The sequence below is a fragment of the Podarcis muralis genome, chromosome 1 (genome assembly GCF_964188315.1).
Source record: "Podarcis muralis chromosome 1, rPodMur119.hap1.1, whole genome shotgun sequence".
Lineage (NCBI taxonomy): Eukaryota > Metazoa > Chordata > Lepidosauria > Squamata > Lacertidae > Podarcis > Podarcis muralis.
The window spans coordinates 56,738,472-56,869,642 of record NC_135655.1 but is presented as its reverse complement, the minus strand read 5'-3'; the positions used below and the strand labels follow the sequence as shown (position 1 = coordinate 56,869,642).

The 131,171-nt window shown below is 41.5% G+C and overlaps 2 protein-coding genes across 5 annotated transcripts; one reads left to right on the top strand and one right to left on the bottom strand.

Moving 5' to 3' along the window:
* Positions 1-36,061: 36,061 nt before the first annotated feature.
* APIP (APAF1 interacting protein) lies at positions 36,062-64,037 on the bottom strand. 3 transcript variants are annotated; one of them, XM_077929220.1, is made up of 8 exons: positions 63,918-64,037; positions 53,244-53,344; positions 49,636-49,684; positions 44,075-44,192; positions 40,849-40,984; positions 39,554-39,589; positions 37,695-37,862; positions 36,062-37,181 (listed from the first exon to the last, which is right to left on the bottom strand). In XM_077929220.1, the coding sequence occupies exons 1-8, from the start codon at positions 63,984-63,986 to the stop codon at positions 37,082-37,084; spliced, it is 777 nt and encodes a 258-aa protein (XP_077785346.1). In that variant the 5' UTR covers positions 63,987-64,037; the 3' UTR covers positions 36,062-37,081. The 3 variants fall into 3 exon arrangements, with proteins under 3 accessions (XP_077785346.1, XP_077785350.1, XP_028584003.2); XM_077929224.1 differs by lacking the exon at positions 49,636-49,684; XM_028728170.2 differs by lacking the exon at positions 39,554-39,589 and having other exon boundaries at positions 63,918-64,036.
* A 1,192-nt stretch (positions 64,038-65,229) lies between these two features.
* PDHX (pyruvate dehydrogenase complex component X) lies at positions 65,230-111,104 on the top strand. Of its 2 annotated transcripts, none has more exons than XM_028728166.2 (11): positions 65,230-65,417; positions 71,463-71,546; positions 75,388-75,488; positions 78,354-78,541; positions 80,152-80,250; positions 90,032-90,203; positions 91,279-91,426; positions 99,187-99,245; positions 103,411-103,569; positions 106,436-106,500; positions 110,154-111,104. In XM_028728166.2, exons 1-11 carry the CDS (start codon positions 65,276-65,278, stop codon positions 110,416-110,418), a joined length of 1,482 nt encoding a protein of 493 aa, XP_028583999.2. In that variant the 5' UTR covers positions 65,230-65,275; the 3' UTR covers positions 110,419-111,104. The 2 variants fall into 2 exon arrangements, with proteins under 2 accessions (XP_028583999.2, XP_077785338.1); XM_077929212.1 differs by lacking the exon at positions 65,230-65,417 and adding an exon at positions 66,618-66,699.
* The last annotated feature ends 20,067 nt before the right edge of the window (positions 111,105-131,171 follow it).

Sequence of the window (131,171 nt, the reverse complement as noted above, 5' to 3'; positions counted from 1 at the left end):
GACATATCTCAATTGAAAAATAGTGGGGGGAAATGTAATGTGCTTATTAAAAATACTGTAATGAAGGAAGTGGTGGTTAGTGGTGATGAGTTAGAGTTACAGATGCTAGCATAATTAGCTGCTAATAGACAAAAAATGAAAAAGGGATTGAAAAAGCAGACTTTGAATTTTCTGTTTGACAAAATACATCTTTTCTTGATGAACAGCTATGTCTGGAAATCCCTTTGTGGTTAGGAGCCACAAATCAGATTAAGTTTTAAGGTGCAACTCATTTTCCATCTGTATTTCAAGCTGATCTTGGAGAAGTCACTATGTCAGGGAATGATTCTATGCTACCCAACCAAGAAGATAAAGCCACCAAGCTTTCATTGACAGAGTAATCAATGAATGCTTTACAGTGCATTCCTATACAGTACAATATTATTCAGAAGAAGACTCCATTAAGTTCAGTGCCCACTTCTCTGGGAGTCAGTGGCGTAGCATGGGTTGTCAGCACCCGGGGCAAGGCAAGTAATTTGCGCCCCCTAACCCGTGGATTTGCGCCCCCTAACCTGTGGATTTGCCCTAACCCCAGATGTTGCGCCCGGTGCGGCCGGCCCCCCCTGCACCCCCCACGCTACGCCACTGCTGGGAGTAAGCCCTAGTGAAATTTTTAGAAGACAAATACGAGATTGTGCTGTTATTTGGTATTTGGTGGAAGCAAATTTTAATTAATAAAGAGAAGTTGTCATTGGTGGTGGATTTGATTGTCAAGAGCACACTTGAGATTGTTTAGTTTCTGGTGTGTAATTTTAATCCTTTTGTAGCAAATACAATCGCTGAATAAAATGTAAACTATCTCAGCTTTCCGTATTACTATTGAAATTTCGATAATATACTCATGAACTGAGCAGATGGATTGTTTAATCAATTTATAATACTTAAATTAACATGTTTATTACCAACAACAACAAGTTTATTAAATTTGTGAGGTCCATGCCTTTACACAAAATACCATAAAACATTGTTAAAAGATAAACAATAAAATTATAAAAGTAAGCTAAAATTCATGTCATGCTATCCCAGCAAGGAAACTACCCAAAAAACCCCACCATTCAGGAAAGAAGATACAGCAACAGGTTAGGAGATCAATGGAAGGGACCTCACCGTTTCATCCAGGAACCATACCCTAGTTTTCATAGCCTTCACCACAAAGACTGCTACCACGTGAGAAATCCGTGGATCAGCGTCCACCAGTAAAAACTTTACTTGGTCCTCAGAGTTGACTATTGATTTGGGAATAGTTTGTAACATCGCATCCCTGAAGGCCGAATAGATGGGACAATACAACATGTAATGTATGAGATCCTCTTTGGTTCTCATATGACAAGGACATATACGCTGCTCTACTGGGATTTTTGCATATCTGCCTGACAGATAGGCCGTAGGAATGGTTTGAAAACGGGCCATGGTGAAGGCTCTCCGAAGGGTGGGATTGGTGATATTCGCTAAGTAATTGGCGCAGGTTTTGACTGTTTTCAGTCGGGGAAGCCAGTGGGAGGACCCTGGGTTCTGTATTTTTGTGATATCTAACAGAGCGTCTCTCTGCAGGATCCATTCCCGAACTTTGTCCGGGCTCCACAGTTTGAGGATATTAAACTCCGGTAGGGTGTATCTAACCAGGATCTCAGATAGGTTTTGACGCCAAGTGGTGTTCTTTTGAAGAGATACAAAGGCTTGTTTGGCTAATAAGGTGTTTGAGGTATTTGCAAGGTTGATGTAAAATCGTAGGAATCTTAAATGGGCCCTGGCAGACACAGAGGGTAATCCAACCTCCACCCTCAAGAAAGCTGCTGGGGTTCCTTGAGGAAGGCCTAGAATCCTCCTGAGATAATAATTTTGCAAAATTTCGAGCCGTTCCATCAGCCTCTGGTTCCACCCCCAGAGTTCTATCCCATATAACATCTGGGGAATAGCTTTCCCAACAAAAGCTCTTAATGCTGGGATCACCAATTGTCCTCCCCGGGTATGAAAGAAATTAAGCAGGACGCCAATTGTTCTTCGTGTTAGGATGGTTACAGCCTTAAAGTGGGCTAACCAACTAGATGTAGCCTGGAATGTAACACCCAGATATTTTAAAAAAGGGCACTGTTCAATCACATGTTCATCTAAAGACCATCTAAAGGTGTGGCGAGCTCTAGTGAACACCACAATTTTTGTTTTGTCATAGTTTATCTTTAGTGAGTTATGGGAACAGTAGGCTGCGATCCCCTCCAGCATGCTGCGTAGGCCTCTTCGGGTGAGTGCCATTAAAGCCATGTCATCGGCATATAGCAATATATTCAGACGTTTACCTTCAAGGGCTGGAGCCGATGACTTGTACTTTGCCATGTACTGCACAATGTCGTTTATATAAAAGTTAAAAAGAAATGGGGCTAGCAGGCATCCCTGTTTGACCCCTTTCCCCAATGGCAGTGGGTCCGTAAGAGTTCCCGATGGCCCAGTTCTGATTTTGACTGTAATATCTGTGTGTAACTCTCTGAGAATTTTTAAAAGTCGTCTGTCAATATCCGTTTCATATAATTTTTTCCATAGTCTATCTCTACAGATTGAGTCAAAGGCAGATGTCAAGTCAACGAAGGCCACGAAGAGTCTGCTCTTATACGCTAAAGATGTTTATTACCAAAACCTCAATATAACTGCATTTTTTTTAAATGGGAGGAAATGTGAAATTAACTAGTAATTTCTTAGCTACCATTGATTGGCGTAAGAAAAGGGCAAATGGAGCCATTTTTACAAACTTGGAGAGCAACAATAGCTTCACTTTGCTTGGGCCCTGCTCTGTGGCCCATTTAGCACAATGGTTCATCCAGCTCTGATGGATGAGGAGACTTGGAGGACTTCAGATTCCTAGCGTGACTCATACTGATGCAACTGCTTGGGCAAAAGGTGCTCTTGCTTTTTCCTGGTCATTCCAACCTGTTTACTGTAATATGTCACTCACAAGTACTGCTGTCACTAGGAAGCAACGCCCCTCTGTTCTGTAACAACAAACAACAACATACCTCTGATAACTCAACATGCCTGTTTGCATGCCCAAATACTGACTTTCAAGCAAGATTTGGTGGTTTGTTGGCACATATCATTGGGGTGAGTTGGTTGGTGTGTGTTTGTTTGTGCCTTCAACAAAATGTTGCAATAGAGAGGTCCTGTTCAGAATTCTCCCACGCCCCCTAATCCTAATCACTTTTTTATTATTCTTTGTCCTCGGTCAGCATTTCATGACCAGTGATCATGCTCAGCCCTCACTGTGCATTTCCCCTAAATATTAATTGTAGTTCAGATAAACTTAGGCAATGAGCGCATGGTAGTGATTGCAGTTTGGATCAATAAGATTTAGGGTTGATTCTTTGGCCCATACCATATTTCATATGAAAAACCACCACCACACGTATCTTAGAATGGAAAAATTGCATATAATGTAAGCAACCACAGCAATTATATGATAGGCATTGCAGCTCTTCTAAATATCAGTCCCCAAAGGATGCCGTTGTTTTTATTTGTTTGTACTCACACAGGGAAACTGCTAAAACTTTAAAAAAACTGTTTTAATTGTCACGCTTATTAATTGTTTGTTTTAGTCTATGTAGTTTAGTTAAGGACGTTTTGGTGCCCTAGTGGAATTGTTATTGTGTATTCTAATTATGTATTGTAAACTGCTTAGAAGCCATTTTGGCTTGACAGCGACATATACATTGATATCATTAATAAATAGTTAGCAAAGAGAGCCAGTGAGAGGCAGTGAGAGATTTTACTTTCTTGGGCTCCATGATCACTGCAGATGGTGACAGCAGCCACGAAATTAAAAGACGCCTGCTCCTTGGGAGAAAGGTGATGGCAAACCTAGACAGCGTCTTAAAAAGCAGAGACATCACCTTGCCAACAAAGGTCCATATAGTTAAAGCCATGGTTTTCCCAGTAGTGATGTATGAAAGTGAGAGCTGGACCATAAAGAAGGCTGATCGCCAAAGAATTGATGCTTTTGAATTATGGTGCTGGAGGAGACTCTTGAAAGTCCCATGGACTGCAAGAAGATCAAACGCATCCATTCTTAAGGAAATCAGCCCTGAGCGCTCACTGGAAGGACAGATCGTGAAGCTGAGGCTCCAATACTTTGGCCACCTCATGAGAAGAGAAGACTCCCTGGAAAAGACCCTGATGTTGGGAAAGATTGAGGGCACAAGGAGAAGGGGACGACAGAGGACGAGATGGTTGAACAGTGTTCTCGAAGCTACAAACATGAGTCTGACCAAACTGCGGGAGGCAGTGGAAGACAGGAGTGCCTGGTGTGCCCATGGGGTCACGAAGAGTCGGACACGACTAAATGACTAAACAACAACAACAAAGAGAGCCAGTGTAATGTGGTGGTTAGGATGCTGGGCTAGGACCTGTGCGACCAGGGTCTAAATCTCCAGTCGGCCATGAAGCTTGCTGGGCGAACTTGGACAAGTCATAGTCTCTCGGCCTAACCTGTAATAAATGTATAATAAATGTGTAATAAATGCAACAAATAAATACTTGGGAGCCCCTCTAGTCCATGTGCTGTAGCACTGAGCCAGGCAGATAAATGTTCTGACTCTGTACAAGGCTGTTTACTATTGGTATCCGAGATGAGCAACATGCTGGCGAGGCAATGGAGTATGCAAGACAGGTTCACAACTGAATGGAATGAGGTTAGCAGGCACATAGGACAAGTGGGAAGAGCTAGGTGAGAAAGCAAGCAAAAGAGATGTCTACTCAGGTACTCTGTGATGCTGTGCGATCAAGATGAACACAGTGGTGAGGATGCAAAGGGTAACAACGGCCAAAGACACAGCCCAAAAGAAGCACTGTGGGTGATGGGAGAAATAAATTAAAGTTTAGGGCTTTCAGCCATGTTATCATTTCTGTCTCCAACAAAAGGATCATACCAAATGGGTGGAGGATTTTCACATAATTGTCAATTAAGATCTGTCAGGCAATTATATCTCCCTTCCCAATCTTTTGCTTGTTTGTCAGCATGTCTGACCTATTTAATTCAAGGAGCAGCTATTGCAACAAAATGAGATAGATAGGAGAGCAGCTTGACCAACAGACTGATGAATATATATATATATACAGCCACAGATTCAGTTATCAACAACAGAAAGTTATCAACAACAGAAAGACCATGCAGCCATGGTTGTTGTTATTACGGAATTAGAAATGAAGTTTAGAAACAGTCTTTATAAAACTGAAGTCCTTTAAAAATGCAGGTCCAGGAGACCTTCTAGAAACCAGAATTAATGGCTCCAAATGAGACAGATCAGAAGAAGGTGAAAATCAGAAGGAGTTTGATTTTAACTATTAAGAAGTGTCAAATTCTTAGAAGATTTGTTGGGAAAGTGTGCAAAAGAAATAACCTCCCTAGGTTTAAAATGCAATTTGTGATTACTCTGTTATAACACCTTCAGCTGTGTTCCATAATGTCAGAGGTGGGTGGGAAATAATGACTGCTTTTGAAGCATTTGACTTGCAAAATCACACAATTAACATTGCATGGAGGGGAATAACAGCACTCTGTCCCCTGGCTCCACATCCCTTCTGTCCATGCAGTGGGGGGCAGTGGGGCCTGTTCCTGGTCACCTGGAGCCCCTACACACAAGCAGGTGCTAAAATGTTGCATTTTCTCTACAAACAACCATGTGCAACATAAGGTTGTTGCAGGAAGAAGCCCCAACAGTGGGGGTGAGGCTAAAGCACAACCCTGCTCTACCGCCAACATGGATATGTCCTACCTACAAGTAACACATGAATAGGGGTTATGAATTCACAACTTGTATGTGCATCACAATTGCCCAGTCAGACTTTGGGGAAGTCAATTTTGGTGGTCCCCCGTGGCTCGAATGCACAGCTCGTATCGACTGGGTGCTATGAGTTCAGTATTGTGGGCCCAATTTTATGCAACTCCCAGTTTAGGCCAGATAAGCCCCCTTCCTACTGAATTTCTAGCACCTACTGGAGACCTCCATCTGCAGCAGACACTATCAACTTATAAAACCATACAATAATATATTAAATGTATATGGCTGCCCATCAATAAATATTCCCAGAGCACCTCACAAATCAAAACAAAAATAAGAATACAGGACACAGTAATTAAAATTATATAATAATCTAGCTCATCATGAAGCTGCAGCTCTGTGTTCACAGAAGTCCACAGCCCAAATCATAGGTGCCAACTCCCTGAGTTCCTGGGTGCCCGAGCACCCACAAAATTCCCCATGAAGGGGCCGGGCACCCACAAATTTTGCTGCCAGGGCCAAGCACGCTGCATGTTCCTGGTTAGTCATAGGAGTGCCTGAGAGCACTTGTTCTGTCAACACAATGGGATTCCCCCATTTGCTGAGATACAAGGAACTGAAAAACTAGGTATTGATACATAATATTTCCAGTTGCTGGTTTATAATTACAAAAGAAGCAAACAGGAGAATGGTATGTAGACATTTTTAACCTTCAGCTGGAATCAAATGCAGCTGCTTGGATGCTGGTGGGGGCGAACTGATTGGACCATATGACATCTTTAGTGTACCAGTTGTACTGAGAAACTAATCAATTCTTGGCCAAAGAAAGCTCAATAGCTTTTGTGTCTGGATTTTTGAAATATGGCAACCCTGTTTAAAAGCCTGCACATGGGAGATTGGCCTCAGAGGCTGATACTGGGTCCACCATTGAGATCTGAGATCTATTAGATTATGGAAATCACAAGTGGGTAGAGTATGTTGTACTCAGCTCCTGCTTCTGGCTTCCTGTGGGTATCTTGTTGGTCACTCTGAGAACAGGCATATGTTCTGGGCCGCCATTTTGTTTCATTTTGCCAGGATTGAGCCATCCCAGATACTCTTTAAACAGGTGGCTGGCCTTGAGACCTCCATCAAGGGCTGGATACATACGTAGCTGGCTCAGGAAAAAGGATAGGAAAAGCAACATAAGAAGAAGTACGACTGACTACTAAGAGATTCAAGTAAACTGGGTACAGATGGAGGAAGTGAATCACATCACACTTACTCCTTGATATCCCAATGGTCTTCTGAGTATTTGCAGGTTTTAAAAGGCACAGGGCACATTACGTGTACACCTTGTGTCAAACTATCTCCCTCCAATTCAAGGATGGCAATGGAAACAGTGAGTTGGGGTTCAAGCAAGCAGCGCTTGTCTCCACAGTCCATCATATATGTTATGCTAACCCTAACGTGTCATACCTGAATAAGACTTCTGTTGTCTTTCAGATATGAATTCCTTTTTCATTGTTTACCATTTTTCTGGTTTTAAATTGCTTTTAGGTGTTGTATTTTACCTTGTCAAGTTGCTTTAAGACTTTTTATTGTATCAAGTGAGTAACTAATAAATGTCGAAGTAAATGTTAATATTACTAATCATATCAACAGCTACAGTATTAACCATGATGACTGTGGAGAAACTTCAGCTTCAGAGGCAATGCTGCTGAATATCAGCTGCATCAGTGATGCCTTCATGCCTTTCTTGTGACCTTGGAAGCATCTGGTTAAACATTGCAAGAATCAGGATGCTGAATGTTTGTTCTTATACAGTGGTGCCTCGCAAGACGAAAATAATCCGTTCCGCGAGTCTCTTCGTCTAGCGGTTTTTTCGTCTAGCGGCTCAGCGGATTAGCGGTATTAGCGGTTTAGCGGATTAGCGCTATTAGCAGCTTAGCAGTTTAGCGGCTATTAAAGGCTTAGCGGCTTAGCGGCTAAAAGGCTATTAGCGGCTTAGCGGCTTAGAAAAAGGGGGGGGAAGTGAAAAAAATCGCAAGACTCGCAAGACGTTTTCGTCTTGCGAAGCAAGCCCATAGGGAAATTCGTCTTGCGAAGCGCAACGAAAAACGGAAAACCCTTTTGTCTAGTGGGTTTTTCGTCTTGCGAGGCATTCGTCTTGCGGGGCACCGCTGTATAGGAAGCATGTTTATACCCATGCAGGGGTACTAACCAAAACCACCTACTTGAAGGCCAAATGTCCAAAACTTTCATATACAAGGGCTCTACTAATTGGGCAAAAAGATTGTTGTTGTTGTTTAGTCGTTTAGTTGTGTCCGACTCTTCGTGACCCCATGGACCAGAGCACAACAGAGGACGAGATCGTTGGACGGTGTTCTCGAGGGCAAAAAGATATTTCCCTTTAAATTGAAATATAAATGTTCATACTGTTTTGTTGTTAGATCCTAAATAATTTGATAAATAAATACCGTACAGAGCTCAGGTAGTTTGGCAACATTCAATAGGAGTGTAAGATAACACATGCAAGTGTAATGAGATATAAAACAGTGTTTTCTGGATTATACCAGCTATATTTGCTAATCCCTAGCCTAATACTAAATCCAAAATAATATACCATTCAGCACAATTAGATGCATCTTGACTTATTTAATTAGATGTTACCCAATCACTTAGACTTACAGTGTGAGAGATTGCAGTCTTATTGTATCATTTAAAGTGCTTAGCTTCAAACATCAGATATTTTTGTACAATGGTTTTTATTTAAATAAAAAGCAGCTTTTAATTCAATCTGAGTCTTAAATTTTTATGATTCAGGATTCAGGTAGGTTTCCATGTTGGTCTGACATAGTTGAAATAAATAAAAAAATTAAAAAATTGTCCAGTTGCACCTTAGAGACCAACTAAGTTTGTTCTGGTTATAAGCTTTCATGTGCATTCTGAAGAAGTGAGTCTGTACAGGGGTTGGACTGACAAGCCCTGCACCTTCTAGGTCCCTGATGTCACTATTCAGAGTACAGATTCAAGGACTTGTAATGGAAATAAAGGGGGGGCACTTATTGGAAATCAGTTTTGTCACCTCCCCCCCAAACCCCGGGACAATGAGCCCAGCCACCTTTTATTCACAGTCACATAAGCACTACACTACAGCATGGCCATAAAGCTGTACGTTCAACTGCTGAAATACACACCCAATATGTAGCAATGGAGATTTATGTTACTGCTTTATGAATGAACACTGTGTTTTATTAATGGACTCTGTATTTTTGGAATTACCTAAGAGCCACCAATAGGGAGCTCTTGAATCTGACAGCTAACCAACTGGGTACTACCAAACAGCGACCCATATTGCTGAAAGCAGGTAACCAGCAGGAAATGCTTCAGCTCAGCCTTTGCACTGTTGACTGAACACCCCTTGCTGTGCAGATAATGGAGAAAGCTCATAAATTGTATCCCTTCTTTCGTCCTAGCCAATTCTATTACGCTGGTGTAAACCCTGGTGAACCCAGAATAACAGCAAATAAAATCTGCTCATACGTCAGCGACTGATAAGACTTGTCAACCTGTTATTTCAAAGTCCTCCTGGATTATAAAGCTCCAAAATACAGGCCAAAAGAGAGCAGGTCTGGAAAGAATGAGTCATACAATGGGCACCACCGGTGAAAAGGCCCTGCTCTGTGTAGCTTCTGCCTTGTCATTTGATAGGGTGCCTACTTGCCCTCCTTCTTGACATAGAATGCTCTCTATTGGAGTCTCCAGGTCCAATATAAAGACCATAAGAAGGGCAAGCAGGGACCTTGAAGTTCCCAACAGCTGTTAATCAAGAAAGCAAGCAAGCACACAGGTCACCTTTGTCACAGGTGTGTCACGCTTATGTCCTGGCCAGGCCTGCACCCAATCTTGGTTCTGTACACTCTTGTTTGTTCTCAGTAACCAAAAACATATTATCAACATATACAAGGAGAAAAGTTGTTTTCCTTCATTTGCAAGGAATCGTACAAAACAAAGTGGCACTAATAAAGAAAAGTTCCAGGGTGGCAACAGAAAGCAAACAAAAAATGCTTTTGCAGTTCATCAGAACTATCCAGCAATATCAAGTTATAGGAAAACTGGTGCTATTAACAGTAACCCTAGTTGGCTGATTGATTTGGCAATTTCCATGCATATGACATCTGATGTTAATTCCCCCTCAAAGAGTTAAATGAGATTCAGGTGTGGGTCATATGCCTCGTCAATCCCAGCAGGTATATAACAGGAAGACCCGGCCTGCCCAGGCCATTGTGAAGGAGGAGTTATTTTGGCAGCAGAATCCTGCTGCCAATTGGTCTGGAAAAAGTCAACAAGACTGCCTGGCCTGTCCCATTGTGTTCCACTCATGCAATTATTTAATTGAATATCATCCTATGTCTGCATGTCGAGCTGCTGTTAAAAGCATAGCTGCAATGGCCGCTTGAAAACACTACTTGGGCAGAAGGTGGAATCTTTTAAAATCATAGGCCACCCACAACCAGTAGCATTTGATGGGAGGAGGCACTTAGCATATCTCCCAATGCTGACATCACTGTGGCTTACAAGAAGGTAGAGGAGGAAGGAGGTGAGGTTGATGTGGTGTGAACACACTGGCATGAGCACCAGTTTGGCCTCACCGGTGTGTTTGCACTGTGCGAACCTTACTCAACCCTGCCAGCACCAGCAATGCCAGTAGTGGGAGGTCATGTAAGTGCCAGGACCTTACCCTGCCGACAGTGCTAGCTGCAACCCAACATGAAAACCCTATGCATAATCCTACTAAATCTAGTTGGTTTAATAGCAGTATTAGGCTGGCAAGATCTCATGAGCTCTGTAAGATCTTGCAAGAGCTCAGTGAGATCTCACAAGATCTCACCAGAATCTGCCATTGTTGCTGCCAGGAACTGCTGCACAATCCAGGTAAGGGAGGCTTGGGCAGTAGTGAAATTCTCAGCATGTTGTACACTGAAAGAAAATTATATGAAAATGATGTACCGGTGGTATTTGACTCCTAGTAAGCTTGCAAAAATGTATAAGACAAGTGCAAATATCTGCTGGAAATGTAAGCAAAAGGAAGGTACCTTCTATCATATGTGGTGGACCTGTAAGGTTCTAAAAGCATTCTGGGAAAAGATATACCGGTATATATTAGGCAAAATTGCACACAAAAATATTTAACGAGAAATGCACATTCAAATGCTGGTGATTTTTTGGTGATTTTTCTTAAGGTTCACACAATGTAATGAACTGAATTCAGGACTGGCAAAAATGGAAAACAAAGAGAAACCAAACCCAACAGATTCAGACATCTCTGTTTTCTATGGGTTTATTCACATGCGCACATTGAAAGAGCCTTTATGTTGCTTTTGCTTTTACAGCTGTTATAGCATGGCTTGCAAATATACTGTCATTTCACAAATGGAGAACATGATGCCACAGCTGTTTGAATATGAATGTACAGCTTGGGATGCAAACAGGATGGCTGTTCCTTTGGCCTTCATTGGGTCCTAAAGCAAGGGTGGCTCTACAGATGTTATTGGCTTTTCAGCTCCCATCATCCCTGACTATTGGCCAAGGTGACTGGGGTTGACAGGAGATGGAGTACAGCAACATCTGGAGACTCACAGGTTCCTGACCTTTGTAAAAAGCTCTGCAGAGCTTTGTCTCCCACCCCATCATTTTTTAATGTATTGAAGATCCAAATATATAATAGCCCCTGCAGATTAAAAAGTTGTGTGAGCTGGCCGGGACTGATAGGAACTAGAACAACATTCATCACAAAAAGCTTTGCCCACATGAACCTCCAAGCAGGCACAGAATACTACTACTACTACTACTACTACTACTACTAATATACCGGTACTATTTATACCCCGCCCACTGCTGGTTTTCCCCAGCCACTCTGGGTGGTTTCCAACAAAATATTTAAAATACAACAAAACATCAGACATTTCCTTGACATCTGATGGGAGGGTGTTCCACAGGACGGGCGCCACTGCCACCACCACCGGGAAGGCCCTCTGCCTGGGGAGTTGCACTGAATGTGGAGGATTCCAGTGTGTTTACATGTGTGCTCCCGAGCCTAGATCTTGCAATTCTTTCTCCTGAACCAGAGTTTGTTGCTCCCTGCTGAATACTGGATTTACCTCCAATTTGCTTGCACTGGGTGCAGAGCCTTGGAGGCACTGCAACTATTATGTAGAATGGAAGGCAAGAAGCAGGGGGTGCCAAATTTAGGTACTGCAGAAGGTGCCGCTGAAATCTGAGATCCCAAGGTCTGCCACTGCTCCCAGTGCAAGGATTTCTGGGAATTAATTTCGTGGTGTTCTTACATACATTTTGCAATTTATAAGGGACTGTCTTGCTATCATTTCATGTACTGTAGTGCAGTTTGGCCCTCAGCTGCTATATACCAGTATTCTAAGTAGTTCCTAATACTCGTTTGCCAGCCGCTTCCAGGATTGTGCATGCATGCATGATGAACCTCTTGGTTTAATGAGTACTAACAATCAAGCAATTAGAAATTAATGAGCTCTGATACTAAGAGTTACGCTTTAGAAAGGTACTGTTTAGCCACAACTCAAAGGTCAGACTGACTTCCTGCTGTTTATGTAGCATTGTATGACTAGCCTTTTGCGCAGTAGCTAGTTAAAAGCAAGTCTGGCTTGGTATTGCATTGGCAGTGCCTCATTAATATATATGTGAGCACTTGTTCACTCATGAACAAAAATTAAAGTACCCTGAAACTGTGCAGTGGTGTATTAATCAGAAGCCCCATTTAGCCCCATAGGATGTGGTCCCAAGTAATCACTTACTGTACAGGATTGAGTCCCTAATGACATACTTTATGCACAGATTGTGTTTAACTCATAGAAAAAGCTAACATAGCTAACATTATATAGAGACTGTATAATGGGTTGTTCCATGTTGACAGGTAGATTAACTTGAAGGTAGACCAGGGTAAGTCAGAGGTGGCGCTAGCTGCTCCAGCACCTGGAGCGGCACACATGCCTGTGGGGGCGAGCATCCCAGGGGGGTGCCGCCCACGACAAGCGTCCCAGTGGGCAGGGGGGCGATGTTACCCCCTCAGGAATGACTCCCGGGGTGGACCACACCTACCGCGCCCCCCTTTCTCTGCCAGAGGGGTAAATCCACCCCACCCCACAGGATTGAGCCCTGCCACAACACACATCAGCTGATGTCACCCAGTAATGCTGATTGACAGGTAGGCATGGTTTGCAGGGCAAATTGGGGTCACCTGGCAGATGAAAACTGGCCCCCATACCAGAGGTTCCCACATAACCTAGTTTCTAGGACTTCTTCAGTCCCGCCTGGCAATTCTGGGAAGGACTGTCTGGATTCACAGCATGTTCTCGTCTCCTCCTCCTCCTTTCTAATGGCCAAACCCTTTCATTAGGCTAGCATTCCATTTCAAATGAAACCAGTTCTTTTCTTTCTGTTAGAGGCCAAGCTGGAAAAGCTGTGGCAGCGGATATAACGCTGATCGGTTGCAGACAACATACATGTCACCTGTCACAGACCTTAATCAAATCAAATCAAAATTGCAAACAAGCAATGCATTTTTAACAAAACTAAAATCAGTGGCCCATTCATATTTTAAAATGTGCCTCAAACAACAACTGAGCCAATTAAATCACATTGCAGAAAGATTTCCCCCTTTGCACATATTGATGGGTGTAATTATGTAAATTTATTCTCAACATTCAGTTATATTTCCTGGATCACAACCTCTGTGAGGCAAGAAGAATTTCAATACAGAAGATACTATTTCATCATATGTCCGCAGACAGGCGACTAAAAGTGTTATCCTGTCATATGTGCAGATTAACCAGTCCTTTGGTATCGAGATCAGGTTGTTTTTTAATGTTTTGTAGCAATTTAAGCTGGTTCTCAATCCTGATTCCCAGGTATTGAAATTTAATCATTCATAAATGGAATATTTACACACAGGAAAAATAGGGAACATGTGTTGACCTCCCCCAGCTGTATAAAACTACATGATCATTGCTGAATTTCTCTAATCAATTCTATTCCTTCCCCCACCCCTCTAATTCAATTTTTCATTATGTCAGAGGTTAGAAAAAAACAGCAGGTGGATCTACACTGATTTGATTCCCCAATCCCTTTCAGCAGCACAACTGAATCCCTGGGTAGCTGAAGCTGAACATCATTCAGCTAGAGAAAAGGTTCATCTGTACAAATGGGCAATGAAATCTACTACTGGGAAATCTGTTGACTCACAGTAGAAACAGCATGGAAATATAATTTCCTGGATTGCTGCAGGTTTCTAGCCAGTGGAGGCTGGTACATGCAAGTCAAAGAAAAAAGTGCCAATTTATGACTGATAGGAGTTGTTGTGAGGGTTGTTTTTTTTTTAACATGGGGGGCATTCAGTCATATAACATCTGACTCAATACTATTGAGTCTGCACTGGTTGATCCATGTCTTTCACTGACCATGTCAATCATGTCCTATAATGGAACGGTAATTCGAACAACATGCCTAAACCATGTGGGATATAACACCAGTCTTCTTTCATTTATCCTTTTATTAAAGCCAATATGTGACATATTATGTCAACCTGCGGCATGGTCAGATATGAAAGTGTGATTCAGCTACCGCTTCTGCAGCATCCCCTTTCCTCATCCTTACTGACCCCTTTGACAAAACCATAAAAGAAAACATTGTATGGGGTGATGAGAACAGTCTGTCTCTTCGGAGCTGTGTGCAACTTGTCAACTGGTTGTACCAGTTTTGAGCCGAGTACATTCTGTTAGGAGCATAACAAGAGACAGGCAATGCTCCACCATCTCGTCATAATAAATGACACTTTGAGTTAATTATTACTTTGTAATTCTTTATTTAAACTTTGTACCAAAATTCATTTGCAATATAGCCTTTCATGCACAACATGAAAGGCATTATTGTGTGCGGTCTGGGTGTGGCAGGATCCCAGGTCAAGTACAGAATAATTTTGTTTACATGCTTGAGTGGTGCAGTGCATAGTGTACACGTTGCACAGATAGCCACTTGATTTATAAGACTAATTATTTACATTGGGTTGTTTGCACAAAGAAACTTTTAATATACCTGGATTCCCTAGGCCAACTCTGTTCTCAAGGGATTGTTCTGCCCTGTGCTTAAGTAATTGCAGTTAAGATACCAGATAGGGCCTTCTGGTCAGAAAGCTGTGATCAAAACATTTGCGCTGGTATCTCTGCTAAACTGCTGGAGCAAACTTTTGGTACTGCACAGAGACTTTAAGTCAGTGCTAAGAAATACTCTCCACATTCATAAGGTTCCAGGTTGAGTCTTAAGCATCCAATTGCACCTCCAACAAAAGGGGTGGGTCTTAAGACAAATCAAGTCTAAAATTGCCTGAATGTACCACTGGTAGTCAGATGTCTCTAGGAAGCCTAGGCCCAACCATCATCTGTTATTTTTTCCTCGGCATCTGGTAGTCAGAATATGGAAGTTGAGTTTAGTTATCCTGGCTAATAGCTGTAGGCAGACACATATTTTCATGGATTTTTTCCATGACCTTCTAAAGCTTTCTAAACCAGTACATAAAGTGGCAGTGAATTCATAAGATTCTTTTCATTATGGTTTACATTTACATTATTGTTTACAACTGGAACAAAAATACCTCAAAGCTACCTATCAACTGTTGTAAAACAAGATACATACAAGAAAATAAAATGTTTCTTAAGGAGTCTATTCAACAAGAATAAAAGGGATGAAACCTACTCCATCCCATTAATTTATGAATTATACACTTCTGTGAGTAATGTATTTTCATTTGTCTATCCTAAATCTTCTGCCAATCAAAATAATTGAGAGCCCTCCCTCCTGGTTTTAGTATTATGAAGGTGCAATTCTGGCAGGGTTGTGAGCAAAGTGTCCTCTAGTGGGCCCCATCCTCTGTGGGCCCTGTTGAACTCCAGGTGGTGCCAGATTGTTAGGTGTAGCTGTCATTGTAATTTGCCCTCAGCGCCTCAGATGTAGCACCATTCAAAAGCAGTGGTAGCCAACATGGTTTCCCCCAGATACTGTCAAACTCCAAGCCCCATCAACCCCAGCCAAAATGGCCACTGACCAGGACTTGTAGTTGAACTTCAAGGTTGAACAATATCTGGCTGCTCCTGCTTTAGGGCATTGTGGGAAATTGAAATGGCAGATAGAATAGGACTGGTCCCCCCCCCCCTTTGGTTTTGTTTTGCATGCCTCCAAGGCAGTCCCAGCCAGGATACTGGGCTCTGGCTGCAACCCAGTAATGTAAAGTACTGAAGCTGCTCCTGATTTATCTATCATCGATTGATCTATGGATCTATGGATCTATGCATCTATCTATATCTTCATCTGTCTATCTATTTCTGTTCTAATGTGTATATTTGGAAATTTATGTATCTATTCTCTATGCATTTGTTCACCACTTAAAATATCATAACCAAATTTTGCATATGGTTCCTGAAATCCAGGAGTAGATTTTCATCTATGTTTAGATAAAATTGGACACCACTGTGACTCAAGATGATGGACTGCACCTTTGAAAGCTGCATTGATTTCAATCAAATTTTGGCTGATAGGTTCTGAGATCAAGGAGAAGGTTTTCACTGTGTTTGGATACAATTGGACACTATTTTGAATCAAGATGGCAGACTGAACCTTTCAAAACTGGTTTTGTTGGTTTCTTAGAATTTCCAAGCTACACTGAGTAGTAGGCTACTAGTAATTTTATAAATCTCTGTCAGTACTCTCTCCATGCTCCCACTCCCAAAAAACATTTTCAGGCAGGTTTTTTAGACACCTTCTGAAAATTACAAAAATGTAATTTAATTACGTATGCATGTTTTTAAATTTTGTTGCTTCTATCTGAAGATTTTATTAATTAAGCAGTCCATAGATTTTGTTAAACAAATAAAAAACAAAACAACTGCTTAAATATATGATTGCCAGCCTGTCAAAGGTACAGGGTTCATTAATTGGTTGCTTTCATGTTAATGTACAAACCATGAATGGTTTCCTGGAATGTTCATTGTTTTTAAAATGTATTATCTTCAAAGTATACTCACCCCTTATTTTGAAAATAGCAACAAGCTCAGTGTCAGCAAAGAAGAGTCACTGAGCAGGCTCTCCATCATAATTCTCTCATTCAGCTGCAGCCTGCTGAGTTGATCAGGATCAGTGGTGAAAAACAAGAACTGAGTAAGTACAGTGGTACCTCGGGTTACATACGATTCAGGTTACAGACTCTGCTAACCCAGAAATAGTGCTTCAGGTGAAGAACTTTGCTTCAGGATGAGAACAGAAATCGTGCTCTGGTGGCATGGCAGCAGCAGGAGGCCCCATTAGCTAAAGTGGTGCTTCAGGTTAAGAACAGTTTCAGGTTAAGTACGGACCTCCGGAACAACTTAAGTACTTAACCTGAGGTATCACTGTACCTCGTGGTCAACAAGAAGGTACCAATGTTTACTCTGACCCTGCATAGTGGTCCTCATACACTATTTTTTATCCTACTGATTGTACAGGAAATTACTTCTAAATGCCTCAGGGAGGCCTATTTAATATCTGTTCTAGCAGCTTGTAGATACATGGACACCAACTCATTTGAATTGGTATCTTTGAAATGGAAAATACTACGGGAAGAAAGGGGTAAAAAGAAGGTATTATAGATATCCTTCCCAAAGAACTATTATAGAGGGAAATGTTTTGTGGTATTGCCCATATCTCTCATAGCTTCCTTTAGAATCCATTTCTTATATAATCCTAATCATTTAAACACACTTCTATTTCCTTTATCAGACCAATGTAATGGAAAGAAAGGTGTGCATTGACAGGCACTATGTGTTATCTCCCAGACCTAAAATGCTTGATCCATATGCTGTACATTTATATAGGGAATTTTATATTTTCTGCTAAATTTGTCAAGAACACCGGGAAAAAAAGTATGTGAAACCTCTAAGCTATTCAATGGCTCTTCTTTGCATGCAAATTATCACTAGCTGCTGCAGTCAGAAAGTCATGAAGAAATACTGTAAAAAGGGCTTTATAATCTTAAAGTGGAGTAGAAGTATGCACTTCTGTAACCCAAGAAAACCTTATTAAAAACATTTTTTTAAAAAAAGAAGAAATGCATGTGAAGATGGTCATAGTTTTCTCAGGAAATACATTTCCTTACTTCATTTTCATAATGGTACAGTGGTAACTCGGTTCTTGAACGTAATCCGTTCCGGAAGACAGTTTGACTTGGAAAACCAAGGTGCAAAGGGCTGGCTGCAAGTTCAACTGAGAGAACTGAAAAACATGCAGCGGAAGCTAGTTGACTTATGAGGTGCGTTTGAAAACTGAAACACACACTTCCAGGTTTTCGGCATTCAAAAACAGAAACGTTTGGCTTCCGAGATGCTGGAAAACTGAGGTACTACTGAACCCAGCACAACAATGAATACATTCAGAAGGTCAGGTCCCACTGAAAGTCCTTCTCTCTCCCTCCCTTATCAAAGCTGCCCACCTCTTTTGCCCAGCTTGTCCATAGGTTGTCTTGCAAGTCTAAGATTCTAAAGGACCCCATTCACACCAACACGTGACACTTATTTTCTCGGTATCTCATGTATTTGTGTACTTGACCAAACCCACACAACTCATGGACCACTAAGACAGACACAGTGCTTTAGACATGTATTGTGGCCTAGCAGGTTTCTCGTTGCTTTTGTAATCTTAGCAAGCAACGAAAACAGGACAGTCACTGAACCCCTGATGAATCACCAAACACTGCTAATAGACTCCAATTCAGTGCAGACCTGCTTTAGGAAGCTTCTTCATAGCAGACTTTGAACATTCTTGTTCCTTTCACTATATCAGACCCTCCAAGTGTCCGTATTTTCCAGGGACATCCCTAATTTAAAGAAGCCATCCTGGTTTCTGTGTTGGGTTTTCTTAATATTGATGTGGTCAATGGTGCTACCCAGGGGTGTGTGTTTGTAATTATAACCTGCATGGCAGCACTCTTGACAATTCAACACACCTGTAGTATCTTAACAATTTAACTAATTAGCAGGGAGGGGAGTTTACCTGCTGCACCAAATGCAGCGATGTGATAGGGTAATTGATTATTTTGAAAACTGTATTTAAGTTGACCAAATGCTTTGTATGGTACTGGATGATGTAGAGTTGCAGCTGTTTGATTATTATTTAAAAATAAAGATAAGCAAAGATATTGCGAACATGTTTTTACTCCATCGCCCCAGTCGCTGTGCAAACTCAGTTGGCAAAGAAAGTCCAACATTCTGATTTGATTCCAGAATGTCCCACATTTCATTAGGATGTCCCTATTTTCACTGGAGAAATGTTGGAGGGTATGGAGTTATCCAACCCCGGAGCCATCTGAAGACAATCCTGTATAGGGAAGTGTGTGGTTTTTTTTAATATTTAATGTTTTATTGTGTTTTTTATATATGTTGGAAGCTGCCCATAGTGACTGGGGCAACCCAGGAAGACGTGTGGGGTATAAATAGTAAAATTATCATTATGGAATGGAACGTCCCAATTTTCATCAGAGAAATGTTGGAGGGTATGCTGTATTTTTTCCTCATTGAAGCATGGTCTGAAACTGCACATAATCAGTGCTGACTTTTTTATTTAGATAGGTTGCTTCTGTGATGTAACTTTCAAAGTGTTGGATAGGACACTTCTGTTTATTTGCTTAAATTGCTCTGATGTGTTTATCAGAATGTCTGTCTAAAATCCCCATGCATCACAATACTATGCTCCTTTCCTTAGAAGCAAGCCCCACTATATCCAATGAGACTGAGTCCTAAGCATGCATCCAATTCCAGCCCTAAACTTCTCAGGTATGCTGCTTATTAGCTTGTTCTCCCTTTGCTGCTACTTGTGCATGATGACAAGTGCATGTTTGTTTGCATCACATATCCTCGCCTAACACTTTCGAGTTTTCACTGCACCTATAAATTGGGCAGCAATTTATGAGTCCATTCCATCAAATGCATTGTGAATGGTAAAAGCATTTGGGGCATGTCATAAGGAGTTCTGTATGACTGGAGCCTTGCTGGAGACTGTGATCAGCATCAGCTACATATTCAGGGTGTTATCCATTACCAATGAAATACCAAAATCAGTTTAAAACAACAACATCACATTTACAGCTACTGTTGAATAGATTAAAATGAATACAATAAAACAACTGTCTGCTTTCCAGACATCTTCTTTTAAAGGTTGTCGGGTTGTTGTTGTTTTGCTAGCTTCTGGAAGGCTGTGCAAGAAGAGGTGTGTGTGCCTCCTTTAGAAGGGATTTTTGGAGCATTTGCATAGCAACAGAACAAACCTTTCTCCTGGTGACAAGCAAGCATATTTCAGAGGACAGAGAGGAGGAGCTTTGTCTTTGTACCCTGGGTGGGGGAAGCGCCCACACTGCCCTAAATCTGGAACTGATCTCAGTAGAATCATAGAATAGAATCATAGAATCATAGAGTTGGAATAGACCACAAGGGCCATCGAGTCCAACCCCCTGCCAAGCAGGAAACACCATCAGAGCACTCCTGACATATGGTTGTCAAGCCTCTGCTTAAAGACCTCCAAAGAAGGAGACTCCACCACACTCCTTGGCAGCAAATTCCACTGTCAAACAGCTCTTACTGTCAGGAAGTTCTTCCTAATGTTTAGGTGGAATCTTCTTTCTTGTAGTTTGGATCCATTGCTCCGTGTCCGCTTCTCTGGAGCAGCAGAAAACAACCTTTCTCCCTCCTCTATGTGACATCCTTTTATATATTTGAACATGGCTATCATATCACCCCTTAACCTCCTCTTCTCCAGGCTAAACATGCCCAGCTCCCTTAGCCGTTCCTCATAAGGCATCGTTTCCAGGCCTTTGACCATTTTGGTTGCCCTCCTCTGGACACGTTCCAGTTTGTCAGTGTCCTTCTTGAACTGTGGTGCCTAGAACTGGACACAGTACTCCAGGTGAGGTCTGACCAGAGCAGAATACAGTGGCACTATTACTTCCCTTGATCTAGATGCTATACTCCTATTGATGCAGCCCAGAATTGCACTGGCTTCTTTAGCTGCCGCGTCACACTGTTGGCTCATGTCAAGTTTGTGGTCAACCAAGACTCCTAGATCCTTTTCACATGTACTGCTCTCAAGCCAGGTGTCCCCCATCTTGTATTTGTGCCTTTCATTTTTTTTGCCCAAGTGCAATACTTTACATTTCTCCCTGTTAAAGTTCATCTTGTTTGTTTTGGCCCAGTTCTCTAATCTGTCAAGGTCGTTTTGAAGTGTGATCCTGTCCTCTGGGGTGTTAGCCACCCCTCCCAGTTTGGTGTCATCTGCAAATTTGATCAGGATGCCCTTGAGTCCATCATCCAAGTCGTTGATAAAGATGTTGAATAAGACCAGGCCCAAGACAAAACCCTGTGGCACCCCACTAGTCACTCTTCTCCGGGATGAAGAGGAACCATTGATGAGCACCCTTTGGGTTCGGTCAGTCAGCCAGTTACAAATCCACTGAGTACATGGGCAGGTTCGGGGGAAGAAGGCACTCCTCTAGATAACCTGGTCCAGAATGATTTGGGGGGTTGAAGATAATCACAACCAATTTGAAATGTGCCTAGAAGCAAATGGAAAGTTAGTGCAGCTGCTATAGTAAGGAATCCCCATGCACCCTATATGCGGACTCTGTTAACATTCTGGCTGCTGCAGCTTTTATATCAACGGTAGCTTCTGAGTATTCTTCAAAGGCAGTTCTATCCAGAGCATGTGGCAATGATCCAGGTATGATGTAACTAAGGAATGCATCACCATGTCCAGATCTGCATTCTCTGGGAATGGGTGTAGTTGGAGAACCACTCTAAGCTGGGCAAAGAAACTGCTGGCCACAATGACCATCTGGGCATCTAGGATCAAGGCCAGGTCCAGGAAAAGATTAAGTCTCTCTTAGGTACAGGAGAGATGTGATGTTAATTGCATGAATGCAAACTAATGTGCACATTTTCAAAAAATGTAAACAGCAGCTGAAGGGGGGGGGGAGTTAGTATTTGTCTGGGAGCACAGGAGATAAGGAGGGAAGAGTTTAACTCCTTTACCATAGTCCCAATGAAAACTGATCCTCTGAAGCTGCTATTTGCATCAGAACAGCTTCCCTTCCTTGGTTGGTGGGTAGATGTATCAGGGCCACAGCAAGGGGGGAAGGGTTAAACTTTCCTTCCCCACCAGTTTCAGTTCTGATGCTGCTTAGGCCCCCAGAGGCTATTTATATTACCATATTTCTTTCGTTAATTTCCTGTACTGCTTTACTTTTCTTTTGGGGTAGGGGGAGATCTCAAAGCAGTGTACAACCTATCTTAAAACAAAAATTGAAAATAAAATACAGAAGACAATAAAGACCCACATTTTAAAAATGCATGTATTTTTTATATTAAAAAGTGTGTTAATTGCATTCACTGAGGCTGAGTCTACACAAGTCTACACAATCCATTTAAAGCACACCCATCCTGGGAAAATAATCCTGGGAACTAGAATTTGTTAAGGGTGCTAGGAACTGTAACTGTGAGGGATAAATCACAGTTCCTAGTATTCTTGTAGTGGAGGGATATGCCTTATGTGTGCTTTAAACGGATGGCGTGTATGCAGACTCAGTTAAAGTTACATCTAGTTTAGCTCTCATGGTGGCTCTGTGTTAACTTAGAGGAATTATTGATCATTTGCTCATTAGAAAAGCAGCAACTGAACTGCCTTGCTGTGTGATTCCTCTGCTAGTTAGCAGCTTTCTTGTGCTTTCCAGAAGAAAGGATGCATTTGCTAATGGACAGCTCCTACACACTTGACGTGCTCCAAAGTCATGTGTAGATTCTTCGTTCCCCATTTGCCTTTTTTTTGTACCAGTAATTTATTTTCTGTGCCAATTATTCTCTTTTGCTGAGGCAGCTAAGCTGAGCGTCTCTCTGTCTGCATGAATGTTTGCAATCCTCCTGAGATATACCGTGTCAGATACAGCACTAGCATTATGTAACACAGTGAGGAGTGCAGCACACCCACGCTTTTAAAATACCACAAGGTAAATCTTAATTGCATATTTATTGAGAAATAATACAAAGTGTTGCTGTCTGGTCTTTGACCATAATAAAGATTGATTGAGTGAATGAAAATTGTTTTTCAGCAGTCATATTCCACACATTCATGAGAAATTTATGTAGCATTATTTTGTTGTGTCTCATAACCATTTGAAATATTGGATTGACACATGTGCTTTTAAAAAAAAGAATTCACCTTGAAGACATTTATTTATTTATTTAGAAGAAGAAGAAGAAGAAGACGATGAGTTTGGATTTGATATCCCGCTTTATCACTACCCTAAGGAATCTCAAAGCGGCTAACATTCTCCTTTCCCTTCCTCCCCCACAACAAACACTGTGAGGTGAGTGAGGCTGAGAGACTTCAGAGAATTGTGACTAGCCCAAGGTCACCCAGCAGCTGCATGTGGAGGAGTGGAGACGTGAACCCGGTTCCCCAGATTACTGTACGAGTCCACCGCTCTTAACCACTACACCACACTGGCTTTCTTACCTGTCCTTTTCCGTAAAAAATTGGGGTTTGCATGCACACATGTTCCAATGCTCTGACTCATTGGTGTGTTCAGGTAAATGCCTGAACACATCTTTGATGTTACACTCATCAAGTGATGAACATGTGTTGCTTTTTTGTTATTTATTGTTTTCATGCATGAGGATAGCAATAACAGTAAACAGAAACAAAAATCTAAAAGTCTGGAAATGAAATATAAAACCAGTCTATAGCCACAAAACCATTATGGGGGTGATTCAAATAATATGGTATCTCTCACACATACTGTACATCTTATCTAGATCTTACATTGTGGTTCATATTGTCCATATCTGAATAAATCACCCAACCACAACTTTTTCACCACTTCTGGTAGTGTCTTGTATTCTCCAGTGCCCATTGTATATTGAATAAAGTCCCACCAAACTGCACAAAAATGCTTGTGGCTGTGCTTTTAGTTGTATCAAATGTGTGGAGAAAGGATTTTTTCTGATATTGCTATATACCATATGTTTCCATACCAAGTCTTCAAAGACACATTATCCAGGTTTTTAGGTGATAAACATGTGTGTGTTTGAATTAGTGCTTAGGAGATACCTAATATGGACATAACCGGGACGCGGGTGGCGCTGTGGGTTAAACCACAAAGCCTAGGACTTGCTGATCAGAAAGTCAGCAGTTTGAATCCCCACGATGGGGTGAGCTCCCGTTGCTCAGTCCCAGCTCCTGCCCACATAGCAGTTTGAAAGCACGTCAAAGTGCATGTAGATAAATAGGTACTGCTCTGGCAGGTAAAAAACGGTGTTTCCGTGTGCTGCTCTGGTTTGCCAGAAGCTGCTTAGTCATGCTGGCCACATGACCCGGAAGCTGTACGCTGGCTCCCTCTGCTAATAAAGCGAGATGAGCGCCACAACCCCAGAGTCGGTCATGACTGGACCAAATGGTCAGGCGTCCCTTTACCTTTAATATGGACATAACCTGGTTGGTGCAGCCCAAAACCCTCCTTACAGTCATAAAGGCATAGCTAATTTACAGTCAAATCCAGCTGAATAAAATAGAGCTCATGACAAAAGCAAAATAAGGTCTGGCTTTCGGTGTGAGGAAAGAGAAGAGCCCCCTAATAGAAACATTAATAAAATATGTGATGGCATGAATACACCCTTTGCCATAGTTAGTATTTTAGCACTGTGGCTTGCTGGTCATTGCCACGGCACCTACTATATCAATACTATGTAGTAGAAGAGCATCCTTATAGACATGTTTCTGCAGCAACTTTTGTTATTCCAGAAAGGGATTATAAATGCAAATTTTAGGGTGTGTGACTGGGATGAAAAAAAATGAGGGATCTGCCAAAGTAAACGACTGAGGAATTCATCTATCAGCGTTCTCAGAAAAGGAGTCAGATGTAGACCACTTCTAAGTATAGCGAAAACGTGTAAATTTGGAAAGCTAAATATTTCTTAAGTTACTTTTCCATCTCCTTTCCAAGGATCCATTCACTGTTTTCACCAAACACACACTTGCAGAATACAGGCAGTTTATACACTCAGAATACAGTACTCGCATGTTTTTCCCCCATCACATATAAAGCTTTGCCCTCTTAAGGTCCCAATCCTGCAGAATATGCTTCAGCTGTAGCTGGATTGCCACGAAAGCTTCCCATATATTTAGCATATGTTTTGCAGCAAGAGAGTCCATTTTTGTCATGGTGGCAAAAGCTTCACCAGCTGAATTTTCACATGTTGTGCAGTTATTGAAGAGACAGGAGCTATTAAGGGGTGCAGGGAGTGGACAATGCTTTCTCTATTAGCTGTGCACCTCTTACTCTAGGATAAATTGGGTAAGCTTGAATGGAGTTGGCCTTAGGGACAGTGTTAAAAAGGTGCTCTTTACTCCATAATTTCATCAGATCCAGGATTTCTGGGCCAGGAAGTTCTCATCATGGTTTTGGAGGAAATCAGTGTTGAACTGAGTCTGGGGCATCTGGGTTAAAATTTATGTCCTTCGATTTACAGATTAGGTGAGTTTGGGCCATTTCACAGTGCAGTTACCTCACAGTGCAGATAAAGGAGGGATCCATGCAGATTATCCTGACCTCCACAGTAAGAATTGTCTTACTCGGCTCCAACAGAACTTTTTTCAGCAACACACAAACATACACACAAAATCCCCTTAACTTTTTCAAATAAACCCCCCCCCCCCGTGTTTGCTTCCCCCGCAATTCACATGTGTGAAGTAAGATCAGCGAGAATGCTCATTCAATTGCAAATTTCTCTTTTCTGCTTTGTGTTTCGCTTGACAACACATGAAAGACTCAAGATTAACCTCTGTGAAAATGCCCCATGCTTCTCTGCAAGCACTAGCACTCTGTGTGCCAGTAGGTAGCGTCTGCTTGCCATCCTGGGGCTCACACCGGACCCAGTGGAAACATCTTCCGCCATGATCAATGCTGAATAGCTGCTTCTTGGACCTTCCATGTCTTCAGACACCAGGAACATAGCAAGCTGCCTTATAACAGGCCAGACTGCTGGTTCATCTTGCCAAGTATTGACATCTTTGTTTGCAGTGGTTCTCCAGAATTCAGTCTTTCACTCACCTACTACCCCATCCTTTTAATTGAAGAAAAACAGTGTTTTTTCTAATGGGTAGATTATGAAGTGGAAGTCATCGTGACAGCCCTCCATAGCCTTGCCTCCAAGGAGAGTACAAACATGCATATCCATAAACTCAGTGGCCCTTACTTCTGACTTCCATAGGTTCAAGTTGCGAAACAAAATCAGCATTAACGAAAGATCTAGAAAGCTGAAGCGCAACCCCTTAGGCTTTAATTAGAAATGTAAACAATTTTGCAAAGATGTGTTATCATTTAAATTGCTCACATGAAATAGGAGTCTGCTTGATTATTGTCTTCCTTCTCCAAATTTGTTGCAAGTCAACTTGAAAGCCTCATTGTCCTCTCATTCACACGTCAGGGCAGGGAGAATCCATCAGTCGTTGTTCTTGTTCTTAAAAAAAAGTCCTGGAGCTATGCTCCCCTCACCTATACCATGGGAGAAGCCAAGGATTTTTACCGTGACACCTTCCTCATGTAAAGCTTGTAGACCAGATGTGGAGAATTTCTGGACCGCCAGCTGTTGCTGAGTTATAGCCCTATCAGGCCAAGCATGAGCAACAACTAGGGGTGATGGCACATGTAGTGTAGCAACAGCTGGAAGGCCAAATTTTCCCCCATACCAGTTGTAGACAATCAAGAAGCTATATTTTTCTCCTCATCCTCTGATGTACACCAACAAAACCAAAACGCTCAGGCCCAAGGTGGCTCTGGGAAGGAACCATCCTCCATATCTGCTCTCGCAGCCAAAGTGTTTCTCCTACAGGCTGGTCTCAGCTTTCATGGATAATTCTTAGTCATAAACTCTTATTTTTGCAAGTGATGTTTCTTGGTTTGAGAAGTTATATTGATTCAAAATGGTCACCGCCACAGCCAGTGCTTCAGTTTTTTAAAACCAAGGGTTCATGTGCATTTAAGTGAAGTCATTAATTACTAATGTATTTCTCCCCAACATGCCCCCCCCCTTGAGTCGCTCTTTATTATACTCCTACGTCGGCACTCCTCTATTTACAGATAAACTGAGTAAAACACACCTAGTCATGTTGTGAAATTTTATTGTTTCATTTTTTGGCTAGAACTTTTGTAGGTGTAGACAGGCATTTTTATTTTTGTAGCATGAGAGGCATATCCAAAGTCATTGTAACCTGACGGCTGATCCACATAATAGCGCTTTGACCCAAGAAAATATTACAGCACAAATTATGGCATTTGAGATAAGTAACACCCCAAAGGGATTGGAATTTTACTGAATGGCTTAAAATGAACCCATTGTGGAGGCAAATTTATAGTAATCCTTTGGTATTTCTTTGTGGATAGTGACTTATCTAGGAGGAGCGTGACCCGGTTGCTGCAGCACAGTCTTAAATTACTCAGGATTTTGAGGTACTGACTAATAAAAAGCTTTCACTCATATAAATTACATTTGGGGCTTGGCAACCAAACAATCCTCCAGATTTTCCCTAGCTCTTCCCAGATCATGATTATGCAAATCTTTTACAGGAAACTAGTCATAGTTATGACAGTGTTCATGCAAAGTACCAGATTTCTCTCCCTCATTATAAAATCTTAAAAAGTTCATTTCTCTGCCCAGCAACTAATTTTAATCAAGATAGAGGAAGAGGGTCTCCTGGTTGTGTCAGACCAGACCTCTGCCCCCATTTTCTCAGAGTAAGTTCTTAGCTACCACTCTGTAGATGCCTCCCTTTTGCCTTAGCTGAATTTGACCATCAGAGCTTTACATGTGGATCCCTAGGTTTCAGCTCTGTGTTCCATATTTCCATAATTCATGATTATGCAAATATTTTACAGGTATCTATAGTCAGTCCTCCTGAATGTGTTCGTGCACAAAGTACATGGTGTGCCACCATTGCATAAGGCACTGAAGGTATGGAGCAACAATATACTTTCTAGCGCAATTTATTTTTCTCATCCTCTTCCGGCCAAAGTAACCGAGGTTGACATCCTATTTGCCAGCGGTTGGGAAAATTTTCTGCCTTTGGACCACATCCCTCACTGGGGAAGTTTTTGGGGGTAGTGGTAGGCATGCCCTGTGATGGGTATGGCCAGAGACAAAGGTGGGCAGATCAACAGAGGCAACAAGTTGGGTGTAGCCCTGAGCCAAGGAGGTAAGTAACTAGGAAAGGTTTTTTTTATGTTAAATGTTTTATTATATTTTTATACGTGTATGATGGAAGCTGCCCAGGGTGTCTGGGGCAACCCAGTCAGATGGGCAGGGTATAAATAATAAAATTGTTGTTGTTGCTGCTGTTGAATAGGACATCCCTACTTTCTTCGGAGAAATGTTGGAGGCTATGTAGGCTCCATGCCAGCCTCACAAAGGTCAAAGGTTTCTCCTCACACACTCCAGCCCATCTCTGCATCACCCATCCAGGCAATCAGGAAGCATTGCACAGTTCAACCATACAATCCAGACAGACAGACAGAAGCATTTGAACTGGACACAGAGTAGGCCTGGTGAGGGGTGTGCCTAGAGAAAGTGGGTGCACCTGGGAATGGGGCATGGCCCAGTGAGAGGGTCAAGGGCCAGAGGCCTAGAGGGCCATGTTCAGCCCTGGGCCTCAGGTTCCCCACCCCTGCTATATAAAGTTACCTGAGATTGAGTCCCCTGAACATCAGTGCATTGCATTCAGTGTTGCATGCACAGAAGACAAATTTGGGTAAAGCATCTTTCCCTCCCACCCTCTGTTCATATATTTCAAAAGGGTTCGGGAGTGTCTTCCAAATGTTGTCATCTGGAAGGTCAAGGTTCTTCCACTCAGTTTCAGGCAAATCTTCTACTGCAGTACTGGTCAACACAGCCAATGATTGGTAGTCCCCCATTACCATCTAGAAAAGTTTTTTTTTGGGGGGGGGGGTATGGGGACGAAAAGGCCAAGGGACAGATTAGTTGGCAAGCTGCCTTCTATTTGTGCAATGTTGGATGCAGCCCAATGGTACTAACACCTGAGTACAGATATGCTGGATTGTCACTATGACTTGCACAATGGAATGCAAGGGTTTGCTAACATCTGCAACCGCAACGTATTGGTGCCTTCTTCCTTCTCCTTCCCTACTATCACAATATCACCCTCAGAGGATCCTGTGCTGGAAAACTACCCATGTAAATCTGAGGATCTCAAGGACTATACTGGCACAGTTGTGTGCATGCCATTCTTTGTTGATCTGCTACCTATAAGAAAGTTAATTGAAAATGTTGATACTATAGACCAGTGCTTAAATACCCCGTAGTTTATGTTTTGGCGCTATGACTTAATACATTCAATGAACATAGTGTGCATTCTTGTTTCTGGTGGCCACTTATACAGGATAAAACAAGTAAATGTTTTTGAAATTGTAAAACATGTGTGTGTGTGTGTGTGTGTGTGTGTGTGTGTGTGTGAGAGAGAGAGAGAGAGAGAGAGAGAGAGAGAGAGAGAATTCATTAATTTGAAAGGTGTCATTCTGAAGAAGATAGGAAATGAAGAGTTTATTACATAAGAACTTTAAGACACTAACAGTGCACTTCTGTCTAAGTCTACTCAGAGGTAAGTCTCTTTAAATACAATGAAATTTACTCCCAGATGTGTACAGAAGGGCGACTAACCTGTGACCTATGGGCCATATCTTCCTCCTCCTAAGGTTTATAGCAGCTCTCCCGTAGATCACCCCAAAGTATGTGCAGCATTTTAAATTAGTCACTGTGATGACATGGTGCCAAATGATATTTGTGTCTCCCCCAAAGTGTCAAATGGCTATTTTTTAAAAAAGAAAAAGATTCTACCTGAGTTTAAGAATGGATAAAGGTAAAGGTAAAGGTACCCCTGCCCGTACGGGCCAGTCTTGACAGACTCTAGGGTTGTGCGCCCATCTCACTCAAGAGGCCGGGGGCCAGCGCTGTCCGGAGACACTTCCGGGTCACGTGGCCAGCGTGACATCGCTGCTCTGGCAAGCCAGAGCCGCACACGGAAACGCCGTTTACCTTCCCGCTAGTAAGCGGTCCCTATTTATCTACTTGCACCCGGGGGTGCTTTCGAACTGCTAGGTTGGCAGGTGCTGGGACCAAACAACGGGAGCACACCCCGCCGCGGGGATTCAAACCACCGACCTTTCGATCGGCAAGCCCTAGGCGCTGAGGCTTTTACCCACAGCGCCACCCGCGTCCCTTTAAGAATGGATAATGAATGCTAAAAATGTTTTAAAATATTAAAATGTTTTAAAATATATGAAATACATAAAGCTGATGAGAAGGCCTTTTGGAAAGTGATCTTGAGAATTGCCCTTGACACCATGCCTGCTTTTACACTTTGGCCAGTCCCACTTTGACATACAGCTCACGGAGTCTTGAGCATGGATCAATGCTCCCAAAAGATTTGCCAATCCCGATGTACAGGATTGCAACTTAATTCTGGTGTTCTTCAAATACTTGAGACTCTGCGGGGATGCTTTCCCCAATACCACTGGGTGCATGGAGAATTAACTCTGTAAAACTGACGGAACTTGTGTTATTGTTATTCACATAATGTATTTCCCATGAACATTGAGGGGTGGGGATATTTGCTCACAATCTTGACTATAGTTTGGAGAGTGTGGATCAATGATATCTTTGTGCTGGTTTGTGACAACAGCTTGAGACAGTGAACTAGTGAGGATTGCATCTTTAGGCAAAAGAGTAGCATCTTATTTCTTCTACGTGACTTCCTACACTTTGCATAACTAAGGCCTTTATGCAGACATTCCTCTTCAAATTGGATGTTAACCTGAGACAGCTTGTAAGCTATTATTGGAGGCCTGTCTGAAGATGCAGGTTTTATTTGTTTGTTTAAAAACAGATTAACTGCCTTTCAGGTCACACTGCCCTCAGAAGGCAGCATACAGAATTATGCAGCAAAATTAACACTATATAAAAGCATCAAATTAAAATCATATTAAATCTTGAAAATGAATTGTAGCTCATTTAGGGCATATTCATGTAATTTGAATCTGTCATATTTTATTTTTCTAAAAATCATTGTTCCCAAGCTGAATTGTTGCTTTCACAATTACACCGAAATTATACTAGTCTTGCATCTTGTGAAAATAACATTATATGAGGAGGAAATGCTTTGCAAAAAAATGTGCATGAGTCACGATTGCAAACAAAAAGGATGTTAGAAGAAATTTGCACTCATATGCTGGATTTTCATGAGATGCCATTTTTTAAAAAAATAATGCAAACTGATGTGGAAACTGAATTTAGGATTGGGAAAAAGAGGAACTGAAGTTAAAAGATTCAGCCATCCCTAGCTGGGAGGCTCCTTTTGGTGATGCTCTGGCAGTTCTCAGCCAAAGGGAAACACACTCAGATGCTTCTGCTACCAGCTGGAGGACCACACACTACTAAGAGATTGCACCCCCTACCTCCCAGGAAGGAAACCACAGCTAGAAGAAAAACAGCATGGCCCCATCAGAAACGGAATAGCTGCAGGAATCTTGGGATTGTAAGAATCTGCTTTGAAGTGAGCCAGGCCATTGATCAGTCTAGCTAAGTATTGCCTATATCTCCAGAGTTTTAGACAAGGGGACATTCCCATTCTTACCTGGAGATGCTGGGGATTGAATTTAGGGACCTTCTACATGCAAAGCAGATGCTCTCCCACTGAGTTACAGTTGTCCCCTTCCCTGCCAGAAAGAACATTGGAATCTATATACCAGCTGGAACCCCAAAGCTGAAGCGAAGCAGTCTCTGGCTTCTGCTCCTGGCCAGAGGGCAAGACTGTGTATGTGTACTTAAAGGCAGTTAGTTCCATCTGTCCAGATCAGATAATGTCGTTGAGATTATGTCACTTCAAGAATTAGTATCTGTCTTTGATTCCTTTCCTTTCCTCTCCCCATTCCTTTTTCCTTTTATTATATGTTTATTAGACTGAGTCTTCCAGCATTTTAGAATTTAGAAATTCTTCTAAATTTCTGTACCGGGCTTAGAAAAAAACTTAGGTGCTTAGTAATTAATAATGGTAATTTCTGCATATTTACATAAGGCGTAACTGCTGCTGTGAGATGGAGATCCAATCATATGGAAGTAGTTTCTCACGGGGAGCCAGGCCACGGTGATAATGTATGAATTGGGCATTAGCCACGCCTGGAGTGCTTATTTTGGCAGAATATGCTGGCATTCCAATGCACTAGCTCAGCACCTTTCAGCAGTTCAGATGATACGTTTTCGAGGGCACTCTTAGACCGACATCCTAAATCAACGTGGGTAGCTGGGAATAAGATCCTCGAGTTATGTTTACTTTAATCATAAGCCTGCCTCTTCACTTTATAAAGAATATGGTAGATTTGTAATTAACAATGTACCACCCTGAATTTTTAAAAGGCCACTAATTCAAGAGTTACACTACCCTTTGCGGTTACCGTTCTCGTTGAGCAGGTTTCTGAAGATTATAAGCTTTACCATTGTGTTGCTCTAATGCCCGAGACATCTGCTTCTAAGGAGGCATCTGAGCTGCAGAACAACAATCCAATTGTGGTTGGCAAAGTCTCTCCGTTTTTGAAGATTGTTCATTAAAAAGTGATGGTGAATGACAGACAGGCAATCGGGGGGGGGGGGTCCTTTCTCATTATAGTCTTTCTGCAGAAGATTTGAGACTAGAACACATGAAAGATTTCATCCAGTTTCTTTTTAAAAAAATATTTTTTAATCATTTTCCGTTTTACATCAAATTCCAATACCCCATTTATCCAGTTTCTTGGTTTTGATTTGAAGAAAGCCAAAACAGCAAAAAAAGGTTACACAATATATAGGATTGAAGATTAAGAATTTTATCAGCATTCACACATACACACACCCCTTACTATGCTTCACAAATTAACTTTAACAGTTGAATGGGGTGGAGCTGCGTAGGATTCAAACTCCCATTGGTCCCAGGCCGCGTGCCCAGTTATCAGGAATGAGGGGAGTTACAGTCCATCAAGAGCTGGAGGGTCACCGGTTCCCTATCTCTGTAATAAAATTACTACCTGTTGACCCTTTTCTTGTCAGTGGTACCTCAGTTTAAGAACAGTCCGGTTTAAGAACGATTCGGTTTACAAACTGCAAAACCAGAAATACTGTCCCGGTTTGTGAACTTTACCTCGGTCTAAGAATGGAAGCCGAACAGTGGAAGGGCACCAGCGGCAGGAGGCCTCATTAGGGAAAGTGTGCCTTGGTTTAAGAATGGTTTCGGTTTAAGAACGGACTTCTGGAAGAGATTAAGTTCGTAAACCGAGGTACCACTGTACAGTCATATATATTTAAGACAAGTCATTTTGTAATACTATGATCAGTGAAGGTGTACCTAGGTGGGATGTTTGTTAGAAAATTATTTTTTATGACAAAATGCCCATTTCGTTTTTTAAGATGTGTGCTGGAAATGGGTAGAGCAGCTTTTAAATTCAACACCTGCAATTTATCATAAAACAAGGTATTAAGCTCTACCAAAGCATTCACTGTATGGGGAAAATAATATACCTGATGAGGGCAACAGATTATGCAGCCTGATCTACTCCTATTGTCAGAACTATTGATTAGTTTAACTTGGATGTTAAAATTCATACTAGTTTGTGAGCGTGGTGGAATCCTGCCTTGAGAGATGTTATAAAGGTAGTCTTGGCCCAGTATACCTGAAGGAGCATCTCCACCCCCATTGTCCAGCCCAGACCCTGAGGTCCATCTCTGAGGGCCTTCTAGCGGTTCCCTCACTACGGGAAGTGAAGATACAGGGAACCAGGCAGAGGGCCTTCTCAGTGGCACCTACCCTGTGGAACTCCCTCTCTTCAGATGTGAAGGAAATAAACAACTGAGTTTTAGAAGACATCTGAAGGGAGCCCTGTTTAGGGAAGTTTTTTTAATGTTTGATGTTGTTGGTTTTTTATTATTGTTATTGGTGTTCTGTTGGGAGCCGCCTAGTGGCTTGGGAAACCCAGCCAGATAGACAGGTTATAATTAATAAATTATTATTATTGTAGTCTTTACAGCTGCATTAAATTGATCACATAGTTGCCTATGATTGACGTGCAATCCTTGAGAAGATGAGTGAAAGCAGGTACTTTGAATTATATGAGCAACCAATAAATACTGATGCTTTTGCATTGACTTTGCACTAGTCATTAATGCTAACTTCAGTTACCTTCAACCTGACACACTTTCAAATCATACTAGACAGGAAAGGCACATAAGTTTTGAGGCCTTCAGCAAGGTGGTGTCCAGAATTGCTTTTTAAGTATACTCTAGACCTCAAAAGTGAATCTACTCATAAATACACAAGTGAAGCAAGAATGAAAACGTAAGCTGATTATAAGTTTCACTTATCTAGCGCCCTGAAACAAAACTCAGAACACTGTTTATTAGGAGTAATAAGGCCTGTGGTATGTCTGGTTCATTATATATTTGTGTCTATAGTGTTGAATGGATCTGATCAAATAGTAGGCAACCTTGCCAATTACTTACTGATGACCTGCTACTAAATTCTGGGTGCTCTGCTACAGGAGTGCACAAGATTGGTCTGAAGTGTCTCTATGAGCCTTTTGTGACACCTAAAACCATGATAGGCAGAGAGCCAACAACTAGCCTAATAGTTTAGCAACACTGACATTGAAACAGTTGTCCAAACAGGGTGCAGCTAAGACAACCCTCTTGCAATATCCGATAGGCAAAGACAATGTCTTGAGTGTATCATCCACATACAAAACCATCCTCTGGGGGAAAGGCAGAAGGTACTGGGTTCAATCCCAGGCATTTCCATGTAGGACTGGGAGAAACTCTTGTAAGAAGTCCTAGAAACTTGTAGACAGTACTGAGCCAGAAGAGGCAATGATACCAAAGTATAATGTGAAACTTCTGCTCCCTTGACGTTTCACCAAACCTGGAAAATTTTCTAGAAGCGCTTCAAGATCTTACTGACTGGTTTTCTGGGACCGTGCTGAGGACGAATGGTGGGAACTAACCCCTTCCCCTGATCCTGAGTCTTCCCAGGAAAAGGATGACAGTGTAGATTTGGAACAGTGGTTTACAGAGAGGAATAGTTCAGAAGGCAGAAACTGGGAAATACTGGATGGGGAACAGTCTTTGGACAGCATTCCTCCACTGCCCTTCCCAAGGTTGAGAAGAGCTCAGAAAGTCTCAGAGCAGAAAGAACAAAGGGTACAAGTTCAGATTTCAAGACGTAGGAGTGACGTAGATTAATAGGGATGGATGGGGTGTGAGCCTTAATTGGGAGCACCGCCATTTCTAGGGAGACATTTTCTTTTGTCTCTCACTGTGATTACTAAAGAATCGAACTGGTAAGACGTTCCTTTTGTTTGATCTTCTTTACTGACACAGGGAAAGAAGCTGATTCCCCAAATCCTGACACAGGTAGACCTTTAGCTGGTGGAAATATTCTCTTCCTTGTATCTCCATCATGCATGAAATCTTCAGATGTTACCTGTTTCATGGAAGCTATTTGATAACAATATGTGCCTAATTAAAAAGGGTATACTGCAGCCATAGGCAAACTCGGCCCTCCAGATGTTTTGGGACTACAACTCCCATAATCCCTGACCACTGGTCCTGTTAGCTAGGGATGATGGGAGTTGTACTCCCAAAACATCTGGAGGGCCGAGTTTGCCTATGCCTGGTGTAGTGCCTTATTTACCACCTCAAGCCCAGTGTTTGATTCAGATTTAAGGGTAGCTCTGTAGAGACGAGGAACCCCCTGGCCTTTTTAAGAAATCATACAGGGGCAGCATAGATTCTAGTCACACAGAAACTGCTCGTATAAACCACCCACTTGTAGAATTCAAAGCTTTTGTAATCAAGTCTCTTTAGTAAAATTACACATGGTGTAAGCCATACTGAAAGAAACTTGGCACAAAGTCTACCTTACGAATATTGCAGAATTTAATTTTCCTTGAAAACAGAGTTGTTTCTAAAGAGGATTAAATCATTTGGCAATATTATCCAACACAGTTATGTAACTGAAATGGTGAAGAAATTATATGTGCTGTTTTATCCACAACAATATCCTTACTGGAAGAAAAAGAAATAAAGACAATAAACTTTTTCGAAAGGAATGGAAATGTTTTATAGAGTATTTACAAACAAATTGTAAACAAATCAAGACATTGGTAGGATTATTGTAAGAACCTGTGGCTTCAAAAATGTTTATGAGATAGATATGAGAATAGATGACTAAAATAATAAGTTAATTTGGAGTATGCAGGAAATGATGAAAATAAATGCAAAGAACCGCAGAAAGAGGGGGAAGAAGAGTCAAAGTTTGAAATGTTAGAACGATTGTTGAATAATTGTACATTTGTACATAAACGGAAATTATAAATTTAATTATATAAAAAAGAAAGTCACCATGTACTTTCACATATCTGATTCTCATTTCTACTTCAAATATTATCATTTTTAATGCATACATTTTCTCCTCTGCTTAACTTACAAAGAAGGCATCCATTAAAATTAACCAAGAGAAAATCTATTGTAACCTAGGGGCTGCTGAGGAAAGAGGATAGTGTAAAATATAATTACTACTGCACTTTTCAAAGAGAAAAGGCTAATGTTTCATTTTGGCGTACTTTTATACGTGGCACTCTTTCAACACTATCTAGCTTTTCCAGAGACAGACTCTTTGTTGATTTAGTTTAAAGCTGTTTTAAAGAACTTTTCCATTTGGTGCCATGCTAGGCTTTCAAAATGCAACTTGTCTTTTATTTATGAAAACCTTATAATAATTTGAAGTTGTAATACATTTGCATTTTGATCTTGCTATATTATAGAATACGAGCCACAAGGAAAATCCTAAAGAAACATGCCAGTTGTACTGTGAAAGTAAAGGGAAAGGGAAGTTCCAGATCCTTTAATATGCACAACTGGGAATCCAGACTGCCTTGGGAATCCTTCAGGATTTTAACAAACAGCATAAAATGGTCTGTATTTAGCAACAATATTTCACTAAAACCAATAAGCACATATTGTGCGAAATGTTAAAAGTTGCTTGGGCGTGAACCCTAAAACCTATTGATATTTCCCTGAAATATCAGTGTCATTTTGGTAAGAGATGTTGAGGTATTAAACAATCCCATTTTCTTCCTTTGGAACTGCAGTAGGATCAAGTCCATGTTGCTTCATTTGTACCGCAATATCAAAAAGGTAGTCATAACATTCACACCTAAAAGACAAAACGAAAGAAGTTGGCATCTTGCTATGTGATTTAGCACCAATTGTAGCAATATGAATTTTGTTTTTGTTTTTCTTATACAACATTATCTTGGTAATGTCTTTCCTAACATTAGAAACGCAATCATAAATAGCAACAAGACCTGAATTAGTTTTTTAAAACTATGCTTAGCTCCCAAGTCTGTGCTATGATCTGCAAAACATGTGAAGGCTTCTGAAAATATTTGCAAAAGGGAATTGTACTCCCAGGGATTTTCACTTTTGGGAATCTGAGTGTATGAGGGCCATTCTCAGTATCTACATATATTAAAGGAAAGACACAGGTGAAGGAGAAGTGGTGATAGCTTCACCTGAAAGCAACGTGCATTCTCTAGTACACTCTGGAATGTAAAATCCAGTGGTATTCGCTTGCAACAGCAGAGGGCTACCATTGTGCTTCTTCATAGTTGTACTCACATAGTTTTACTGGGCTATGAGTGATTTCCAAAGAAGAAGAAGAACTCACATTGTCTTGGCTTTTTCCCAAGTTTCTCCCCAAACATAGACTCCATGACGTCTGACCAGCACAGCACAGGAGTCTGGGTAGTCATCCATTGCCTGAGCCATTCTTTCCTTCAGGTCCTTCTCTTCAGGTGTGTTCTCGACAATAGGAACCACTAAGGTATCATCATACCTGAAAAGATGATGGAATTGGGACACGTGTTCCTCTTCAGGTTAGCATTGTGCTTCTGCTACCTGGAAAGGCTGGTTCAAAGCAATCTGGTTGGCATCCGTCTGTCTCAGGAGACAATGGAGGAGTATGTCCCACTTTTCTGCCACAAATCCACCCAGGTGATTATCAATGAATTAAAATCAGCAATGACATCCAGTATACCCAGGGAAGAGCAATCCTTTCTACCCAGCTCTCCTGGTGAAGCTGGCCTCCTGCTGGCCATCAGTGGTACATGACCCCTTCCATCAGTTGAAGGTGCAGGAAGACAGGAGGACCACTGCTGGGATGCCTAGCATCAGCAGTGGAAAGCCCCAGTGCAGGTGTTCTGGAGGTGGGGATTGACTGAGTTGGTCCCATGTCTGCTGGATCCCAAGCCAGTGTCACTGTTGTCATGCATTAAGCCTGAGCTGGGTCATATTACGATTCCCCCACCTTCTGCTCCACCAGCTGTGTGCAGCAGAGCTCTGGATGCTTGGTGGCCCTGCCACCCTGTAAAGGCTCCCCAGTGTGTGTGTGTGTGTGTGTGTGTGTGTGTTGGATTGCAGCCTAAATCACGTAACACAATGACGACACCAGCACCATGTCACCATGGTATTAGGAAGAGTTTGATCTAAAGCATAGAAGTGAATGAAAGAGGAACTAAATCATCAGAGAGATAGTGAACATCACAGCTTGTTTGTACTAAGGACTTTTTGAAACAAACATTTCTTTGACAACATCTCCCTATCTATGTTTCCATTGGTTCATCATGGCATTGGCACTCAGGAATGGTAGTGTTTGGGTGCACAGCATCAACGGGCACAACCAACCACGTGACTTAAGGAAGCAACTGTGCACCACACGCCTACCTGGGAACAAGTCCCACTGACACTTATTTCTGAGGAGAAATGCATAGGATTGCATTGCAAGTGTCAACAATTTCAAAGAAGTTGAAACTCTTCTTAACTTTGGCTAGACTCTATCAATTGTTCTGTATTTTGCATTTTTTTGTCTTAAGCATTTACCAGCAACAACGGAACTTCACTCTGCTGTGACAAACAGCACAATATTAATCTCTTGTTATTAATCACCAGCATATGGTAGGTGATGCTACACTGTTGGAACAGGTTATTACTGCAACGGACATAACATCCATGAATTGTTAAAAAAAAAGTCTGCTTATGCCACTGGTCATCCTAAAACACTAGAGAAGTCAATTCCGGAATTTAATTGTGCAAAGATCAGACCACTTATCAGTTTCGTTGGGTCCTGAGTTCTTTCATTTTGAAGGGAGTGAGGAGAGAAAAATATCATGTGAATTCCAAGAATTGATGTTTTGTTCCCTAGCGTAATTGTTTGCTTAGAAGTCTTAGCAGATCATTCGTATTGTTCTATCGTATTCTGAGAATCTCAACTGTGAGCAAGATGGAGCCTGTCCCGCCCTGGAATTTGCTCTATGAATACTAAAGTGGGATTAAGATAACCTGGCATTGTTTAAACCAAGTTAATTAAAACTGGCAGGGTACTAGCTATACACTGTTGGAACCATGACAGAAATAATAAATTAAACATGCCACAATTTATATGCTTGAACTTTGTTGTTCTAAAATAAGATATGACTCTAAGTATATCTCGTTCTTATATGTAAAAATGATTGGGCACCTCTCACTCACAGAAGTATCGTGATTCTTAGGATACTTTCACGTGATCTAGAAAGGTTAAATACAGGACATGTAAGTTCAATCCGTCTTGATTACCAGAAAAAAAAAACCTCTGCAAAGGGAGTATTTGTATGTGTCCTCCATAAAATGGGGGGGGGGGCAGCGTTAGAAGTGAAAACCAGAGCAGGGGCTTCCCCCCCAAAGAATCTTGGGAACTGTAGTCTGAAATATGGGGGTTATGGTGCTCAGAGTTGTTAGGAGGCCTCTATTCCCCTCACAGAGCTCCAATTTCCAGGGCAGTTTAACATTCCATCCCTTTTTTCCCAGGGAACTCTGGGAATTGCATCACTTTCAGGGGAACTACAGTTCCCAAAATCACTTGGGTGAAGCCATGACTGTTTAAAGTGGTATAATACTGCTTTAAATGTATAGTGCCGATGGGGCCTTACAGTTCAACCGTAACAACGTCCTCTCAGAAGTAATTCCTATTGAATTCAATGGGGCTTACTCCCAGGCAAGTACAATTCAGACTGCAGGCGTACTTATTAATCAGAAAGTCCCAGTTTGAAACTTGCCTCTACCATGTATGCGCTAGATGGCCTTAAAGCAAGCCACTCTCATGCTACTCCCCCCCCCCCCCCAATCTGCAATATGGGAGTAATAATGCTGACTTCCCTTACAATGTTGTTGTAATGGGCACAACTAAATAATTACAGTTACAGTCAATTATAGTTACAGGGCTGGAGCGTGTGCACACATGTGCAAACGCTATTTCCAGCTCCTTCCAGCGCGGAGGAGGCGTGTGCAGTTTCCCATTGGCTGCAGGAGCTTCCTGCAGCCAATGGGAAGCCGGCCAGCGTCACAGAAGGCAGTGCCCGCTCTGCTCCACACTGGTTTAGCACGGCGCACAGGAGCTGACTGAGCGGGTGGCGGGAGTCCATGGGCTGGTTAAACGACCCCCATGGGCCGCTTGTGGCCCATGGGTCTTAGGTTGCCGACCCCTGATCTACATCTACTAACATAGGTTTGTAAAGGCAGAAGAGGTGTGTCTTGTACAACACAAGCCAATTTATGCCAGTTCAGCTCATATGTCCCACTGAGTTCAACAGAATTTGTGCCCAGCATAACCATCTATAGGACTGCAGACATATTTTCTGGGAAATTACCAGCAGAAGTTCTTTTTTTAAAGTGAAGTATTTGCACATTGCACATAAAAACAGATTATCTGAAATATGAACAAGAGAGATTGTTCTGAAATCAGGGTAAACTATGACAATGAGGCTGAAAACTTATCAAGGGGAAATTACCTGAAATAGCCTCCTGCTGTATATTTCTTGATCCCTTTTATCATCTCCTGATGAGTAATTTTAAACTCTCTTCCAGGATAGAGAAGTGTGGCCATTACAGCAGCTTTGGAGTGCGTATGGATTACTGCTCCAGCTCCTACGAAAGCGAAAACTTAATGAAAAATATGACTCATACATCACTCTTCAAATCACAGCTCCTTTTTTTCTTGATATGTTCCTGGTATATAAACTTATGACCTACGCTAAATATTTTTGCTAATACGGACAAGGTAAATTAAAAGACAAAACAACTCACTTCTTTAAATCAACGGAAAGGATGGCAGACTGCACTCAGTAATCCTCAGAGAAAATGTATGGGTTGCTTCAGTTTCACTAGCTCAATGCAGCCAGCTTCTTACGCACCACAAAACAATGAAGGAGGCATTTGTACATTTTCCTATAAGCTTTCTTTGTAGCATTTTATTAGAGACCAGCAAAACTTGTTTTTATTATTATAACCCCCATTTGTAGCCAAGAGCTCAAGAGAATGCCTCATATATCCCAACACTGGCATTGAATATTAGGAAAAGGGAAGTGTGTGTGTCAAAATGAGAGTAGTGGCAAATATTCAACAGGGTCCACACCAGCAGAGTCAGTGTGGTGCTCCTGCCAATGTGACCATACTGCTCCAAGCTTGTCATCACCCAGTTCTGTCCCTGCCCCCTCCAGGTAAGTTGCAATGACGCCGGAAGGGTGGGTCCACCCCACCACAACCTTTCTTAATAAAATTGTGTCAACATCTATACCAATTTCCAATTTTTGTTGTTTAGTCGTGTCCTATTCCCATGGACCATGGACCAAAACACAACAAGCACTCCTGTCTTCCACTGCCTCCCACAGTTTGGTCAAAGTCGTGTTAGTAGCTTCGAGAACACTGTCCAATGATCTCGTCCTCTGTCGTCCCCTTCTCCTTGTGCCCTCCATCTTTCCCAACAACAGGGTCTTTTCCAGGGAGTCTTCTCTTCTCATGAGGTGGCCAAAGTATTGGAGCCTCAGCTGCAGGATCTGTCCTTCCAGTGAGCACTCAGGGCTGATTTCCTTCAGAATGGATAGGTTTGATCTTCTTGCAGTCCATGGGACTCTCAAGAGTCTCCTCCAGCACTCCATGGACAAAAACCAGTTTCTAGTACTAATTACTAATACTAGCATGTAGCTACCAGCTAAGTAGCACAGGTGGGAAATGGAGGCAATATTCACAGTTTCTAGTAATTTGTATTCCTTGGGGAACAAACTTAAAAGGAAGCAAATAACAATCTAGAAAATTATCTCTCTCTACTTGGACTTCAGCCACACTCTCCACCTGAGGGTATATTAATTACATTCAACACACGCATCCCCAGAAGGCATACATTCTCAGAATGAAAATTCAAACGCCCTGTCAAGACTGAAATACCCCAAACTACTTCTTCTCTTTTCTCTCTCTCTCTAAGATTTGATTTGATTTAATAAAGAACCAGTCCTTTGAGTTTAACCTTTGAACTGGTCCTCCACCCATTCCATTCCAAAGGTGCCAAGCAACAATTTGAACAGATTCTGATTTACTGGATAATCATGCTAGACATATTTTTCAGGATTATACAGTTGTACCTTGGTTTTCGAACAACTTAGTTCCCGAACGTTTTGGCTCCTGAATGTCGCAAACCCGGAAGTGACTGTTTTGGCTTGTGAACTATTTTTGGAAGCTGAACATCCGATGGGTGTTCTGCCGCTTCTGATTGGCTGCAGGAGCTTCCTGCAGCCAATCAGAAGCCGTGATTTGGTTTTTGAACGTTTTGGAAGTCGAACGGACTTCCGGAACAGATTCCGTTCGACTTCCAAGGTATGCCTGTAGTCTAGTGCTAAGGATAAGGACTAGAGTCCCATAGTCAAACATTTGTCTTATTTTGAACTGAGATACAAAATTCAGCCTTCATCTCCCTGCATTCATTCCTACCAAGAGCACACAGACCCCTGTCCACAGTATAAAACTTTTCTCCAAAACCTGCCTGCTTCCTTGTCTCCTGTTTCCCCAGCCTAAGTGGCAGACAAGTTCACTGATTTTGAACATTCTGCTACTCCTTTCCAAGTGCTCCTCCTCCTCGCTTTTAAAGTATTGCCACTGCTAATATGGCAGCAACACACCTCATTCTGAAGAAGGGAAGGGGTATTTTCTCAGAGCAAGGCATTGCGGGACAGGTGCCCAGGAGAATGCCTGAGCTGCCACTATTCTGGGGTGGCTGGGAATTATTTAAGAGAGGGTGTCTACTAACCCCCCAAAAACACTGGAAAAGCATTCTCTAAAGCCACCTTTCCCAGGATGCCTCCCCGTCTTCCTCAGAATGAGGCAGAGAGGAGGGGAGGATAAGCTGCCAGTGCATGAGCAGCAGCCAAACATTGAAAGTAAGGGGAAAGGCCAGGAGGTACTCATTCATTGTCCCACTGCTAGCTGAGGCAACTGGGCACCTCTGATTCTACCACTTATGATTTCCCCCTCAGAAGACTAGTAAGTCAGCCATACTCTGTGCACATACAGAGAGGCTGAATTATTATTATTATTTAATAATAATAATAATAATAATAATAATAATAATAATAATAATAAATAATTTATACCCCACCCATCTGGCTGGGCTTCCCCAGCCACTCTGGGTGGTTCCCAACAGAATTAAAAGCACAACAAAACATCAGACATTAAAAACTTCCCAAAACAGGGCTGCCTTCAGATATCTTCTAAAAGTCAGATAGTTGTTTATTTCCTTGATATCTGATGGGAGGGAATTCCACAGGGTGGGTGCCACCACCGAGAAGGCCCTCTGTGAGGTTCCCTGTAACCTCACTTCTTGCAGGGAGGGAACCGCCAGAAGGCCCATATTAAAAATGTAGCAATTGTTACCAAAAAAGAGAGACTCCATTGGGGTACATATTTGTATTTGCCAAATGAAGCTTCTGTGAATCATTCCTTTTCAAAAAGCCATCAAGAGAGCTTTTTGTTATAAGGAGGCATATATATACTGTAAATGAAATCAACCAATCGGTAAAAGAAAGATGCTTTAGCTGTTATAGCAATTACTGCAAGAATTGCATTGTACTGTTGTAAAGGCATGTTCCAATTCTGCTGCAGTTTCAATTAAGAAATCTCCATTTTATAAGCAGAATACACTAGTGTTTACAAAGTGATGACTTTTCAATAACGCTGCTTGCTGCCTACCTCTCATGGTATAAGCATTCATGAAGAGAGGCGTGCATTGACTCTTCTTCAGCTTCTTGTGTGGTGGGGGACCACTGATGTCCCGTTCTTCAATGTCACACACAAACATATCTTCAGGCTATAATGAAAGCATTTGGAGACACAGTTTGAGTATTTATGCACACCTACATTTTGACAAACTAAATTATAAAGGGTTCAAAGATCAGAGAAAGATTTGCTTAAAGTGCATTGAGAGCTGAAAAACCACTGAAACTTTTTTTTTGGCTCTGCTTCGGAATTTAATAACTGTTTTCTGTTATGATTTTGTTTGATGCTTGGTTTTGCATTTTAATAAAACAAGAAAGAAAAAACCCACTGGAGAAACTAGTTCTTTATAAAATACATTCAATGTAATTAAATTCTGAGGGGGTGCAGAAATGTGAATGTGCAGTGAGTTGTTAAGGCATGGTGGAAGTGACCGGTTCCTTGTCCAGGATCAAACTCGGGGGGGGGGGGGGGACCAGTTTATTCACCGTGAAGCAAAAGCTGGTTGATCCTTGTGTTCTTGTAATCCTTCCCCCCCCCCGCCCCCCATAACCCTGGAGCAGTTTCACATATGTTTTTAAAGCATCTTCCATTGAAAAAAATAAAGTGAAAGTGCCCTTCTAAAGTTTTGTGCTGCCTAAAGATAACCCAGAGAAAAATGTTGGGGGCGGGGAAAGAGAGAGCAAGGCAGATGACTGAGATCAGCATTTGACTAGCTGATAAATACCGTATAGGCCTAAATATGTCCAACCGTGAAAAGTTAAAGTGTGGCTTAAATTCGTGACCTTACAAAAATTGCCTTTTAGGATATCGCTGCTGAAACAGACACGCGGTAAAACGGAACAACAACAAAAAAGCGAGCTTGAGACTTGTGCAATTAATTCTAGTGTTATTCATGGCTTCCCCCATATTTGTGGCGCTGTGGGTTAAAGCCTCAGCGCCTAGGACTTGCCGATCGAAAGGTCGGCGGTTCGAATCCCCGCGGTGGGGTGCGCTCCCGTCGCTCGGTCCCAGCGCCTGCCAATCTAGCAGTTCGAAAGCACCCCCGGGTGCAAGTAGATAAATAGGGACCGCTTACTAGCGGGAAGGTAAACACGCTGGCCATGTGACCCGGAAGTGTCTGCGGACAGCGCTGGCTCCCGGCCTATAGAGTGAGATGAGCACACAACCCTAGAGTCTGTCAAGACTGGCCAGTACGGGCAGGGGTACCTTTACCTTTATTGATTTTTTATTTGCATTTACGGTGCTACGAACAGGTGTTTAACCCACTTGCGGGTCCTCTCTGGTACCTTTAGGATTTTCTTCTACATTTGCCATTTATGGGTGTGAACACCTGCAGAATTTTAAGGAGCGGCTTATATTCGGGTATTGTCTTTTTTTTTCTTCTCTCCCCCCCCCCCCCGAATTTTAAAGGTGCAGCTTATTTCCGAATTTTAAAGGTGCAGCTTATTTCCGGGTGCAGCTTATATTCAGGCCAATACAGTATATTCTTTGAATGCATTGTGAAGCCAGTCTCGCTCCGCAGAAGGAAGTTATATTTGCGCATACCCTAACACAGAATGGCTGGTAGGGCAGGAATGGCAGGACATACCTGTCCTCCTGGCCTGACCAGTGCCACTGCTGTCTACTGGGGGGCAGCGGGGCCAGGCAGTGGAGAAGATGCTTCTGAGAAGCTGCATGAGCAGAACCAAGGCTCCATTTCCACCAGTGTGTCCGCACAGCACCTCTCTGCCTCTGCCACATCACCTCTCCCCTTCTTAGCAAACTGCAGTGGTGCTAGTGCCACGTCAGGCGCATGATGCTGCCTTTCCTGAGAACATCATTTTTTAGTTGTTCCCTTTCTGGTGAACTAATTTACGATAACGTTAAGAAAACTGTATGACCAGTACTATATAGATATCTAGAAATGCACACCCTTATATATCACTGATTATAATTTAATCTTAACATTTTGTGTTGCTCGACTTTAAGAAGTAAACTCCCCTAGGAAATGCACTTTGTTCGTAATTACCACAATCTTAGCATGCTCGTTGGTTTTCAAAACTCTCTCTTTCAAAGGATTAGAGACAAACAAATGAAAGCTGAGACCGAGAGCCTCTGGAATCCATCTTTTGATTCTGGCACACGTACAAACAATCGCAGAATAGACACAGAGCCCTGGTCAAATATTTACAGAGCAATCCTATATGCACATTTGTTCAGAAGTGAATTCCATTGCATTCAATGGGCTTGCACCCAGATGAGTATAGGATTACAGCCTTCATCTGAAAATATACCTTCATATTTATTTCACTAATGTTGCAGCAGAAACAGCCTATGATTTAATCTGCACTCCTACATGCATTTACCTGGGAGGGAGCTCCACTGAACTCACTGGGGCCAACCTTTGAGTCGATAAGTATAGATTTGCTTTCTGTTAATCACAACACAATATTCACAGATTGAGTTTCTATGCCAATAGGACACAAAGATTTCCTTTAAAATCCAAATTATCGAGTTCTGACATCTGACTCATTTTGTCAGAAGTCTTTTTTATTTAACTGTTTACTTAAGTATTAATTAGGAAGATTAAGTTTTTTAATGCATGTAAATCTGCTTTTTCTTCTTTCTGTATTTTCTTCTTTTCTTTTTTCTTAATTGTTTTTTCTTTAATTTTCTTTTTGTAGTATGAGATTGTAAATTCTTTGTAAATGTGTGTAATTTAAATTAATAAAGATTATTTTTTTTAAAAAAAATCCAAATTTTCATTATGGTATACAACAGGCACGTCCAACATCCAACAGGTTGCGATCCATCATCGAATATCAAAAATTGGCAGTGAGCTACCACACTCTCCCATTGTTATTCTTCAACTTAAACATATTTAGCTGGGGAAACCCAGCCAGACAGGCGGGGTATAAATAATAAATTATGGTAATGATAAAAATAACAACAAATTTTTACCCCCACGCCGGCCCCCTCCCAGGGCCGTTGGTGCACACAGGAAGCCAACATGTCCCAAAATGTCCAATTCCCCCTTTAGTGGATGGAAGAGCTCTGTAGGGATGGGGGCAGCGGCTTACTTTCAAATAAATGCATCTAGGCTGGAACTGGAAAGGCAGGGAAAGTTCAGCATCCATGCAGAACTAGGAGGGAGAGTGGCTTACTTTTGAGTAAACGCAGCTAGGCTGGAACTGGAAAGTTCAGCATCCATGCAGAACTAGGAGGGAGAGGGTTTTCTTTCCATGGGAACCAGCAGGAGGGGGGGAGAGGGAGGAGAAACGTCATGGTCTCTCTTGCACGCACTGCCCTTCCCTCAGCTCCCTTTCCTGGCTAGCCAGCTGACTGGGCGCCTCCACAGCTGCAGCCCGTTCAGAGCCCCGTGTGCCCCATTTTCACCTCCCTGCCCGGGGAGGAGACTTGCAGGAGGCGGAGGCAGGTGCTTCGTGCCTTTCCGGGCCGGCCAGCTGACTGGGCGTCGGGCAAAGCCGGCGGCCCAGCAGGGTGCTTGAGGCAGCCGCGATCGACCAAAATCCTTGCGTGGTCCCCAAGTCGATCGTGGTCGATGTGTTGTACATGGTATACAACATACAGGCCCAATTGCACAGGGCTATTTTCATCACATTAAACACTGTTGCTACTTTCTTCCCAGCTTTGCAGACTGCTCCAGCATTCTGGGTGGGTAATAATAATAATAATAATAATAATAATAATAATAATTTTTATTTATACCCCGCCCTCCCCAGCCAAGGCCGGGCTCAGGGCAGCTAACAAGCAATAATAAAAACAAGTTGAATGAATACAACTTAAAAACAAGATTAAAAGACAACAATTAAAATATTGAAACATTAATATATTAAAATGCAGCCTCATCACAGGAGGAGAAAGGAAAAAGCCTCTAAGATCAAGAGAAACAGTGCTGTACAGAGCCAATTTCTTGATTTCTTCTTAGTGGCTATTCCTGCCTGGCCACTGGATGAAAGCAGTGTTCCTAATCAGCCCTGCTATTGTGGGGGTTCTTCTAGCCCAATATAAAGCCAAAGGGTAAGGCAGCCCACTCTTGTTCCTGACAGTAGCTCACAGCAGCAATGGCATTAATGGCAAGTAGAACCCTCCAATGCCATTTGTGAAATAAACTTGGCTGCACAAAAGAAAATAAGCCATCTCCCTTTACCACTCCCGAGTGTCTGAGGGGTGAGGTGGCAGGAACAAAGGACCAATAAATGGAAAGGAAAAGGTGATAAATAAGTGGACATACATGCATGTAGGGTGGATTTGATTTAAATCAAATCAATTTAAATCACTAGTCAGTAAGACTTGATTTAAATCTTCTTCTTTTTACAGAAAGGCTCGTTCTCACTGGTATAATCTTAATATTTACAACTAGAGAAAGGTTTCATTTTTGGAATAATAAATTTTCAGAGTACTTTTTACAGTTATATCAAAAATTACTGATTTGGTTACACTAGTAGAAATACATAAACAGATAATTATGAAATTATTGTGAGGTTTAATAAGCTAACTGTTTATATTTGGACAACTTTTCTGCTGTATTTTATTGGAAGGAGAAAAATAATCATTTCCTTAATAACAATTTAAGCAATTTATTTAACTAAATAACATTATAGCATATGTATCCATGTTTGTTAACTGATGTGGCTAAACGTGGTGTTTTTTTAAAGAAACAACTTATAGATTAAGTTTTAGCACACATGAAAAACTTAAAACAAATCATTATTTGTTGATGAATAGCCTTTGAATCATAATGTCATAGAAAACTATGTTTAGAAAGATTTTTCCTCCAAAAGGATTTTATTTTAAAAATCCAATTTAAATAAAAAAAATCTGATTTAAATAAAAAAACCCTGATTTTAATTTAAAAACCCTGATTTTTTAATTATTATTTTAAAATCATTGCTTTTTATTCACCCTGCATGCATGTCTTAGTTATGTGGCTTCAATAAGTTTCTTTCCAATGCTCATTTTGGCTGTCCAATAGGAATTACAACCCTTCCATACAGGCAGCAGGGCTTCCCAGAGTGAGAAGATCCAAGCAAAGTATCACCTCTCTCCTGCAGACAAGGAACACTGCAATCTATCTGGCCCATTCATCCAGGCTGCCTCCTTAGTTTTTTCTTTAGCCCAGGCAGTGGCGTAGCGTGGGGGGTGCAGGTGGGGCCGGCCGCACCGGGCGCAACATCTGGGGTTAGGGCAGATCCACAGGTTAGGGGGCGCAAATCCACGGGTTAGGGGGCGCAAATTATTTGCCTTGCTCCGGGTGCTGACAACCCACGCTACGCCACTGAGCCCAGGATACCTTAATGCCACCATTCAAGGCTGTTCCAAAATTACACTGTTTAGGCCAGAGCTAATTAGAAAAGGAAGCTTTTGAGCTTTCTTCCTACTAATAAATGTGTGTTTAAATATGTCTGCGGCTGCAATCCTATACATATTTACCAGGGTGTAACTCAGCCAGACTTCCTTCTGAGCAAGCATGGACGGGATAAATCTTCAGATTAGTTTTCAAGGAAGATTATCAGAGGTAGAAATGTACCTACCTGAATTCTTTCTTTTTGGACACCAGAGGGAGCAATATATATCTCATTGCTAGAGGGGGAAATCAGAAAAGTTTAGCTGTAGGCACAAAGTAGCATGAAGCATATGGCTTCATTTATCAACAACCAAACATACAGCAATTCCTCCCTCACAACATGATCTGCATCTGACAGCAGTGCTTAAGCTACTGCCACAGGCTTAGCTAGCCCTAGAACACCCGACATTATTATAGCTTAGAGGTGTTATTGCCTGCCGTTGCCCTTAAAGCTCTTCATAGCTGTGATTATGCAGTGCACGTTATGAGACAAAGAAATCCCTTTTGATTTGCAGGGGAATAAACATCTATACTGCTGTAGGTTAACAGAAGCTGCAATTCTAAGGAAGCTGAAGTAGAAGAAAATCCTTCTGAAGCCAAGGGGACTTGATACACAAATAAAGGGGTTTAGGACTAAAGGGTGAAACATAAGCTGTATGCTTTGTTCTTTCTTACTAGTTGTTCATATTTTACTGTGTTTAGCGTATGCCACTATTTAGGGAGGAGGAGCGGGATTGTAAATGATTTAAAATAAATATAGTTTTTAAATAGTTTTTAAAAACTATTGCACAAATCTGTTTGTGGGCAAAAGAGAAAGTGAGGCAATGTCTGCACGAAGAACCGTTGGTTTTAATAATATTGGAGTAATACGGAGCTCTGGAGCTCTTACTTGGAATTTTGCAGAGCAGAGACACCTAGTGGTTAATTGGCCAGGTTATGCACAGCTGATATTTGAAGACATTATTCATTGAATGTTAAAGGGAGGTGGGTGGGTGCACATTTATGAAGAAGATTCCATTTGGTCACGCAAATGGCAAGGATTTGCAGTCAAACTAAAAAGAACACTATATATCTGTTACAGGACGTGGGTGGCGCTGTGGGTAAAACCTCAGTGCCTAGGACTTGCCGATCGTATGGTCGGCGGTTCGAATCCCCGCGGCGGGGTGAGCTCCCGTCTTTCGGTCCCAGCTCCTGCCCACCTAGCAGTTCGAAAGCACCCTTAAGTACAAGTAGATAAATAGGTACCGCTTTATAGCGGGAAGGTAAACGGCGTTTCCGTGTGCTGTGTTGGTACTGGCTCGCCAGAGCAGCTTCATCACGCTGGCCACGTGACCCGGAAGTGTCTCCGGACAGCGCTGGCCCCCAGCCTCTTAAGTGATATGGGCGCACAACCCTAGAGTCGGACACGTATGGGCAGGGGTACCTTTACCTTTACCTTTATATATCTGTTGGGAATACAGTAGTACTTCTGGTTGCGAACGGGATCCGTTCCAGAGGTCTGGCCGGATCCTGAGGTTTTCGCAACCTGAGGATCACAGTTATATGCATGTGCAGAGAGGTAGACCACTTCTGTGCATGCGCACATGGTGAAACACTCCCGGGTTTGCCACTTTCGCAACCTGAAGTTTACGTTTCCCAAGGGTAATGTAACTCAGGGTGCTACTGTACAGTGGAGCCTCGGGTTAAGAACTTAATTAGTTCTGGAGGTCCTGAAGCTGTTCTTAACCTGAGGTACTACTATAGCTAGTGGGGCCTCCCGCTGCCGCTGCGCCGCCACCATGCGATTTCTCGTCCTGAAGCAAAGTTCTTAACCCAAGGTACTATTTCTGGGTTAGTGAAGTCTGTAACCTGAAAAGTCTGTAACCCAAGGTACCACTGTACTAAGAATCAACATGGTATCTTGCATAGAATTGTCAGCAATGAAAACACAGTGCTTTTGGAAATATATACAGTGAGCATATAAGGCAGCAGCCTCAAGTCACAGACTAACTTTTGTGACACAGGAGCCATTTTCAGTTTAGATGAAAGATTAAGGCTGCAGTTGTTACCCCCTGATCAGAAGTGCTGGTGGGAGTTAGGATTAGGTGGCAGTGTCCCTCAGCTGGGCTCTATGTGGGGAATTTCAGTGAAGCCACAGTATGGCCCCAAAATGGGGCGTGGAGTTGAGCAGGACAGCTGTGCATATGGCAAGCAAAAAAACCAAACACATCTACACAAACAGCACTTCCTCTACCTTTTGCCATGGTGGACAGGAACCAGCAGGGTTTCAGGTGAGGCAAAGGATATGCCACTCTGCACCTCCCTGGACCCTCTTGGAATTGCCCTGTATGCCAACCTCTTCCCTAAGGCTTTTACACATTTGCAATAAAATTAAGCAAGGATAATTTTAAAATGTCAGCATTTGAAACTGACATTGCACTGTGTTTACAGGAATGCTATCCTGGTCTTAGGAATAATTTAGCCTTTATTAAGTGGTGAAGTTATACTTTATTATTATGTAAAAAAATACACCAATGAGATTTATTTCTGCGTCATGTGTTTTTGTTTTGAGAGCTGTTAGTTTACAGTTTTCACTACAACAGGCCTTCTGCTTCCTGTGTCTCCATCCCCGAGATGAATACAAGTGGTGCTCTCCCATTAATTCCTCCAAAATTCTTTCTACAACCTAAGCCACTGACTTCAGTCATCCTGCAGTCCAATTCTAGCCTGTTTTCTAAAACCTCTCTTGCTCTTTGCGGGTATTGGAGTCTCACTTCTGTTGCCATTGCTACTTCCACTTTTGTTTATCATCTAGGTTCACCTTCTTTTCCAAGCATGCACTGCTTGTCCAATACTGGCTATACAGGAAGAGGGAAATGGCAATTATCATTGGAAAACTCTTTTTTGGAACAGCTCAAGATCCACCTGCTTGAATCCACATGTGACCCCAAGGCTAGAAATTGGCAGCCCATGTGGCAAAACCCTTCACAGTGTAACTAATACAGTGGTGCCTCGCAAGACGAAAAGAATCCGTTCCGCGATTCTCTTCATCTAGCAGTTTTTTCATCTTGCGAAGCAACCCTATTAGCGGCTTAGCGGCTTAGCGCTATTAGCGGCTTAGCGGCTAAAAGGCTATTAGCGGCTTAGCGGCTTAGAAAAAAGGGGGGGGGGAGCGAAAAAAACCCCGCAAGACTTGCAAGACGTTTTCGTCTTGCGAAGCAAGCCCATAGGGAAATTCGTCTTGCGAAGCAACTCAAAAACGGAAAACCCTTTCGTCTAGCGGGCTTTCCGTCTTGCGAGGCACTCGTCTTGCGGGGCACCGCTGTATGTCTTTATCCAGACACACATATATCTTTATGCCAACAGATTGCAAGCTTTTCCTTTTCCCACCGCTAAGTGGAGCTAGGTATCCACAAATGCAAATATCCAGAGCAACTCGGAAATAAGCCAAACATTTCATGTACATGTTTCTTTAGAAAATCTATTTAGAGTACTGCACCTGCACAAAATCATTCACTTTATGTTCTGCTGTCAGCTGGAGGAAATTATTTATATTCTGCTCAGAGAGTCTGAGGACTTACTTGCTTAAGATATACAAGAATGACAGCTTTCTTATCCAGGGCCCATAAAGTTCTTAAGCCGCTGTATTGCACTTAAGTAGCCTTCTTTGACAATGGTATAAGGCCACTCTAATGAAGTTCCAATTGTCTACTTCTTTTCAACATCTATCATGTTTTATCTTTCACTTTCCCTCCACTTATGCTGATCTGTGCCTAAGTGGGTATTAGTTTAAAACAACAACCACTAAACACTCACCCGTGCTTCATGCTGATTCCACCACCAGTCCCTGTAACCCATCCTAAGTGATAAAACTGGCGGCAAAGCTCTGGGATCAAATTCCTTGGATGCACATTCTCCTACGGAGGAAACAAAAAGAAAAGGCACATTTAAAAATGGTTTATTTGCTTTTTAAATGAAAGCTGCAATATTTATCCGATTCATTGATTAAAATGTGATTCCAGCTGATCGGGAACCCCCCCCCCCTGAAGTTGTTTTAAATAGAAATACTTAGAAATATTGCTATTTTGAACAGATTTCTGCTCTTCTCTCTCAGTCAAGGGGAATTGCTTCTTTCTGCTGTAACACATGAATCTCTAAAAACAGAGTATGCTTTTTCTTCAGCATTATGGTTTGTTTATATGCAAATTTGATTAATCAAAACTCGCACAGTAAATTCACTGAGATTTGTTTACGTGGATGGCAGCTGTTATATAAAGTCCATATAGCATGGGTGACTCAATTATCTATCTCACATTTAAGATTTTGCTAAGCTAGAACTCCCATCAGCTCCAGCGAGCATCCCACGGATGATGGGAGTTGTAGTTCGGCAGCATCAAGAGGGTAAAAGGTTCCCACACATGGGCTCTAGCCTTTTGGTCAGTGGTAGACAACATAGCGACCTCCAGATGTTGAACTACAATTCCCATCAGCCCAAGGCAGCATGGTCAATAGTCAAGGAAGATAGCACTTGGGAGTTTAGCAATTTCTAGAAGGGACCTGACCCCAGTTGCTTTTTTCTAAATAGCACAATTTTTGCCGTTTGCAGCTATGGAGGGTGGGGTACATGCTTTTAGACGCTTGGCTATGGTTGACCAACAGACTTTTCAGGTCCAGTCCAATGCAGAATCTGCCCAGCAGTGAAAAGGGCTGCACAAAAAGCATTTGCTCTTGTGCATATGGTGAAGAACAGTGTTCCTTCTGGTTCCCTTGCACAGCATTGTTTGACACCTTTAGATATTATGGGTACCCGTGGGTTCAATACCCATCTCTGCAGTGGTTTCAAGTAAAAACATGAAGGTTTCCTGTACCTGTGATATATTGTGCACAAGGCTATCACAGTAGCTGTCCATTGACTTCTATGTACAGCTTTAAAACATCTGCTTCTAATACAGTTTCCGAAGTTGCACAGTCGACTGTGCTTCTTTTTTTAACATTTCACTCAAACTGAGACTCTATATATTTTCTTAAAGGATGAGCAACTACAAGATTCCCTAAATATTTACATTTAAATTGAAGGGGAAAATAAATTAGATTTCTGCAACTCGTTCAGCCTGATAAACAGTCATCAGTAACAGACATTGAAAGATAACTTTCAAATGGAGGTTCATGAAATTACTATTAACAACTGCAATTTGTCATTCTTCATTTACCACATTTTAGCAGATGCCAAGCAAACACTCCAGGGCACCTTCACAGTTGATGTAAACTGGAGTATCTGTCCTGAATGCAATGCAGCCATGCAGGTTTACACCAGTTAATGTTGCAAATCATTACTAATCCCAAATCTGCTATGAAATCAAAGTCCTTTGAAATCTTTCATATTATTATTATATGTTAGTCTAGCTATTATACACACTATTTGTTGCAAAGAAAAATGATATACATTTGCATAAGCTGGGTATAAGCTTCATCTCAGTAGAACACCTTCTAGTATGAGCTTCAACTTATGGTATGTATCAGCGTAATGACAAACATTTGCAAAAGGATTCACCAAGGATTTACAGAATTACTGTTAAGCCAACATGACTGAAGTATATTGATGGCAGGGTGGGGGAGATTGCCACTTTTCTCTAACATTTCAAATGAAGTGAATCATTTATCCGACATGAACTTGAAATTGTTGTTTTTAAAATACAGATAAATTTGGCATGTACAGTGGTACCTCTGGATGAGAACGGGATCCGCTCCAGAGCCCCATTTGCATCCTGAGCAGAACGCAACCTGCATCTGCGCGTCTCACCGCTTTTGCGCATGCGGCGAAACCCGGAAGTAACCCATTCCATTACTTCCGGGTTGCCACGGAACGCAACCTGAAAACGCTCAGCCTGAAGCGTCTTTAACCCGAGGTATGACTGTATTCCAAAATATGCACTAGGTTGTTAGTGAAGGCAGGTCCACACAGTCATGTTTATCATGAGCCAGGCTGACTGTGTGAATAGCAGTTTTAGGCCCCCTCCCCACTGTGCACCCACAACTGCCTTCATTCACACACCTGTGTGAAGGTATTCTCCATTTCACCATCTGTTGCCTCCAACTCAACCATTTCACCCTCCTGTTCTGGCAATCCTATATTCATATTGTTCTCCAAAATCTCTGTGTCCTCTTTAATTTCACTTCCCATTTCATCCTTCTCTGGTCCACTTTCATTCACTATTTCATCAATCCTAGCTCTGATCTCTTTTAACTGCTCATCAAACAATTGCTAAAGGTTGCCAACAGTCAATGGAATGTCCAGCAGAGTATTTGCCATACTGAATGTTCTTGTTAACAATTCAGTTTCTATCTTAAGATCTTCAATCTCCCGTCTCCACTTTAAGATCTTCACAGTGTTATCTCTTATCAGTACACATTCCTTTACCACAAAGCCAATATGAAGTAACAAAATTACTTTTGATTTCAAGCCAACACTTTCACTGGGAAAATGGAGAATTAAAATTTTTAGCACTCAGAACTCACTTTATCATAAAACTTCCTTGGTTCAAACAATTAGAACATCCCCCCCCTTGCTTTCAGCCCTTTAATGATCAACTCTTCTTAAAGCCAGAAAGTAGCTCACACACCAAATGTAAATTTCAACCAGCAGACAGAAACATCTTTCTCATTTGTAAATTTTAACAGTCTCAGAGATATTTAGAAAAAGGCAGACTTGCAGCCCCTATGGCCTTCAGGGCTCTTGAGTGGCTTTTGGGCAACATGGTGATTCCTCCATTCTAAGTTGCTCACCCCCACCCAGATTCCCATGTGCTGACAGCTTCTTGGTCTCCCGGTGTAGAAAAGGGCTTTTTCAGAGCATCAGAAGTTATTAACCTGTTCACTCTTATCTCCAGAGTGAATTTTGATAGCCAAGATTTATGTCCTGGCTATCATCAGTCACCATGTAATTATCTCGGTCAGCAACTTGCCAACAGAAGACATTCAGTCTTCCATGTTCATCCCCTGGAAATCCTCCATTTCTCACAAAACTAGAACCCAGAGCCATCCAATTAAGTTGAATGGTGGAAGATTCAGGACAGACAAAAGGAATTCCTTACTACACATTTGCTACTACAAGAGGTATTGATGGCTACTAACTTGGGTGGTTTTAAAAAAAGAATAACATCAACAGTACAGTGGAACCTCGGGTTGCAAATGTGATCTGTGCACGAGGCACGTTTGCAACCCGCAGCATAGTGTCTGCGCATGCGCGGGTCACGATTCAGTGCTTCTGTGCAAAGCCCAATTTAGCGCTTCTGCGCATATGCCAAAACCCGGAAGTAACCCGTTCCGGTACTTCCGGGTTCGGCATGGTGCGCAACCCGAAATCACGAAACCTGAAGCGTCTGTAACCCGAGGTACCACTGTATGGCTATTAAAGGCTACTAGCAATTATGGCAATGTTCTGTCTTAACTTGGAGACAGTATGCCTCTGCATACCAGTTGCTGGAGGGAAACCATTGGAAAGAGCCCTGCTGCACTCAGTTTCTGTTTATGGACTTTCCATAGGTGTTTGGCCACTGCAAGAACAGGATGCTGGACTAGATGGGTCTTTGATTTCCAACTTAATATTAGGGAAGTGAGTTCCATACTGACTGGCATAAACCAGCTGAATGCCATGTTTCTGAAAATATGCTCTTATATGGAAGGAGTGTAGCTCAGTGCTTTAAACATGAGAAACATCACCTATGGAAGTGAACACTGCATGATCTGAAGCAGTCCTTGAACCAACAAATATTATGGAATGTGTTAGCTTAAAAGTTGGCAAGTAATTTTCTTTGTCCATCAGACACCCACCCCATTTCAATTCTACCATGATTCCCAAACGAGCAAATTTCCATTTAATAAAATGGTGTGAAGAACGGTCATATTCCTTTTCTAAAAACAGCAACCATAAAACCTTTAATTAGTCAGTTTTGTACAAAATGTATCAAAATAATTCACATGATATATAATTTTGTTGTTTTATTTTTGGAAGGAGATGAATTACATCTTAATTATAGAGACGAACTTATAAACTAATGTAGTCAGAGCTTCTGCAATTTTCAAAATTCCAAAATAGAATTTGAGCTCTTCTCATTTCAGTTCCTTTATTACAAGAATTAGAAGCATTAATAAACTGAGGAAGCAACAATAGATGAGGCAGCTGTGCTGATAACCTTAGCAATTTAAGTGCACAAAATGATACATATGTAAGAAGCAGTGTCAGACAACTCTCCCCCGCAATAATCCTTTAAAACTAGATTAATTAAGCAGCTAGTTTTCCAGGGGAATTGACAGTGGCATTATCATGTTTGAAGAGCCCTGGTGTTCCTGGCACCCTACAGTTATGTTTCCCCTCTGCTGAAAACCACAGTGTCTCCCCACTACCACTGCTCCCCTGCCTGCCTGCATACTTGCTGGCTTGCTCTTTAGCCATCTATTCTCTCTTCTAAGGGTAGGATATAGACAGTAACTGCCTGGATAGCCCACTGCTGATTTGGAACTGGAGACCAAAGGAAGTGGAGCAGTAAGTAGGCTTCCCACTTCCTGCCAATACCATTAGCAAAATGGGCAGCAGGTAACCTTAATCAGAAGAACGAATGAGCCTTTCTGGCCTTTGGGGTCTAAGAATAAAAGTTGGGGTGGGCACTAATGCTATCAGCTTGGGGGCTACCCATAAGGTAGCAGGAATCAGAGAATAGGAATAAATGTTGAGATATAGTGGAGTCTCCCAAGGATTGATATTGGGACCTGTGCTTCTTAACTTGTTCATAAACATTTTAGAATTAGGAGTGAGCAGTGAGATTGCCAGGTTTGCTGATGAGACTAAACTGTTCAGGACCATTAAAAGAGATTGTGAAGAGCTCCAAAAGGTCCATCTGCAGCCATTTGGGTGGGTACATTGGGGAGTTCTTTGGTGGTTGGGCTCCCAGGCAGAGCTGAACTGAAATGACAGATCTCACACTCTCTCTTGTTGGTTTCACCAAACCAACGGGTCCTTTCACTGATTATGAAAGTGGTACAACTTTTATTTCTTTACACATTGAAATTACTCATTCTGTCAAAGTTCTGACCACCTTGGATATGAAATATAAAGCTAGAAGATTACTGCAGCTCACTTCTATGCTGACTTCAGCTCAACTCTCTCAAATAGTATTAGTAATCTCAAATAAGATTAAAAAAGGATGTGTACAAAAAATGGAAAAGGGGGGAAACCACCAAAGAGGAATTCAAACAAATAGCCAGCACGTGTAGACACAAAGTCAGAAAAGCTAAAGCACAGAATGAACTCAGGCTTGCTAGAGAGGTTAAAAGCAACAAAAAAGGCTTTTATGGGTATGTTCGTAGCAAAAGGAAGAACAAAGAAACAGTGGGTTCACTCAGAGGAGAAGATGGTGAAATGCAAACAGGGGACACAGAAAGGGCTGAACTCCTCAATGCCTTCTTTGCCTCAGTCTTCTCCGATAAAGAAAACAATGCCCGACCTGAAGAATTTGGAGCAAATGATTCAGCAGAGGAAACACAGCCCAGAATAACTAAGGAGATAGTACAAGAATACTTGGCTAGTTTAGATGTATTCAAGTCTCCAGGGCCAGATGAACTGCATCCAAGAGTATTAAAAGAACTGGCAGATGTGATCTCAGAACCACTGGCAGTCATCTTTGAGAATTCCTGGAGAACAGGTGAAGTCCCGGCAGACTGGAGGAGGGCAAATGCTGTACCTATTTTCAAAAAGGGGGATAGAGAGGACCCAAATAATTACCGCCCAGTCAGTCTGACATCAATACCAGGGAAGATTCTGGAGCAGATCATTAAGCAAACAGTCTGTGAGCACCTAGAAAGGAATGCTGTGATCACCAATAGTCAGCATGGATTTCTGAAAAATAAGTCATGTCAGACTAACCTGATCTCGTTTTTTGACAGAATTACAACCCTGGTAGATGAAGGGAACGCAGTGGATGTAGCCTACCTTGATTTCAGCAAGGCATTTGACAAGGTGCCCCATGATATTCTTGTAAAGAAGCTGGTAAAATGCGGACTTGACTATGCTACCACTCAGTGGAGTTGTAACTGGCTGACTGACCGAACCCAAAGGGTGTTCATCAATGGTTCCTCTTCATCCTGGAGAAGAGTGACTAGTGGGGTGCCACAGGGTTCTGTCTTGGGCCCGGTCTTATTCAACATCTTTATCAACGACTTGGATGATGGACTCAAGGGCATCCTGATCAAATTTGCAGATGACACCAAACTGGGAGGGGTGGCTAACACCCCCAGAGGACAGGATCACACTTCAAAACGACCTTGACAGATTAGAGAACTGGGCCAAAACAAACAAGATGAACTTTAACAGGGAGAAATGTAAAGTATTGCACTTGGGCAAAAAAAATGAGAGGCACAAATACAAGATGGGGGACACCTGGCTTGAGAGCAGTACATGTGAAAAGGATCTAGGAGTCTTGGTTGACCACAAACTTGACATGAGCCAACAGTGTGACGCGGCAGCTAAAAAAGCCAATGCAATTCTGGGCTGCATCAATAGGAGTATAGCATCTAGATCAAGGGAAGTAATAGCGCCACTGTATTCTGCTCTGGTCAGACCTCACCTGGAGTACTGTGTCCAGTTCTGGGCACCACAGTTTAAGAAGGACACTGACAAACTGGAACGTGTCCAGAGGAGGGCAACCAAAATGGTCAAAGGCCTGGAAACGATGCCTTATGAGGAACGGCTAAGGGAGCTGGGCATGTTTAGCCTGGAGAAGAGGAGGTTAAGGGGTGATATGATAGCCATGTTCAAATATATAAAAGGATGTCATATAGAGGAGGGAGAAAGGTTGTTTTCTGCTGCTCCAGAGAAGCGGACACGGAGCAATGGATCCAAACTACAAGAAAGAAGATTCCACCTAAACGACTTCCGGGTTAGCGCGATCTGGAAATGGCGGATTCCCTCCGAGCTGCGGAGGGAATCGGCTCCACGGAGGTTGGGTCTTGCCGCGCCGGCGACGCGGGGACCCTCAGAAACCGTAGGCGCTGAAGCCTACGGACGGGAAGACTCGGTGGGCGCCCTAAGACCCCCTCCGACCCTCGAAAAGGGTACGGAGGGCGGTGTGGCGCTGAGAGTCGATCGACACCTCGGTGGAGCGTAGCCGCGAGCCATGACCGGAGAGCGCTGACTTCCTCCCTGAAAATTTGGACTGAAAGAACTAACCCGTGAGTAAACGGAATTTGGTTTTAAGAAATTTTTCCTGCGAATTCGAGACGACCGGAGGGTGTGCTAAAAGGGAGTCCGCACCCCCCCTAATTACAGAAAATTTTCAAGCAAGGTCGAGAGAACTAAGGCGGAAAAGATACCTTTATATATTATAAAAGAAACTATCTTCCATGATTTAATAAAAGAAGTGTTGTGCTGGAGAGTGAGGAGGAATTTTTTTTTTTGAGAACCCCCCCCCCCATGGACCAGGGAGTGTCCCGTGTTTGAGTCTGGTGAAGAAGAATAAGGAGTTTGACAGCTGTCAAAAGAGCTGTCAAATGGACAGATTGAAAGTTTGTTAACTGATATCTCTCTGAACTAAAAGTTAAATTGAAACAAAGTTGTTGGAGACTTGATAGAAAAAAACAAAAAAAGGTTTGGACTGTTGGAAAAAGTTTATAAAGTAACCAGAATCCCTCTAGGGGGATTCCAAAGCTACTACAATGGCTGCAGAAGGAAAATTACAGGCAGAGATAAACAGGATGTTCTTTCTTGTGGGAATATTGCAAGAGCAGAGTCTGAGTATGAACAAACAATTAATGACCTTGACTTCAGGAACAAGCAACTCTGCTGAATGCATGAAGGATTTGACAGGAAAGGAATCTGCAGCCAAAACAGAAGCAATATCTCAAGAAGCGGAGGAAAGAGAGCAAGGAGAGGAGAAAGAACAATTGGAAAATACCAACAAAAAGCCTATAATGGTGGATTGCAAGGGAAAAGATACCTGGATTACTTGGATTATAACTTTGCAAAAGATGCTAAGGATGAAGGAGGGGGCCCCTGAAGTATCTGGAATACAGGAACTTAAAGGACACAAGAAATATGATTGGGGCCTCCCTTTTGAACATGAAAGACTGGTTGACTTTTGGCAGCAGTTGTTACCAAGTATCTTGGAGGGAAGGAAAATTGGAGTGATGGAGAATGGATTGCTTCGAGATTTGATGACTGATATAAGAGACTTCCAACAGAACCGACGGAGAGGAACAGAAAGAGATTTAAAGGCCTCGGACGTAAGAAATCCGGGCTAAAAACTATGGTGGACTTTTATTTGAAAAGGGACCAGTACCTGGGAAGGGGGGAGGGGGAAGCAGAAGGGCAAGAATGATGATGAACTTTGGGTTGGGTGAAAAGGGCCTACATTTAAAAATGGGAAATCTGTGGAAGGGAACCTAGGCCGACCTTAGGAAAGAACCTAAATGTTTATAAGAGTTGGGGATAAGAGAAATGGGGCTAATTAGGAAGAGACATATTAAAAATATCAATTATAGGTCAAGGAGAAGAAACTAAAACTTGCTGAATTAATTATGAGAATAGGGATGTATGAAGAGGGGGTGGGGGGGGAGTTCGGGGAATAAGGTTAAGAAAATAAGGTTTTGAGAATATATTTGTTTTGTTTTTGTTGTACTTTTTGTGTGTTTGTTTATGAAAAATGTGAAAACCCAATAAAAATTATTTTTTTTAAAAAAGAAGAAGATTCCATCTAAACATTAGGAAGAACTTCCTGACAGTAAGAGCTGTTCGACAGTGGAATTTGCTGCCAAGGAGTGTGGTGGAGTCTCCTTCTTTGGAGGTCTTTAAGCAGAGGCTTGACAACCATATGTCAGGAGTGCTCTGATGGTGTTTCCTGCTTGGCAGGGGGTTGGACTCGATGGCCCTTGTGGTCTCTTCCAACTCTATGATTCTATGATTCTAGTACTCAGAACGCTATTCAAATTAAAAATGAACAAGAAAATTAGTAAGTATTGACAAATAAAAGCATGAAAGCTCATAAAGCTGTACACTTACAATTTGTAATACAGCTTGATACGTGTGTGTAAATATACTTATTAAGTTAACTGAATTTAAGCTGTTTCCAGTGGCTACCCAAATGTTGTAATCCAAAAGCCACTCTGCCCCAGAATAAGAAGCAATGTAAACAGTAACTGTATGCTGATTAGTAGGCACTTCAAAAATAGATATTAATATAGGTATTGTATTAATCTTTGATGTGGGCACATTTGCCAAGTAAACTCCACCCAATTTTAAAATGCGTTATACAGGCGCATATGGAAAACAAGATCTTAAAATAACTTCAATAATTAAGAATGTTTTAAGAAGTACTCCCCAACAAAGCAAGATTAGTGACTTGCCATAGGCCACCTAATAAGCTTCATAGCCAATAAGAAAATAGATCCTGGATAAGAGTTGACCCCAGAAGGTGACAAGGTCACTTTTATTTACCCCATAGGGACTCAGGATTGGGAAGAAGCGCCCTGTCCTGCCTGTGCCAGCATTTTCATTTTGCACAGAATCCAGGATGCAGAACTAGGGAATTCTCGTTTTCATGCTCTGTTCCTCTGGGTCAGGCATAGGCAAACTTGACCCTCCAGATGTTTTGGGACTACAACTCCCATCATCCCTAGCTAACAGGACCAGTGGTCAGGGATGATGGGAGCTGTAGTCCCAAAACATTTGGAGGGCCGAGTTTGCCTATGTCTGCTCTGGGTTATTGGTCTTCATCTGGCAGCTGGGACCCACTACCGAGTCACAGCCTGATCAAAGGTGGGTGCAGGTCCAACAGCAGCATTACTACTATACAAATATATAGGGAATGTGAGAGGATGGGGGAGGTCTTCAAATACATGTTTGGATGAAAGCTGTGTCTAAGTCTGAAAAAGTAGGAGACTGCTGCTCTAGGTGAAAGGGGGTATTGGTGGTGCTTTATCAGTGCTGGCATACATTAAAAAAAACCAGTCTGATTCCCATCACTGGTAAAAACTGAAGGCACAGTTGGATCCTACAGTTCCTTGCATTTGCTGGTTATCAGCTACTCCTGATTTCTGCCCCAGACTCTTTCAACAGCTATGGCAGCCAGACGTGGTGAAGCCTCCCTCTCCATTTTCTCCTTTCCTTGCTGATATGGCTTGTGTCGATATGCACAGTACTATTAATAATAACAGCAATCGTTGCATCATGCTTCCCAGCCTGTAAATGAAAACTTTTCATCTGCTGAATTTTAGGTTTTCCCCAAAAGTGTCCCCTCGTTTTACAAACGGAAGTTCCCCTAGGAAAGCGAGCGTGGGGACCGTGGCAGCTTAGCCTTGCTCCGGCGGGCGATCTTCCCTGCTCCACCTGGGACTCTCGGCGACTGAACCTGGTTCCTCCCCTCCCACCACGAGCCTCCTCTCTTCTGCGTGAGGGGAGAGGGAAAGAGAGAGAGGCTGGAGCTGCTCGGCTTTGCTCTTTACCTCGGATTTCTCCAGGCCCTTCCTGCAAGCACAGCCACAGTCGCCTCGCTGCTGCTGCTTTTCAGCCATCTCGCTGCACGCGAGGAAGAGAAAAGACCCCGGCGCAGGGAGGAGCTTGGCTGAGCCGCCTGCAAAAAGGGGCGGCTGCCCTCCAGGTCGGCGGCAGTGAGTCCTTATGTCCTGCAACCCTATCACCTCAACCCTGATGATCCACAACAACAAAAACGCGATGCATTCAGTGGAATGCATACATTTACTCAAACGTGAAACAGACCAAGTTCAACCGGAGCTTACTCCCAAGAAAAGGGTCGCAGCCATAAGGCTCCAAATGTGGCTATTTAGCAGGCGGGGATGCGTGTCTCCGTGCCTAATTTGCCGCTTAGTAGGGAGTGATAATGCCTTTTATTTTACATGTTTGTTATGAATTCGCCCACGAGGCTAGATATGACTGGGGAGCAGCTGGTGAATCTTTTAAGTCCACAGAAGGGACGGGGAAGCGGGGAGCAGGTGTTGTTAGACTCCAACTCCCAGCATCCCCGGCCAGCGCTGCCAATGGTCTTGCACGATGGGAGCTGGAGTCCATCAGCGCCCGAAGGCTCCCGCTTTGGCTATCCCTCCTTTTGCAGGCACAAGTACCAATCCATCACTACCCTCTAATAGCCACACGTCCGGATAAGAAATAATTCTGAATCTGCTTTGGGTTCAATTTATTTATTTAAACAAGATACACAATGCTGCACGGCGCCCACCATCTCCTATGCGTTTGCTGCATCCTTTCTCCTGCCTTGGTTCCCCTCTCTCATATACCGGTATGTGAAAATTGTTGAGTCAGAGTTACTGAATGGACAACACATGTCTCCGTTTTCTTTGTCTCCCCGGATCTATTTTATTGCCTGGGCCTCGGGACTGATCAAGTCACCTGTTCTTTGTAAGATGGCACTATATAAGTAATAAATATCAGATGGGCACAGAGATGAAGCCTCTTTGGGCGAGAGGCTGAGGAGGAGTGAGTGGTGTCAGATGCGAGTGAACCAGGGAGACCATTTGCTTATTTCCAACCAGCCGGTTTCGAAATGTGCCTTTGCCTTTAGACTACGGCTGCTTGCCACGTTTATTTCAATGCCTGAAAAAAATAAAAATAAAAATCGACCTAGAGAGAGAGAGAGAGAGAGAGAGAGAGAGAGAGAGAGAGAAAACCTGGTGCATTCACCCGCTCGCGGTGCCCGGAGGAATTCCTCTCGCGCGCATTTTCGTTCAGGCGCTTAAAGGGCACCGCGCCGTCGTGGGAGTATTTCTTTTCAGGCAGCGGCGAGGACAGCCCGGTGGGCGAAGGGAGGGGGTGGTGAGAAGAGGGAAAGATGGCCGCCTCCTTGCGGCTGAGCTGCAGCGGCCGTGGAGCCGCGAAGCTGCTGCTGGGCAGGAATGTCGCGCTGGGGGCTCCCGCTTGCCGGCCTCCCGCGGCTGCCTGGAGGTTCCTGCACCTCACCCGGGAGCGGCTGGGTGAGTGCTGGGTTTCATTACAGACAGAAGCCCCGCATTGGTCACCTGCCTCTAAAGGGTCGGGGTTATTTGGCTGCCTGTGGGATCAGCTCGCAGGGTCATTGATTTTGGGGGCGCTGGTGGGAAAAAGAGGCTTGCTTGTTTGGGTGGTCGGAGGGTGGCAGGTGCCCTTGCTCTGGGATGGAGTTTAGGCTGCATCCCCGGCATGCCTAGCGGCCTTTCACGTAGGGCTGTCTTTTCGATGTACCTGCAGCTGCTTCTGTTATGTCACAGTTCGTTTCTATGCTGCCTTTGGGGCGAACAGCGTCCCCGATCCGGTTTTCAAATCCTAAATTCAAACGGTATGATTGAGTGGGTTTTCATGTGTCACTCGCTTAAAAAGAGATTTAAAAGTAAAAACCAAAACCAAACAGACATATTTTTTGTGCCTAAAAGCAAAAACACCAGCCCTCCAAAAATGTGAAAAAGGGAGTAGGAGTAACTCCAATACGGTGCAGGTAGCTAATATATTGTTTACTATAAACTACCCACCAGTCCTACTCAGCATGGTCAGTAGCCAGAGATGATGGGATTTGTAGTCTAAAATATTTTAAAGGAGTTAGGTTTTAGAGAAGAAGGAACAGCTGGAAAATTTTTGTCCTTGATGTGTAACAGTCTCTTCAGCAATGTCTCTGAAGCTGTTCCTCTTAGTACCTTAGCTTTTAGTGATAAAAATCAGCAGTCTGAGAAGATGCCACAATATACACTTGTAGAATCTGGTAATTGGAAGGGATGCTGACGGTCATCTAGTCTAACCCCCTGCAATGCAGGAATATCAACTAAAGCATCCATGGAAGATGGCCATCCAACCACTGCTTTAAAACCTCCAGAGTCTCCCAAGGGCATCCATTACACTGTCGGGCAGCTCTTACTTGGCATTCACTCGGGTGTTCTTGTAAAATGAAACATTCATGAATTATTTTTTAAAAGGCAGTAAAAATGGGAACTTTTAACACATTGAAATGAAAAGTTACAGAATCTTAGAAAAGTCTGTCAATTCCAGGCAATATGTTGAAAACAAAGAAATGGTTCAGATATTGGTTTTGATTATAAATAAGGCAGCATTCATGCACTCTGTCTGAATAAACTTCTGTCAAAGAGGACCCTTAAAATCCCTGTATTGTAGATTATTATCTAGGACACTCCTGTTCTTCATTTCAGAAGGACTTCCTTAGACAGAAGACAAGGGGTAGATGGTTTCTTAGAAGTAAGTCCAACTATGGTAGCTGGTGCTTACTCCCAGGTAGGTCTGCACAGGACTATAGTCTTCAGCCCTCATCATGTGTTTCTTGCATGAAGAGGTTGTGGGACCACACATTTTAGCCCTGCCCAAAACTTGTGTATTATGGAATTACTTCTAAAGCAGTGAGTTTCTTTCTGTTTATTTATCTAACTATTTGTTACCAGTCCTTCATAGTTACAAACAATTCCAGAACGAGATACATAGCAATTTTAAAACACAACACCTCAAATTACAAAATAAATATATTTGTAGACTCCCTGCACAATTTAGAGTACTGGAAGGTCAGGATTCTCAATCAAAGGGGAAACGTACAGTAATAGAAGAAGTAGCACCACCATTGGGCCAGGGCTAAGTGTGCAACCTTGCAGCGCCTTTGATGTGTGCTATCCCTTTGTGCGAGTAATGCTTAAAGAGGGCTTTAATGAACTCACGGCTTATGTAAAAACTGAACTGAGGGCTTTACACTCTGAGCCAATATGTCACACGAGCTCTGAAGCTGGAGGAGGTTGTTAGGCAGCATCATACCTGACCCTACATTACTTCTTCTGTGACTTTTCTGTACTGCCTAAAAGCTCTGCCTTATCTACTGATGGGGAATATTTGCAGCTTAGTAGCATTGACCCAGTTGAATGTTTGCAGCTTAGAAGCATTGACCCAGTCTGCTCCTATAGGTGGGCTTGCAGTGTCAATACTCTCTTATGACACTGGCCCAGAGAATGTCTGAAGGTGGTGAAGGTGGAGATGGTAATGGAGTCTGCCCTTGAGCTGTGCCTAGGTTGGAGAGCCATATTTAAGTTGTTGTGGAGTTTCTTGGAAGAAGAGTAGGACATGTACAATGCTAATGGTAGTAGTAGTTATTGCTTCCTGTCCTGAATATTGCTTTGACGGTGCAAGAAGCCACATAGTTGAGCTGGAAGACTCTTTGAAATCCACTGTTAGCCAAATTGCTACACTCCTTCAAAAAGGCAATCACTTTTACAATTGGGAGCAAAGCACACCACTCCATAAGTGATAGTCTAAAAGTTAATGTTAACTCATCTGGCCTCTAACCTTTCTGTATTGTTGCCTGTGAAATATTTCTCACCAGCCACAATAATTTTAACCTGTAGGTGGCAGAAGTACATATTCTGGAGCATAACAGTACAGTTATCTTAGATGAATATTTGCATAGAAAGGCTGCTTTCTAGCTGATAGATGCATAACTGAAGCAGGAAGAAGGATAAGGGATGGATCCCTACAATGAAAAATGATTTGACATCTTGTCCTGCCATTGATATGTTGATGAATATTGTAGAAATAGATGAAGTGAGATAATGCATGTTCCTGAGCTCTCTGGAGAAATGGGGACCATGGAAATAGGATTAATAAACATATTGTGTGTTGTACATTACTTTTAGTTGGCATTCATGAACTGTACAGTATTATGTGTTCAGAGATACTGGAGCACTATATCCTGGGTTCTAGCTAAGTCAATAAACGTAGCTTTACCACAGGAGTAGGAACCTCCAGCCCACAGACATAGTACAGCCCACCATTTGGGAAGAGCCCCCTGTCACTCACAGCTCTTTCTTCACTCTCTGTCCTCTTCTCCAGTTGCTTTGCCATCCCTTGGTAGGGCTTGCCTTGAATGAATGAATGAATAAATAAATAAATAAATAAATAAATAAATAAATACTAATGTTAACAACAAAGAAGGAGAGATTTGTTGAGTTGCTTGGTTAGCCGTATTCAGATTCTTTTCAGTTGTGTGCATTTTGCTTCACTATTATAACTGATCACTAAACTGTTGTGTTTCATGGCTTATGTATTTTTTTATTTGTGTACCACTTTTCCACAAAATTGAGTCCAAAGTGGCTCATATCATATCAACAGAGTAATAAGTATTAACAATTTCAAAATACATAGAGGTATAGTTAGAAATAATCACAATATCAATAAATAAATGCAAAACAATCCATACAACAATGTAGAAAAAAATACACATAACCATACCTAATTTAACAGTTTAAAACTAAAGAGCGAGAACAATGCCTAACAGAAATAAAAAAGTGAGCATTCACAATATTATCATATTTGTGGAGTTCTTTGGTGTTCTCTAGAAATTCACTACCATGTATGTACAAAATCCTATCTGTTACAATAATGGGAAAATATGTACTTTATCTGGTAGGTAAAACTGTCAGCAGCTGTCTTGGTAATAGAGGTCTGTGATCACACATTTGATACCTGATGTGTTTATTATTATTATTATTATTATTATTATTATTATTATTATTAAAAAATGAGACAACATTTCACACTATAGTCAGATTTTGCAACAGCTTATTGAGTCATCTTTCTTGCTTAATGAATAATGATCCAGTTTTAGAATTTCTCCAATAATGATGTTGTAACTCTGACAAATTACTCAAAGGCAGGTCACTGTGGTTTCTTTCCTTTCACAAATGGGTATAATTTGAGTTTTTCCACGCGTTGCACAAGTCCAGTCTGAGATCAATATGAACCTTACCCAATATTATACCAATGCCTCAAAAAACCTTATGGAATGCATAGTTCTTTGTGATTACAGACTGATGACTTTGGCAGGCTAGGTTAAATTAGAAAGTCATATCTAAAACCTGTTGAAATTAAGCTAAGGTTGCTTGTAGTCAGGATTTGAGCAATACATGAAATAGTTCTTATAATAATCCAAAAAAGTATGTAATCACAAAATTCAGTTTCTTGGTAATATTGTTTGGCATTATGCTTTGTATATATGCCTTTCATTCCCATGACAGATCTACAGTAGAGTAGCTTGGGAAAGTTGATACTGTGCAAGCAAGCATAATTTAATACTATGTGCAATGCTGAATCATGTGTTTTGATGGAAATTTTATTTGTAAACTTAAACATGTTTATTTAAAAAAATACTATTACCCCGAGATGGCTATCACCATTGGAGGCTAAGGCCCGGAAGAGACTTAATATGGAGGCCGGATGGCCGAAATATTGGGAAATAATAGAAAAATTTGGAGATAATTGGAGGTTGCTGAGCTTGGAGAAACTAAAGAATAAGGTGCAAGATTGGCTACACTACGCTCAAATTCAAGAGGTGTTTAAATTGGACAAAAAGTTAGGTTTCCAGGTGGAAAAGTCGAAATTAGAGACAGAACTGTTGGAACCAAAGACTAAGGAACTTTCGAGAATGTACAATTTGCTGCTTAAATGGAACACGCAGGACGAGACTGTTAAATCAGCCATGGTAAAATGGGCTCAGGATATTGGGCATAACATTATGTTTGAGGACTGGGAAAGGTTATGGACCACTGGAATAAACTTTACAGCTTGTAATGCCTTGAAGGAGAATATTATGAAAATGATATATAGGTGGTACATGACCCCAGTCAAGCTCGCAAAAATATACCACCTGCCCGAAAATAAATGTTGGAAATGCAAGGAGGCTGAGGGGACATTTTTTCACCTCTGGTGGACATGCCCAAAAGTGAAGGCCTTCTGGGAAATGATATATAATGAGTTAAAAAAGGTATTTAAATATACCTTTGTTAAGAAACCGGAGGCCTTCCTCCTGGGCATTGTCGGCCAGAAAGTGTTAAAGAAAGGTAGAAGTTTCTTTATGTATGCGACAACAGCAGCAAGAATACTTATTGCAAAGTATTGGAAAACACAAGACTTGCCCACACTGGAAGAGTGGCAGACGCAATTGATGGACTATATGGAACTGGCGGAAATGACCGGCAGAATCTGAGACTTGGGAGAAGAAACAATGGAAGAGGATTGGAAGAAGTTTAAGGACTATTTAGTAAAACAATATAAGCTGTATGAATGTTAAGAACTTGCGTGATTCAGGAAATTTTGGCTCCAGCAAATAGATTTTGCAAAATAGAGATTTAAGATATAAGTAAGAAAAGGTTGAAACTAAGGTGATATTATGTTTAAATTTAAGGTATGATAAAAGTTATTTCAAGTTAAGGAGTAAAATATGTCAAAAGCAAGAATTAAGATTTGAAATAAGGTAATTTGTTGATATTTTATTATAAATAATGCAGAGTAAAGGAGATGTGAGGAAGTCCAGTAAGTCATATATCTTTGTACTTTATTTTTTTCTGAACTTTTTCTTTTCTTTATTTGATGTATTTTTCTTGTCTCTTTTTTCTTTTTTGAAGTATTCATTTTGGTGAAGGGATTTTGTATGTATACTGTTTATTTTGTATTTGAAAATTTAATAAAATATTAAAAATAATAATAATAATAAAATACTATTCTTGGGCATGTATTTTTTAGACTGCATCAAGTTTATCTCTTTGGTTGCCCCTGTAGGCGTTGTTAAGTTAAGGATATACTGAGATCCAATTATTTAGACTAAAACTGGTGTGGGCAAATTTGTATGTAGACTGAGCTGAGCTTATGACACAGCCATGAGGACATCTTTCACCTTGATCCACTTTTACTTAAATTGCCACCACTCAACTCTCTATGGCAGTGTTGTAGTACAAATTACAAATTGTGCTTGTGACAAACTCTTTACGCAACAACTTCACCATGGGCATAATTCAGCTCACATTCTGGCTACACAAATTACAGTGCAGCTGCCAGACCCCTCCTGTATGGCTGCTTTGTAGCAATTCTGATGGACTTCCGTGGGATTTACAAAGGAGTAAGTGTGCATAGGGTTACATAGGATTTATTACACCTCTTACGCTGATAAAATGAAATCATATACTTATCGAGAGACTTGATATTCCTTTTCTTTCTTTCTTTCCAAGGTACCCCTGCAGTTAAAATCCTCATGCCTGCGCTATCACCTACAATGGAAGAAGGAAACATAGTGAAATGGCTGAAAAAGGAAGGTGAATCTGAGTTAACCTAAATGCCGTTTTGGAGCACTGTGAACTGTGTCTTTTTTCCACTTCAGCCTAGTCACTTGCCACATCTTAATTCCATCAAAAAGAATTACCACAGTGTAATGCAGTACATTATATTTGCACATTGATATCCTGCTTCTCCTCTCAGAAGCTTATGGTGGCATATGTGGTTATCTCCTCCTCCTGCCCCACAACTGTATCCTAGTGTGAGCTTTGTGTGGCCAAGTGGAGATTTGAGCCTAGGTCTTCGCAGTCCTAGTTCGCACTAACCACTACACTACAGTGACTCTGCACTACTTCTAAACCATTATTTATTTATTAATGTATTTGTATACCGCTGAATCACAAAGCATCAGAGAAGTTAGTATCATTTATTTATTTAATTTGTATACTGCCTTTCACCGATAGATCTCAGGGCAGTTCACTACATAAAAATACAAGATTATTTTTTAAAAAAATTGCAAGATATATAAATTCTCTGGAATGTTTCCAGTGACTGCTGTGGTTGCGATACGAATTAAGATGATAAAAATTGTGCAAAAGAGAGACTCATTTAATTCAGTTTTGGGCTTCTGATGTTTACTAAGGCAAAAATGTATGCATCACTTGATATAACTTTAAAACCTGCTGATTTGTAGCTAAACAGAGCTTACTTCGGCCATAAGCCGCACAAAGCCTGAAGCCACCAAATTTGCTGCACATTTTGCACTTCTTTCCCTTCAGGCATTTTCTGGCCTAAGGCTCTGGACTTCAACAGCAGTATTTGCAATTTGGAAGGTGGACTGACTGAACCTTGGTCTCCAGCCCACATGCAGGGCAGATGACAGAAGCTTGAGATACCATCCTCCCTGCAAATCAAACACTTAACACAATATGGGGAGAGGTTGTAGTCCAGCCAGCTTTGCTAGGTTGGGTTTGTTGTTGTTTTTCAAACGTGCAGGGCATTTTCCAGATAGAGAATAATTAAAAAATGTGTTTCACCCCCCCATGTGTATTCTGAGTTGGTTTAGTCCATTCCACCACAGGACTTTACAACTTTAGTTCTTCATGGTGTGCTCCATATGTAGATCAGGTCTCCGTTGGTAGGAAGAGGCACCTCTTAAATGAAGGAAACAATAAAATCTGACTTGGCTTTTGAGAGTTCTGTAGCATGAATTATTTGGGCTCCTACTAGTCTATAAAATATTTCAGGCATATGCTATTAATAAATCAGCCTATCTGTAGTGTTAATGAGTTTTTAAAACATTCTATCAGTTTGCAGGTGCCATCTCTAAATTAGGAAAAGCTTTTTTAATTTTAAGACTAACTTCTTAACAAAATGATATTTTGGGTCATTCATTACCACTGCTCTTCTAGATTCTTGTCACTTAAAATAGCTGCTCTTTATAAAGGCATTTGGAAGGTTTTAAATCAGTACGGTTTAATCACATATTTTAAAGAGGATTTGAGTGGCTGGGGGGACCCAAATATAGTCTGAACTCTGGGCCTCTGAAAATTTGCATTAATATGTTTGTTTAAAAATAAAGGTGGCTAGCTACCTTTGTTGCTATCTTAAATAAAGCAGCACAGGAGTTTGAATCTCTCATAGCATCAAAAATGACTCATTTTTGGCCCCAGTTTCTCTTCTGAACATGGAATTTTCTTATTCTTCTCTCTAAAATTTAGCACATGGGATTTTCTTATTCTTCTCTCTAAAATTTAGCACATGGGATTTTCTTATTCTTCTCTCTAAAATTTAGCACTCTCTCATGCAGATGCTTGCTATCCATCTAAATAGTTCCACATCTATTCCATATGTCAAAAGGACAATCCAAATCAATAACGTTCATTCACGAGGCTAATGTATTAAAATACTGGCAAAATCTTAAGGCATCTTGAGAATTCTTACTAATTCTTCAGGATTTAATAGGTAAACCCATGGAAAGCAAATAATGGGAGGAAAGATCCAGTAATTTCTATACAAGTGTTTATTGGACAGATAATTAGACCATTATTCCTTTTCTTGAAGTGAAATGTTTGAAGAGACCAAATACAGTTTTGAAAGAAGTTTGCATTTGGCAGCTGCTTACTGTTACCAAAGGCACCTGAGTTATAAACATCACACTCTTTCAATATTCTCTCTTTTGTTTTCCATGAATGTAATGGAGGAAGGAAAAGACAAAGACGTGTGTGTCATTTCATTGACACAGCTATTACACATTGCCACCGTAATTGCTCAATGTTTAAAGTGTTTCATAAAGAAACCAAAGACAAATCCAATCAAATCCAATTTAGGGCTTAGGCAAGTCACTCCATTTCCTTTAGGCAAGACTGTTAAAAGCCTTTTTTTCATATTTTGATGAAAACTGTACTGCATGCAAAGTTGGTACATAAGCAAGCCTTTGTTACTTCAGTGCTCTAGAGAAGGTGTGTGTTGGATGGCTTTGACCCCAGAACCATTCAGAAGCCTCTCCCACTTCCCACTGTAATCCAGCTTTAATGGCAGCCATCCAGCAGGTCTTTCAGTAGACAAAGGCGTCTGAGTTCACAGGTCTGCTATCACAAGGCAGCAGATGGCGATCTTCTTGAATTGAGAAGAAAATACTGGCTTGAAACGATTCCATTTCATTTAAAAAATGAAAATGCATTTCTAAAAGGACTGTTTTATGTTGAAAGAAACTGAGCTTGCAGAGTTGCTTCCCAATTTTCTTCTCTTTTTGGTAGGGTGGAGAAGGCAGAGGAGCATTGCTTATCTGCAAATGATAGTATGAATTGAAATATCATTTGTTTGAAATCTCTGCTTAGAAGCTCAAAACATTTTATCTTTTAAATAATATATTGCTTATCAAGACTGGACTTCTTTATCTACAATTTTTGTTGCTGATTCAGATGGTGCCATTGATATTTTTTTAAAATAAAAAAACCCCTCTCTGGATTGTCCTAGCTTGGGAGCAGCCCTTGTGACTGATACTGAATCAGCCATTGGTTCATATCCCTTACAGCTTTTTAATGTTTTTATTTAGATTTTCCAGTGCTGCCTTTCCCTCATTGCCACCCTAATCTCTCTCCCAATTGCCCCAGTTCACACTGTCCTTGCTTTAACAGTTGTTACTGTCCAGCTTGCTGCCATCCATTTCCCATATAGGTTTGCTGCCCCCAACTTGACACCCTTTTCCCTTGGAGGTAGCAAAATGATAGAGCTGGTGAAGACTAAAGCTGCAGTTAGCAGTGGCAAAGAGAGTACAGTCGTACCTTGATTCTCGAACGGAAACCGCTCCGGAAGTCTGTTCGACTTCCGAAACATTCAAAAACCAAGGCGTGGCTTCCGATCGGCTGTAGGAGCTTCCTGCACTCAAGCGGAAGCCGTGTCGGACATTCAGCTTCCGAAAAATGTTCGAAACCCAGAACACTTCCTTCCGGGTTTTCGGTGTTTGGGAGCAAAAATGTATGAGTACCAAGGCATTCGAGAACCAAGCTATGACTGTACTTGGCTTCTTGATATTTAGTGCACCCACATGACAGGCTATAACCTCCACCCCAACCCAATATGCCAAATTATATGATGATGGGATTTAGGGTGGTTTTGATTAAAAAGTGGTAATAAGGTTCTGCAAATGCCTTTATTCCTCACTTTATATTACTGAGATTCCTTGAACTGTAGAATCATTTCGTAATGCTATTGTGAGTTGCTAAGTGTAGTCCCTCTCTGTTCCAATATCAGTTTTCACTATTGTGTCTTGACTTTGTTTCTAAACATGTTACACTATATGGTTCTAAAATACTGTTTTCTCTCAGTGCTCTGAAACGAATTGATTTAAAACGTTGAATTATCTTTTGATTTTTACAGGAGAAACAGTGACTGTTGGAGATGCATTGTGTGAAATTGAAACAGATAAAGCAGTGGTTACCATGGAGTCAAGTGATGATGGCATATTGGCTAAAATAATGGTAGGGAGAACTTTTTTATTCTATATTACGGCCTTTGGTATATGAGCTCAGCAATCAGTAGGCTCTTTGCTAAGACTTTCCTTTATTTCAGGGATGTGGAATTGAATCTTACTGATCTTCCTTCTCCCCACCACTCCACAGGCCAACTTTGAAAAATGGGTGGAGCCACTCACTTGTCAATCACTTGATATTGTTACGTTGTCAAGCAACAATGTGAAAGGGGCTCACCTTTAAGTCTGTTTGCAGGAGGTTTAGTTCATTTGCAGGTGGTTTGTAAAGGCAATGTTTCTTAGGGTCCATCAGCTGACTGCCTCTGAGAGACATCAGTGTAAGGAAACATCAAATGATGCATGTTGACGCAGAAAAATCTCAATTTCACATATACCTTCAAGGGGTCGAAACTGGCAGTGATTAACTGGAAACAATACCTTGATTGCAGTGGATAGCTTAATGAATATGTTGACCCAGAGTGCAGCAGCTGGGAAATGGACAAATTCCACACTAGCGATCGTTAGGAAAGGAATTGAAAATAAAACAGTCAGTATCGCAGTGCCATTATACAAATCTGAGGTGCAACCGTGTTTGGAATATTGCGTACAATTCTGTTCGCTTTCCCTCTAAAAGGTTATTGGAAAAGCTTCAGAAAAGAGTCACTGAAATGATTAAGGGGACTCCTCTATGGTGAAAAGTTTTAGCTGTACACTTTCATGCAACTCATAGTTGAACTGTGGCACTCGCTTCCACAGGTGGCATTGGTGGCCACCATCTTGGAAAGGATTGGACAAATTAATGGGGGATAAGGCTATCAGCGACTTCTAGCCATAATGGCTGTTGTCTGCCTCCGCTGTTGGAGGCAGTATGCTTCTGAATACCAGCTGCTGGGAACCACAGGAGGGGAAGAGTGCTCTTGTGCTTTGATCCTTCTTGTTGGTTTTCCAAAAGCATCTGTGTGACCATTGCAAGAACAGTATGCTGAGTTAATGGGCTGTTTGCCTGATCCATCAGGCTCTTTTTATGCTCTTATTGTTGAAATGGATTTAAAAATCAATTGAGCCCACAATATGTGTACAGTGGTATCTCGGGTTATGAACTTAATTCGTTCCGGAGGTCTGCTCTTAACGCAAAACTGTTCTTAACTTGAGGTGCACTTTCGCTAATGGGGCCTCCCTTTGCCACCGCGCCACCGGCACATGATTTCTGTTCTCATCCTGGGGCAAAGTTCACAACCCGGAGCACCTACTTCCGGGTTAGCAGAGTTTGTAACCTGAAGGGTTTGTAACCCAAAGCGTTTGTAACCCGAGGTACCACTGTACTCATATGCATGTACATGAAATACGCTTATGAGGATAACTTATTTGTATCCAAATGTGCTTGTTAGGGCTGTTGGCATCAGAATGTGATTGATTTGCTAGTCCACCAAGCATTTGTTTTTTAAATGCTTTTGTAATGCTTTTTGACAGAAGAATTTTATTTTAACAGAAGCTGCTCTGTGTCTGGTAGTAATACTTTTTTCACACCACATCATTGCAGCTGGTAATGAGGAGGAGACCTTTTGTATTGTCAGTAGGATGGGTTGTTATAATGCAGTACAGATTGAACGAGTTGAGAAATGTGTTCATTGAAATGAAGGGTATTTCTTGTTTTTCCATTTTTCTTTCCCGCTATTGGTAAATACATTGGGGGAGGAAAAGGGGTGTAGCAGAGTGGAGAACAGTCTTAACCAAGCAAAGTCATATGCAGAAGCCCTTCTGTCAGCATATCTTACACTGAGGCTTCATTTAAAACACTATTATAAAGTCTACTAATGTTGCACATTAAAATCCCATTAAAGCAGTGTTATGATGTGCAGTCCCTTGTGTAAATTCTTATCACATCACTGGTCCTGATACTGAACTTGTAGTGAGCTGAAATTGTTTGCTTAAGCGTGTTTTGCAAATGAGTTTCAAAGCCCAATGTGTGAAAAGGATATGAAATAGCAGCCCGGCTAGTTAAGGAAGAAACCAAGCAAGAAAATGCCTGCTTGAAGCATGATGTAAGATGTGCTCTTTTTAGTTGCTTCTTATGCAAACAGTACAGTGTTTGTTTGTGATAATCAAATATGTGGACTTCTGTTCACAAAAAAATCCCCTGCGCACCCCCTATCACCTGGTTAGAAAGCAAATCCTATTAAATGGGAAAGTATGGAACATCCTGGCATCTGTTCCCTCCCCCTTTCCTTTTCCTCCTCTTCTTTTTGTGGTTTAATTAATACAGCTTATAATTACAGTCATTCTGAACACTAAGAATTCTGAGCATTCACTCATGTGAATCTCCATCATCATTTTGAAATGGTATAGCCCAGACAAAGGTTTGTCACCTTATCTGTTTCTGGGGACAATGTCAGTAAGCATATTTACTATTTACTGAGCATATTTACCTCAATACAGCATGTTTCTGACCGTGCAATCCTATTGGGAACATGTCTCACTGTAATCAGTAGGAGACTTGAGATAAGTTTGACTACTTAGAATTGCAGTGTGAAATAGTCTGCTTTGTGTCTATGCTACAGCTTCTGCAACTAACTTCAGGAGCATGGCATAGTTAAACTAACTACAATATGAGACTCTGTTGCGGGGTTGGCTGCTAAAAAATACTCTGGTTCTTTCATGGGCTTGTATTTAACTTTTAGCGTTAAACCTTCTGCTATATATCCTGCAGGACTAGGCAGTCCTAGCCCCTTAGAAGAAGTGGTTGGGCTGGTGAAGCTGCTGAGTGGGTGCAGGGGAGCATATTTTTCTTTCCCAACTATAAAACATTTACATTAGGTACAGGTGTGTGTATGTAGACATCAACCTGATTTCTCTACCCCCCCCCATCTATTTTCAGAAGGAAGAAGGAAGCAGAAATGTGCGTTTGGGTCAACTAATCGCCTTGCTAGTGGACGAAGGACAAGACTGGAAGCAAGTTGAAATACCAGCTGAAACGAGCATTGCTGTGCCAGCAGCAGCAGCCCCACCTCCCACTCCTTCAGTAACATTGGCCCATAAAGTGGAACACCATCCTGGAAAGCTACAGTGAGTTTCTGCACACTTTTTGAGCCAAGGCTTTCACTTTTTGATCATGCCCCACAGAAATTTAGCATTTGAGGACAACCAAATTCAGTGCCCTTAATACTGCTGCAAAGCTATGGCAAAAAGAGGGATTATGCCTGTAGATTTGCATGCTGTACAAAAGAGAAAAATTGTACAGTGGTACCTCTGGTTGTGAACGGGATCTGTTCCAGAGGTCCAGTCGGATCCCGAGGTTTCCGCAACCTGAGGACCACTTCTGTACATGCACACATGGCAAAACCCGGTAAAATACTTCTGGGTTTGCCGCTTTCGCATCCCGAAGTTTACGTAACCAGAGGGTTACGTAACTGGAGGTACCACTGTAGTGCTTTTGGATGAAGATGCAGGAATCTTTAACCAACAAACCTTGGTTAAAGCATGGAGGTAAGAGACCAGTTTTAATACCCCTGTGAACTTTCAGTGATAGCAATGGTATTAGCAGCACTGGCTGTAGTAAAGTAATATAAAAAGCAAGGGGAACCATGTCGGTCCATAAGAATTAAAAAAAACTCTCCGAAAGCCAGAGTTAGGTAATATCTTTATTAGGACCAAACAAAATGTCACAAAATAGTGACATGATTTCAGAACTCTTCATCAGGCAAGATATTACACAAAGCAGAAGAAATGAGGAAAACTGTGCTGCGGTTGTAGACCTTCCAGTACTTGTGTCATAACGTTGGAAGACTTAATAGACATCCTTCACTTCAGAATGTAATGAGCAGTGCTGAAATAAAGCATTGAAATAAGTGACCAATTATACTGTAGTTGAGCTTGTGACGTTCTGCATGATGGGGAATCCTTTAATGTCAAGGAGGTCCTTGAGGTAAAGGGCCCCATGTCTTTTTGGATTTGCTTGGAGATGAAAGGATTTAACTTTTTTGTAGGGCTGTATATTGAATCAGACCGTTGGTCCATTTAGCCGAGTATTGTCTGGTCTGATTGTCAGTGACACTCTAGGAAAGAGTGTTCCCCGTGATTATTTTTTCTTCCATTAAACAAATTTCAGAATCTCAGTTATGGTTGTGATGGGAGATATACCTGCCAACTTATTTTTCATGTGTAGAGTGTTTTGGTCATTATTTTGTTGTTGGTATAATCTTCAATTGTGTATGTGAAAACAATCAACTTCTAAGCATTCAAAATTATGCATAGCTAGAGTTGTACAACTTGATAGTTTCCTGGCAATAAGAGAAAGAGCCATTAGTCTGGAAATAGGGTCCACAGATACATAGATCATCCAGGTATTGGTGGATTTCTAAAGTTCCTTTATATGTATGCAACAGGATGATCAAATGTGCTTCTTTTTAGATGCTACATTCTTAAATATGTTGTTTAATATTCTGGCTGTCCTGTATTTTTATTTTATTTTATTTTTTTACTTCTACTAACTTCAGGGTTACCACAAGTCTGCTGATACTGTGTGTGGCCTGTTGTCATTTTGACTACAAAAGTGAGAGCATACAAAGGCTTGGCTCAGAATTAGAATATAGGATGGTGCCGTATAAACTCCTTTACCAAAATTGACAGGTTTTTAAATATGTGCCTTTTTAATGCAGTTTTTGCTTTGTCTGTAGGTTTCGGTTAAGTCCTGCTGCTCGCAACATTCTGGAGACACATGGACTTGATGCAAGTGGTTGCACACCTTCAGGTCCTCGAAGCATCTTCACTAAAGAGTACGGCATCTGTTCACTCCTTTCTTCCTTTATTTCTATATTTCTTCCTCATTTTTTTTTTATTTTTTTTTGTAGGAAGGATCAGTGCTAGGTAGATGTTGAGACTAATTTGATGTCCAGTGAAACAGGTATTGGAAGCTATCTTAGGAAGATTTTCTAATTGTTATTAGATTGTGGCATATTTGAACTCTGAAATATATTGGTATATATGTGTGGTAGAAGAAAGGAAGGATGAAAGAGAAAAGCAAGACTGCAGCAAAACCTTTACCCTTTATCTTTTTAACACCTGATTGGCTCTCTAAACACTCGTGCACATTGGCTACATTCAAGTGAAGGAAAGCTACTGCATATCAACCTAAGCAAGTTGTGCTTCCTTTTTCTGGTTATTTGGCTATAACTTTTGATAGAGTACAGATAATTGAACAAACTTTATTGCATTACATTCTTCATTAAATTGTCTTCCCATTGATAAATAATTTTATGACATTACTAAAAAAAATAGTGGTGTTATGAGCCATCAAACCTCAGAAACACACTTTTCCCAAAAGGTTTCACACAATTTTGGCCACTAGCTTATGCATCACACATTCCACAGCCACAAAAGTTTCTGATGTCCCGATTAAGCAGTTTCTGATATTGAAACCTGTGTGATCAATTGGCAGAAGAGGTACAGTGGTACCTCAGGTTAAGAACTTCATTCGTTCTGGAGGTCTGTTCTTAACCTGAAACTGTTCTTAACCTGAGGTACCACTTTAGCTAATGGGGCCTCCTGCTGCCGCTGCACGATTTCTGTTCTCATCCTGAAGCAAAGTTCTTAACCCGAGGTACTATTTCTGGGTTAGTGGAGTCTGTAACCTGAAGCGTCTGTAACCTGAAGCATCTGTAACCCAAGGTACCACTGTATAGTGCTTTGGTTTTGGTTTTGAATTTATTGAGATTTTTCAAGTAGACAGAAATTACATAACTTGGTTGAACCATGGCGTTGGAACAGTTTCTCGAAGGCCTTCTTGTCCAACCCACTGCTGATATACAGTGGTACCTCGGGTTACAAAGACTTCGGGTTACAGACTCCGCTAACCCAGAAGTAGTACTTCGGGTTCAGAACTTTACCTCAGGATGAGAACAGAAATTGTGCGGCGGCAGCATGGCGGCAGCAAGAGGCCCCATTAGCTAAAGTGATACCTCAGGTTAAGAACGGTTTCAGGTTAAGAATGGACCTCCGAAACGAACCAGAGGTACCACTGTAGATACCTTTTGCTATAGAATCCCTGATGGGTAGCCATCCAACCTCTGCTTGAAGGCTGCTTTCCCCCTTCCTTAGAAAAAATTGTCTGCCTATACTGTTATAGACCTATACCAAGTCAAGACCTAGATTTAAATGGTTTAGGAAATTATATATTAAAACAAACAACAATGAGAAGCAGCACAGCTTGTGCTTCGTTCACATTGTGACCTGATTTAGACAGAACAGTGAGCTGTGTGGATGTTATATCATTTGTAATAGCAGCTCATTATCAGGAAGCTTAGTCATTATGTAAGTGTAACTGTAAATTATGGTATGCAAGTAGTTCGTGGCAGGTGGGAGCCCTCTAGGTCACAAAGATATCTAATTAACTTTTCCTGGTAGCCATGGAGATGTACCACAGATTTTGCTAGAGGAGTAGAGGGGATGTTTGCAGCTAGAGAAATGCCTTTAAAACACACACATGCCAACACCTACCTTTATTATTTCTTTTAACAGAATAAATTGTCTTGGAATAGCCCATTTAAAAGAGGAGTTTGCTGCTTAAATCATCACTGTAAAATTTCTAAATCGTGGTAAAAAAGAGGGACACATTCACTCATAGTTATTTTTTTAAAAACAAAACAAAACTCTGTATGGATTTTTTTTTTAATGTTTGGATAAACAGATTTGAATGCATGTTGGTTGGGAAAATATATGCCGTGCAGCTAAGGCTTGCATCCAAAGTACTGTGAAGTCTCATGTCCCATAAGTTCAAGGATTTATGCTTGGGCAACGAAACTTCGCTGGGCATGTGCCCTGCACTCTTCCCAAATCCCAGCAGATGTAGGGAGCACATGCAGGGAGGGGAGAGGGGAATGTTATATTGCGCAAGCATCAATCGTTGTGCTAATCCAGGCATAGGCAAACTCGGCCCTCCAGATGTTTTGGGACTACAACTCCCATCATCTCTGACCACTGGTCCTGTTAGCTAGGGATGATGGGAGTTGTAGTCCCAAAACATCTGGAGGGCCGAGTTTGCCTATGCCTGGGCTAATGGAACAAGGGCATTGGATATTGCCCTTAGAACTGAATTACCAATAAATGCTCTAGGGTTCCTTTCCATGGAGATACAGTGGTACCTCCGGTTGCAAACAGGATCTGTTCTGGAGGTCCGACCGGATGCCGAGGTTTTTGCAACCTGAGAATCACTGTTATACGCATGTGCGTGGTGGTAGACTGTTTCTGCGCATGTGCGCACGGTGATAGGCTGCTTCTGCACATGCACGCGTGGCGGTAGACCGGTTCTGTGCATGCGCGTGGCGAAACACTTCCAGCGTTGCTGCTTTTGCAACCTGAAGTTTACGTTACCCAAGGAGCTACTGTACAGTGAAATGCAACTGATGCTATTTCTGTACAGTATCTAAATGCATGGTTCTTTACTGATTCAGAGTAAATGTTTCTCAAGGCTGGCGCTACTAATAGGTATAGTGAGGCAGCTATCTTGGGCAACACATTTCAGGTGTCATGAAAGGGCAACAAGTTGTTAATTTTTTTATTATTGTATTTTTAATGCCAGGATGAGAGAAAAGGTGTTCATGACGTTTGCTAGCTCAGATGCCAAAATAACCTGGCTGACCTTCAGTTCTTGACTTGCAGACAGGTGGGAAATGTCATTGGCTACTTCACCTCAGGCTACAAATTGTATTGGGCCAGCCCTGATACTTCTGGTGTGAAACTATCACAGAACAGGGGTTCTCAGACATTTTTTAAATGAAATTATTACTGCTTTGTCTGGCTGGTCAGGCTTACTAGTTGAAGGCAGCAAGGAAAGTGTCTGTTTGCAGTATAACTTGTTTATTTATTATTCTATAGATCTCTTGAATGCAAGAAATTTAAAAGATTGAAATATATATCCAGTGCCATCCAGTTTCAGTATTAAGTGCAATTCATCACACATAATGTGGTGGGTTGTATCATTGTCCTGGAAAGTACTGCAATGCTTACAAATCTATATTCACATTGGCACTTACCATAAACCTTGATTAATCATTGCTGCCATCAAATATTGTTCTTGTTCCTCTTTCAGGTTTCCCTATTAGCATGTTGTTACCCAATTAACTTTTATGTTTACTGGACAGTCAAGTGTTTTATGTAGTATACAAAGCTGTGTAATTGCTTAAGCTGTCTGCAATTATTTTCATAATGGTGGTTACTATCAGTATAGCATGTGGGCATTACTGACAAACAAAAGACTCAAATTCTGTAGATGATACGTTCAAGGCAATTATTTTTTGCCTTGGCTACTCTTTTCAAAACTCAAAGGAATGGCAATACATATATCCTGCGTATTTGAGCCATTTCCTTGGGAGTGTATGGGAATTGAACTTTTCCCATATATGCATTCATTTGTGACTTGGAATACCTTGAAGTGTTTTAGCTGGATTATTACCGTATTTTTCCGTGTATAGGACTAGTGGTTTTCCCCCTAATGTCCAAAATTTGGGGGCGTCTTATACACGAGGGCCATCTCCCCCCATTTTCTTGAACTGGAGATGGAAAAATACGGTATGTCAGTAGTTTCCTCTGTTTGATTAGGCAGCATTACTTTATTTAGTAATTTTGGCACTTTTCATTCTATTTGATTAACTATCTAGTGTTTACATAATTTAAAAACCCCAATTCCTATATTAAAGGAAAAAATATGGACTAGGATCTTAGAAAGCTACTATAGGTGCAGCCAAGGTTTTGAGCTTGGCTAGTTAGTTTGCTTTTTACACTTTTAATAGCCTCCCCATGCCAGCTGTATCACAAATTCAGAGTTTCCTAGATTTGGAGTCATGGCAAATGGATCTGCGGCTTGAAAGACACAAGCCAAAAGTCCCTTGTGTGTGTGGAATTAGTTGCACAGTTCTTTGGAGTCTGGCCATAGTCTTAATATGAATGCAGGTGATAGTTGTGTATATTTGAATATTAAAAATAGGGGCAGGTGTGTTTCTACATAATATGTATGTACCATGCTGTTTGGAAACCTGCCAAATTCAGAAGGGCTGTTCATTCTTCCAACTTTGCTCTCACATCTGCTTTGAGTTGTATTGCAAGGAACAGGTAAACATGGATCTCTTGTATGTGAGAGAGCGATAAAAAAAACTTACTTGGATGGGTTAGGCAACCCTTATGCTTTCGGTAAACCCTTTTCAGTAGGAAAAATAAATAAATCCTAAAATAAGTGAACTATGGGCAAAGTTGCCTACTTGGAAGTGAGTCCCTAAACATGCATGAATCAGCAGTTCTGTGCATAGAAGTAACATTCAGTGTGCACATGACAACTGCCTGCTGCCTGGATGTTATTTACAGATTGCAGTTCATGGTCTTTATGCCGGTAGTTGGATTGCTGAATGTTATTGGCCGTAGCTGCCAAGGAGACTGAATATTCCATGGCAGCTGTAGTTAGTCAGTAAAATGACTACTTGTGTGGAAGCCAGAGGGGAAACTAGTGAATTGTGTAAAGATGGACTTGCCATGTGGGAGATATCACCTCAGCAGTTTTCTGTCTTGAAGGTGACTTAACTACGGCTTGGGAAATCTATCTTTTATTTATTATTGAATTTGTATAATGTCCTTCCTCCCAAAGGGGCCCAGGGCGGCAGACATTAAAACATTAAAAAAATACAATGTTAAATAAATTTTATTTTAAAAAACATATTTTAAAGCAATTTAGAATACTTCAAAGCCATTGCATCCCCTCACAGTTACTAATTTCAGAATTGCCGTGGCCAGTATCTTATCAGCCATCAAATACCTGGGTAAACAGATATCTTTAAATTTTCTCCTGAAAGTCAATAATGAGGGAGAGAGATACACCTCACCAGGCAGGGCACTCCACGAACGGGGAACTACCACCAAGAAGGCACTGCTATAGGTCATTGCCAACATCACGGCTGCTAGAGCACCACCAATAGGGTGCTCCTACCGAATGTGGGGCCCAAGATGGTTGACATGGGGGAGATGCTTTCTTAGCTGCTTGAGTCCCAAAACTGTTAACACTTGGTACACTAGCTAACATTTTAAATTGGGCTCGGTAGTTCACTGGCAGCCAGTGCAGAAATTTCAGGACCAGTGCTAGCCTGGCATCCAAACTGAAACCTGCTTATGTAGCTTTGAGAAGAAATTCAGAGTCCAGTTGAAGCCGTGGCCCTACAAGCAGTGCTTTTCTTCTAGAAAATAAGGTGCCAGAACTGCTTGCCCCTAGAAAAAAGCACTAGCTACAAAGAACCCTCTTAGTTGTTCTGTTCACGCTATTCTGCTAATCTTACTGACAGTATTTGGCTCGATAATTCCCAGCCTGGTTCTTTTCAGAACTGCAGGTGGCAGTAAGACACAATTTTTATAGGCCATGACATCTTAACCAGTTAAAGTAGCTAAATCCCTTGCATTCTATCTTGCAAATTAATTGTGGAAATGGATCTGGATTCCATATAAAGGATTCATTGGTCAATTACCACAAAATCTTTACCAGCACGAACCTGTATTTGGTTTTAATAATACTGGCTTTTACCTTTATTTGGAAATATATACATTGTCTGTTTGTTCTAACCTCTATACAGTTTAGCGGAAGCAGTTTCTGTCCTGTTAAAACATACCTTTGCTCTTTTTGTATCACAAACCAAGAAATCGTGGAAACCAGCTTATATGCAAAATTGGAATATGAATTGTATTTTTTTATACACCAAGTGTTGGGCTATAACCACATTTCCTCCAGTGATAAAGATCTATCCACAACCTATTATAGCATTATTATTATTTTTAAAAAAGATCAAATAACTATATACAGCATACTTTGAGAACATCTAATAAAAGGCAAAGTGACACTTGTTTGTGTAAATTAAACAAAAGTGAAAAGGAAGCTCACTCACCAGGTCAGATGTTTATGGCTGAAGTTCATACTTCATTGAAATCAGTGGCAAAACCCCTATTGATTTTAATGAGCCAGATCAGCTCCCATAATTATTAACTAAAGCGCTGCATGTCACAAATAAATTAATTCATAACTAGCAGCAATATATTATCTATGCAAGTCGCAGGGGAAGCAATTAAATTTTATGGGGGTACTGTGGCATCTAAAAGAAGATGTATGTATGATATATATGTAATTTTCAGTACATTTAAGCATCTTTCTGGCTGATAAATGGCCTGTCCTGTTGAACCCTATAATTATTTATTACTGTTACCAAGATTTTCTATAGTGCTTTGAATATGTTAATTATTCCAAAGTCACTGAAGCTGGTAATGGTATGAAAGAGTTGATAATGGTATTTTATCGTATGAGAATGAGGGTGAAAACTTCTTTCAACCACAACTTTCAAATCTCTGTGAATTAGGAAAAAATCTATTAATAATGCAGCTAGCAGTATAAATTTCCTAATAGCTATTTTAAGCTGTCCAGTCTTCCTGCACAAGCTAGTTATGGCTTTTTGAATTAAGAATTTGAAGACTGTAAAATTTTATGGCTTTATTATATCAGTCTTTAAAAATAGTCAATGTTCCATTATATGAACACTGTAATATAATTCCCCAGGCTTCTTTTTGTTCTTTACCTACCAAAATGCATCTATGTAACTTGGAACAAGGTTATTTTTTCCCCACTGACAGGTTTCACACATACAGTTGTATGCTGGCTTTGATTTCCAATGATGTCTTGTAGTGCAAAATAAGAAAATAGTACAGTTGCCTTAAGAACGAGAATGAATGACAGAAAATCCTAACTAGTCTATTACTATTTGCAGTCAGTAGCACATCAGTTCTGCTGTTTGCTTCCAGTATCTGCTATTACCTCTGAACATTGAGGTTCCATTGAATCCCATTGCTGATAGCATCTGTTAGATACATTGACCCACTTCACATGTCACAGGAAACCATAGTTAATAGTTTGCCATCAATATGCCTTTGGGGGCTGGTGTGTGGAGGAAACAAACTTCAATTCTAGCTTTAATGTTACTCCCAAACCAGGGATCACGGCTTTTGTTTTACTCCCAACAAGCCATGATATGTAGCCTAGACTTATTTTAGGCTTACTCCGTGTAACCATTTGGTGCCTGTATATAATACTAAGCCTGGTTTGTTCTTCCATATGCTAGCACAGCAGTTGCAATCATGGCAAGCAGTTTATGGTGGTTTACTGTGGTGTGCAAAAAAGCCAATCTTTAAGAGTCATCTAAGCTAGTAGTCATCATCACAGCCTGAGGCAGTGAATTCCTTCTAGGTATTCTTTTTAAATCACCAATTAAAGAGAAAAGGAGGACAAAACAAAAAGGTAAATAATGATACTTTTGTTATAATCTTGCCAGTATGGATGTAAACTTCCTCTAAATCAGGCATCCCCAAACTCGGCCCTCCAGATGGGACTACAATTCCCATCATCCCTGACCACTGGTCCTGTTAGCTAGGGATGGTGGGAGTTGTAGTCTCAAAACATCTGGAGGGCCGAATTTGGGGGTGCCTGTTCTAAATCATGGTTAAGAATTCAGGAACCAGCCTCGGGAATGTGAGTTCACTCTCCCTCTCTCTGAAGCAAGTTCTTTCCCTTCTGCTGTAACCACATTTAAAGGAAATGTCAACATATAACATGGTTTTGGACCCGATTAAAATGGGAAGCTTTGTCAGCCACCATTAATGTAGACATTTCCTTAGCTATAGCGAGAATTCACCCTAAGGGTGTGGGGAAAGGGACTGCATATCCCTCAAGATGGCTCCCTATTTTTTGGTGAGGAAACCAGCACATACCGCCCAAGTGCCCTGGAAACAAATGGGGTATCCTGTTTCTTCAGGTGAGATCGCAGTGGCCATTTTGGATGCTGCACTCTTGCTCTATGCTCTCGCCCCAGAAAAAGTGCTTCTTCCACACTGAGAGTGCAGCATGGGTCACATGACTCATCCAGAAGCAGACCAACGTTCAACTTATTCTGCATCCAATCCATATTTTTAGAAGCCTTAAATACGCCAGTAACTTATTGTCTTGTGTCTTGTAAAGTACAGTGGATATTTGAGCTGCATATTACCCAGTCTGAGAAATGGCTGAGAGGAAAAATAATGTTTAGTTGGTACTGTTCCATTTAATGTACTAGGCTGACAGTAATAACTGTAGCTGTATGTGCAGCCATAATTGTAAAGTGTGTGTGTGGGGGGGGGGGGGGACAGACTGTATGGACTGACTAGATGAGAAATCTCTCATGATACATGAGAACTACAGCAGTGATGAGCGTAAGGTAGATCAACTTTTACTTATTCATCTCTGAATGATTTGCAACAGATTTGTGGGAAATGATTTTTGTGTGTTAAAGGATTCAAAATTCAATTTGTTACAGTAAACCAATTGTTAGTCTGAGCCATGTAAAAAGAACCCTATTCCTCAATTCTGCCTTCCTGAGCCACTGTTTTGAACCAGGAACCAATTGAACCTTTGTGTTTCAGTAAATAAAAAGAGATCTCACCAGTCTACAGTCTGCCCACCTCATGGATGCTTATGGAAATGGCACCATTTGAAAGATCTGTTTGGTACACTGGATTAATAAAATCTGTTAGAAATCAAATTACTCATATTTGAATATTTTAACTTCTTGGGATACTTATTTAAATTCTTCATGTCTGAAGACTTTTTAAATACCTGGAGTAAGATTTTTAAAAATCAAAAAGTAATTCTGCTTCTGTAACCATGAAAATGACAATAGTACATTGGCTGGAAGCATATACATCCCTGGAGAATTTGTTGTTTGCTGATGGAACTTCACCTGTACCTTGTACTGAGCATTTCATGTACCAAACTTGTGGGAAGATTACGTTCTGTATATATTGCATCATGATCCCTGGACAGAATAATAGCAGTGTCTAGAAAAGGTGTTGGCAGGGCAGGGAGACTTTGCGTGCGCAGGAAATCAAAATGAAAAATGTGTTTGCTTCCTATTTCATAAATTCTAATCTTGGATTAAACACTTTCCACACAGTCTTCTCACCCAGGGTTTTTAATTTTAGTTTTAGTCTTGTGATATAAAAAGCAGATCAGCTGCCAGCTACAATTTTAAGGTGTTGTTGCAGTACTAACTCACAGCCTTGTCACGTTTTCAGCTTTTGTGTTGCCAACCCCTCACTCCCAACCCAAGTTACACATTTGATTTCAAAGGTGATGAAGTTGTCGTGGATTAAATTCCCATCCCACTAAGGGATGTGGTTTGTCCGAAATATATATCTCGAGGGCAAAAAGAAAATTGAAAGGTAGCCTTAGCGGAAGAAAGATGATAAAAGCTCTTTCCCCCCACTCCACAACTTGGCATATTAGTGAACCACTGTTCCCATAATTGTTGAGGATTACTTGGAGCAGGAAGTGGCTCTGGTTTGAAGAAGAAGAAGAAAATAACTTTACAAATATTTCAAACAGTTGTTGGGGTTCACAGCAATCCTCATTAGCATTAGAGATTTAGTTTTTAATTCGGGGGTGTGGGTTGTTTTGCATTTCTGCTTTTACTGTATTCTAAAGTGTGTTTGCATTTTTCGTTTAAACAACAGGGATGCCCTCAAGCTTTTAGAGCAGAAGCAGAAAGGGAAACCTGTAGCAGCAAAGCCAGTGGTTTCTTCACTCCCTGCACAACAACCTGGAGTGCCTTCAGCAACAACACCTCTTCCTCCTTCTCGTCCTCCGGCTCCACCTGTTTCTGTGCCAGGTCGACCTGCTTCCGTGGTAATAACTATGGCAGAATTGCCTTCCCCCCTTGAATTTTCAGACAGGTCAAAACAAAACACAGTAATGTGGGTTAAAATAAGAGGAAGCTTTGTAGTAAACAAGAGGGATCTTCATATTCAGATCACAGTATCTCTTTCAAATAGCTGGTCGGGGGAATAGATAGATACAGGGCTATCTCTGTCATAGTCACATACAGATTGGACTCAAGAGATGCCAAGGAAGAAGAAGGGAGCGAATTCTAGAATCTGTCACATCCCAGTTGAAAGAAGACAGAACTTTTTGCATATGTCCACCACAGGGACATGGATAAGCATGCGCAAGTGTCCCCAAGTGAACAGGGGTCACATAGCACTGTTGAAATTACATTAGTTAAGCTTATAAGGTGGGCAAGGTCCCCACCCCACCCTCATTTTTAAATGCAGTTCTTAGGATCTACTTAGATTGAGTTTTCTGCATTTCGTTGGGTTGGACTAGGTGACCCTCAGGATCCCTTCCAACTCTACAGTTCTATGGTCCTGCTGCGTTTTTTCCCTTCCTTCCCCTCCTTTTCTTGGTTTGATGGGAATTTAAAAAGCGCCTCACGGCCCTCAGCCGCACCTAGTCCTTTTCTTTTTCTGCAGTTAAAAAAGGCATCCCCGGCTCTCCATCGCTTCCCTATCATGGAAACTCCAGAAAATATACAGGGCTATCTGAGAAGACACAGGTGCTCTTTTTTAATTGCACACACACACACAAAAAGACTTGTGGGAGATACACAAACTTGTTGAGGCTTTTTCCTCATTTTTGTAGGGGACAAATGAACTGGCCAGGAGCACACCTTCAAGTAAAATGCATCTATCACTTGTGTCAACAGTATAAAAATAAAAAAGTGTGTAATGAGTTCAAAAAGATGAGAGGTCATTTGAAAAGTTTCCTTATGGCAGAGATGGCTCTGGGTGGATCACATCATTCCAGCTTTCGCCATCAATGTTGTTTTGAAATTCAAACTTTGTTATTTATTGCTATTAGCATATTGCATTGAACTTGTCTTCCTTTAATGTAGTATGTGCAATGTGTGTTTTTTTTATTACAGGGCACATTCACTGAAGTCCCTGCTAGCAATATTAGAAGAGTTATTGCTCAGAGGCTAACAGAATCTAAAACCACCATACCTCATGCATATGCAACTGCTGATTGTGACCTTGGTGCTGTTATGAAACTAAGGCAAGAGCTGGCAAAAGGTGAACTATTACTATTTATAAATTTTTGTTTCGTATAATATGCTCCATTTGCTGATCTATCCTGATCTACTATTTGGTCAGCAATTCTGCATACTTTGTCATGGATGGTTAGTATTTATATATTCAGCGACCCAGCTAAGCATTGCTGGTAATAAATTAAACTATCCTGCACGTGAAGGAACGAAACTCTTCACTCCTTCATGTTTTGTTTGCCTCTTGTAAAATTGTTACTTTTTGCTGAGGTTCTCCTGCACAGGAAATTTAATTAGGGTTGTTACTGTGATGTGTTATGTGTTGTTGCTTTCCACTTTACCGTTCTTTGGGATTATACAGTAATTAAAAGTGGGTAAGAAGTGTTTTAAGTAAACAAACAAGCCTAGCAATGAAGGGGAAACACACTCTTTCTAATTAGCTTTGGAGTCAAGCGAGAAAATAAGGTAGTTGACTTGTTGCGTCAGAGCCATGACAATTGAAGAGAGGGAGAAGAGAGGGCTGTGGAAAAAGCACAGTTGGGCGTTGCATCAGAGAGAAGCTGAACTGAGAGGTTGAAATGTTGACTTATTGACTTGGTTCGGGAAATGGTCTAACTAGGTACATATTTCTCTATTGATTTGCTCTTATGAGTAACTACTCACTCTGTAAACCTAGGGTTTCCCCCCTAAAATAAACAAAAACTGTTAACTTGTTGTCTCACTAAAACCTTAAGTAAAACCATGACATGTTTTGGGGAAAAAATGTTCTGAGGCCTTGTTTATTCACCTCACACCTAAATGTCACACCACTCTCCTCAGTCCAGGGAGTAGGTTGGGCGGGTTAAAAGTCCAAAAGGCTGTTGAGTGGAGACAGCCAGAAGAAAAAAGATATATCCACTTGGGGGCAGTGATGAAGCTAACAAAAAAGAATGGTTGGTTTGGCAGGTTTGCTTGCCTCCTCTCCTTCTCACGGTCCAGGCTTTAGCCCGTGCCATCACACTGCAAATCACCAAATTGATTTAAGCAATTTTGCTTTCACCATATTTCCATTTAAGCTGCCTTGATTTCTTAATTCTGTTTCGGCTGTAACGATTTTCCGTTGAAATTGAGAGTGCTTCCTCTCTATTACTTAATGCTTTAAACACAGAGAATGAAATTGCTTCCCTGATTGGGGGTATAATTTAAAATGCCCTGTTTAAAAAGGTATTGGCGCTTCAAAATTGCTGGTTCGCTTTTTATACATAAATTAAAACATTTACAAAATGAGTACATGCTGTGGAACAGGGATGGGGAAATTGCTGCTCTGTGGACTGGATGGGGTTCACAGTGCTCTGGCCCCCAGGCTTGCTCACCCATAAACCCACACACCTCTCCAATGCAATGCTTTTTTGAAGCCTAATTGATGTGCTGGAGGGGAGAGACTAGAATGAGAGACTGAGAGCATGAGCTGTGAGTGTTTGGAGCAGCCCATCTACTCTCAGCTCTAGCCATGCCCACTTTGACCATGCCCACTTTTGATTTCGCCCTGCCCACCACCGGCCATGAGAAAATGCGATTCTTATAAAAGGTGAAAAGCCAGAATTATCTGGGCGACAGCAGTAGGGTGTTTTTTTTTGGGGGGGGGGGGGCTGTATTTAATTTTTTTCTCTAAGGATTCAGATAGACTAAAACACCTCTTGTTAGACAAATATGTGCACGTGAACAACTGTCTGAAGCTGAATGGGTCTCATTCGATAAAGTATAACAGATGATGAGTACAACTGCTGAAGATGGGGTGTGTTTTTGTGTGTGTGTGAGAGAGAGGGGGGGTCAAGACAGAAAAATATCGTTGAACTAAGCAATCTTCGTGCCCACTTAATAGGAGCAGTGGCGTAGCGTGGGGGGTGCAGGGGGGGCCGGCCGCACCGGGCGCAACATCTGGGGTTAGGGCAAATCCACAGGTTAGGGGGCGCAAATCCACGGGTTAGGGGGCACAAATTTCTTGTCTTGCCCCGGGTGCTGACAACCCACGCCACGCCACTGAATAGGAGTCCAGATTGGGAAGAATATGTAAAATCTGAGGGAGATAAAGGATTAGTTTCTTGAGGAAGATCTGTGAATCTTTCACAAGGTTAGTTCCCATGAAGATGCTGTGTCTTAGGGGGCATGACTTCATGAATTTCACCAGTCCTCATGATCAGGTGGAGGAGCCAGGCTCTGGTGAGTGAGATGCTCCTGAGATTTCCTCCAGATCTGGAGCTACAGTGCAGATAGTGCTATTTTTCTAGAAAAAGAGGTGCTGGAACTCACCATGAATGCCTCCCCTTGTTTTTTCATAATGGCAATGGCGCCCACCTGAGAGGTTCAAGAATTGAGTTCCAGCTGGGGAAAAAAGCCCTGGAGAAACCCACTCTTGCTCCATACACAAAGCTTGGCAGGAGGCTGCACAAGCATAGCAAGGTTCTGCCTCTCAGTTCAGAACAGAAGGCAAGACATGGGGGTTCCCTCAGCTTGGAGCAGCTGGCAGGTTTAGAAACAGAGCCAGCTCTTCCTCTCCCTTCAGCTGAACAGTTGTGAGTTGGGATTTGCCCCCCCCCCAAAAAAAAACCCTCTTTCTCTGCTTCAAAAATTAGAGTGAATTTGATCTGTTAAATTTTGGGGGGCCGTTCTTTTTAACAATTTTACATGAAGGAGACTTCATTATGTTCAGCGATTAATATGTTAAATGATGATATTGATGTAAATAACACAGCAGGACATTTTCCCTTGACCTCTGCATTTCAGAGACCTAGCATGAAACTTGAGAGGAAAGAGGCTCTCCCCTATTCCTTCATCCCTCTGCCAGCAGAGTCTCTCTGTGGATGGTTTTCATTGAGCTGACTCTTGGGACTGACTGATGACTTGCCTAAAGCTTCTCTTAGATCTCCCGAGGCTCAACTGGTTGTGTTCAGAGACCCAGCAAGTACCTCTGAGCCTGGGAGGGGGAACATCCTAAAAAGTGAGTTTCTCTGCCTGCCATCTCCAAGGAGAAGTCCAGCACAGAAACAATGAATTTTGTGTAGGTGGAGAGAGAGGCAACTGCCCTCCGTTGGTCCTTCCCTGGGGGGACATGCCCCTTTCAGGCAGGGAACAGATTAGTTGGGGAGGGAAAGCAGACAAGAGGAACCCTGGTGGCTGAGGAGGAGGAGGGCTGAGACCAGGAAAATCAAAAAAAAAATTTATTCTCCAGAGTCTACAGATATTGCATTAGGCTGCTGGAAGGCAGCAGATTTTTGCTAGGCATTCCGTCTCCCTTAAAAAAGGAAACGGATAATTTAGATCAGTGCTGCTGACACTATTGTACAAAAGACTTTAAACCAGAAGTGCTAAATAGTACACATGATAGCACATGAAAGCAAAGGCTATATCTGTGTCTAATAATTAGCTCAGTTTCATAAATGTAGACAGCTTGGGTGGTGGGAGAGAAGACAGCCTAGTAGAAAGTGTAGCAAAAGGAAACTTCCAAAGTGAGCCTAGCATAAAGGAGATAAAAGGTATTCAGAAGCAGTCTGATGTCTTTCATATAATGAATGTCTCTTCAGCAGTGACTATACTTGGGGGGGGGCAGAATTCCTTGACTCTCCTAATTCAAAATTACGGTATGTGTTCAAGATATGCAGTCCCTCTGATGACAGTCCATTTGTGCTCCAAAACCTGGTGCATTTTAATGGAACAAAATTTGTCGTTGCACCACTTTACAGTCTTCTGAACCTTAGCTGTAGTTTGGTAATCGGCTTCTCTTTCTCGTGTGTGTGTGTGTGTGTGTGTGTGTGTGTGTGTTGCAATCTAGCATTTAGCACTGATCATTTGTAAATTGGTTTTGATGACCGACAGGGTCACCTGGATGTCATGCCACAGGCAAAGGATTTTGATTTAATGGAAGCTTTGCTTCTGCAAAGAGTTAAACTGCTTTGATACGGCCATATTCCCAACTGCAACAAGAATCCACAAGTTCCACTGTAAGCTTCCTCACATGAATGGCTTTGCCTTTTGGCTGAAGCATTTCAAGGTTACCTTTTTAATTAGCAGCCTTGGACGATGTGAAGGCCAAAAGTCTTCCATTAGAATTCTAAACAGGTACGGTTTATTCATATGGTGATTCTGGTTTTCCAATATAAAACTAACTCTATTGAAGTTTGTGTTTTGTTTTTGAGCTCCCATAATTAGATGCTTGACAGCATTACAATTGGGGGAAGGGGAAAAAGAGATTTCCAGCTTTCAGGTCTCCAACAAGAGATTTCTGTGGCTTAAATATGAACATTGCATTGTATTTATATTATTTTTTCTTACTGCTAGTGTACTTTGTTAGGACAAATAGGGAAAATGATTATGCAGCTTGGGACAGGCATGGGGTCAGTGGAAAAACTAAGGTCAATGAATTGGTGGTAACATTCTTCTATGGTTCTGCAAATTCTCTCCCTCCACCCCCAAATATATAGGGGGTTAAGTTCATGGTAATTTTGTCTGGTTTGAAGCTTCCTCAGCTATATTTTTGTAGAAAAACTGTGTGTCCCTTTTCTGTTGTTTGTTTAAAGGCTACCTTCCTACTTATTTTCTACACTACTCTCAGAAAAATACATTTTTTGCTCCACATTATTGATTTAAACAAACTGCTCATCTCAAAACAAAGAAGGCCAGATACATTTTGAAACACGTTTTAACAATCTAACCCTGTGCACGTCTGCTCAGGAGTAGCTTGTTTTGAGTTCAATAGGACTTAACTCCAAGCAAGGTTAGTGTGTATATAGGATTGCAACATAATACATAATAAAGTTCACTGTAACCTAATGAAGGATTTTTCCACCACAGTTCTGTTGGCTGCTTATATTATATATACTGTAATAGTGTTGTGGTTCTAACTGCAGTCTGCATTCTCGTGTGTGTGTGTGTGTGGAATTTTGAATATTAATCCTGATTTTGTGCAGATCTAATAGGCTTCAGGTACCCATTTTTATTAAACTTTCTCAACAGACCTAAATAGAACCTGAACCAATGAAGGAACTGCCCTGTGGTATCCAACCCAGAAAGGACAAGGGCGGGTTATCGGGGACAATTTGTTTGTTTTTACCTTTTTCAAATGTGTTAGAATTTTCAACTATGCAACAGAGTTCCTACCTGCTTTACTTCTATTTTTAAAGCAATTTTCATGATTTGCCAGTGCCTTCATCTCAGTAATCTGAACAGGACAAGTCCCCAAGGGACATCACACAATGACATGTTTTGCTTTTACAGTTGAACAGATATGCAAGATATTTCTTTTGATTATTCCATTTCATGCATCATAGAATATCAGACTGAACAATGAGATTTCTATTTTCTGTGTTTTTCTCATTTCGTTGTATTTTTAGACATACAGTAGATATTTACATCACAGTAAACCAGTGTGTAATACAGTGGTACCTCGGGTTACATATGCTTCAGGTTACATACGCTTCAGGTTACAGACTCCACTAACCCAGAAATAGTACCTCGGGCAAAGAACTTTGCTTCAGGATGAGAACAGAAATCGTGCTCCGGCAGCGTGGCGGCAGCAGGAGGCCCCATTAGCTAAAGTGGTGCTTCAGGTTAAGAGCAGTTTCAGGTTAAGAACGGACCTCCGGAACGAATTAAGTACTTAACCTGAGGTACCACTGTACTTACACATTGCTGTCATTCACTGGTCTGTGTGTATGTGTGATAAAATTATGGATAATATTTTGTGCTGGTGTTGTTACCACAAATGTTTGACTTCAGGTTAGCAAATCTGCGCATGACATTATTCCTGTGTATGACATTATTCCTTCAATTAAATATAATTATTAACCTGTTTCGTTCTTTTATGCCTTTCCAAAAAATAGTTGCGCGCCAACTGCGTTTTGGTTGGTAGGTAGGTATATGAAATCATTTATGTGCTATGAGCTGTATTCAGCTAAATTGTTGCACTAGCAAATGCCAGCAAAAGGATTCCTGCTAGTACAACAGGACTTGCCTCAGTCTCCTCACCCCAAATGCATTCTACATCATGCTCAAATCTTCTCCATGCTCAAACCCCAGAACAGATTTAAGGAACACATGGTGGGTGGGGGGGACGAGACCAGGAGAAGGTTCCATCACACAAGAAAAATCCTTGCCCTTAATGGAACCTTAGCCTTAGCTCTACATCATATACAACCCTTATGTTGTATAGAACCCTTACCACTTTAATCAAGAATGTTGTTATACCTTAAGAGCTATATTTTTTGACTAAAACATATAATGAATATATCACTTTGGGTTCTATCCACTGCTGTGCCATCCCATTTGCACAACAGACTTCCACTTGGGCAACTGACCTTTCTCCTACTCCTTTCTTCTCCCTTGTAGCCCTTCACCCTCCCTCAACATCTGCTCTAGAGACATATTTGGGGGACACATGAGGAAATGAAGGTAGTCCCATTGTGTAAATAGAGCTCCACATACACAGTGTTGGGTACAACCCTTAAGATTTAAAAATGCTTTCCAGAACTATCTGCATTTATGAAGTAACCTTTAAGCCTTTAGCTTACTGGTTTAGTATCATGTTTATTTTTAACTTGATTACAGTAAATGATCCTGAAAGCTTGATATAACAGCAGTATTTATTCTGAATGACTGACATCTTTCCCCCATTTTTGAGTTCAGCACTACACTTGTATTCCAAGTTACGTGGTCAATGAACATTTCATTGCAATGAGTCAGTTGGAAACCTTGCCTGCTCGACTTGGATGTACAGCTCTAGTTACCATCTTTTTGATTGTATAACCCACTGCACTGAATAAGGGCTCCTTCACATATACCCAGCTACGTGGAAACACCTTTTCCCATGATATTGCTTGCTGCCGCTGGAGACCATGTGTGAATACCAAAACAACATGGGCAGGACCGAACCTCTGGGTCTTTTGCACCTCATGCTGCCCTGGCGGAATACTGATTGAGTGCAAAATGCCCCTTCAACTGACCCAACTTATGTGGCTGCGGTATTCTTGCAAGCTTCCCTGTGTGGAAAAAAGAGCTGTAATTCTTGTGTGAAAAGATAATAACATCACCTATCTTGACACTGACTTTGGCATTGTGAGCAGTTTGAGATTTAAATGCTAATACTCTCAATAGATATGCTCCCAAGTAAAGATGCTGCATAGCTCAGGGATGAGGATGAAGAGATGATAGTAGAGTGGAGATGAGGAAATCCCAGCTGTACTTCTGCAAAGGCATCTTGGCCATCATTGCAAATCTCTACATATTTTGTCTTGAATAAGCCTTCCTTCTTTCTCCTTCATAGGTGGACCAAAGTAGAGGTGTTTTGGTGACTAATGGTTTTCCATCTCCTGTCTTGTTCTCCATTTTCCCTTTGTATTTACATCTCCTCTTAAAAAGGCATCCAGGTTTCTGGGTTGGTCTTGTTTGTTCCTTGCTGTTATCTGCAAAAGAATGGGGAAAAATAAATCATTATTATTGTGGAATGCATTAAAAAAAAAAGACTTTCTATTCTGGTAGACTCTAGAGGATGCAAGTATTCTGCTTTATATGCTCTCAGTTAATAGCATATCATTTCTAAATCGTTGTTTTCCTATAGCAACAGCAGAAATATGTTTTGAGTTTATGGTACTATAAAAACACCCCTACTATGAAGATAAGTAGGTTTTGACTACATGATTTTCTAAGAGGTCATTCTGTTCTTCTGCTAATGACTCGTATATTAATTATACAAATTGGGGCAGGTGGACTGTTTATCTTGAAACTATGTATCTTAATTTCTTGCTCTCTTTTATACAGATGATATTAAAGTGTCAGTGAATGACTTTATTATCAAAGCAACAGCAGTTACCCTGAAAGTAAGTAACCATTCTTTAATGATAGTTGTAGATTTTCTGTGTTCAATAATGGTAAGTGCTGTGTTGAGTTAGGCTTAACTGAAGGTTTGGTGCCTTGGAAGTCAGCTCAAAATCAGTTCCCCCTTTCTCTGTTCTTTTGGAATATTTGCTAGCCTCAGAAGTAGTTTCAGAAGTAAACATTCAGATAGACATTCTCTTAATGGTGAGATTACAGCTTCTGTGCCATACCAGTGACCATCTAGAGCTGGTACCTTTCATATGTTTTAGACTGCAGCTCCTATCTGTCCCAGCCAATTTGGCTAGCGGCCTTGCTTCCAGGTGGGGGAAGGCTGATCTAAATTCTTCTACACACGTGGACTACTGTTCTTTCAAGGTTATCCAGTCTTCGGATTAAAATCATCTTTAAACCTTTGTTACCAATTAGACAGCACTACTGGGAGCAAACTGGTGGAATTTAAGCACATCTTGCCTTGAATATGGTTTGGTATGCCAACCAGTACAGGTGCCTGCAATACCATTAATAACAAAATGGGACAGATTCCCAGTCCCCATTCAGATCTTCTTCTGACCAACAGCACCTCTGTCTGATCTGGATTAACCCTCATTATCTTAGCTCACGTCCAATTCATCATTGTATCTGGTTGTGAATGAATAAATGCACCCCCACCCCCTGCAACTGCCAAAAAAAGTACCATATGTTTGAACATGGGTTTATGTTTACATAGCAGCATAAAATGCAAATTTTTCTGACTGCCCTGTTTTTCAGTTCTAGCACTATGCAAAGCAAATCCTGTGTGGGCTGCTATCTTGGATAGGATTTGAGAGTGTCATCTTCAATTAAAATTATGTTCCTCATATGTGGGCATCTTCTTCTTTAAGAGGAAGCTAAAATATTTCCCCATTATTCTGGGATTTCCAGTTCACTTGATCTGTATCAGCTCACTGAATTTGTAAGAAAGATGTGCTAGTTTTATTTGGCCTTCATGCAGAAAGCATTGTCAGTGAAGGCGCCTTTCTGTTGAATATTTGTGAGTATCTTTTCCAACTCACAAGCTGTCCAGCACACTCCTCTGCATGCTCCACTCTGCGCAGCGTTGTTAAGCCTTTTGAGGAGACAATCACTGATGCAATAAACTCACTTCACACCCACGATTCAGGAAGTAAGTTGTAGTGCTGGTTTACAGCTTAATGGCTCAGTACATCAGTAGGGGAGCAGGTGGTTCTGTGGTCTAAACCACTGAGCCTCTTGGGCTTGCCGATTGGAAGATTGGCGGTTCGAATCCCCATGACGGGGTGAGCTCCCATTGCTCTGTCCCAGCTTCTGCCAACCTAGCAGTTCGAAAGCACACCAGTGCAAGTAGATAAATAGGTACTGCTGTGGCGGGAAGGTAAACAATGTTTCCGTGCTCTCTGGTTTCCGTCACAGTGTTCCATTGCGCCAGAGGCGGTTTAGTCATGCTGGCCACATGTCCCAGAAAGCTGTCTGTGGACAAACGCCGGCTCCCTCGGCCTGAAGTGAGATGAATGCCACACCCCATAGTCACCTTTGACAGGACTTAACCGTCCAGGAGTCCTTTACCTTTTTACCTTTTTTACATCATTAGCCCATAAATCAGTCACTAGCATGATGCTAGTGCGGTTCGCATCTGGAGATGGTTTTCTCCCTCCCTGCAGGGAGAAGAACACAGCTCTTTCTCCCTGTCTCTTATCTAGGCCCAAAGGCACATTGCTCATGCTTCTGACCTTGAAGCCACCTTCTTCTAGATTGTTTACATTACACTGTTCAGATAAGGAATGACTACTAGTTTCAGTTTCACATATGCCAACACTTTTTTCCTAGGTTTAATATGGAAAGAAAACTGAACATTGAGCTTGATCTTCTTTTACTTTTTTGTCTTTTAACTGAAAATAAGCCCTTGCCTGATACTCCTTTTTGGCCCAGCACTAATACCGGCTTGTTGGTTTGTTTATTTGGTATTATTTTTCTCTAGCTTGAGTACTGCTGGTATAGGTGAAGAGGTTAATATGCAGGCTTATGGTATTTTATACTTCAGTAAACTTTTCTATCCTTAAAAGATCACATACGTATTAGCTATGACCAATTAGCATCTGTCAAAAAGCAGGTCTCCCATGCTGTACTAGTTGCAGCCTTTTAAACTCTCCAACAGCAGCCCTACAGAGGATGCCCTGCAGTAATCCAAATGAGACTTTGCTGAGGGCTGCAGTGTGCTAGCCAAGTCCAGATCCTCTGAGACAGAACAGCTCATGGTAGAAAGCATTACTGGCTTCCTTTTTTATCCAGGTGTTAAACTAGATCAAAAACATTCCTCAACTGGAAACTTTATCCATCGGCGCTGTCTAGAACAGCCAAACACCTGTCTTCCAGTTGAACCAATTATCAACATCCTTGCCTGGATCCCCCTCAGACCTGGCGCCAGGCAAGACATCTACCCTGCTTTATCCGAATTTAGTTTCAGTTACTTAGCCCATGACATTGAGAGATCTTTTTGTCATTAACTGAGTCTTCCTTTCATCCAGGGAAGTAGAAAATAAGCTAATGTGTTGATGATGGTGCTGACCTTTAAAGCCCTAAACGGCCTCGGTCCTGTATACCTGAAGGAGCGTCTCCACCCCCATCGTTCAGCTCGGACACTGAGGTCCAGCACCAAGGGCCTTTTGACAGTTCCCTCCCTGCAAGAAGTGAGGTTACAGGGAACGAGGCAGAGGGCCTTTTAGGTAGTGGCACCCACCCTGTGGAACGCCCTCCCATCAGATGTCAAGGAAATAAACAACTATATAACATTTAGAAGACATTGGAAATTTTTTAATGACTGATGTTTTAATGTCTTTTTAACCTTCAGTTGGAAGCCGCCCAGAGTGGCTAGAGAAACCTAGCCAGATGGGCAGAGTAGAAATTTATTATTATTATTATTATTATTATTATTATTATTATTATTATTATTATTATTATTATTATTTTATTAACTGTTCCAACTTCAATCCTAGGAAACTTTTCAAAGGGTCGTGTTCCACTTCTTTCAAACGAGTTTCTATATGTGTGGTGACTTGTGTCTGAAAAGGGAAACTTGCAAATGGCAGCTACTGGGGATACATATAAACATTACATGAGCCAGGAATGAACAGGCTTTAGGCTTGGGGAATCTACCTTGTGTTTTACTAGAAGCCCCAGATCCTTCAACCAGAGCCTAGAATTGAATTATTCGGAGTTCAGGCATTTGAATATCAGAATTGAATGGAGCTCATAGTCCTTCCACATACATAATATCCACTGCTGGTGGGAAAAATATTTTTGATTTGCTATTGTTAAACAATTAGGAAGTAGAAATCCTTTCTAATTTACTGCTTTAGGCACACATATGCCACTGCTTTAGGCACACATATGTCTTGCTCAGTCCATTTGTGTGATCAGCATTGGGAAAATTTTACAAGTAGAATTCATCATGTACAGGTTTTAAATAAATTAGTTACATTAGCTTGATGGAAGCCATGAATATGGGAACATGAGTAGGGAAAAAATGAGAACATTCTCATACAAAATATCCATTTGTATGCAAAAAAACCTCAATCTAATTTTAAAATGTGATTTTAATTCTGACATTAACAAGTTTCAAATTAGTCAAATTTTGTTTTACATTTAGAGCAGATACTGCTAACAAGGATATGTCGATGTGAGTTTTTCTTCTTTTTAACATTGAACTTGTATTTTCTCCTATGAATCAAGTGGCAACAGAAAATCCATATGTACTTCCTTATGATTAGGGCAGCAGCCACAATTCTTGTTTCCAAGGCATCTGCAAGTTGAGGGTTGATATCCGATGGGATTGGAATCTGTTAATAATTCACTAGCAGTTCAGAAACCGTGTATTTCTTGGCTGCCTGCAGCTGTGCAATTTCCAGTATACTGTACATTCATGCCTTGTGACAAAGTAGGTATACATGGATGCTAGCTAATAAGATAGGTCTATTTTTAGACTCACATGGCAGATCTTTTGTTATTATTAACCTTGTCTTGCTTAAGGCAAACCTTTCCACATATGTGAATTCCTCCATCACCACACATTCTAAAGGATTTTCCTTTTCCTTGGTAATTGGTTATGCTATTATTCTTTTAACAGCTGCGCCTCCCTCTGTTTCCTTCTTCCAGCAAATGCCAGATGTGAATGTGACCTGGGATGGAGAGGGCCCCCGGCAGCAGCAATCTATAGACATCTCTATCGCTGTGGCAACAGACCGAGGTCTCATCACACCAATCATAAAAGATGCTGCAGCCAAGGGAGTTCAGGAAATTGCAGCTTCTGCAAAGGTAGGTATTCCACATACATGGCGGTAATCTTTCGGAGCATAATGGCATTTAGATGTGCGACCAAAGACATGGTGTACCTCGGAAAAAACACACTGCTTTAATGCCGCTTCTCTGTTGGATATGAGACATCTGTGATGATGTCCCATTCCACAGGAATTACTGTGTTTTGCTTTTGGCAGGCATTCAGGGATTTTAAGTGAAATTAAAATCAACAAATACATTTTGTTTCTGGCCCACATTTATTTAAAGTTCCCCAGAGGGAGGCTAATTTTGAGTTCTTTTGTGGAAGTTGGGGACTGCACATACTGTTCCTTTCTTCTTGCTGTAGGGCATCATTATTAATCCCATTCTGCATACAGGAGCCTGATGCTCTGAGATCTAGTCTCGCCTAGGCCATCCTAGTGAGTTCATCAGAATAGTGAAATTTGTATCGGACTCTTTATGATTTGCCTTTCAGTCTTTTAGCCACTGTGCTGCACCAGCTTCACAAAAGCTGGCAGCATGGAAAATGGAGGATTTCTTAAGATTAGTTAGAATCGCCATGGAGGCCATTAAAACCCTAGCTAGTGCACTAGAGTCCACCTCAGTATGGATGTTGAAATCACCCAGAACTATTGTTCTGGGCTCCTCCAACACCATTCCACAAATAAGTTTTCATTACCCTTTGAGAGAGAGGTTTAGATGTTTGTGCATTTTAGGGGGGGGGGGGAATAGGCAAAATATCCTTGATCCTTGCCCACATTTAGGCCTGTCCTCAACTCTTTGCTTATTGAACTTTATAAACCACAACAATGGAATGATTTGTAAGATTTTATTTTGCCAGTAATCACCATGGGGTTGTAAGTAATAATTCAAAAATCAATTAGAAAGAAGAGTGTGCTTTTCTTTATCTTCCTGCTTGCCAGTTGTAGTAACTGTTATAGTAATTCTGAAAGGATAATCAATGAAGGCAATTTCATCAGAGATGCATTTAAATTTCAATGGAAACATATATTTTTATCTCCAGCAATAAGCAACTAGGCAATGCAATATAGGCCAAGTATAGTCATCCATATCTCAATTCAGTAACCAAGACTGCAATCCTAACCCCACTGGAAGTCCAGTAGAATTTAAGAAGTGGAAGAACAGACCCAGAGAAACCTATGCATATCTGTGGTGTTCCTTTTGTTTTTGTGTTTTTGCTGAAAGGAATGTAGACCATTTCATTTTGTTTATCTTTACTCCTTAGCTTACTGCCACAGGGTTGTGCGATTTTACTTTGTTATTTCTTTGATAAATGTTTGCTAGTGTTGTACTCATCTGTAAAACTGTTTGCATGTCATCTTAATTCACAAAGAATATTCTAGTTCTACAAAGAGCCACTGGAGCATAATCTTAAATGAAACTATTGCAGATTTCTTCTCCTGTGTTTATGTAAAACCTAACAACTTGTCTATCTTAACTCTAATGTGCAGCAGGAAGTAGGCATCCATAGTAAGAGGTATTAATCTACAAGTATCTACTAGGCCAATATATTTCCATAAAGATAATGGATGGATTTCGGAAATCTGAGACTTCCATCTATAACAATAAGCTTTGCTGTTAATATCTTTAGCAGAATTCCAATCCCATCTTAAGACTACTGGGGCATTCTTTACTGCCAGATATTTTCACATAAAAGGTGCATTACCAGCACTGTAGTTATAAACGCTTGCCAAGATTAATATTTTTGCTTTGAACATAAGCATGTATTATCCCTCTCAGTATTGTCATGACCTGAATATATTGAAGGGCTAGGTCTGGTCAATAGAAGTGTCCCCTAATGCACTGGGATTCTTATAACAGATGTAACATTGCTTTGGCATAGCTGAGCACAGTATTGGACTGTAAGGACTTACATATATCACTGTGAATTGAGTTTACAGTGTTATCTTTATCACAGCTGAGCTGAATATTCCTCAATTTTAATTTTCTATAATTTCTTCCTGTCTCTCTGACAACCTCTTGGATACCTTTTATTTCATTCTGCTTTAGTAAACTGAGATAGATTATGTAAGTGGTCTAAGTGATCTTTGAATCTCTGCGTGCATTGATGTTTTATATTGAAATTGCCGTGGCCATGGTGGCAAGACAGTAAAAACAAATATTTCCCATAATTGTGGGAAATTTTCAGTGACACATGTCTCTCAAATGCACCATTACTTTTTAACTGCTATAAATCTGAAAAATTGAAATTTCCGTTCCAATTGTATATTGTCTGTATCTTGTTTCTGAAAAATGCACTTTCAGACAGTGATGTCATGTGTAGATGTGATGCATCCAAATATGTCATATGAAATCATAGGAAATGGTAATTTTTCATGAGTCTTGTTGCCTCCTAGAAGGAATGATTTGACACTTTGTTAGCTCCGCCCATCAGCTGTGAATCATATAACAGGACTTACATTTTCCTCTCATTTTTGGTTGGAAAACAGTTGGGTGAAATTTCCTGTCAGCATTAGAATTAATGGCTACTTACAGTGAGATCAGACTATTTCATCTATAGGTTGTAGGCAAGGCAGTGCTGATAGTTGAATAACTAACACAAGCTACACATAACAGAAAATGTTGTCTGAGACTATTCTAAAGCTAATTGAGGGATCATCACAGAAATTTCTCTGCTATCCCCTGTGTATTCCTACTTTGGAGGCCTATTCCCAGAAGATACAAATTTAAGAGTTTTGCTAACACAAATTACAGCATCTGCTTGAATTTATTGATATTAATTAAACTGAACTATTTATACAAGCAAAATACGTTTAAGAGCATATTTATTTCACAAATACAATTAACTTTGCTAAAAGATATTCTTAAATTACTAACATATGTTTGGATTTGATTTCCATAGGCTCTAGCAAAGAAAGCAAGAGATGGAAAATTGCTACCAGAAGAATACCAAGGAGGATCTTTTAGGTATTTCAAATGTATTTTAATTGCTAAAAATTTAGTAGTGTGGAATGAAGTTGTACTCTTGAATACTTGTGCTCCAGAATATTGTTAGTCTGTAAGTGAAGCACTAAACTTGGTTTATCTAGCTTTTTGTAATCTTAGACTGTGTTCAGATGTACCTACAAATAGCACATCTGGCGTACTGCATGAGCTTAGCTTCCATCCAGCTTAACTCCTCTCATAACATTCATATTTGTTCAGAATGCAATGCTGATTTCCATTTCACCCTCACTCCTTGCTGTGGGAAGCATGACTGTCAGCAGCTCTTCCAAGTTTCACACGGGGGACACTCCCAGGCCTACCTGGAGATGCTGAGATTTGAAACTGGGATTTCCTGAATTCAAAGCAGATATTCTGCCACTGAGCTGCATCCCTTCCCCTTAGCAGCATAGAGTATACAGATAGAGCAGTGCAATTCCACTGACTCAAAAATATTAAGTACAGTGGTGCCCCGCAAGACGAATGCCTCGCAAGACGAAAAACCCGCTAGATGAAAGGGTTTTCCGTTTTTCGATGCGCTTCGCAAGACGATTTTCCCTATGGGCTTGCTTTGCAAGACGGAAACGTCTTGTGAGTCTTGCAATTTTTTTCGCTCCCCCCCCCCTTTTCTAAGCCGCTAAGCTGCTAATAGCCTTTTAGCCGCTAAGCCTTTAATAGCCGCTAAGCCGCTAATAGCCTTTAAGCCGCTAAGCCTTTAATAGCCGCTAAGCCGCTAATAGCCTTTTAGCCGCTAAGCCTTTAATAGCCGCTAAACCGCTAATAGCGCTAAGCCGCTAATAGGGTTGCTTCGCAAGACGAAAAAACCGCTAGACGAAGAGACTTGCGGAACGGATTATTTTCGTCTTGCGAGGCACCACTGTACAATCCAATCTCTGGTCATGTGGCTGGTCATGGACAGTATTGCACTATAAATCTGTTGTTTTTCCTAGACTCTGCATAATGGTTCCCATGGATGTCTTCAAAATTCATACATAGCATGTCGGAGGAGTAATCTCTATAGAATTATTTCTTGAATGCAAACCACTAGCTTTATTATGAACAACTGGTGACTCCCAATAATGTTTAGGATGCACTAGTAATAAAGGTACCAGCTAATATACCTTGTTTAATTGGGATGTGGTTCTGTAAAACACAGCACCTTTTTTTTTCTTATGAGGGGGTTTTCAGATTAGAAAATTCATCCTTGAACGTAAACAGGTATTTCATTAAAACTGTTTAAAGGCTAATGGGGACATAGCAGAGCAAGAATATAGACCCTTGTTGGCAGGGAAAGCTTCAATCTTGAGAGATGTTTCACATAAATTTAAGAATTTTATCATATCTAAATCAGTGTCCTAGAGTTGGCCAGGAGGAATGTCCATTGTTAGCTTATTCCCATGTTGAATAGTGCAATAGAGTGAGTTTAATATTTAATTTTTAAAAAATTGTGGGGTGGGGGTTGCTGTAGCATGCTGCGTAAAGGGTTTCAGAACGCCAGGAAATTACAACTGTTGAGGCCACAGCCTTAACTGATGCATTATTGAGGCAATATTGATACACCATGGTATCCTATGCTGTGATTAATTTCACCTTGGATGCTTGACGTTACCCCAGCTTCCAATCTCTTGGCCTATCTGCACTTTGAATTCTGCAAGGCTGAGACCTGTTCTGTAACAGTCTTGCCTAGCAACAGCAGACTTCTGTACTTCCAGAAGCTAAGATTGGCCAAAATGAAGTTGTGTATATGATGCTGAGCAAAGATGATAACCTAAAAAGAGCCTTCTGTTTAGATGGGCCTTCAGGGGTAAATGCTGATTTCCTGTTGGCTTCCATTCCCCTTTCTTGTTTTCTGTTCTGAAGATCTTTGTGAGAAATCCTAGACGGTAGGAATATTGGGTTCATGGAAACCCCATTACAGCTGCTTGGTACAAAGGATACACTTTATTATAATTTCCAGGACCATCCCATGTTCTACAAAATTGTGAAAGGAAATGGCAGTGACAGCGTTTCCCGCCCCTGCCCCCCACTAGAATTGTCATGTTCAATTTATGGCAGGGAAGAGTCTTCTTATTTAGCAGGGAGAAGTTGTTGTTAAATCAGAGTTACTGAATACCTGCATAGGCAGCCAGGAAACCTTTTTCTCACTTTACCAGATGTTCCTAGCATTACTTCCACTGCTGTGTAGCAGCCAAGGTTGCTTTCTCTACTCTTGGATTCATTCTGACATTACCTCAGCTGAAGAGACAGGATAAATCACACTGTAGCCAATGTATTTTTAAGAATCTATTGCTATGTTTCTCATAACGCTAGTATGCCAAAGAAGGTAATTACATCCTAGAGTCTTAAATATTATGAATTTGCAGTAGTTAATAGTGATGAACGCGTTCAAAGTCTGGTTGGAAATTGGTTGGTTGTATTATTTTCTGCATCCATGCCTATTCCAGAATCTATTTAAGAGACTCCATGCCGTAGGACAAAGCTTTCCTCCAAAAGTCCACTATCTAAAATAGACTCCATGGCCTATTTTCAGCAAACAGTGCAACCCTACACATTTCTGCTCCAAAGTACGCCCCACTGCGTTAGCTGAATTTAAACCAGCCCCAGCACACTGCTACCGTCTCAGCCAGTGGTGACAAATGAGAGCGAGAGAGAGAGAGAGAGAGGTGCCTGGTGGCAAATGATGAGATGGGAAAAAACTTGAGGGGGTATGACTCTCTGTATATAGTTTTCAGGCTGAAGTCAACAACAAAAAACACGAAAAAACTGTCATTTAAATTTGACTCAGTGTTGATCCAGAGTAGATTCCAATGTATAGTTAGCAAAGTAACAACTTAAACATGTTGCAGGATTCCCAAAAAATAGACCAAAGGCAATTGTATTTCATCCAGCAGAGCTTTGCTGCCACTAAAGGCAAATAAGCATAATGGTCACAAATCCAATACATTCAGGATTGGTAATGTCCATAAGAAACCCAGTTGCAGCAGATTTAAACTTACAATAACTTATAATCAGTCTAAAAACTTTAACACTAAGCATAGTACAGAACACTACACCAGAAGGAAAAGAGATAGAAAGAGAAAGTGAAGCTCAGGCTCCTTCTGGCCTTACTTTTATAGTCAGCATGACCTTGACTGAAGAGATAAGACAACCAGTTTAAGACAGCTCTACTCAGCTTCTCTGAAGGTATAACCCAAACATCATGAACCTTCTTTCACACAGAGAGGCTTCCAGAACCCTCTTGAATTAAGTAGAATAGGAAAGATCTCTACACATCAGATCAATACTTTCCGCACTAAGAAATGCAGACTGACAAAAACAACCCCAACTAGTCTCCTTTTAGTTCATCACATACTAACAAAATCAAACTGATACTAATACTAAAGTTATATTAATATAGGGAAATGGTGTATTTCTTTGTGTGTGGTTTTTATTCATCCTTATTCTTTATTCTAAACCTTTGGTTTTAATTCATTAAGTTAAATTTCTAACTCCATATGTTTATGGCAGTACATATACTTTTTTCTGTGTCTAAATGAATCCTTAGTAATTTCCTAAATATGTTTTCAAAGTGCCTTCTTCATACTTATCCTTCCCCCCAAAATTTGTTTGTCTGCCTTCTTTTTCCCTTCCACCAATAGCATTTCAAATCTAGGCATGTTTGGCATCAGTAGCTTCATTGCTGTCATAAACCCTCCACAAGCCTGTATCTTAGCTGTGGGACGAACTCGAACTGAACTCGCAGTTGCGGTGGATGACGAAGGGAATGAGAAGCTTCAGCAGCATCAGTTGATGACAGTAACGCTATCAAGTGATGGCCGGGTAGTAGACGATGAACTAGCTTCACAATTTTTGGAGAGACTTAAAAGCAATTTGGAGAATCCAGTTCGCCTTGCCTTGAGCTAAAATGGTCAAGATTTGGTCCTCTGCTTGGCAATATAGGGGATTGAACTGCAAAAGGAGATGAAAGTAAACCAGGTACAAAAGATAGGAAGATAAATGCTTAGTGAGACATGGACAATTAAACAGCTTATTTATTTGAACTGACTTGAAACACTTTCAAAGATTTCCAGATCTTGGTTTTTATACGCTAAATACTGTTATTGAACATGCTGAATATATCAAACTGTTTAAGCAATTGCACAACAGGGTGGCTATATCAGATGTGGATATCTTCAATATGCCTGAATGCATAGATCTGGGTGAGAAGTAGTAAAAGAGAACAAATCCATCCTTTCTTTCATTTTTTTCAGACTGAAAAAAGTTGAAAGCATTTTCAAATACCATTTTCAGTCTAGCAGATTGTCTGTGTCAGTTATGCAGCTGCTTAATAGAGAAAGAGAGTGTTCCCGTTAAAACTAGGATTCATCCATGTGAACCTGGACTTTTTGGTGGGAATTCTTTGCATTGGTTCTCTGCTTACTGTATATGTAATGGTATGATAGTTTTGAGAAGTTAAGAGTAATAGTGAGTCAAGTCTAAAGTGTAAAATTGATGTAAATGGGGGAAATGTGTATAAATATTTATAACAATGTAATGCCCAGTACTGACGTCAGAAGAACAAATTGCATTAAAAACACAACAGATATTAAGTGCTCCTTTTCCTGTTGAGTTCTCTGTGTTGTCTACCTGTAGTTTCTTGATCAGCTTTATAATTCCAGTCACTGACTAAAATCCTGCCCACCAGTATATTTTTTTCTAGAAAAAAAGGTGTTGGAATAAGTCAAGCTGCAAGCCCACTAGTAGCCCCTCCCAGTCTGAGAACCATTGTTTCGGATCATAGGCCACATCATTCCCCTTCTCACTAGCAATCTGTTTATGGAAAATTAGCAAACTTAAGAGTCTTCTGACATAACCATGAAGACTCTATGCCTATATATGGAGAGATAATACTTTCTGTCAGCCTTTATCTTCATATTATGGATACCAGCCTTTATCTTCATATTAAATAGTATGTAACAGTGTGAATTACAGCTTCTTGCTGACCTTTAGCTCAAAATTAACTTAAACAGGATGGGTTTGTCCATATGATTAAGGCACCATTACCATGCCTCTGAGGCCTGTTCCTGAATTACAGCCCTATTGTACATGTGGCCACCGCATCAGTATAGGATATTAGACCATTCAAGCACAACATTAGATATGTTGAAGTTCAAAATAATAAGTCCTCACATCCTAAACTATTAATTGAAACTACATTCACTTGGAATCAAGAGGGCATCTTCTAAATGCAAGTGCTCAGTCCTACATTGCAAATTAGGGACTTGGAACACACACACACAGCTTAAAATAGCCACTTTTTCAAAACAAAGATATACATAATATGCTGACCAGCATTCTTGGACTGAATATCTACTTACTTGATGTTCTTGGTGATTTGAGCTGTGTGCTGTTTTCCCATCAGATATACGTTATGTGTAATTAAATTGGCCACTGCACCATCAAGTTTAACGGTTCTTATAAATGGCATGATATTGTAGGTGCAACTTGGTATAAGTTTCATTGTTATCCATGGCATTGAACAAATGGGAATTCCAGTCCAGCTTTTCTGTGTGCTTCAGACTAGTGGCAATTCCACCCCCCACCAAGAAAATGATAGAAAGGGAGTTCCTTTTCATCTGGACTTTGATCAAACTGTGCCTCTAAGCTGGCCAAACAGAAGACGATTCCTTGGAAACTGGAACTCTTCTATCTTCAATAGATGAGTTGAATTAAGAAGATCTCCAAGTTTGACTGGAGAAATTTTGAAAGAGTTCCACCAGCTCAGAATGCAAAGATGAACTATTCAGAAAAATACAGGCATTGCCTTGCTGTAGGACAAAGCTTTCTTCCAAAAGCACAACTCATAGATGAAGGTCCCTAAAACCTTTGGCCCACAAACTTTTGCAGGGCTACCTTTTCCATGCCTCCAAGCAGGAATTAATGGACTCCAGGAAGAATCTACTGGCTCCATTTGGTTTGAATTCAGAACAAATATTTCCTCACTTAAAATATTAAGGTATGAAACACTGCACGTATCTTTTTTATGAGTAAAGTTGCATCCAACTTCATATCTTAAATAAAATGAGTTCTAAACCAATGTCTGCTTCATTAGTTCTTTGCAAAAAAAATTCCAGTGGCACTACTATTGACAGAAGCCACAACAAAACTGGTGGAGGAGAAAAGCAGAGTTTGGTTTTTTTGCATGGAACACTGAAACATATTTCAACAAAGTTTGATAATAGGAGAATACTTTCAAGGAAGAATAATATGCTTACTAGGTAAAGCTCCCTAGTTAGGCTTCTGTTACCTTTTTTTTTCCAGCACACCATCTAAAATTAATTTCTAACCCTGTTAATATGACTACCCAGTTTTCCTTTGTTCCTGTTCTCCGCCTACCAAGGAACCTGTGTGTTTTGCCTAAGGATGGAGAAAGAACTGAGTAACAGCTGATGGTTTTACTTCTAGAGGTGAAGAATCTGCCATTACGTGTTCCTTTTTCCCAGAAACCTTCCTGATACCTGCATAGCACAGCCACTTTAGAAGGTCTGCTACCTCTTCCCACAGTCTACCTTAAGACTCTTACCAGAGGCAAACACAGCTGGCTTGAACACCAGACAAGATGTGTGCGGTTTTTCCTCCTCACCCTTGCTTTTTCTTTACCACCTTGCCTGATGAACATTTCCGGAGAAATCAAAGGCTTGCACACTATTGCAAGACATTTTGGTTGGCCTAATAAAAACAATATCTGAAAGTGGATTTCAGGGTGCTTGTTAGGAACTCTAAACAAATGCTTTCATGTTTGAAATTTATATTGTGCTTGGCATTGTTTTAAGAAACATAATGCACCCTTCCTAACCTAATTAGTCCCTAATTGTGTTTCCATCTTCTGTCCTTTTTATTTACACACACACATAAATTTGTTGGACATGGACTCAACTTAAGTGCATGTTTCAAGAGCAACACAGGGCTAGGAAATGGATGCTCTTTTTTCATTATCGCATAACAGGCTTGATTCTTGCATCTCTCACTCTTCAGAAGCACAATGGAGAAGGGACAGTTGGCTGTTGGGAGTAATGGATAAATGGTGTTAGTAAGTGGGCTTCTAGAGCAGGCATAGGCAAACTCAGCCCTCCAGATGTTTTGAGACTACAATTCCCATCATCCCTGACCACTGGTCCTGTTAGCTAGGGATGGTGGGAGTTGTAGTCCCAAAACATCTGGAGGGCCGAGTTTGCCTATGCCTGTCCTAGTTTCTAGTTTCCATCTTCATATTTGCTGAAGATTTGAGTCTGATGAAAAATTGTGGAGAAGTCAAAAGTTTGCTCATAACTTTGTGACATGTTGGTTGGTCCCATCAAAGATAATACTTTTTTGTTGTTTTGTGGAATCCCTCCAACACATAAAATGCACAAACAGAGCTAGCTATTTTTGTCTAATTTTCTGTGAAAGTGTACCTTGATCTGTCGACCTCCTTTCGTGTTGTTTCATTAAAGGCGAGACATATTTTTAAACAAACAAAAAAGACTTTTTAAGAAGTTTTCACTCACAATGTCATTAGAAGCTTGTAAAACTTGTATCATTGTGCTTCAGTTAGTTGTGCATGAGGGAAGGAAGGTGGAGAATAGTGTGCCCAGGAAATTAGGATAGCACACAGTACCCAGAGTGCAGCTGGACGTCATATCAAATGAGGACTCTCATGTTTGTGCACAGTGCCTGGCTTTGAATATATCTTACGAACATGCCTTACGTGAAGTTAATCCATCTAATTGTCACATTTTGAAATGTTTTAAGGTGCAAAATAAAAATGCTCTGCATTCAGTAAATTATCACAGTGGGGTGTGGATTGAGATAGAACCTTTCTTCCTGCTGTGTTAACATTATTTCTCTCACAAGTAAACACAGAAAATTTATCTCGCAAGTGAAGTCTTAAGCAGTGCAGTCCATTCTCCCACCTCATTCTGTTGATTGTGTAGACCAGCCCTGAGTTGCAATCAAATATATGCATTACTGTGTTAATCAGAGGATGTGCCGTCACAATGACTACAGTTCTTGAAGAAAGCTGATTAAGCGATGAATCTCACCAGGTAGCTTTGGACAAGTTGCTGTAATGAGATCATTGTAAGATGAATGTGAGCTGTGTAGATAAATGCAAATGTTCAGCACATAAAGATAAGTTCCGGAAATGATGTTATCCATGATTCATGGGTGGGGAGGGAGCTGCTGGGAGAAAAATATACAAAAAAATGTATTTTTGTGGTTGTTGCTTAAGTCTTTTTCTGAATTTCTGAATAGATTTCCACATTTTTGCTAATTAATACAAATTCTAGGATTGGGCATTCATCAACAAAGAAGGCACCGGTTCCAGCTAACAGGACAGTGCATTGCTACATCCTCTGTAAAGAGCAGATCACTAGTATTGAAGACAAATTCTATTTGAAATGTTCCATGTTGTTGATTGGCTTTTAACCAGCTAAATATGTATGCTACAAAACCACACTGTAGTTGCTACTTTGAAAGAATGTACAGTTGTACCTTGGTTTTCAAACAGAATGCGTTCCGGAAATCCATCCAACTTCCGAAACGTTTGGAAACCAAGGCGTGGCTTCCGATTGGCTCCTGATTGCGCAGGCGTGCCGGAAAGAATAGTGGAAGCCACATCGAACGATCAGCTTCCAAAAGAATGTTCAAAAACCAGAACACTCACTTCCGGGTTTCGATCGTTCAGGAGCCAAAACGTATGAGTACCAAGGCATTTGACAACTAAGATATGACTGTAAAAGGATAGGATCATTGGTGTAAGAAGATGTCGGTTATCACTCAGCTGTCACTCACTATTAGAAGGACATCTAAAGGTAAAGGGACCCCTGACAGTTAAGTCCAGTTGCAAACAACTCTGGGGTTGCAGTGCTCTACTTTTGCCTTGAGTTTTGCAAGAAAATGCCCTATTGGAAAACACTCATAACTTTATAAAAAAAATAAATTCAAGGTTCATTTGGCATTGTAGAAAATAACAAGACAAAAACTTAAGGCGCTGCCTTAATTGAGCACACCTGTTCCAGTTACTTGTGGTTCCTACTGTTGGAAGAAATAGAGAAGAAAGTACCTTTAATCAAAGTGAGGGGCAGGGAAAGAGAACCAAGAGATCTGTCACCTGCAGGGCACTAAGCTCTTTAGGAGTCCTGAGTTCTAAAAGCCTGTACTGCTTTAGTCACAGTCCAGATCAGGGATTGTGTCTACTATGAAACTAATGAATCTTAAGCTTCAGGGCCCCTCATCCCAGAGGGGTCCCAGAAATCACTTTAGTTCACATTGCTTAAAATTTTGGGATCTGTTTTGGACACATGTGGGATCTATGTAAACCACTTAGAAGTCTACATCCAATAAAGCAGTTTGAAAGTTTTGTTAAATAAAATAAATAATAAATGTAGGTTGTCTATAGAATCAAGTGACTAGGAGGGATCAGGTGTCCTGAACAAGCACCATCCCACTTTCCTAAAACTTTGAGCAGACCGGAGCTGATTTAGGTCTGAGTTCAACTGGAAAAAACTTTTGTCTGACAATTCTGAGTCATCTTTTCCAAGTTCTTCATTTCAAGTCTATAAAATTGACCGTGACTAATCAGATTATTTTAATTGCGACAGAAAAGGAGGGCAGTCTCATTGCTGGTGAGCTAAATATATTAGTAACCACACCTGGGTGGGTGGGGCTAGGGTAAAAAGCTCTCATGAAAGGAGACTGCGGAGACATGGTTAATAAGGCAGATATAACTACCTATTGTGTGTTAGGCTTGAAGCGTCTTGCGGGTGGAGCTGAACAAATTTGCCCCTCCAGTCACACTCTTCAATGTAACACTGACATGAAGGCTCTCGTTAAAGAGTGCCAGAAGAACAGAGACACCATCAAGAGTCAAGAGACCGTAGCAGGTTTTTGGAAAGAAAAGTCAGTTGAAATATCAAGTCACCGCACGTATTTGATCCTCGGCATGCTCTTTCAATAAACTTTTATTGAAAGACCGTTACGTCCATTTTGCTTTTCCTTGTCCCTCTTACTTGGCTTATGGCTCTCAAACACATACTACTTTTATCATTTAATCTTTGATGGTTCTGATTTGTCACCCGCTTTTTCCTGTCCCAACTACTTTCCTTCTGGCAATATTGGTAATATTTTTCAAGTTGCAGTACAATGTTTTGCCAATCTGCATAAATGGGGTGCAGGTCTCTAAAGGCCTCGCAGTTGTTCCAGTGGCGTAGCGTGGGTTGTCAGCACCCGGGGCAAGGCAAGTAATTTGCGCCCCCTAACCCGTGGATTTGCGCCCCCTAACCCGTGGATTTGCGCCCCCTAACCTGTGGATTTGCCCTAACCCAGATGTTGCGCCCGGTGCGGCCGGCCCCCCCTGCACCCCCCACGCTACGCCACTGAGTTGTTCTCAAACCTGTGTATATATTTGGTTGAATGATCTAGCATTCCTTTACCCAAAGACTCAAGGATACTAACAATGCATTAATGGAAGGAGATAGAATAATAGAAGGAAATTCGTTCTTGTAAACCACTTAGAGGTTTTACAACAATCAAGCAGCATAGAAATAAAAAATGAGCATGGTCTTGTGACACACTTGTGCATATCTGTACTTTTGCTTTTCCCCAGGAAGCCTTTGGACAACCCTCTAGTCCCAATACCTACTGTAGGCATAATTGTAATAATTGTGTATCTTTCCCATCTTCAGCCTAGCTTCCATAGCCCTCCCCTTCCTTTATTGTTTCTCCGTGTCCACTTTTAGATTGCAAGCCCAATGGTACAGGTAATTGAACCCCTGGAAAATGTTGTGTGCATTTGGTGCTATAGAAATGAACAACTATAATAGTACGTATGATACATAATTACTGAACTCGTCACATTTTTTACAGCTGTGTTTTTGAATCATCCCATCCTTCCTTGTATCAAAAAAGCACAGTCAAGCCATATTGCATGATTTTGCATGTGTTTCCCATTTGGTCTCCACTATCATGCTGTTTATTTTCATCTGCAGCTGCTCAACCTTTGTTATCTTGCACGTAAATCATCTTTAATTAGATTGCAGCGTGTATCTGGGGTGTATCAGCAAACTTAACAATATAAATAGAATTATCACTGGCACCTTCTTGTCTAAAGGCTAGGTTCCTGTCTGGTGGAGAAGGGGGGGATTATTTTAGCTGTACAGTATCATTTACTGAGTGTCACTAGGCTGGTTTAGCTTCATCCTTCAGTGTGCGTCTAATTTGTATTAAATTAATTTTTCAGTCCTAAAGTAAAATAAGTAGCTTATTTTTGTTGCGCTCCCGTGGCATATCTTTGTAATTCATTAGCAAATGCAGGAACACAGAATGGTTGCTCCTCTCTGTAACCAAATATATTACTAGGGCACACAGGTGTAAACACTTTTTAAAGGCTATGAATCCTTTGCACACTTACTTGAGAATAAGCTCAACTGAACTCAGTGGTACTTCTGAATCAACATAGGGTTGTGCTGTGGGTTCAGTCGCAAGGGGAACTTGGAAAGCAGCCTTAAATCAAATTAGACCATTAGTCCACCTAGTTCACTGCTGTCTACCTAGTTCACAGCCATACCTGAAGACACCATGAATTGAAACCTTTGCCTACAAAGCAATTCTCTTTACCCCTGAGCTATTGGGGGAAATCTAAACATGTGCTTAACTCTCCCAGAAAGATCTATGTTATGAATGAGTGGACCAAGCCTTTACTATTCTAAGTTTCCAGAATTAATCTGTTAATCAGGTTTAACATGTTAATCTGTTGCAGCAAAAAACAACGAAACGTCTTATGGCACCTTAAAGATCAACACATTTATTTATTCTTTTAAATAAATTTGCATGCCATTTCCCCATATAAATATGCTCAAAGCAGCTCACAATGGAACAAAATTGCAAATCAATACAGCATTACAAATACCAAATCAAAACGCAACAGTGCAACAAATAATTCGACATGATTATATGAACACAATAACATTTTAAAGCCGCCATAAAAAACCACTTGTTACAACATAGCAATTAAAGACCTATGATAAACATTCCAGTGCAACTGCATGTTGTCACCAATAATATCACCAACAGCCAGTGCATGGCAGTACTGTATGAAATGGTGCAAAAACTAACATGTAAGTGTACTAAGTACATTATGGCATAAGCTTTCTTGACCTTCAGCCTACTTCATGCTTCTGATGCCATGGACTTGAGTCCATGAAAGCTTATGCCATAATAATTTTGTTAGTCAATAAGGTGCTGTGATGTTTGTTTGTTTGTTTACTTTCATGTTGTTGTTTTTAAGGAAAAGATGAGTTTGCTTCTTTGCCATTTTCTCTGCTTGGTCTTTTTCTAGTACATTTTCACCACACTGTTTTGGGGTATTTGGTTACTCTTCCCTGCTCAGTTTGTGAGTCAGCCTAAACAGTCTGACATGTGTTCAGATTTTCCACTCCACCATGCTTCCTGTTTCAGCAACACATTTAGCCCAATAGCAGACATAACAGGGGAAGATAAGGAGGAGGGTGGCATCCATTCTGTGTATCTTATACACACGGACACACTGTCAGAAGTCTGAAGCTTTGCCCACAAGGAAGCATTACAGAAATAAATGCTTCAGGCAAGTGCGAATGTTCGCTGCAGTTGACATACAAAGGCAATAGTTGTGGAGATGACTATACACTCTGCACATCTCCCAACTGCAAAATTCAAACCGGTTAAGGCTCCTGACACAAGCAGAAAAACACAAGACAGCTTTGCAAACCGAGAGCGGAACACCAGAAGTAAGCAATAAGCGTAGCTAAATTGCATTGCGCTTGTGGCAATGAAGCTTCTGACAGGGGTTATTAGCTTGAGCAGGTGACAACATTCCAGCTGTCCAGGCACTTAAAGCTGTTGGAATATTCAGAGGAGGAACAGGCTTTAAAGAAACCTCAAAGTGCTTCAGGCCAGGACGGCCTGTACACTCTTGATGTGCGTGGGAAGACAGAAGTTCTAGGGAATCTGGCCAAGAGACAAGTTGGCAGAAGTGGGTCACATGAAATGGTCTGAACGTTCAGAGAGCTGAGGAAACCATGGTGAGAGTAGAGGGAAAGCGTTACCCAGGGTCCTAGGAACAGGAGGGGTTCTTCGTTGTTGGCAAGAAGGAAGTCAGCAGGGAAAGGGGTGCTCTTTTCAACCATTTTAGTGTTTTGCAGTGTTTGTTTCAGATTTTATGTTTGATGCACCCTGCCCTGGGGGTCACTTGCATGATGAAAGGAAGGCTGGAAGGCTGCAGAATGCAGACCAGGGAGCCAAACAAAGCAGGTTACCAGGTCTTATGGTCTAGACCAGGGATGTCCAACAGGTCGATCGGGATCGACTGGTTGATCCCCGGGAGATTGTTGTCAATCGTGGGTTCATTTTCCTTTGCTTTTGCCTAAGAGCACCCAGCCCCAGCCCCTCTTCCTTCTCCTGATCTCTGTAACGGAAGACGGAGTTTTTGCTGTGAGGCAAAATTCTTCCACAGTGCTGTTTTGGTGAGCGACTAATCCCCTTCCCCCTTAAAACTTGCCCCCCCCCATGGAAGTTTTCTTCCAGACCCCCCCAAATGAGCATAAAATGGGGTAGTACTCACCTCTAAGGGGACGCAGGTGGCGCTGTGGGTTAAACTACTGAGCCTAGGACTTGCTGATCAGAAGGTCTGTGGTTGAGCTCCCGTTGCTCGGTCCCTGCTCCTGCCAACCTAGCAGTTTGAAAGCACGTCAAAGTGCAAGTAGATAAATAGGTACCACTCTGGCGGGAAGGTAAACGGCGTTTCCGTGCACTGCTCTGGTTTACCAGAAGCGGCTTAGTCATGCTGGCCGCATGACCCGGAAGCTCCCTCGGCCAATAAAGCGAGATGAGCGCCGCAACCCCAGAGTCGGTCACGACTGGACCTAATGGTCAGGGGTCCCTTTACCTTTACTCACCTCTAAAAAAAGGTAAAAAAATTTCACCTGAACCCCATAAAAATCGGGGCATTTCCCCTCCCTTAAAAAATCTCAACAACTTTGACCTGAAAGTAGATCACAGTCTCTCGGGAGTTGGCTACCCCTGGTCTAGACCAACCATACTCAATCTGGTGCCCCCCTACTATCTCAGCTATAGCTCCCCTTATCCCTGAACATTCTACATGCTGGCTAAGGCTGATGGGAGGTGTAGTCAAAACATCTAGAGTCACCAGATTGGAAAAGGCTGGTATAGATCCTAAAAAATCTATTTCTTTGAGAGCTATAAGACAAATTCTATTGTTGCTGTCCTGTTGTGGCTAAACCTGTGACAAGGGCCCCAAAGCAGAAGTACAGAGGAGTAGAAACTGAATTCCACAAGCTTTATTTCAGCTGATTGAAAAAGCCCTTGATTTCAGGCTTCTTAAATTTGCAGAAGGTTGTTGTTGTTTAGTCGTTTAGTCATGTCCGACTCTTCGTGACCCCATGGACCAGAGCACGCCAGGTACTCCTGTCTTCTTGCAGAAGGTAGAAGGCCACAAAAGTTCAATGTACAATAATAGTATGGAATTACTATAGTGTATATTGCAATAACATTTATCTTTTAGATCGTATTTTTATTCCAGGTATGGTTTCCCCCCATTTTATCCTTGCAACAACCCTGTGGAGAAGGTTACTATGACAAATACTGACTTGTTCATCCGACAGGTATTAACTTGGTTTTGATCTGACAGTCCTCTTCAGTGGAAAGCTCTTGCAGGAATGATGAGTAGCATGACACAACACGAGAGGAGGGAATGCTACATATGTAAGTGAGAGAAGGAAGGGGAATGTGGGAGATCAGAGGATAATGTGTCCTGTAATGGATACACACACCCAAACCAAAATCCTTTTCTGAATTATTATTTTTTAAAAAGTTATGTGTTATTTGCACTACTTAATAGTGTCAAGAGAAACGAAGGTCCAGCTGCTCCACAGAATTGTAAGAGAGACTTGCAAAAACTCTTCAGACACAAACAACTATGTAAAGAAATGTTGCGTTACCATTTTGTAGGGGAGGAGATGATAGCAAGTTTTGCAAGCTGTGAAAGTTTTGTGAAGCTGATTCGTATTGTTTAATTCTGTAGGGGCGACTGAGTATTTGACACTTGAAAGTTCAGGATTTTATATATATTGTTGTACCTTGGTTCTCAAACACCTTAGTACTCGAACAACTTGGAACTCAAACACTGCAAACCTGGAAGTAAATGTTCTGGTTTGTGAACATTTTTCAGAAGCCGAACATGCTCCATTTTGGGTGTTATGCTTCCGATTTGAGTACCACACTTCCTTTTTGAGTGTTACGCTGTCTGTCTGTTTTTGCTATTTATTTTGTGTTTTTGTTTTTGTGGCTCTTTTTTGTGTGTGACTGTGTGGAACTCAGTTCAGCTACTGATTGATTGTGTGTCCGCAGTACATTGTTTATTGCTTTCATTTTATGGATCAATGGTCTCGTTAGATAGTATAATTCATGTTAAATTGCTGTTTTAGGGGTTGTTTTTAAAAGTCTGGAACGGATTAATCCATTTTGCATTACTTTCTATGGGAAAGCGTGCCTTGGTTTTGGAACACTTTGGTTTTGGAACAGACTTCCGGAACGGATTAAGTTTGAGAACCAAGGTACCACTGTATATATACACACACAATTGATCGGCTTTGGTGGGGAGGTGAGAGTTAAAGAGGGATGCCAATCCCCTTCTTCATTATAACTTCTTGTCACATCACCCCTGGCATTGCCCCTGGTAGGACTACCAGCAGAGCACAGTGCATGACTAGGTCCTGCTTCTGCAGTCCACATCGGTTTTTTTTTGGCTTCCATCTCTTAAAAGCAGTTTCCTGCGTGCAGGTAGTGAAGCAGGTCTCCTCCTCCCACCCCTACTAATAATCCTCTCACACAGCAGGCAGAGAACTTCCTGAACTGTAAAATATATATATAGATAGCCATAATGCTTACTAAAGCTAGGCATGATCCAGCCAAAGTTAAGCATGTCTAAGCCCCTTTTGTTTTCTCAGTCAGTACTTTGGTTAGCCTGATTTAAGCCATCCATATGTATTGTATGAGAGCTCTTGTATGCAAGAGTGTTTTAGGATTTCTGTCACCTAGCTGTGAAAGAGATTTCTTGCCTCTTTTTTATTTCTGTAATTAAAGCTCAAAGACAGATAAACAGCATGGAATTACATTTGAAAAGATCCAGAAGGCACACTGACTGCATTCAAGAGTAACGTCCTATAGGAAAATAGAGGTATTACCTTTTTAATGTGAAACATGCCTCTTGTATGCGCCTTGGTTAATCCATTCAAATTGTTTTGCTCCCGCTAATGAAAACCCTTGAACCCAGTATGAGAAAGCAAAGGCTGTGGGCTGGGATTCATTCTTTGATTAGGTTTAAAATGGGTTTGAGGCAGCAAACCTGGTTTTCACAAAGTAGAAACACCAGGGAAGCAAGCTTCTTTTAATCTGCACTTTGCATTAAATTTGATTCCACCCCTGGTACTAGTCACTATGGTTCCAAAGGTTTTAAAAATGAGATTCGGAGATGGAGAAAATGCTGACTAGTAATTCTATACATAAGAGCTAGAAGGATTCTCCCAAGTAGTTGCAGAAAAATATTATCAACTGCAATTTTAAACCGGGAACTTCCAGTTGCTGGTGCAAGCCCTAGCAGAAATGCCAGGTTACTGTAAGAGTGAGTCATCCAGGCAGATGGTTACAATAAGCACATGCTTGTCTTAACTAGAAAAAAAATGTGATTGTTAGAGTAAGTGGACATGATACACTAAATTAGACTCAATGATGCACTAAAAAAAAAAGTAGAGTGGTGCCTCGCAAGACGAAATTAATCTGTTCCGCGAGTCTCTTCGTCTTGCGGTTTTTTCATCTTGTGAAGCACGGCTATTAGCGGCTTAGCGGCTATTAGCGGCTTAGGGAGCCAGTGTGGTGTAGTGGTTAAAGAGCAGTAGTCTCGTAATCTGGGGAACCGGGTTCGCGTCTCCGCTCCTCCACATGCAGCTGCTGGGTGACCTTGGGCCAGTCACACTTCTCTGAAGTCTCTCAGCCCCACTCACCTCACAGAGTGTTTGTTGTGGGGGAGGAAGGGAAAGGAGAATGTTAGCCGCTTTGAGACTCCTGAAAGGGAGTGAAAGGCGGGATATCAAATCCAAACTCCTCCTCCTCCTCTTCTTCTTCTTCTTCTTCTTCTTCTTCTTCTTCTTCTTCTTCGCCTTCTTCGTCGCCTCCATAGCATCTGCAGAAAACAGCAGCAGGAGACTTTTTCAGGTGGTTCGCAATCTATCGGAACCACCTGTACCACCGGGGCCTGGTAGGGACCCCAAGATCTCCTGCAATGCTTTTGCAAAGTTTTTTGCAGATAAAATCACTCAGATTCAGAAGGAGGTAGACTCCACCATGGGAGCAGGGCCAGGGCGGGAGAGTGCTAGAGTTCTGTCTGGTCCTGTTACATGGGATCAGTTCCAATCTGTTACCTCCGAGGATGTGGACAGGCTGCTTGGAAAAGTGAAACCGACCACCTGTCTCCTTGATCCTTGCCCATCCTGGCTGATAAAAGCGAGCCGGGAAGGGCTGGGCGATGGGCTCTGCGGGGTGGTGAATGCTTCCCTCTGTGAGGGAGCCTTCCCAGACCCGCTGAAAGAGGCGGTCATTAAACCGCTTCTTAAAAAAACATCTTTAGACCCGGCCAATTTGGCCAACTATCGCCCAGTCTCAAATCTGCCATTCTTGGGCAAGGTGATTGAGCGGGTGGTTGCTGAACAACTCCAAGCACGCCTGGAGGAAACGGACCATTTGGATCCCTTCCAATCGGGATTCAGGTCTCACCATGGGACTGAAACTGCCTTGGTCGCGCTGGTTGATGATCTCCGGCGGGCTAGGGACAAAGGTGAGAGCTGTTTCCTAGTTCTGCTGGATCTCTCAGCGGCCTTTGACACCATCGACCATAACATCCTTCTGGACCGTCTAGAGGGGCTGGGAGCTGGGGGCACTGTCATACAGTGGTTCCGCTCCTTCCTCCTGGGCCGTGTCCAGAAAGTGGTGGTGGGGGATGAGTGCTCAGACCCCTGGGCTCTCACTTGTGGGGTGCCTCAGGGTTCTGTCCTCTCCCCCATGCTTTTTAATATCTATATGAAGCCGCTGGGAGAGATCATCAGGGGGTTTGGACTGGGTGTTCATCAGTACGCAGATGACACCCAGCTCTACCTCTCCTTTAAATCAGAACCAGTGAAGGCGGTGAAGGTCCTGTGTGAGTGCCTGGAGGCGGTTGGAGGATGGATGGCGGCTAACAGACTGAGGTTGAATCCTGACAAGACAGAAGTACTGTTTTTGGGGGACAGGGAGCGGGTTGGTGTGGGGGATTCCCTGTTCTTGAATGGGGTAACTGTGCCCCTAAAGGACCAGGTGCGTAGCCTGGGAGTCATTTTGGACTCACAGCTGTCCATGGAGGCGCAGGTTAACTCTGTGTCCAGGGCAGCTGTCTACCAGCTCCACCTGGTACGCAGGCTAAGACCCTACCTGCCCGCGAACTGTCTTGCCAGAGTGGTGCATGCTCTAGTTATCTCACGCTTGGACTACTGCAACGCGCTCTACGTGGGGCTACCTTTGAAGGTGACCCGGAAACTGCAATTAATCCAGAATGCGGCAGCTAGACTGGTGACTGGGAGTGGCCGCCGGGACCATATAACACTGGTTCTGAGAGACCTGCATTGGCTCCCAGTACGTTTCCGAGCACGATTCAAAGTGTTGGTGCTGACCTTTAAAGCCCTAAACGGCCTCGGTCCTGTATACCTGAAGGAGCGTCTCCACCCCCATCATTCAGCCCGGACACTGAGATCCAGCGCCGAGGGCCTTCTGGCGGTTCCCTCATTGCGAGAAGTGAGGCTACAGGGAACCAGACAGAGGGCCTTCTCGGTAGTGGCGCCCGCCCTGTGGAACGCCCTCCCATTAGATGTCAAAGAGATAAATAATTACCTGATATTCAGAAGACATCTTAAGGCAGCCCTGTTCAGGGAAGTTTTTAATATGTAATGCTGTACTGTTTTTAACACTGATTGGGAGCCGCCCAGAGTGGCTGGGGAAACTCAGCCAGATGGGCGGGGTATAAATAATAAATTATTATTATTATTATTATTATTCTTAGTGGCTTTAAGAAAAAGGAAACAAACTCGCAAGAACTCGCAAGACGTTTTCGTCTTGCGAAGCAAGCCCATAGGGAAATTCATCTTGCGAAGCACCTCAAAAAACGAAAAACCCTTTCGTCTAGCGAGTTTTTCGTCTTGCGAGGTATTCGTCTTGCGGGGCACCACTGTATTGGTTTCAGAATACGTAAATACATAAAGCCAAATAGGCTACAGTCATACCTCGAGTTGAATGTGCTTCAGGTTGAGCGCATTTGAGTTGCGCTCCGCGGCAACCTGGAAGTAACGGAGCATGTTACTTCTGGGTTTCGCCGCTCGCACATGCACAGACGCTCAAAATTACGTCACGCACATGCGCAGAAGCGGCAAAATGCGACCCACGCATGCGCAAATACGCCGACATGTCTTACGGTCCGTTTGGGATGCGAACGGGGCTCCGGAACGGATCCCGTTCACATCCCGAGGTAGCACTGTATTAGGTCATCTTCATGCTATTTTTATATTCATTTTAATATAAATTTCCTGTACAAGATGGCAATCTTGATGGACAATCTTGTGTGGTAGAACAGAAGAACAGCATGCACTGAGTTGTTTAGGGCTGTTTTAGTACTGTATACTTGTCTCTAAATCTTCTGTGTCTTGCTGCAAAAGCTGCCATTGTCCAATGTGCTCACCTCGTAAATTTGAGGAAGTAAACATGGGAAAGAGAGGGCCTAGAGCAGGGGTAGACAATGAGGCACCCTCCAGATGCTGTGGACTGCAGCTCCCATCAGCCCTGAACATTTAGCCATGCTCACTGGGGCTGATGGGAATTATAGTCCAAAACATCTGGATGGCCATGGGTTGGAGAAAGCTGATGTGTATGACTGAACAAGCAAATACAAAACAGTTCCCAGTTTGATTCCAAATCTGGTCATTCCAAGATGAGCCCAACGCAAGTGATTCCTGCTCCCTGCAAAGCAGGTGCCAAACCATTGCTGAATGTCCGATGATTCCACTTCTAGATACAGACTGCCATGGTTCTCCTGTCCATTTTATTCGCCCCCAATAGCTCCATCAGTGCATGGCAGCAAAGGAAGGTGTCTCAGCAACTGCCTCTGCCACAGCATAGCAGCGCGATTGCTGCAATGTGAGTTGAGAAAACTGCCTACCCGCTGTGCCAGCTTATATTATTCTTAGCTCTACCATAAATCAGAAGGACCTGCAGTGACAGATCTCATTAATAAAACAGAAAAATGTTAATAAAAAACATGTTGTTTGTTGCCTTATTTCTAATAAACATTATCCTTTCCTATACACATTCCAAAAAAAGTGTTCAGCCTATCGCACTGTTACTAATAAAAGCAGGCAGCATACCAGAGTTCCATACTGGAATCATTAGCTGTTCAAGTCTCAAGACCTATGAGGATTATAAACCTACCAAACTGCTGTAGGTCTAATCCTCACCCAGAAAGAAACAAATGTTTAGCAAGAATAGCAAAACTGATCTCCATAACAAATAGCCCCACCCCAGATAGAAATGATTAAGAAAAATAAGATATGCTTGTACATGTTTAACGCTTTTTTTTCTTTTTGCAAGAGAACAGTACTGTACAGTGATGCCTTCAACTCTGCGGCATAGGAAAAAAATATCCAGGATGACAAGGCAAATTTCTGGGCTGGTGTTTTTTGTTTTTTTAATCAGCTGGTTAATGGGTAGAAGTATATTTTTGTTTTATTAGCATACTGCCAATGTTTTCTATTGCTTAAAATGGGGCGCTGGTTTTTTTAATGTTAATGCTTAATATGATTCTCCCCACCCCCTTTTTCTATGGTATAATGTATTTGTGTAAGTTTTTCTGTGTATGTAACTTGGAGTCCTTCTAGGTGACAAGTGACTAATAAGCTTAATAAATAATATAAATCAAAGAAACAAATTCAGTTTTCATTAAAGGCTCTCCACATTTAACAGCTGTGTGACAGCCAGAAATCTGATTGCCTGTGAAATCACAACCAAAGCTGAATTGAAATTGATTGGGTTCTTTGGCTTACCCTACAATTGCTAAAGTACAGCCCCTTTGTCAGGGGGTGGCGTGGGGGAATTTAACATTCCCAGTTTTCACACAGTGCCAACTTATTTTATGGCTGACTTCCTCAAATACTATTCCCAGATACCTCTCTTGTACTTGGGATACACAGATGAGATCTGCACCATCTGGACTCATGGAAAAGTGACCCTTTTCTTCACAGTAGAGTTTCCACTGGGATTTGAATGATTTCTACTCCACCGCTAACCTAACCCTGCACTGTTCTGTTCAGCAAGTGAAGTTTCTGGACCCTCCCTCTCAATGCAAGTACACAAAGGGCATTAAAATGCCACTGGAAAACAACTGCTATGCTTATCTGCATCCTTCCAGTGATCACCTCGAAGAGCACACCACACAACTGTGAACTTAACTAATTTGACATGGGTCCATGATGGTAGAGTTAGCAGCATGTCATCATTTGAAAGGTTGACCTTGATCTCTGTTGCTTCTCAATGTAAGCAAGCTTTGAGATCAAGGACCTCTGGAAGCCTGTGTCATTTCTCTAAAGGTTAGAGTTCTCACAGTAACCTTAATTCTCCAACTCCAGTTGGTTTGGAACACAATGAGGGCTTTGGATCTCTTAGATGGGCTCTATTGACTGCATCCTTGCTCAGCAGGGGTGGAGATAAATGATTCTTGTGCCAGGGCTGGCATCATTCATGTATCCAACCCAGAAAAACTTGTGTCTGGGATGTCAGCCAGGAGTTATTCAGCCTGACTTGATGGAAAACAACGAAGCCTTTAATACTAAACATTTAATAAAAAGAAGACCCTTTCAGCACTAAAGAAAACTGCATTTCCTCTTGCGCTCTTCCTTTTGCTGTGTGTCATCCTCATCTAACTGTCATACGCCATTACACTACAAACTACCAAGAAGGCACTTTCATGTGGTCTACTCAGAAGGAAGTCACAAGGCAGCACAATCTCTATTTACAATCTAGGCTTCAAGCTTTGTTCACGAGGTTATTAAATAAAGCTTGTTGCCTCTTGGTGTGTGGTGTACAAACGCATATTTGAAAATATATGTTGAAATAGCAACAGCTATCAGGGTAAATGTTTTTGCAAAAATGTGTGTATTAGGCAAAAATGCGTATTTTAGGAGTGGTTTGCACTACAATGCTGATGACTTTTCATGAGGACTCTCCCCCCCCCCCCATTCTTCCAAACTACGGTGGAAATTTAGAGACCTAAAGGTTGGAAGAATTAGGAAATTGAGAGAAACCAAAACTGACATATCCCTATATCTGAGCATGATGTAACAGAGCTGGTTTCAGAAGCATCTCCAGCAGCAAACCTGAGGGAACCGTTCTCATAATATTATACAACAGCAGAGCCACAGCTCAGTTTGGGCTCTGCTCTATTTTGCATAATGATTAATCCAGCTGTGATGAAAATATCACAGGAACCTTCCTGCAGGTTCCCAATGTGACTAATATTGATGGACCTCCGTGGTAAAAGCTGCTGCTCTTCCTTTTGTAAATAATTCCAACGTCTTCACTGCAGTAATAGCATTCTATTGCTATCACCAGAACAGGGCGAGAGCACCCTGCAGAAGACCTGTGGGAAGAGTGAGTCCTTAACATTTTCATGGCCCAGATCAGGGGTCTGCAACCTTTAAGACAAAAAGAGCCACTTGGACTGAAGAAAAAAAACTGGGAGCCGCAAAACCATTGCGACATTTAAAACAGTGGGGAGTGTCGGGGCACACAATGCGCCTCCTCCCCTCGCTAGTATCCGCCCCGGAGCCGCGGCAAAGGTGTAAAAGAGCCACATGCGGCTCCGGAGCCGCAGGTTGCTGACCCCTGGCCCAGATCATTGGACAGTTAATAGTTTGTGCTCTAAGATAGCCCTTCCCAACTTAATACCCTCTGGATGCTGTGATGGATGATGGGAAAGCTTGCTTTCATGATCCATGTTTTGGCTGACACCAGCTGAAACCTGGTTGCTGTGTTCTGAACCAGCTTCAGTTTCTGAAAACTATTCAAACACAATATGAAATGTGTGTTTGTGTGACATGCTGCCAGTTCCTCCTTGGGAGACATAGTCACCTTGTATCCTTTGCTTACCCATCCTTTCTTTTTATAGCTCTCAGGACTTCCGAAGGAACTCTGGGAATGTCATCATTGTCTCCCTATTCCTGAAGTCTTGGCAGGAACCTCATCCCTGTCTAGTGTGACATCTGGGCCTTTGACCATAAGAGGCAGCACCTCACAGCCATATTTGCTCCCTTGTTGTGTTCTCATGTTGTCCCAAATGCTGGGGCAACAAGACTTTGCTTGCTGCTGGGTGGGACATGGGTCTTCTTCAACAACTATGTGGAGTGGCTCACTTCTTTTGGTTTGAGTTGCAGCAGTGAGTCCCTGACAGTATGTTACGGAAACCCAATGTTGAAGTTATCAGAGCATGGCCCAGTACTCAAGTCATAGAATCATAGAATCATAGAGTTGGAAGAGACCACAAGGGCCATCGAGTCCAACCCCCTGCCAAGCAGGAAACACCATCAGAGCACTCCTGACATATGGTTGTCAAGCCTCTGCTTAAAGACCTCCACAGAAGGAGACTCCACCACACTCCTTGGCAGCAAATTCCACTGTCGAACAGCTCTTACTGTCAGGAAGTTCTTCCTAATGTTTAGGTGGAATCTTCTTTCTTGTAGTTTGGATCCATTGCTCCGTGTCCGCTTCTCTGGAGCAGCAGAAAACAACCTTTCTCCCTCCTCTATGTGACATCCTTTTATATATTTGAACATGGCTATCATATCACCCGTTAACCTCCTCTTCTCCAGGCTAAACATGCCCAGCTCCCTTAGCCGTTCCTCATAAGGCATCGTTTCCAGGCATTAATAAATAATAATAAGTCATTATTATTTAAGACGGTCTGCAGCTGATGCACTAAGAAAGCTGGGACTTCTGACCACAGATGGTACATGTGGACCAAGTACCAGAGTTTGGCTCAGGAAAATTCATGTGTATCAGCCCGATGAGTACAGAGGGCAAGTGGTCTAATAGGCACAATTTGAAGGTACGGCTAAGGCAACAGAGGAGCTGAGTAGAGGAGGGGTTTATGAAGCTTCTGTCTCCCCTTTTCCAGGCCTCTTTCCAACCAATGAGACCATTGATGTATCAGTTAGCTCTCTACCTTGTAGATGCCATCATTAATGCCAGTAGTCATTTAATCACCACTAAAACATTGAACATCCTGGATCCTCTCTTGCATGAGGGAAATGATGTTGCTTGTTTAATGAGACCTGGCTCAAAGAACCGCAAATTCTTACGATGTCCAGTCTTTGAAGACTGGATCACTTTGAAGTGGTAAGTAGGTGCATGATGATGATGATGATGGTGATACCATTTTTTATCTCAAGTATAACGAAAAGGCCTCCTAAAAGGTGTGTACCAGTCAGAATCTGTCTGGATTGAACTGGCTTAGTCAAGAG

Coding starts and splice junctions, on each gene's coding strand:
- APIP (XM_077929220.1), bottom strand. CDS start 63,986: ATGGCTGAAAAGCAGCAGCAGCGAGGCGACTGTGGCTGTGCTTGCAGG. Junction 53,345..63,917: donor AGGGCCTGGAGAAATCCGAG/GTAAAGAGCAAA, acceptor TTTCCTCCGTAG/GAGAATGTGCATCCAAGGAA. Junction 44,193..49,635: donor TCCAAAAAGAAAGAATTCAG/GTAGGTACATTT, acceptor CTTTCATTATAG/CCTGAAGATATGTTTGTGTG.
- PDHX (XM_028728166.2), top strand. CDS start 65,276: ATGGCCGCCTCCTTGCGGCTGAGCTGCAGCGGCCGTGGAGCCGCGAAG. Junction 65,418..71,462: donor CCTCACCCGGGAGCGGCTGG/GTGAGTGCTGGG, acceptor TTTCTTTCCAAG/GTACCCCTGCAGTTAAAATC. Junction 90,204..91,278: donor CAGGTCGACCTGCTTCCGTG/GTAATAACTATG, acceptor TTTTTATTACAG/GGCACATTCACTGAAGTCCC.